We start from the raw sequence: 117,813 nt of genomic DNA on the forward strand, positions 1-117,813 counted from the left end.
TAATACCTGAGTGGCATTGTGTGAGCAATAAACTCCAACCATCCCTTGGATATGCACCTACACAGGCTTAATCCGACTGGAGTGCCCTAATTACCCACTAAACAACCAGGTGCCATAATATGGTTATATGATTACCACCCAGCATTGTAAATGGTTTCCTGATGTACAGTGTAGAGTTACCTATACAGTACACTGAAGGAAGAGGAAAGAATGATGGAAAGAAAGACAGAAGATGGAGTGTAATGTCACTCATAAGCAGAAAGAAGAGGAAAGAATGAAGGAAAGAGAGGCAGATGAGGAAGGAAGGATGAGAGGAAAGGGCAGACACCCAAAGCAGCACTACAATTCAGTACAGTGTATAACAAAATAACTATGAAACCAACTGCCAGATGGAAAATCAATTTATGGATGAGCAAAATAGCCAGTCAAAATTATTCATTCTTGTGTGTGATTTTTAATTACCATCATCATCATCATCTAATCCTGTGTTGCCCTATGAGGCGCGTAGGAGCCCGGGGCTGGGCAAGTTGGTCCTGACATTTAAGATGAGCATGACCTGCCTCACTCATATCTGAGTGGCATTACATGAGCAATAAACCCCAACCATCCCTTGGATATAAACACATACAATATTATACTTACTTAAGTGGTTTATGGTCTTGCCACATCTAATAGGTTTCCTCTAAGTTTACCCAGACACAGAATAGTCACCACAATTACACTGCTTTTTTGGACCCAGGACCGAGTTAGGCTTGCCAGAGTTAGGTAGCACACAACACTCTGAAAGTCCCCCATTGGATTCAGAACTGGTGCATGTAAGGCACAGCAGTCTCAAACCCAGGTCTCTACCACTAGTCCAAGTACTATGACTATATGACAATGAATACCAGCTAAAACTTCAGCTGCTGTTGTTTAAATCCAAGTTTCCTGCAAAAATGTTGAACTTCCAACCAACACATGGTTGCTATAAGTAGTATCTTCTTTGTGTATTTCCTTTTCTGTTTTTGTATTATCAAAAGCAGTGTATGGAGTGCTATGATCATCAGTTACTTCTGTAATAAATGCTATGATCATCAGTTATTTCTGTAATAAAAACTGAGTGGGGTTAATCAAAACCACCTTGGCTTGCGTGTTGTCTGAAGTAGATGGGGTGTTCCGTGGATGTTTACTTCTTGTTACCCAGCTCCTTTGACTTCAGTGCTGAGGCCTCTACAGCAGATATGAGAGCATTTCTGTGGATGAGGTATGTGGGAACTTTAATTATCATTACTCTATTTCTCTCAATAGAAACAGAGTGAGTCGAGTTCAAAAATAGGAAAAAGATAACATAAAAACAAAATTATCAACACAGAACCTGGTAATTATTCACTATCATTTTGGCTTTCAAAACAATAACACCTAAGGCTAATCATAGCTGATTATCAAAAGATCAAGGCCCTTGCTGATGTCAGTTTAACGTTGTAATTTTTCTCATCAGAGTGAAATGTGTTACCTGAAGCCATGGAAAGGTCTAAAAAATAATAGTACCTACCAGGGCACTATACTGTAATCCTAGGGCTTGCAAATGGAGAGTTTTATTCTAAAACCTGGGGGGGGGGGGGACTTACATCTACAGTATAAGTTAAATATAATCATATGATGCTAAGTGTATGTCAGTTCTTTAGCTTCCTTAACTTCCATACCTTGCTTACTCACCCATTCATTAACTATACCCTGCCATCTTCTTGGCCAATGATCTTGATCAGTTTCTTATCCAAAGAATGCAAAACTAAAATAAAATGATCCCAAGCTGCCTCTGGAAGACACCAAAAACTAAGGCTGGCTATGGTACAGCTGGCATTTTTTATGAACTGGGAGTGAAACCAAAGTGCCAAAACCAGCTTATAACTACCCAACAGTTGCTGGAAATCAATGCATTCCACATACATTTCCTTGCAATATTTCCACAAATATCACTCTTGAATTTTCAAATGAACCATTTCAAAGTCTTGCATGCAAAAATTTAGTATGGCAGTTTTGAAGGCTTGTATGGATCAACCTCACAGCTGCTTTCATACATCATTTCAATTACTCTCTCTCTCATAATCATCTTGGAGAAGTCCCAACACTGTCAGTTGGGCCAATAGGTCTCCAAACTTCTTCCAACCAGTTCTGACTCTTGCAACTTAGTCAGATTCTTCACCACCCCCTGCAATGATGAGGTCCTCCAGTATCAAAATTCATCTACACGTTTAACCCCCACTGCGGTCATTGCTTCATATGAGGTGTCTGTTCTGGTTGCTGAGCTCGTTTATTTTCATCTCTCTTATTTTTCAACATTTACTTAGAAAATCCATTGTATTTTCAAAGCGTTTTCCCTTGAACAGCCCAAATGTAAATACGATTTATTGATCGCTGATGCGATCAAGATAGCGTTTTCAACAACACCTCTTTATATTGTTTTAGCTACAGTTCTGGTTGCTGAGCTCCTTTATTTTCTTCTCTCTTACTTTCCAACATTTATTTAGAAATTTCGTTGTAGTTTCAAAGTGTTCTTCCTCGAACAGCCCGAATGTAAATACATGATTTATGAATGTCACAGTTTTCATCAGTGCATGAAATATTTACTCTCTAAGGCTTTCATAATTATTAATATTCATTTAAAGTTATTATGTATTCCATGATAGGTCAGATGCCACTTCAATGGTCAAACGCAAAATATGCTTTGTTGAGTCGCCTAGATGACCACACTGTTTTGTACCTCATCTGATGGGTGAGAATCCGTACCCCAACTGACACTGTTCACTCCACCTGACTAAAAACACATTAATCTAAGTCTAAAAACAGTTTATAAATCAACCTAAACACAAAATTTAAGTAAAAAAAAAAAAAAAAAAAAAAAAAAAAAAAAAAGGGCTAAGCCTACGACAGGCAGGGCAGGGAGGTATTTTTATGCCCATCACTATTCCGGTGTATTGCATCCAGGGGTATTGTAAATCAAGGTTTGCCTGTATGTTCCAACAGTTAAAACTAAGGTTTTTAACTCTTCACAACATGTGAGTGGAGGCACTTTGAGTCTTCCAGTTTGTTTCATTTGTTAACAGGAAAACATTTTATTTTATCTTCATTATCATCATCATCTAATCCTATGTTGCCCCATGAGGAGCGTAAATCCCCGGGGCTAGGAAAATTGGTCCTGACATTTAAGATGAGAGTGACCAGCTGCACTCATACCTAAGTGGCATTATGTGAGCAATAAACCCTAACCACCCCTTGGATATAAACCTACACAGGCTCAATCCGGCTCCTTAAATACCCACTAAACCACCAGGCGCCATAAATTGGTTACATGGTTACCACCCTGCATGGTAAATGGTTTCCTGGTGTACAGGAAACAATTTAGCTTGTCACTCCGAGAACAGTCACTCGCAGACAGAAGAGGAAAGAAAGAAGGAAAGAAAGACAGATGAGGAAGGAATAAAGAAAGACAGAAGAGGAAGGAAGAAAACAAAGACAGAAGAGGAAGGAAGGAGGGAAAGAAAGCCAGAAGGGGAAGGAAGGAAAGAAAGAAGGAAGAGCAGAAAGGACAGTCAATGACGAGCAGCACTACACTGAGTGAGTGGATGGTGAGTGCCCCCACCTACCACATAATTGAATTTTGTACAGATTTTTAGTAATATTTATTAAACATTTTTATGAAAAGTCTGAAAAAAAAAAAAAGTAAAATTTTCCCACATCTTCCATCCAACAGATGTACCCTTCAGCAAGAATCCCACAGCCTTGTGGTTAATAAATCAAAGAAACTAAAGACAGACAGAGATGACAGTAAAGGACAGTCAGCCGAGAGCAGCACTACATCAAGTTAGTGGATGGTGAGAGCCCCCACCTACCACATACTTGAATTCTATACTGATTTTTAATAATATTTATTAAACATTTTTATGAAAAAAAAAAAAAAAAAAAAAAAAAAAAAAAAAAATCTTCCATCCAACAGATGTACCCTTCAGCAAGAATCCCACAGCCTTGTGACTAATAAATCAGAGAAAGAAAAGACAGACAGAGATGACAGTGTATGAAAGTGTTACAGATGATGGTGGCATGCAAATGTCATGAAATGCACATCAGAAGTACTAACCTGAAGCCAAACTGCTCAAGCTTGTGCACAGCACAAATAGTGGTACCCCCTGGAGAGCACACCTCATCCTTCAGTTGTGCTGGGTGTTTGCCAGACTCCATCACCATACTTGCAGCTCCCTTCACCTGCACACACAACCAACTCACTTAAAGTTCTTTATTTATGATGCACTCATTAAAATACAGTATACAGTAAATCCTTTTTAAAAAACATGTCAAGGATGTGTTTCAGAATATTACCTTTTTCCATACAACTGATACTGTAAACTGGGGGAATAAGCAAATCAGCTCTGTAGGTGGCAACAGAGGTTTCATGCATTATTTTATGAAATTTCTATCTATGAATGGCCAAACACAATAATCACTTAAGAGGTGGCCATTTGTTCTGAGTTAGTTGTATTAAGGGGAGGAGCACTAAAATGAATAAAATAAAATGTTGAAATATTATAAAGACTTGGCAAAAATATCATAGTATCCAATGGGCCATCTTTGTAACTAATGGTGGTGCATAATATGCTTAGTTGCAAATGAGTTATGGGGTAAGAGTAGTAAGCCTGATGATACAAGAAGGGTAGTTTTATTGTACTGTATATCATTTACCAGTATATCTGAAAACAATCATGGAGAATCTGCTTTCAAGTTTTTTCTTGTAGTTTTGACAATCAAAGATCACACAAATGTGGATTCCACAATCTGGGTGAGTATACCAGGCGAAGTGATGTATCTACACTGAGTGACAAACCAAATGGTTTCCTGTACACCAGGAAACCATTTACTATGCTGGGTGGTAACCATATAACCAAATTATGGTGCTGGTGGTTTAGCGGGTAATTAAGGCATTCCAATTGGATTGAGCCCGTGTAGGTTTATATCCAAGGGGTGGTTGGGGTTTATTGCCCATGTAATGCCATTCAGAGATGAGTGGGGCTGGTCACTCTCATCTTAAATGTCATGACCAACTTGTCTAGCCCTGGTCTCCTATGCTCCTCATGAGGCAACATAGGATTGGATGATGGATGGATAACAGGCAATGGGTGTGAGACTTATCATCTCCATATTTTTGTCTAAGCACATGACCATTAGTTTCCCACTTAATGAATGTCAAAAATGACAGTTCAACAATTCCCATTTTTCTGTATGAACAGTAGTATTGCATACACAGAAAATGAACTGTACATAAAGCCCTGTATTATATTGTTATATGGAAGGTGTCTAATTTTTTTTCTGGATTAATGGCAAAAATTTCATTCACAAAGCAGTGTCTGGAACCTTGTTCCAACACAGTCCAGCAAGATAGTGTGTCTCTTTTGACTGAGCTGTATGCCCACAGTAATAAAAAGGGATTATAAATACTCTTACTTCTCAATTTCACACTGTCCACTGTTCATTTATATATACATACCTGATCTCTAAGATAGGCTATGAATACACCAAAATTAACCCTTTCACATCGGGTGGCACATCGACATGCCACTAAGGAAATATCTGTAGCCATCAGGTGGCACATAAGTGTTTTGGACTTTTTTATATTTGTGCACCAGTACTGGGGTCCCAACAGTGGTTCAGTATCAGGAGATGGCAAGACTGAGGATTTACCATCGCGGGAGGACTATTTTATTGTTTATTATTTTCGTCACTTACGAGAAGTATGCTGAGGCATGTGGTACGAGATATTTTGCTGCCACACCAACTTACTTGAATCTGATGGAAGCGATGTCTGATGACTCAGATTATGTTGTCAGATGAAAATGAGTGAGAATGAAAGTGCTCTCTCTCTCTCTCTCTATATATATATCCATCCATCATCCAACCCTATGTAGCCCCATGAGGAGTGTAGGAACCTGGGGCTAGGCAAGCTGGTCCTGACATTTAAGATGAAAACGACCTGCCTCACTCATCCCTGAGTGGCATTACGTGAGCAATAAACCCCAACCACCCCTTGGATATAAACCACCACAGGCTCAATCCGACAGGAGCATCTTAATTACCCACTGTACCACCAGGTGCCGTAATTTGGTTATATGGTTACCACCCAGCACAGTAAATGGTTTCCTGGTGTACAGGAAACCATTTGGCTTGTAACTCAGTGCAGAGTGACCCATAGGCAGAAGAGGAAAGAAAGACAGAAGAGGAAGCGTAAAGTCACCCAAAGACCAAAGGAGGAGGAAAGGGTAATGAAAGAACAACAGATAAGGAAGGATGGAAGAGAGGAAAGGACAGACACTCAAAGCAGCACTACAGCGAGTGAGTGGATGGTGAGCACCCCCACCTAATAGAAATATATATATATACAGTATATATATATATACACAGTAAACCCTCTATAATTCAGATTAATTGGGGGGAACCCTATGTCGAATTATCCAAAAATTCGAATTACTGGAGCTCATGCTTGCTCCTATCCCCAAATCACACCCATGCTCACTAGAACATGGCTTTCACACAAGAAAATTGAACACTACAGTGTATTACTACTTTATACTCAAAGAGTGCACAATACATTAAATAAAATAGTGTCAAACCTTGATAATGAAGTCTTGCAACACAGTAGTAGAGTACAGTACACTTAACTGTACCGAAGGTACTGTACAGTTCTTAAAAATTACATTTATTACTAAACTTATCACTACAAAAACTGTTCATGTCCACTTATCACTGGAACTCCTTTCGGACTTGTCTCGCTTAATTCGAATTTCTATCCGTATTAAAATTATTTGTCTGGTGGTCAAAAAAGATCCGAATTAACCGATTTCCAAATTATTCTGGTTCAAATTAGAGAGGATTTACTGTATATATATATATGTACAGTATGTATGTATATATGAGGCGCTGAGTTCATTACTGGGCTAAGTGCCAAAACTACAAAATGCCAGAAAATGCATTTAAAGTTTGGCAATTTTAAAACTTTCATATCTCTGTAATCACTTGTGTTATTTTTTTTTTTTTTTATTATTATTTTTTTTTAATGTAGCTTATGGTATTTCCTTTATTGCAATAACCTCTAGTTTGTGCTATTTGTCATTAATCCTGATGATATCGTGTGAAGAAGTAAAATTCTGCCCCCCACTGCTGGACCGATCGGCTAAGAAAATATTTTTATCCTACATATAACTACAGAAATACATCATAAGAGGTCAATAACATATTAGCATAATGTTTCAGGAGTGTCATACTGTGGAATAAAATCAAAGATCTAGGACATAAGTATTATTATTTTCACAATAATAGCAGTTTAAAGGTCGGAAACTTTGTGTGTCTTTTTCTCGGAGTTTTTAATCATCAATAAACACAAACCACATCACAAACATCAAGAAAAACATAAATTATTATATTGCTGATAATAATAAAAAAGTATGACAGCATTCAATATATGAAGACATTATTATAAAACCCCTATAACCCGGAAAAAAAAAAAAAAAAAAAAAAAGAGGGGGGGGGGATCCTGGAAAAAAAATGCTACGAGTACCAGTAACTTCATAAACACAATGGCAATAATAATAATAGTAAAAATGGTTAAAAAATATAATAATAATGAGAAAGCACCAATATTGTCCCTTCTCCTCACCCCTTCACAGCCGCTGGTGGGAGTAGTGTCAGGTGTCAGCTTATTGGCTAGCTGCAGTGCAACCTGACTATCTGATTTGCCAGCTTCAAGGGCGGTAAGGAAAGGGGCTGGGATATAACCCAGTAATGCTCTCACATTCGCTTCAACACCACAGAGAGTTGACATAAGGAACACAGACAGGCTGAACTCATAGGAAAAGCGACCATACAGCTGGCAGAATGCTGGACCCAGTCGCCCGCCTTGAGCACTAGTGCGAAACCGGACTTTTTTTTTTTTGCTGTGTGGCGTGATGGTGTAACGCACATATCTGCTTGACCAGGATTTTGACCCCTTTGTAGGTTGTTTCTTAGCACTTTTTTACTTCCAACATATAGAGGGATGGTTTAGCTACTTGTTGGTGCATGTAGGTGCTTTGCGGCCATTTTGGCGCTTAGCCCGGTAATGAACTCAGCGCTTCATATATATATATATATATATATACTGTACATACAGTACATACATACACTCAATCCTTGAGTAACACGTGCCAGATACTACTCTCTGAGTAAAAGTTGTTGAAATCTGAGATCATTTCTCTTGCCAACTATACATGGGTCATGATATATCCTTGCAGCAGGGAGGTTAAGTGACGCATTACAAAAATGAAAAAAATACTGCAATCTCATAAGTGCCAGATAATGACTGGTGGCTACTGATTACTGCAACTTTTTCATAATTCCTTGGGCCTTTTACATGTCTGTACAGTATAGTCCACAAATGTTGAATGCTGGGTTCATTACATCCCTAGAGTCAATTTTAACTCATTCACAGCTAAATAAAATTGGTCATCATATGTTGGAATAAAATATAAACTCCTTTATTTGTGGTAAAACTGTTAATTATGATTGTTTTTTAAGTTTCTGATGCATAAGAAGGTTGTCTATTGTTGGCAAAAATGAAACGCAAGGCAGGTAACATGCAACAAAATAATGAAAAGTGAGGTGGACCAAGAGAGAGAGGAGCTGTAGGGAGAGAGACTGAAAGTCAAGAAGCTGAAGATCAAAGAAATGTCAGATGAATACAGGGTCAAGGTAGGGAAGAGGTCAGAATCAGTGAATTGGAATGTAATGGATCTGGACAGCTTGTGGAATGTATATAAGGACTGCTTAGTTGGGAATGGTAAAGCAGTGTGTGGTGTAGCATGAGTAACAACTAAGAAGACAGGTACAGCATGGTGGGATGAAGAGGTTATGACAGCAGTGGTGGAAAAGAGGAAGAAGTGGCTAGAGTGGATCCAGGATGGGTTCAGTTGAAATAAGAAATGAATATACAGTATTGAGATCATGAAGCACGTACAGAGACTAATGAAGAGGAAAAAGGAGAAGGTAAATGATGATCAGGAAGAAAAATACCAGTAATGTAAATTACTCTGAAAATAAGAAGTTACTTTGGGAAGAGGTGTGGAAACGTGGGGGTGACAGTGGAAGGAAATGTGAATGTGAAGGATGTAAGTGGCAGATTATTAACCCATGGGGATGAAGTAAGGACTATATGGAGAGAATATTTTGAAAGTCTGACAAAAGAGAATGGGGACAGCAAAGTGACTGTAACATGACTGGTTTGGGGGATGCACAGAGAAGGAATGCAGTGCCAGGAAACGTGGCACTCAGAGGTGAAGAACGCTTTGAAGTGGCAGAAAAATGGGAAAGCAGCTAGGGTTGATGAGGTGTATGCAGAGATAATTAAGTGTAGTGGAGGGTGCGAAGTGAGGTGCTTGTTGGAGATATGTAAGAAAGCATGGATGAGTGAAACTGTGCCAGTAGAGAGGAAAATGGACGTGATTGTACCCCTGTACAAAAATAATGGTGACCGAAGTGAGTTCAAGAAATATCGTGGCATAAGTCTACTGAGTGTTTTAGGGAAGGTATATGGCTGAATTATTATTACAGAGAAAGTAAGAGAAATATCAGAAGTCCTACAGAGAGACAAACGGGGTGGCTTTAAGAGCAGCAGAGGATGTGTGGATCAAATATTTCCAGTAACACAGAAAGTGAAGGTGAGTGAGAAGGACTATAAAGTGTTTATGGCATTTTTCTGGAAAAAGCATACGACAAAGTAGATAGAAAAGGATTGTGGAAGGTTTTGCGCATGTACGGTGTAGATGGTGAGCTGCTAGGTGCCATCAAGAGTTTTTATGATAGAGGTGAGGCATGCATATGGGCAAATGGGCATCTAAGTGACTGGTTCACAATCAATGTGGCCGTGCGACAAGGTTGTGTGATGTCCCCACGGTTGTTCAATATATATATATATGGCTGGGGTAATAAGAGAAATTAAGACACAAGTAATAGAGAGAGGGATGGCATTGGTAATGAATGGTGATGGATGGAATATCTCAAATTTGTTGTTGCAAATATCAGACAAGAGCTTGGCAGACTGGTGCAGAGTTTTGTAGATGTCTGTGACCATTGTGCCTTGAAAGTAAATGTAGGAAAAAGTAAAGTGATGGTTACTGAGAGAGAAGGTGACTCCCTGTGTGATGTTACAGTGAATGAAAAGTGACTGGAATTGGTGAAAGAGTTCAAATACCTGGGTATAGTGATAGAAAAGAGGGGAAAAAGTGCAAATGAAGTGGAAAGTAGAGTGACACAAGGAAGGAAAGTAGCTGGTGCTAAGAAGGCTTTGATAAAAAACAGAGGCTTGAGTGTTGCAGCTGTGTGAAGCTTACATGAAGGAGTGTTAGTGCCAACTTTAACATACAGATATGAAACTATGGTGTGGCATGAAAATGTAAAGTCAGGAGTAAGGGCAGAGGTGATGGGACCGCTGAGGAATGTATGTAGAGTACAGAGAGTGGATAGGATACAGAATAATGTGATTTGTGAAAGATGCAGAGTGAGGAAGTCTGTGGACACCAGAATCGAAGGGAATGTACTGAGATGGTTTGGTCATGTGGAGAGAATGGATGACAACAGAGTGGTGAAAATGGTATATCTGGGCGAATCTGAAGGAGGGAGGCGAGGCAGGCCAAGAAGAAGGTAGAGGGATATGGTGGATGAGTGTGTGAAAAAGAAATATGGAAGTTGGTGAGGCTAAGGGACTGACAAACAATAGACTGAGCTGGAGGATGAATTTTGTGCAAAGTGCATAACCGGGGATTTGGCACCCTTTTTAACGTGACAGCGTTCAGACTGGCTCTATCAGATACAGTAAAATCTCAAATTTTGACAGTTTAGAATTCGATGAATCAAATTTTGATGCATTTTGGGAGTGGTTTGCCTACCCTACTTTTCGATGCAAAGTCATGTATTTTGATGCTCTCAGGGCCAGACTCCAACCAAAAGAAGCAAGGATAATATTGTGATGAAGGGAGATTTGCCAGTTAGGTAGTCTCTACTCCAACCAAAACAAGCAAAGATAATATTGTTATGAAGGGAGATTTGCTAGTTAGGTAGTCTCGTACCTTCTCGGAGTTTCGTGTAAAGTAGTTCCCGCATCGGTATGAGTCAGAGTTGCCAGCTAGCCTGCTGTTTGTGAGCGTAGTTATTTCGTAAGTTATGCATTAATTTAATGTGCTTTTTCTCAATAATGTTTTATTTAAACGACTGCTTGTTAAATTATGTAGTTTAAGTTCGTATGGTAAATGATTTAGAGTGATATGTAATGTGAGACAACTCTTCATGTTTTGATGTGTCTGAGTTGGCAACTGTTGCCCGTTGAGCGTATACTCGTTAAAAGTAAATGTTTCTAGAGTAATGCAAGCTTATATAACATGGAGTAGAGATTATTACAAGTTTAGTTGGGTTTCAGGTCAGTTTGAGTGAAGTGCAGTCGGTTCTGGTTTGAGTGTAATGCAGTGTAGTGTCAGTGATGCTCACCAACATTAATAAAAGTCCTGCACTTGTCTGGTTAGGTTAACATGACAGTATTGTTGTGATGGTTAAGGGTGGGACAATGAAACCACTGCAGCTACCCTAGTGGCATACAGGCAATGTGGCAAATTGGCAATACGATAATTTTGGCTTTGATTCATGATCCACGTGAGCCTTTTACCCCATAACTATTGTCAATACGATCTGTACATTGCAATTCCGAATCCTAAGAGCTGTTGAGCTCTAAAGTGACAAAAACTGAATGATAAGTAAGGGTGAAGAGTAACATAAAAATTTGAACAGTTAATGACTGACTGGCCACAGGACTGAAAAAGTACTCCAGCTGTCCTCAGTCTAATATGTGCATTATAGTTCTGAAAGATGGTTAATAGAGCATTTTGAACTCTAAAGTTGTAAAAATTGAGGGTAACCTGTGACAAATAACAATATTTGAACAGCTGATCCACAGCGTGGGAACTGGGACCACATAGAAGCAAAAATACAATACCGAGTTAGAGTGATCTGATTAACCTCAGTGTGATCCATGCATGACAATTCTGAACGATACTTAACACGACCAAGCCGTGACTCACTAAGTACCAGAAAAGAGAAGTAAAGATGGAGGTAATGCTGGAAAGAGTCCCAAGCTTTTCACAAACCCACCCAACCTCTTCCCCACCAAATGCATGACATACTACTTAGTACCTGTGCTGTAGTACATACATTACATATGTGTTTTCGTTTTTGTTTTTAAAGGCTCCAACATGCTTGGATGTGTCAGCCTTGGTCACCTAATGGCGGCTCTCCACGCTACACGATCCATTGCAGCCTCCCTGTTCAGTCCCTTAACCCTGAGGTCACACTTAATGACCTTGTCCCATGTCTTTCTTGGTCTACCCCTCACAACCCCACCCCCAATATCAACACTTCTCACCTTCCTCACCCAATTATCATCCCCCATCCTCTCCACATGTCCAAACCATCTCAATCTACCTCTCCTCATCACAACACCAATACACTCGAGTCCCATCCTACCTCTCAACTCTTCCATTGTAAACCCAGCCCCTCCAGGCCTTGGACACAGGGACGCACTGCACATCCACCTAATCATTGTCATTTCTGTATGTCTGAGCCGGCGAATATCTTCCTCCTTCACTGCCCAGGTCTCACTACCATACAGCAATACACTCCTAACACATGCTGCATACAAAGACCCCTTAGCACGTAGGGAGAGTCCTCTCAATGTCAGGAGAGGCAAGAGCTCCCTGAACTTCTTCCAACCACTTCTCACCCTAGCCACAGAGCTAGCTCCAGTCCCACCTCCAGCACACAACATGTTTCCCAAATAACAAAACTCTTCCACACACTCCAGAAATTCACCAGCAAGTTCAATCCTTTCACTTCTGATAAACTCCACCTGCTCACCCTGACACGCACATAAAATCAGCATTATCTCGCAGTGTACCTCTGATACCACTACATCTCTTATGCACCCATTTATCACACACACCGCACAAGATGGAATTACTTCCCACACCCTTGTGGCAAACTGCACATGGCCACTCTCCCTCGTCTTTAACAGTACCGCCAGCAACCCTAGATATCATCACTTTTGTTTTATCTGCATTTACCCTTAAACCTTTGTGCCCCATACCATCTCTCCACTTCCTAAACCTTTCCTCCGTCTCCCTTTTGTTCTCTGCAATCAACACCAAATCATCAGCATACAACAACTCCCACGGGAGTCCGTTTCTATAGTCACGTGAAAGGGCTTCAAGTACCATGATAAACAACATGGGACTCAAGACTGACCCCTGATGCACACCAACATTCACAGAAAACTCGTCACTCAAATCTCCATTCACTCTTACCTGGGTATGAGCACCCACATACATAGCCATAACCACCTTAACCAGCCACTCCTCCAACCCAAGCTTTTTCATTGCCCACTTCACCACCTCTCTAGGGACTCTGTCAAAGGCCTTTTCCAAATCAACAAAAACAAAATAAGGATCTCTTCTCCTACCAACATATTTTTCCTGAAGCTGTCGAACAATGAATATAGCATCAGTGGTCCCCCTACCTGGCATAAACCCAAACTGCATCTCATCAATATTCACTCTTTCTCTAATCATACCTTCTAAAACTCTCTCCATTACCTTCATTATCTGATCTAAAAGCTTTAAACCTCTACAACTTCCTCTTTCCAGGGCATCACCCTTCCCTTTATACACATTTACAATTACACTCTTCAGCCAATCATCTGGGACAACACACTCATAAATAATCCTATTTATCAGGTCAGTGACTAAACTCACCCCTATAACGCCTGAGGCCTTCAATATTTCGGCAGCCAACCCAGATAGACCTGCTGCCTTCCCCACCCTCATTCGCCCTATTGCCTCACTCACAGTAGCAGTATCAATCAAAAGCCAAGGGCCAGACACTGGATCTGCTGGCTCCAAACCTTCCCTGTCCCAGTCAAACTCCTCATTCAACAACCGGTTATAATGCTCTTTCCATGCATCTTTAATATCCTCACTGTTCACCACTACCCTTCCTTCATCATTCTTCACACACTGCTCACCTATAATATCCCGATTATCCCTCTTCACTTGACCTGCCACCCTAAATAACCATGTATAATACTCTGTACTTAATGCCCCAAGGTATCAGAGCTTAGTTGTTGGTTGTTTATGAGGGGGAAGGGTCAAAAGCTGTTTAAGAGTAGTGAGGTACAGACAAGAGCCAGTTAATTTTTCCCACAGGTTACTTGTTAATATTTCATGAACTTGCAGTTCATGTGTGAGGGTTTAGAATCAAACATGGACATTGCAACCCGTCTGTATAGCAAAATCCCTAAAAATAAGCAAAAATACAGGTTAACCCCTCCAGTTACAAGACTGAAGGGGCTAACCTATTTCAGTACAGTACAGTATTTGTATTAGTAGGCTAGTATGAAACAGAATGTGGACTAACGTGGAAAAAAATGTCCGTGCTGAATGATGAACTGGAATGGGAGGAGTTTCATCAGAATCTTGACCTCTTTCCCAAACCTAATGGTGGGATGCAGTAGAGTCCAAAAAAAAAAAGCAGGATAAAGCATGACTGATGAAAAATTATCAACAGCATGTCCAATGAAATGGATCACACACTCATTCACTTATCATGCAAGGTCCTGGAGTCCTGGCTCTACCTCACTGGCTTAATCATCTTATTCATTTACTTATTTATTTTCACATTTTTTTCTATACATGTGTTTGACTTAGAGGGTTCCTTACTTTTATTTAGGGTACTCCTGATCCAGTGAGAACCAACAGATACTGACCGTAAACCTTGGGACACAACCATAAATATTCTGACATAACTGGCTATCAACCATCACTGTACACAAACACACAGCCATCACAGCTACTTCAAACTTCTAGTTGAACAGTATCATAAGCTAAAGCACCCCCAGAAACTTTCCTTCCCAGAGACTAGTATTCACTCTGCCACAATGCCTTATGGCCACTATCCTTCTTTGTATCAAAATAAAAATAACCCTAACAAATCCTCACTGTAAAGCCATCCTACACAAATACATTTATTCAGTACATGCACCTCATTCTTACAATACTGATACTCTTCAACATAACCACTACAAAAAAACCTGAACATTTGTAATTCATGTCTATAAGACCTATGGACCACAACCACAACATGCCCTACACACTTCTAGCATGCACAGTTAAATCCCTCACACCTTACCATCTGTGAAGCAAGGGTCTGTGCCAGGTGGCGGGGCAGACCCATCTTTACACCACCATCTGACAATGCTTCAATTGCCGCATAGATCTGCAACAAAAATATCAATACAGTACAGTATGGTGAAACAGCTTATATGAACAGGCTGTACATGGATGACTATCACTGACCCTGGGAATAACTACCATTTGAGTGATGTGTGGCTACAAGCTTGTTAACTAGGCACACAATCAATCATTCTTGGGGAGAAAGCTCAGCCACAGATACAAGCTGAAACTTGCACATCATTACAAATTTTATTAAATGTCTTTGATTTTTTTTTCCCATTCAAGTTTCCAGCAACAGGTGGTTAGTAAACTGCTGGTTGTGGAATTTGGATATTACTGTAGCTTAACTTCCAGTCCACAGAAAACACCAGCTGCACCATGACCAATCACAATATGGGATTCCTTGAGGGGATGCATGGCATCACTTTTATGTGTATGTATATCTGTAGCTGGAACAGTAGACTTAAGAAGTAGGAACGTAACCCTCTCGCGCACGATAAGTTTCGGTAAGTTTTCCGGCACACGATTTTTTCTGCGAGGCCGTCCGGACCGGCTGCCCGCACGCAGCAAATAACACGTATTCTCGCCTTATTTTCATCACCCAAACATCAATATACTGCCATGAAACCCATATCATCTTATTCATTGATGTTTGTTCTAGTTGATAAGCACCACAAAAAAACAGGAAAACACGAATAAAACAACATTAGGTGACCATGAATAAACATTTCACTACGTCAATTTCACTTCCCAACATCACCATTCGAATGCTTTCCATCATACAGGAAAATGTTGTTAGAAGTTTTGATAGAGAATTTCATCAGCTTTCTAAAGAGACAATTCCAGTTGCGATACGATTTGTGGTTTTCGAGAAAATAGCCAAAAACTGAAAACCATTTTTGAAAAAAATTCAATGAGCTCTCATTCAGAACTTTTCTCGCACACCTTATGTTTTTATTGCATAATATTATGCAGAATTTCATGAGCTTTCTAATGAGCAAAGATGGTTTTGATACGCCTCAAAGTTTTCAAGTAAATCGCCAAAAACGACTGGGAACTCACGTCCGTGCATCACCTTCATGATGCGCGCACAGCATACGCAATATTCCCACCTACGTAACAACGAATTCTTATCATAGATATTACATTGTTATGTCTTGTACGTACGTAGAATTTACTGCTCTTTATCATGGTTCTTACAAGAAATCGATACGTCCAATAGTTTTCGAGTAATTGGCCAACAAAGTGAGATTACTTCTCCGAGCATTTTCGACTTTACTGCTAGTGAGGAAAAAAACAAAGTTTGCTCCCCCAACTTTTCCAACAGAAAATGCTCCAAAAGGCTTATATTCTGCAAATGAACATACGCAGGATTTACTGCTCTTTATCACTGTTCTTACAGGAAGTCAACACGCCCAATAGTTTTCAAGTAATAGGACGACAAAGCTAGATTACTCTTCTGGTTGCGACCTACTTTTACTGCAAGCGAAAAAAGAACAATGTTTTCTCCCCTTTTGCCTAAAGACTATGCTCCCCAAGCTTTTTTTTTTTTTTTTTTTTTTAAACAGACCGTAAAATCTTCCAAGGTTGTTTTTTTATGGTTGTAACCTACTACACGTGAACACTACTTTTTCCAAGTTAGCCTACTGCTAATGAAGCTATATTTTCTGTTATATGTGTAATACGTAGGAGAAGAAGGTTATTTGCCTGAAAATTATAAGGGAATTGATAATAGGTCAATAAACATATCAACAAAATAAGGAGAACTCACTTCCTCCAGGGGTGTTGATGGAGTTGTAGGACCTTCTGGGCTTGGAAGATGAGGAGTTATGTAGTGTGTGTGAGTGTGTGAGAGTGTGACTATGTGTGTGAGTGTGTGTGAGTGTGTGTGTGTGTGTGTGTGTGTGTGTGTACGCTGCACTAGGGAATACTTCGCTCGGCATGGAACCGTTCGAAGCAATCACCCACGCAAAGTGCCACATCACGAACAGGACACATATGACGTGTGTCCCTCCTCATCTTCACCAGGGAACTCATGGTGCACCGTAGCCTCCTCCGGTTGGGGATCCTCTCCCGTTGGTGGTCCAGTGTGTTATCAAACCGCACTCTGTCGTTGATGAATCAACGACGCTTTTTTGGATGTCCTCCTGGTGTTCCCCGGTCCTGTTGTCCTGGAGGTGCAGCCACAGGCCCGGGCATGGCAGCGGCGGCAGGTTCTCCGGACGGACCAGGAAATGGTGAAGGTTCTCTCAGCACCTATGTTGGTCCTGCAGGCGATGATGGTGCTGACTCTTCTCCTGGAGATGGTGGTGTTGGTGCAGGAGCCAGTGGTGATGGCACCTGTGCTGGTGCTGCGGCAGGTGCCACAGGTGCTGGATGTCCTGCTGGCCGTCGGGTTGGAAGGTCAGGGACATGGTGGATGACGTGCCCTGATGCGGGCCACTCTGCTTCATCAAAGTAGAGGAGCTTGTCCACTATCTCCTCCACGAATTTGAGCAGACTGACTGACCCGCGTAAGCACTTCTTGTACAGGGCAAACGAGTTAAAAATGGCCATGTGGATGAAACAAAAGGTGATCTTCATGCTCAATTTCACGGTTTGCCGCTGAATGGGGTAGTAATGGACCATCTGGTCAAAGTGGTCCACCCCTCTCATGTGTCGATTGTAGTCATCCACCACGACAGGCTTGTCCACGGTCTTCTGGACATAGGTTGTCCTCCCGTCAGGAGCCCTGGTCTTCCCTCGAACCTGCTTCGGGATGGTGCTTGTGCTGCGGAAGGTGGAGAACATGTTGACGATGCGCTTGTCCTTCCACAGCAACACCATCACATTGTCCTTGTGCATCGCTGTCATGCCACCCTCTGGCAGGTTCTTGGTCCTTGGAATGTCCTGCAGCCACTTTGGTGCTCCTCTTGCCAGGCATAGGGTCCCACACACGTAGGTTCCTGCACTGAAGAAGAGTTCGCACAGGGATACAGAGTCATAATAGTTGTCCAAGTAAACTTTGTATCCCTGATCCTTCGGCGGTTCTAAGAGTCTCCACACGGTGGTCTCCAGTGCCCTCTTCTGCCCCGTATACACCTCGAAATTCCAGATGTAACCCGAGGAAGCCTCAGCCAGGATATAAAGCTTGACTGAATACTTTGAGGGCTTCATGGGGTTGTATACGCGGAAGCTTAGGCATCCCTTCTGCGGCAGTGAGCTCTCATCTAGGCTGAGGTGCTCCTCGGGTAAGTAGGTGTTCTGGAACCGCTGAAGGAGGTACTCCATCATCGTGTGAATCCTGATGAGCTGGTCGTGATTGTCCTGGGGTATCGCAAGTGAGTTGAAGGCATGGAAGTGTTTCAGGATGGCCCTGAAATGCCTTCCACTCATCACTTGTGTGAACAGGGGGTAGTTGTGGAGGTGGGATCTCATCCAATAATGCCTGATGCTCGGCAGATTCATGACCCCCATGAAAAAGTACAGCCCCAGGAACTTGGCCATCTCCTCTTCATTGCAGATGAACCATGCATCCAATGCAGTCCCCAGGAATGACGCATAGCTGTTGGTTTTGTGGGTGAAATACGTCAACAACTCCCTGGTGAAGAACAGCTGGAAGAACTGGAGAGGAGTTGTTGGCGGATCCATCTTCATTCCTGGGGATCCTGCGAAGGGCCCATTAGCTGGTGTGAAAGGGCCACTGCTCCACCCTGGATCCGTTGCGGCAACACCTCCCGCACTGGTGGCAGTGGGTTGGCGTACCAACACCCTTGTGCCTCTTCGGACACCCCTTGGACACCCCCCCATAGCTGGGCCATGGACCACGCCAGCCTCGTCGAGGTAGTGAGGGTTCTGATGATGAGGATGATGAGACTGTCTCCTGCTGCTGGAAAACATCAGGGGGGATGAATGTTGTTAGAAACAGCGTCATTGTCGACTGGGCAGGGGATGATGACAGTCGCCTCCTGTACCAGCTGAGCCGCAGAGACTGCGACGTGCAGGTGCCAGTGTTGCGTAACTAGGCCCTGCTACCAGTGACATAGGCTCGGCCAAGGGGGAACTGGAGGCTTGAGGTGGAGAGACTACGATGGCTGTAGATGAGAGAGGTCCAAGCCAATTGTCTAAGTGAAGACGATGGCTGGGCCGATAGTCCTGACACCGATGGTGGTGGTGTCTGCTTCCGTCGCGGTACAAGTGTGGGCAAAGTCGTCTGAAGGGAATGCTCTTGGACCCAGTCCTCCTCACTTGAAACATCGCTCAGCTCGTCATCTACCTTGCTCTCGGTCTCCTCCTCGAAGAGAACCTTTTGCCACTGGTCAGAAGACAAACCTTTCTTCTCCATTTTGGCAAGCACTGACACAGAAAGTCAAGTATGAGCTTTTTAGGTTCTCAGCTGAAAAAGAAGAGATATCGTTCACTGTCAGGCAACACTTTCCGTTGAGAGTAGCACTACACAAGTCATGTTATATCTTTCCGTACGGCCAATCGCTGCACCATTTACGAACAGTTCACATAAAAGATAACTTTTCAGTGTCTTTTCATAGTCTCATAACTGTCCACTGGCATCCGTGGGTGTGTGCCATATATATATGTTGGAGTGAACCTGGTTAGAGAGGATAGTGTTTGGAAACTCCCTGTACTGTTGCTTGCAGATGATACTGTGTTGTTGAGTGAAGACGAAGGGGAGCTGCAAGGCTTGGTGGATGAGTTTGGGAGAGTGTGTAAGAAACGGAATCTAAAGGTGAATGTAGGGAAGAGTAAAGTGATGGTCTTTGAGAAAGGTGAAGTCAGTGAATGTACAGTGAGGTTGGATGGTGAGGAATTGGAAAATGTGAGTACGTTTAAGTACTTGGGTAGTGAGATGAGTAAGGATGGAGGTTTGGAGGGTGAAGTGCTTGAAAGGGTACAGCAGTGAAGAAAGGTTGCTGGTTCTTTGAAAGGTTGCTGGTTCTTTGAAAGCGGTGATAAGAAACAGGGAAGTGAGCATGGAAGTGAAAAAGTTACTTCATGACAGTATTGTGATACCAACTCTAACGTACGGAAGTGAAACTTGGATGTTGTTGGAAGGACACAAGTCAAGAGTGAGAGCAGTGGAAATGAGTTATTTAAGAGGAGCCTATGGAGTCACATGGAGAGGCAGGCTGATGAATGAGGATATAAAGGAGCGTTGTGGTGTGGATGTGATAGGAAGCATTATGAGGAACACACTGAGGTGGTTTGGCCATGTGGAGAGGATGGAGGGTGAAAGACTGACGAAGAGAGTGTATGTGAGTGAGGTGGAGGGGGGAAGAGGGAGGCCGAGGATGAGATGGAGGGATGGGGTGGAGAGGTGTATGAGAGAGGGGGGTGTGAGTTGGGAGCAGGGCAGTGAAATGGCGGGGGACAGGGTGACTTGGAGGCGATTTGTTTGTGGCCACCCCAAACGGGATTGAGGCGTCTGGCAATAGATAGATAGATAGATTTAATTATTTAATTTTCGGCCCTCCTTCCCCTTAGTTTCACCACATACATGATATACTCCCTCACAATATCTAAAGGTTCCCCCCACACATTACATAATCCCTCCCATATATATACACTCAATCCTCGTAAATCGCGTATTCATACATCACGGATTCGTAAATCACGGCTAGGTGGCCGTCAGACTGCCGGCAACCTTAAATCACTGTTAAGTCACGAAAATCGCGGATCTAGGCACCCAAGTGGGCCTTTTCCGAGGAAAACTGTAAACCGCGGCATTCAAATTGAAACAAGCGACCCAACAACCAATCACTGCGTGTCCCTGGTGGCATATGTGCATACTAATGCCGCCATGTTGTTGTTCTTGTCCTGCCAGTCCGCACACTACAGACCGTTGCCGTGGAGTACGAGAGCTAACTGCCTTTTTTGTGCAACTTCCCCCCACCTCCTACCTGCCATGGCCCCTCCCGACTCCCCAATGAAGCGCTCTAAGCAGTATGGCGTCAAGAAGCTGCCGCAGTTGTTGTACAGTCAATGTTTGGAGCTCATTCGTCGTGTTGAGAGGGGATAGAAGTTTTCAAAGCTGGCGAAAGAGTTTGGAAAGAACAAATGCTGGGAGGTTCTAAGTTCTTCCCAACAACACCCCACTCCATTCACTTAAGCAATTTCATCATAGGATTAAGGTGAGATCCCTTAACATAGCTTATTTCTATTTAATACATGCACTGAATATTCCTAAATTTGTATGTTTGTGTTTGATGGTGCCTAGATAAGTGTAGGTAGGGTGCTGTGGGGGTGGGTTGGCCAAAGTCCAAACCCAAATTAATTTTTCACATAAGTTATTATTCATAAATCACGGCAGTGGTCCAGACCCAAATTGCCGCGATTTACGAAGATTGAGTGTGTGTGTATATATATATATATATATATATATATATATATATATATATATATATATAGTAGGTTCACACAGTGCGCATCATTGCAGTGCGCGCGAGTGATCAAAAATCATAACCAAAAACCCTGCAATGCACGAGTTTACCACACAGAACGCAAGGCAGAGGCAAAGAATGGCTCAAAAATGCCATTTTCTACTAGTGCGCGACCACCCCTCACAAAGCGTCACGTGTCATCATATTGATACGCAGAAATTCCCGGGCATTCTACTGCGCAGCTTGAGGTACAAGGGAGCGGGCGTGCCATAACAGTCCTGGCTCGTGCACTGTGTGGATCCGCTCTCTACAGCTAACCTGTCGTGTACAACGTGTGGTGTTTTTTGTGCTGCCTGTACTTCGTCGCACCATGGCTCCAACCCCAAGAGTTAAGAAACTTCTGACGCACACTACCAAGTTAAAGATCATTAAGATGAAGGAGAAGGGTCAAGGAAACACTGCTATCGGGAGAACCCTGGGACTGGCTGAACCTACAGTGAGAACTGTGTGGAAGAACCGTGAAGCCATAAAGGCTGTAGTGAAGACGTACAGTGCCTCTGACCTAGATGGCCGTTCACAGGTGGGAAATCGTGCTATGATACTAATGGAGCACTATCTTGCCACCTTCATAATGAGGAAAGAGAAGGAAGGTGTTCCACTGAATAGAAGATTTATTCGGAACCAAGCCCAGCTCTTTTACAAGGCAGCATCTCGCAGGTTAAAAGTGGAAAAACCTTTCAGGGCATCGGTTGGATGGCTGGACCGTTTTCTCAAGCGCAAGGAACTCCGTTACGTGAAAGTGTCTGGTGAACGTGCCTCTGCCGATGAGCTGGCCGCGAGAGACTATCCTGTGATATTTCGAGTGATTATTGAAGAGGGACAGTACACCAAGGACCAGATCTACAACATCAATGAAACGTCGTTATATTACAAGGCCATGCCCAAATCAACTTACATTGCTAAAAGACAGAAACAAGCCCCTGGTCGCAAGCTCCAGAAGTGTAAGATGACGGTAATGTTCCCTGTAAACCTGTCTGGAAGCCACAAGATGAGGCCAGTTATTGTATACACAGCTTCACACCCAAGGTGCTACCAAAACCTCACGAACATGGATGCAAGTGGCGTGTATTGGTACAAGCCCGCAAATGGTTGGACGACCGGGAACATTATGGCAGACTGGTTAACGAGGTGGTGTGTCCCTGATGCCAGGGCCAAGTGTCGGGAACTGGGCATTCCATTTAAGATGCTCCTTGTGCTTGATAACGCACCAAGTCACCCTCCATACCTTGAAGATCTTCATAAGGATTGTCGTGTTGTGTTTCTGCCGCCCCGCACGACGTCACTAGTGCAGCCACTGGATCAAGAACTAATCGCCACAGTGAAGCATTTCTACCATAAGCAAGTGTACGACTACCTACGCAGGAAGACTGACACACAAGAGGAGCTTCATGCCCTACAAGAAGATCACGACGAAGACCTCGATGAGCAATCTGCTCCCGTTCCATCTCCACCAGCACCTGTATCCCGACCTGCCACAGATGCCATGACTGTTGAGGCATTTTGGCGTAACTTTACGGTGAAGGACGCAGTTGAATTTCTCCTACAAGCCTGGCACCAGATTACACCTGCAACGGTGAACCATGCATGGCGAATGCTCGTGCCTCACTTATGCATCACCCAGGAGACGGCCATTCAACCACTGGCCGAGGCTCAGGCAACAACACTGACAGCAGCACAAGCTGTACCAGGTTTCGAGGACATTACATTGGCGGACATACAAGAAGTGCACACTGGTACTGAGGAACAGCCTCCTGAGGAAGTGTTGCAACGGATAGACGAGGCTGACGCAGAGCCTGACGCCAGACAGAGTCAAGTTGAGCAGCCTAGCGTGATGGAAGGCAGGACCGAGCTGTGTATGTCAAACATCAGCAAGATCCTTGCTGCCGTGGATAAGCTCAAGGAAGAGGTGAAGGAACAGGAAGTGAGCAACCGAAGAACGGCGGAACTTCTGGCTGGTATCAACAAACTCTTCTGTTTCTACACAGACAGGTATAGGGAAGAAATAAACAGGAGAAGACAGACGCTCATAACAAGTTACACACAGCGGGCTCAAGTTCGTGAAATTGAGGAACCAGCAACATCGTCTGCTCCTGTTCCTGTTGAGGATGAAGAGGATGCAATGTCAGAAGTGTCAGCATTGGACTTTGAAGGGTTTATGGTCGAAGTGAGTGACTTTGATGCTCCTGGGGAAGGTGATCAAGAGGAGTCTGTGGAGGGAAGTGTTGGTGCAGTGGGGAGTGCGGCGCTGTAAGTGTTGCCGAGCCTCGGAACCCCAGTTATTTAAGGTCATCAGGCCTGTTGTCTACTGTTGTTAAGGTGACTACGCATATTTTTGTTATTGTAGCTACAGCTTTAGTTCAATGTCTGAAACATATGACATTTATTACGTCTCTAAGGGCCAAAAAATGTCCCGGTATCAGGGGGTACCGCCCATATGTAATTATTCTCATGAGATTATGTATTCCTAGTACGCGAATTCCCAGTGCGCGAGGTCGTGGATTGCCCAATCTCTCGTGCACTATGCGAGCCTACTGTATATATATATATATATATATATATATATATATATATATATATATATATATATATATATATATATATATATATATATATATATATATATATATATATATATATATATATATATATATATATATATATATATATATGTATATATATATATATATATATATATATATATATATATAATGTGTGTGTGTGTATGTATATATATATATATATATGTGTATATATATATATATATATATATATATGTGTGTGTGTGTGTATATATATATGTGTGTGTGTGTGTGTGTGTATATATATATATATATATATATACACACATACACAGTAAGACCTCACTATAATGGACTAATTGGGGCCGAAACCATTCCAAAAAATGCAAAATTCCGATAAAAGCGACATCTGGACTTCCCCCTGCTAATCCGGACTTTTTCCGATATATCAGACATTAGTCAGGATCGCATGAACAGTTTTAAACTGTTTTGACTGCCATTGCCGTACTGTACTGTTTAACTTCACTACATTAAGCAAATGGCATAATATCTATAATAATGCTATATTATACACTGATGAACATGTCCTTTATTTACCTGATCATGGTGAACACAGCTGAAGTGGTCAGGCAGTCCGGACTGCTTCTGGCTTTATCGGACCTTTTCCGATATATAGGAATTTAGTCTGGTAGCTCCTCGAGTCCGATAAAAGCAAATTCCGGTATATTGAAGTCCGTTATATCGAGGTTTTACTGTATATTACATTATATACATATATATTATATATATATATTTTTTCCCCTCCTTCCCCAAACGTTCCCCCAACACATGATATAATATTCTCCACGAACACTCGTGGCACATACCACAAACATTTTAGAGAAGATTCATAAATTTCAACAACTGTTTTAGCAAGGTACAGTACCTGTCCACTGACATCCCTTGTTCTGTGGCGTCGTTACCTTTCCCAGCACACCTGACGCTAAAGTATCGCTCGTCTACGCTACGCACCTAAACGAACACTCGCAGTTCAGTGGTCTACATACAGTATAAGTTATCACTAAATGTCAGACCAAGGTATACTACCTGTTCGATGACATTCATCGTTTCTTGACATCGTTACCTTTCCCAGGACACCTGCTGCTAAAGTATCGCTCACCTACGCTACGCACCTAAACGAACACTCCCAGCACAGTTCACGTATATTTTACATAAAGTATAAGTTATCACTAAATGTCAGACCAAGGTACAGTACCTGTTCAATGACGTCCGTCGTTCCTTGGCATCGTTACCTTTCCCGGCACACCTGACGCTAAAGTATCGCTCACCTACGCTACACACCTAAACGAACACCCGCGGCACAGGTCACGTATATTTCACATAAAGTGGAGTGAAGAGGTGAGACAGGCTGTGGCACAAAAGAAGAAAGCATACAGTGACTGGATGAGAAATAGGGGTGTGGAAGAAGCTGGGAGGCGAGACAGAGTTAGATGTAGAATGGAAGAGAGAGGTGAAAAGATTAGTAAGAGAGAGTAAGAGAGTGGATGAGGAATTTGGAAGGAATTTGAGTGTAAAGTGGAGGGACTGTAAGAAAATGTTTTGGAAGGAGGTGAAGAGGGTAAGACAGGATGGCAGTGAAGTTAGCAGGGGAGTGAAAGATAAAAATGGTAGATTACTAGTGGAGAAGGAAGAAAAAGTGAGCAGATGGAGAGAACACTTTAAGGAAGTGTTGAACATACAGCAGAGGATGGAAGTAGTCTGAGTATAAGTGGCTGGGGAATGGCTGGGAGGAGGAGGGAGGTGAGAAGACAGAAAGAAATCAGTAGGATAGAAGTTGTGGAAGCAATGAAGAATGTCAAATTGGGGAAAGCCCCTGGAATTGATGGAGTGTGTGGTAAAATGCTGATGCATGGGGGAGAGATAGTAGTAGAATAGATGTGGAAGATGTGCAGATTGGCCTGGGAGGAAGGTAGAGTCCCGGAGGATTGATAGTCAGGAATAATTATTCCCTTGTACAAAGGAAAAAGGGAAAAAGAAGTGTGTGGTAATCATAGGGGCATTTGTCTTCTTAGTGTAATAGGAAAAGTGTATGGTAGGATACTTATTGACAGAGTTAGGGAAAGAACAGAGGAATTAGTTGGAGAAGAACAGGGAGGCTTTAGGAAGGGTAGAAGTTGTGTAGATCAGATACTCATTCTTAGATCTTTAGTGGAAAAGTTTCTAGAGAAGGGAAAGTAGTTGTATGCGGCTTTCACGGATTTGGAGAAAGCATATGACAAGGTGGATAGACAAGGATTGTGGAAAGTATCAAGAATATGTGGAGTAGATGGGAAGTTGTTGAATGTTGTGAAGAGTATGTATGATGGTGCTAAGACTGCAGTGTGTGTAGATGGTGAACTGAGTGAATTTTTCTCTTTGAAGGTTGGGTTGAAACAGGGATGTGTCATGTCTCCATGGTTGTTCAATCTGTACATGGATGGGGTAATAAAGGAGGTACAAGGTAGGGCAGTGGATGTTGGAGTGGCCCTGGTGAGTGAGGGTAGTGTCTGGAAACTCCCTGTACTGTTGTTTGCAAATGATACTGTTTTGTTGAGTGAAGACGAAGGGGGGCTGCAAGGCTTGGTGGATGAGTTTGGGAGAGTAACAAACGGAATCTAAAGGTGAATGTAGGGAAGAGTAAAGTGATGGTCTTCGTGAGAGGTGAAGTCAGAGAATGTACAGTGATGATGGATGGTGAGGAAATGGAAAATGTGAGTACTGTACGTGTAAATACTTGGGTAGTGTGATGAGTAAGGATGGAAGTTTGGAGGGTGAAGTGCTTGAAAGGGTACAACAAGGAAGAAAGGTTGCTGGTTCCCTGAAAGCAGTGATAAGAAACAGGGAAGTGAGCATGGAAGTGAATAAATTACTACATGACAGTATTGTGATACCAACTCTAACATATGGAAGTGAAACTTCGATGTTGTTGGAATGACACACGTCAAGAGTGAGAGCAGCGGAAATGAGTTATTTAAGAGGAGCCTGTGAGTCACATGGAGAGACAGACTGACAAATAAGGATATAAAGAAGCGTTGTGGTGTGGACATGGATGTGATAGGAGGCGTTATGAGGAACATGCTGAGGTGGTTTGGCCATGTGGAGAGGATGGAAGGTGAGAGACTGACGAGAAGAGTGTATGTGAGTGAGGTGGAGGGGGGGAGAGAGGGGGAGGCCGAGGATGAGATGGAGGGGGGGAGAGAGGGGGAGGCCGAGGATGAGATGGAGGGGGGGAGAGAGGGGGAGGCCGAGGATGAGATGGAGGGGGGGAGAGAGGGGGAGGCCGAGGATGAGATGGAGGGGGGGAGAGAGGGGGAGGCCGAGGATGAGATGGAGGGATGGAGTGGAGAGGTATATGAGAGAGGGGTGTGTGAGTTGGAAGCAGGGCAGTGAAATGGCGAGGGACAGGGCAACATGGAGGCGATTTGTTTGTGGCCACCCCGTACGGGATTGAGGCATCTGGCAATAGATAGATAGATATCACTAAATGTCAGACCATGGTACAGTATCTGTTCAATGACGTCCATCGTTCCTAGGCGTCCCTGTCTCCTGAGGACACCTGCCGCTAAGATATTACTAACCTACGCTACACACCATAACTTATGCCGTCATGAGGAAACGTGGCATTTTTCACTTACACTTCGCACTATATCATACACAAATACATGACTACCACAATGATTCCACCCCAGCCTCCGCAATTATTCCCTTCCTTACTACGGTTCAACTTGACTGTGATGCAGCATCCTTTCCAGGGGAGAGTACGATGTAACGCTATTGTATTGGCACACACCACGCTCCTTCACGAACACTCGCAGCATGTTTGACATATATTTCAAACAATTCCATACGCATTTTCACCAGGAAAATCACAATACTGTAATTCCATCCCTTAACACCTCTAATTATCCCTTCCCGACTATAACGCGTACATGATGCCTGCCCCATTCCACACTATGGTTTATGGCGTCCATAACGCTAACTAGTTCCGTAATTTCACCACGCCAGCCACAATATCTTTCACCCACAATACAGTTTAGGCATTGGCTTCATTATATTCGTATTTGTACTCACGCCATAGGGCCTAGGGGAGGGCGAGAGGCGAAACCCTACTACAGTGAACAAGCTTATTGCCTCTGAGCCTAACAAATGATAACGGGCACAATTCCTTTTCGTGACATATAACTATGTTCCATCGACAGTATCACATACAAATATGCTCACAAATAATGAATTACCACACTGAGTCCATAGGGGCTTCGGCTTGGGTGGGAGGGAGAGAATTAGTAGGAGTTTAAAGGGACAGGACATGTGATGCAGCCTATCGCCTGGCTGCTTGGAAGAGACTGAGGTTTATCGCTACATGCTGGGTCCCATGAAGTGGCTCAGTGTTGCCAATGCCTTACCAGGGGAAAGCGACACGCTTGCTAGAATACATCAAAATTTGACGCAAATCGGCCAGAAACTTAATTTTTGGCGATTTTTTTTTTGCTTAGGAACGCGATTCATGTGACTATGCTTCTTTGTAACAAACCACATGGAATGTGCATCAAGTGACTGTGCCTGAGAGGGTTAAGGAGCTCTCGGAATACAGTAAGGCACCAGGTTTCACGCCCAATAGGAACTGTGAAAAGCGCTGCCAAAGTTGATTCTGCCCAAGTTGGGGTATTGACCTTATGGAAAATATGCTAACATGGACTGGGCCCATCAGAAAACTCACCCCCCTAGTGTACTTCCTACTTTCAATGCGTCCTAAAGTTACCTGAAATAAGCAGGCCTGGTCTGAATTTCAAGTCCTGACACACTCATGCCTTCTTGGGTCCTATTCAATCACTATAACAAACAATATTCAACCACAAGCACAACTGAGCTGTATTCGGTCACTGTTTTTACTCGTCTACCTCCGGCACCTGGTTCAAAATACTTCTTTGCAAGGGCTAGATTAGCTTTATGTTCACTCATCTGTTTTTCTCATACTATGCACAGCTGACTCTGGCACAGTGTACATTTTACATATTTCAAAGTTACGAGCACCTTTCTCCATTTCCACCACTATTTTATTTCTTGTCATCATGCTTGTGTTTTTTCACCCCCTTGTGGTAGACACACTTTGTCCTTCCCTTTACCGCCTCCTGTTCCAGGTTCATGTCTTCTTACACCATTGCCACTATCACCCGGTCCACCTCCGGCTCCACTTGAAACGAAAGATGACGTGTTACCATCAATACTAATCAAGAACGTGAGAGTGTAACACTCAACTTGCAAACACACTGAACACGTGTGAGAAACTGATCGAAGCTGAATGTTGGCGCTGGTGTCCCTGTGGCAAGAATCCAAAACTTGTGGTGTCGGGGGGGCGTGAAAGAGTGTATTTTAGTCGTGAATGTGCAATCATGGGAACATTTGATGCCTGCCGCCAAAATGTGCTTTGCCAATCAGGATGCCAATCTGGTGCCTTACTGTACTTGAATCATGTTACCATCAGTACAGTAAACCCTCAATGTACAGTACCCTCTTTTAATGAATTTCATTTTTAACAACCACCTTGAGCTGGCCGAACGTTATGTTCATTTAACAAATTTTCGTTCGGTAAAAGAACAAACACATGGGAAACACCAACCAGCATGGCGTCCCTACACACACATCCTGCACAAAGCCACATCAGTCTCTGGGTGACCAGCATTATGAAAGAGGCCATAAACAGAGCATCTATTATGAAAATAAGCCATTTAGACCTAGCTGTATGTTACTGAGTATGACTGTACGGCCGAACGACACTCTATATTTATTGATCTTTGTTCGGTAAAAGCCACGACACCTGGGAAATTACCAAACAGCATGGTTTTCAGCATTAATGAACTATCGGCTTTAACGTCAAGGGTCGGGTACCAATTAGTTTGTTATATTGAGGGTGTACCGTATTATCATGTCAGTTTCCCACACTTACATACAAAACAAGAACTCCCACTCTTCATTACAACTGAAAGAAGCCTACAGCTGCTTGTAACTCAAGAACTGGACAGAAAGGCTGTCGCAGGCAAATGGCAACAGAGAGGTGTTTCAGCCAACACCAGTAACATCCATAGTTGCTTTTTACAACATGCAATGAATGTGGAGGTGCAAATATAAAACTGGGCAAAATACTGATAATCCAAACACCTAGCGCTGTCTTTTGCAATGTTGTGCAGCTTATGCTGGCTTTATCTTAATTGCAAGTACTGTACAGCAAATGTTTTATGCAGTATTACCAATTACTGCAACAATCACATGCCCTACAAAAATTTTAAGACAGCTAAATATTGAGCCCACAGCTGGAACAATTGAAAACTTAAATACTTGAGTCTATTTATTAATTCTGCTTGGGCTACAACAGATGCTTTGCTGGCACTCACATATGCTGGACCTGACCCAGCGAGGCCACAAGCAGCGTCCATCTGTGACTCTGGTATCTCAGCACATGTCCCCACCGCACTCAGCATCGACTGCATCACACACCCATCAGATGAAGAGGCATGGGTTCCAAGTGTATACACTGTGGTAGGCAGATTAACTTAAGTCAGGTTGGGATGGGATGAGATGGGTTAATTAGATTAGGTTAGGTCAGGTTACAATGAGTCGGGTTTGATTAAAATGGGGTGAGGTTGATTAGGCTGGGTTAGGTTATGATGGTCGGGGTTTGGCTGGGTTAGGTTATGCTGCTTTGTGCTTGGCTAGGTTAGGTTCTGCCAGGCTGGGATGAATTATGTTACTGGCATAACAGAAATTGAAATTTTCAAGTTACAAAAAGAGCAACAAGGAAAACATTTCCCCATAAATAAAGTGGCAATAATTTGAACGAAATCATACAATGATTAAGATTAAATGTGATCTACTATAATGCTATCTGCAAAATCACAAGATCCGATTATTTTTGTCATAGCTAACCAAATAGTACGGTATAATAAGACTAACCACAGCAGCCTTGTCCAATAAGTGCAGGAGTGTTGGGCATGGTGCGGATCACTCTCGGATTTTCTACCACAGTGCTCAGCATCTGGAGGTCAAAAAAAGCACACTGAAGTGTGGAAACTTACGGCATATTCATAATATCTTCAAATATGGTATATTTAATTCTATTCATACTACCATATCTTCAAATATGGTATACTTAATTCAGAGGATACATTTCAATTGAGAGGAGTTAGACTCATGTTTCACTAACCTCATTATTAGTCATTCCAAACTTGAATACAATATCTACTGGTATCCTGTGTAAAATGAAAAAAATCTGATTGTATTGAGGATGTAAAGGCCTGAACAAGAAGCTGAGTCAGCTTAAGGATGGTGAGGTCAGGTAGGACTGAGATGAGCTGGAAAATATTAGGTCTCAACCTTACAGGTGTTAAGTGAGCAATTTTATCATATGAAGTGCAAAATGTGACAGACATACATCTGTGAGGTTGAGTCAAGAGTTTTGAGGGCTTGAATGAAGGAACGAATGTACAAAATAACCTATTATACTGGGCATACTGTTGATAGTTCATCTATTTTTATGCCTGCCTTTTCTTCTTGATCTTTCACTCCAATCATCAGTGAGAAAGGTGGTTAGGATGAAGATGATGATGAAAGTAGGTCCTTTCATTAAGAGAATTTATTTATTCTTACTTTTTACAGATAATTTTATTCTGCTCAGGAGAGGCCTTTTGAGATGGGAGATTAAATATAGCCCAAGAAATAAATATAGCCTTCAATAAGTCTTTTTATAGTCTGATGGCAGAATGGTCATTTTCGGGTGAACCTCGTTCCGAGACATATACAAAGTTTTTATTGGATTTTCTGATACTTTGGGATGTAACCATCAAAATAAAAAACTGCACCCAGCTGTCACACTTGAGCATTTCAAAATGGAGGCCGAAATCCAATATGGCCACCTGCATGAATGACGATGCTAATAAAACATGTTTAGCTATCTTTTTCAGTTTTTAATTTTCTTCACACAATAATAATAACTTTTCCTATCAGAACATGCACTAAACAAAATGATCACCTGTAAACTACACATTGTAACAATTTATTTTAACAATTTTTAAGTTTTTATGATCATTTTCAGGTGCCAATAGAAGAAATTTTCAATGTTAATAAACTGCTATCATCAAAGTCAATAAAACAATAAAGATATCATTTAAGTGCTATTTCCTAATTCAATGCTGCTTATATTTTACGGACATATCTTAATTACCGATTCAGAGAGCAAACTTCTGTATCAAATTACACATAACGCTTTATTTAAATTTCAGAGGAGCTTGCATTTTTCTTTTACCCAAGATTCTATTATAATGTTGAGTAGATTTTATCTAACAGAAGCTTTTTTGTTCCAGGTTTCTATGAAAAGAGGTCACAATGGAAGACCCCAGTTTTCTTAAGGACTATATGAACTGTAGTGATAGTGGTGGTGGTGCTTTTCTTAATGTAGGAGTAGAAAGACTTTGAGTAGCTAGCATGCATAGAGGTGACAGTCTGCATGAAAAGCTTAGTCATGATACTGAAACTAGATATGTCACAGAAAATGTGCTTCCTTTTACACATCCAAGTATCACATAAAGCGCCTCGGGGGAGGCGGTGGATGAATCAGTAGAGAGGAGGCCTACAGTCCTAATGGACCCGGGATCGAATCCCGGCTGGGGCAGGGAACAGTTTAAGAAATTGAATTTCCTAAAAGCAGACTTTCCTGATCTACCAGATGACCCGCCGACATGTCGTAAAAATACCTCCGCTAATACCAATACACCAGTCCTGTATGAGACAGCCCTAGCATGTATTCAATATGGATGGTGGGTGTTAGCGCCAAAGTGGTGATATGTGGAGGTGTAGGGCTGCTGGGCCTTGGGACAGGTCACAGCCCCCGAGAAATAGGCCCTGAAGCCTTTGCCCAGAGTTGAACACACACACACACACAAAACAGCAAGATGAGGAACTCGGTAATAACCTGAGGCCAAAAGAAGTCATCGTTCAGTTGAGCCTACATTTATCTTTAAGGAACACTATATATTCTGTGGGGAAAAATGCAGAGTTAGACCCAAAAAACCCAAGTAGGTGGTGGCGTGTTGTTAAATATCAAACTGCTGATCATGGATACTCAGAAAAATCATTCAAAGATGAACTTAGTGACATATGAGAAAAAAGAAATGATGAATGGGTTGAAAAAGTTAATCGCAGAATCCTATCTGCTGTAAGTGATCTTCATCCTGCAGATGCCCAGTACCATTAAGACTGTATGTCAGCCTTCAGATGTCCATCCATCCATCCATCATCCAATCCTACGTTGCCCCATGAGGAGCGTAGGAGCCCGGGGCTTGGCAGTTGGTCCCGACATTTAAGATGAGAGTGACCAGCCTCACTCATCCCCGAGTGGCATTACAAGAGCAATCAACCCCAACTACCCCTTGGATATAAACCTTCACCGGCTCAATCCGATTGGAGCGCAACAATTACCCACTAAACCACCAGGCGCCAAATATGGTTATATGGTTACCACCCAGCGTAGTAAATGGTTTCCTGGTGTACAGGAAACCATTTGGCTTGTCACTCAGTGTAGAGTCACCCACAGGCAGAAGGAAGAAGAAAGAATGATGGAAAGAAAGACAAAAGAGGGAGTGTAAAGTTACCCGTAGGCAGAAAGAACGAGGAAAGAATGAAAGAAAGTAAGACAGAAGGGGATGGAAGGAAAGAACGATGGAGGAGAGGAAATGGAAGACACCCGACAGCAGCACTACATTGAGTGAGTGGATGCTAAGCGTCCCCACCTACCACAAAGCCTTCAGATGTAATATTCCCAAATCTAATACCACACCACCAGAAGACCTAGTATTTGATAATGTTATGGTTGACAGGGCTGTTGAATTGGGAGCAGCTATGATGAAAACATTTGAGGAAGGATGGCCACAGAATTTTCACAAGCCACTCACAAGACCAGTTGTGCTAATGTCAACTTCAAGAAAGAAAATTAAAGTGGACAACATATCTATGATACCACACTGATCTACTCAAGAGAGCTTTGTCTTCAAACCTCTAGGAACATCAACATGAGAGATGTTCTCTCTTATGAGATGGTTGCATTTCCACCCTCAATATTCCAGGAAAAGACAGCTGATATGAGGTTGTCACCTTCTAAAGCCACCCTGAAAGCCAAAATCCATGTGGAAGTATCTGATCACAGAACGGTCCCAGCTGATGCTATAATACTTGTGGGGTGTGCAATTCTCTGGGTTGTCAAATGGCCAAGCAAAGGTGTCATAGAAGATTATATACTAAAGTTTGTGCAGTACATACGTCATTGTCTTTTAGCGGCAAACACACATCTGGTCTTTGATAGATATCACAGTGGAAGCACAAAAGTGGCAACACGAGCAGCTAGAGCTGGGAAGGAAGCAAGCAGATGCCACAGACTGTCATTGGCAACACCTCTGCCACCACAGAAGGTCTGCTTATCTGTTGCACACAATAAATCCCAGGTGATTAAGCTCATTTGTGAGTATCTGTGTGAGCACACTGATCTACAGCTACACAATGACAAACACCTTGTGATTAAAGGTAAGGAACCAATACCAGTAGAGCTTTGTAATGGAATCAGACGAAGCAGGCCTGACTTGCACACTACACATGAGGAAGCTGATGTTATTGTGGTGCAGCAAGCTGTCCATTTGGCAAGGTCAGGAAGACACAGCATTAAAACTGTTGCTAATGACACAGACATATTTGTCCTGCTATGCCACTTCTATAAGCAAGAAAATCTTGCCTGCAATATGGTAATGGTTGGAATAAGCCCTTCACGATCAAGTGCAGATATCAAAGCAACAGTTGAGCAAAATCAAGATGTTCTCAACAGTCTGTTACCTGCCCATGTTCTTACAGGATGTGACAGTGTTTCATATTTATGGGGTATTGGTAGAGGAGCAATGTTAAAGGCAATAAAGAATGGGAAGACACTTACTAGATTAGGATGGCAACAAGAGGAGCTGACTGATGTTACTGCTGAAGTCACAAAATTCACTGCAGCATGTTATGGCTTTCCAAATAAAAAACAACATGATATCTTTAAGATATACTGTATGGCAATCAAAGATAGGCAATTTGCGGCTCACCACAGCACCAGGGCTAAAAGCTTTGCCATCAACAACAGATGCATTTGAAGAACATGTTTGCAGAGTCCATTTACAGCCAGCAATTTGGAGAAGCTCCCATGATCCAGAGCCACCAGAAAGGAACCCTCTTCATTAAGGGTGGACCAAGGATCCTGATTCAAACATGTTGGTTCCAACTGGCTTGCCACCTGATGCTTCTCCTGCACCACTTCATATCCTAAAACTAATCAAGTGTGGGTGTCAATCCCACACCCCACGTTCAACTGCCCGTTGCAGTTGTGATGCAGCACAACTTTCTTGCTCACTGTTCTGTGCTTGCCATGGAGCTAACTGCCACAATCCTCAAAGTAAATGAAGAGTGTAAGTTGAAGAAGAGGAATGTATGGAGGAAAGTGTGGACATGGAAATGACAGACACTTAACCCTCTCGCGCACGATAAGTTTCGGTAAGTTTTCCGGTGCATGATTTTTTCTGCAAGGCCGCCCAGCCCAGCTGCCAGCGCGCGGCAAATAGCACGTATTCTCGCCTTGTTTTCGCCACCCAAACATCAATATACTGCCACGAAAACCTATATCATATTATTCGTCGATGTTTGCTCTAGTTGATAAGCACCACAAAAAAACAGGAAAACATGAATAAAACAACATTAGACGGCCGTGAATAAACAATTCGCTACGTCAATTTCACTTTCCAGCATCACCATTCGAATGCTTTCCATCATACAGGAAAATGTTATTTGAAGTTTCGATAGAGAACTTCATCAGCTATCTAAAGAGAGAAATCCGGCTGTGATACGATTTGTAGTTTTCGAGAAAGTAGCCAAAAACTGAAAGCCATTTTGAAAAAAGTTCAATGAACTCTCATTCAGATCTTTTCTCGCACACCTTATGTTTTTATTGCATATTATTATGCAGAATTTCACGAGCTTTCTAATGAGCAAAGATGGTTTCAATACGCCTCATAGTTTTCGAGTAAATCACCATAAACGACTGGGAACTCACGTCCGTGCATCACTTTTGTGATAAGCACACAGCATACGCAATATTCCCACCTACGTAACAACGAATTTTTATCATAGATATTACATTGTTATATCTTCTGCACATGTCGAATTTACTTCTTTATCATGGTTCTTACAGGAAATCGATATGTCCAATACTTTTCGAGTAATTGGCTGACCAAGTGAGATTTTTTTTTTTTTTGTCTGACTCTGGGTAAAGGCTTCAGGGCCTATATCTTGGGGGCAGTAACCTATCCCAAGGCCCAGTAGTCCTCCTACACCTCCACATGTCACAACTTCGGAGCTAACACCCACCGTCCATATTGAATACCTGCTAGGGCTGTCTCATACAGAACTGGTGTATTGGTATTAGCTGGGGTATTTTTATGACATGTCGGCGGGTCATCTGGTAGATCAGGAAAGTCTGCTTTTTATGAAATTCAAATCCTTAAACTGTCCCCTGCCCCAGCCAGGATTCGAACCTGGGTCCATCAGGACTGCAAGCCGCCTCTCTACCGATTCTGCCACCGCCTCCCCCAAGATTATTCCTTGGAGCACTTTCGACTCTTACCTCAAGCGAGGAAAAAAACAAACATAGTCTGTTCCCCTGCCTTTTCCTACAAAAAAAAAATGCTCCCAAAGGCTTATATTCTGCAAATGAACATACATAGAATTTACTGCTCTTTATCACGGTTCTTACGGGAAATCGATACGTCCAACAGTTTTAGAGTAACTGGACGACAAACGTAGAATACTCCTCCTCACACGCACGCGAGATAAAAAACATTCTTTCCCTGCCTCACCCATGGCTACATATTTTTGCTCGTTACGTTTTATTATTTTCTTTTTTTTACTCAAAGTATACACGTAAAATATCATAAGGTTTTTGATAGTGCTCTCAGAAACTTGACATGACCACTAGTCTTTTTGCTAGGTACTGATACTGAAGCTGAACTTTCGTCAATCTCATATGTGTGTATGTAAAAAACACTACTTATTTGTGTAAAAAATATTGAACTATAGTAACAGGTCAATATACAAATCAACAAAATATGGATAACTCACTTCCTCCAGAGGTGTTGAGATGCTGGCAGTAGCTTGAAGATGAGGAGTTATGTAGTGTGTGAGCATGTGTGGATGAGTGAGTGAGTGTGTGCGTGTGTGTGTGTGGGGGGGGGTGCGTGTGCGTGTGTCTGTGGCTGTGGCGTATTTTCTTCTCTCCTTGCGATACATTTGCCTAAAACACATGCAATGCACACAATAGCTTTCTCCACAAACATTCGCTGCACGACATACGTATGTATATGTGGCTGTGGTATATTTTTTGTCTCTGACACTTGTCCTATGTTTTAGCTAAGTCAGTCAGTGCACGAAATATTTCTCTGTGAACACTCGCTGCACTATTTTATATGTATATTTCACAATACGCCATACGCAATATAAAACACTATCACATGATTCCATCCCAACCTCCTCTATTATTCCCGACTCTATGGCGTACATGACCGCCTGTTTCCTTAGCGACTGTTGCATATCTCTATGGCGTGCATAATGCCTGCTATGGTAGGTCAGTTATTTCACCAATCCAGGCACTATATGTTTCACAAATATAAGTACTGTATTGGCTTCACTATATAAAGGTAAAATACTCACACCATTTACAGGCAGGGTGAAGCAGAGTGGAAACCCTGTTATAACAAACCACACTCCTGCCTGTAGGCTTAACAGCTGAAAAGGGGCCCCAATGATTTACAGACAATATATCTGTATTTCACAAACACAATCACTTTACATTATAGATAAAAACACTGTACAATCACAATATTTCTATACTGGCTTCTGCCTTGGGTGGGAGGGGGAATATGGCAGGTTTAAAGGGACGCTGACAGCTGCACTACTCTCCTGCCCGGGTGGTCGTGAGATACTGAGATATTTCTGCTACGCATTGTCTCATCAGAGCAGTCACAGCGTTGCCAAATGCCTACCTCGGAAAAGAGATGCACACACTACAATGCACCAAAATTTGACGCAAATTGGCCAAAAACTTTTCTTTTGACGGCGTTTTTTCTGCTTAGGAATGCGATTTGCGTAACTGTGCTTCTTTGTAACAAACCACATGGAACGCGAATCGCGTGACTGTGCCTGAGAGGGTTAATATATTAATACTAAATGTGTTTAGTTTATCAGTGTTTTTATAAGAAACGTATAATTTTGATGTAAAGCATTTCGATCAATTTTGAAGGGTGTAATTGCTCTAACATTCTGATATAAGGGATATGAACATTTTAGTTGTGAAAAAGATTATGGTTTAAATGTTTTTTTTTTTTTTTTTTTTTTTTTTTTTTAATGCAAGGAAGAAGGAACCAAAGGCCATGAGCCCGCAATAACAGTTCCCTCTAAGAGAAAAACAAAATACAAGAGAGAGCCAAATTCAAGATCCATTCATTTTGAGATGCCTGGACACACTGCGTTTGAAAGACTGGAGATCATAGGCAGCAGGAAATACAGACAGAGGGAGACAGTTCCAGAGTTGACCCATTGCATAAATGAAGGACTGGGAGTAATGGTTAACTCTTACATTAGAGCTGGACAGAAAAGGGATGAGAGTCTGCTAATAGACGGGTGCTACGCGACCGTCGTAAAGGTGGAGCAATGCATGCAGACAGTTCAGAGGAGCAGTGACCATTAAAGTAGTGATAGAAAAGAGATAAAGATACAACAGTGCGGCAAAGAGACAGAGGTTGAAGGGAGTCACTAAGAGGAGGAGAGTTAATGAGACGAAAAGCTTTTGACTCCACCCTATTGAGAAGAGCTGTCTGTGGGGAGCCTCCCCATACATGAGAGTTGTAATCCACACAGGGGCGGATAAAACCCCTGTATAGAGTCAACAATTGTGCAGGGGTAAAGAAAGACGTTAAATATTTAAAAATGTTTACTGACAGAAAGACCTAATTCACCATCCTTTCCCTGTATAGTTTGTTAAAAAAATAAACTAGTGACAATAGCAATCAAATATTGTAATTTTTCATTTTTCGAGCGGCCATTTTGGATTTCAGCCCATATAACAAAATGCTCAAGAGTGCCAACTGGGTGCACTTTTTTATTTTCATTAGTAGGGTCCAATGTATCGAAAAATGCAATATAGCTTGTATATGTCTCAGAACAAGGTTCAGTGAAATTCCTCCAGGCTATTATGTGGTAGGTGGGGGTGCTCACCATCCACTCACTCGATGCTGTGCTGCCCTCGGGTGTCTGCCCTCTCTTCTCCTCCATCCTTCTTTCCTTCCATCCTCTCCTGTCATCCTTCCCTTCATTCTTTCCTATTCCTTCTGCCCATGGGTGACTCTACAATGAGTGACAAGCCAAATGGTTTCCCATACACCAGGAAACTACTCTGGGTGGTAACCACATAACTAAATTATGGCACCTGGTGATTAAGTGGGTAATTAATGCGCTCCAATCAGACTGAGCCGGTGAAGGTTTATATCCAAGGGGTGGTTGGGGTTTATTGCTCACGTAATGCAACTCAGGGATGAGTGAGGCTGGTCACTCTCATCTTAAATGTCAGGACCAACCTGCCTAGCCCTGGCCTCCTACGCTCCTCATGGGGCAATGTAGGATTGGATGATGATAATGATGAATGAGTCTTTTTACTATTAGGGGGTGCTAATAACTCCTTCAAAACCAGATTGCTGCAGCCATAATCACTGTATCCCACATGCATTAATTTTCTCACAATGGATTTGGATAACAACACAATTTACATTTTTACTACACCTAAATAAACTAAAGCTGGAGGCACAAACCACGAGGCATTTAGCTGTGGTGCTCATCTCCTTACTGTACACCTCTGAGCCTGTGACACGTTATTTACTCAGTATTTAGGGAAAAAATGCTAATGCATCAACTAGATTACCTGTTACTAACCCTTTGTGTTACCCTAACTGCACAGTGTCTTCCAGTTACCAACCCTAGGTGTTCCCCTAACTGTGTATCATTGCATGGATACTGTTGGTAACTCACACTCTCTAAGACAAGGCAGTGTACCTGGAGAGGTGGCCAGATGCTACATCACTGCCAACCTGGAAAGTGATTGGCGGAACACCAAGGGTGGGCAAAACAAAAATACGAACAAGGGAACAAACCTGGCGCCCCCAAGAGCATCAGCAGCTGGTCCCAGCCTCCCATCTGTTCCCCTTACTTTAACCTCTAACTGCTGGGCATCGGTCAGAGCTGTCAAGAAATCAGTGGCCGGGTGGTGCCGGGTATTGGTTGGAATTTCACTTGTTTTTGTGCCACAGTTTGAAGTGACCACCATTTGATCTCATCACCAAAAGCTAGGGAGGGACTTCCGCAAGCTGAGCCAACCACGCCTCAGTCGTCTCTGTGACTGCCAGGTATAAGACAATTTTTTCTTAATCCTTCTCATCTGATTTCATTCCCGCCTCATGTGGACTTTTAACTCATCCACCCCTGCCATGCATCTTTCCAAGGATGCTAGGAAAGGTCTCAGTGATAGTGCCATAGGGCATGCCTTGGATACCGCTGTGTCTAGTTTATCTAGTAATGGAATGTTATCACAAGAGCGAAGCCAAAATAAGGACTGTGTACTAACGTATGAATACAGCCTACCTCTCAAGCCCAAAATTACTCCTCTTCATTACGTCATTACTCATCGATGCAACAACCTACAGACCTTTGGATACTTTCATTTGTAAGAAGAAGAGTTGGTGAGTAATAAGGTCATTAATCTGTTTCCCTAACTGCTGTAGTTTCCAAGATATTAAGGTTTGAAAACAGGCTATTTTCGGAAAAATTCCCATAGCGAGAGAACAATGGTGCTATAAATAGCCCAGCATGGAGGGGTTAAGGGAATGTATTTGTTGTTCTGGATATGTCATAATCTGGATCAAAAGACCCACCATGATGCAGCCGATGTCATGGTACCAAAGGGGTTAAGGTGAATTTAGATCATTTAATGATGGCAAGGCTAAACCAAAAAAGATATCAAGTTCAAGGGGTTATGGTGTGGATGACCATTTTACAACCTTAGAGCACACTGAGAATTCCTTTGCAGTGGTTGCAACAACAAATTTCATGTTATTAACTGGAGCTCAACAATACTTCATTTTACCTTACATGGTGGTGTTGTTGCAACCCCAGGCTCATCTCATTGTGTACCCAGTGGACCGCAGGAAATCTGCAACCTTGATCAGTCACTCCCAGAGTTATATTGCTGAGGTTATGTTGAAAGCATGTTTCTGTGCGATAGTGTGGTCTATCTATCTACTGTACCTACTGCCAGACGCCTTAATCCCATAAGGGGTGGCCACAAACAAATCGCCTCATGTTGCCCTGTCCCCTACCATTTTGCTGCTCTCCCCCCAGCTCACAACCCCCTCTCTCATATACTGCACCTCTCCACTCCATCCCTCCATCTCATTGTCGGCCTCCCCTTCCCTCTCCCCCCCTCCACCTCATTCACATACACTCTTCTCATGCTTGTGGTAAATGAGTGCATTGTGGTGCTAAGGGCTGCACTGCAGTGTGTGTGCAAAGTGGACTGTTTGTGAACTGTATTTTGTGTTATTACCGATGCAGGGAAGGGTGGTGGTTGCATCGTTGTCTGGCTAGGTGTACTCGTGTCTCTTCGGGTAGTTTGTGATGGGTGCATGTCTGTTGCTGGTTCAAGATGCTCTCTCTCTCATGTGCGTGTGTGCGACTCTGGGCATAGGCTTCAAAGCCTGTTCCCAAGGCTCAGTAGTCCTCCTACACACCACCTACATACCATACACCTCCACATGTCACGACTTCTGTTCTAACACCCACTGTCCATATTGAATACCACTGTCCATACTGAATACACGCTAGGGCTGTCTCATACAGGACTAGTGTACTGGTATTAGCAGTGGTATTTTTACGACATGTTGGCAAGTCTTTTGGTAGATCAGTAAAGTCAGCTTTATGAAATTCAAATCCTAAAACTGTTTCCTGCCCCAGTGGGGATTCAAACCTGGGTCCATTATGACTGCAGGCCACCTCTCTACCCAATTAGCCACCATCTCCCTCTAAAGAGTTTTAAATAGCTACAGTGGGTGTGTTTATGTATGTATTTGTGAATAGCTGTGCTATTTGGCAAAGGGGGGATGTTGCTAAGATACTATGTGTAGTGTTAGGCAGCTGTTCACTGTTTGTTTCTTCGTGGACATGGGTGGACAAGTTACCAGGGGTGGATGGGTCTTGTTCTAAAGCAATGAACATTGTGCCTCTCATATTAAATTAACCTTTATAAAGTATTTTTGCTTCAATGTATGGTTTTGGTGCACCCTGTTATTATTCTTAAGTCTTTGTTTTGCATTTTTTAAGGCTTGTACAGGTCATAATATGTCACAAAATCTGGAGAAATAACACAAAAAATTGGTCAAACAAAATAAAGATCACGTGTAGTAGGTGGTATGGGGCATGATGAGATAGTAGTTTTTGGAGGGGACTTAACTGGTCATGTAGGTGAAGCAACTCAAGGATATGAAGGAGTACATGGGAGATGTGTATATGATGCAAGAAATGAGGAAGGGGAGAGGATACCTTAGTTTAGGGAAGCTATCTATCTATCTATCTATTGCCAGACGCCTTAATCCCTTATACGAGGTGGCCACAAACAAATCGCCTCCACGTCACCCTGTCCCCCACCATTTCATTGCCCTGCTCCTAATTCACACCCCCCTCTCTCATATACCTCTCCACTCCATCCCTCCATCTCGTCCTTGGCCTTCCCCTCCCTCTCTCCCCCTCCACCTCACTCACATACACTCTCCTTGTCAGTCTCTCACTCTCCATCCTCTCTACATGGCCAAACCACCTCAGTGTGTTTCTCCTAATGCTTCCTATCACATCCACATCCACACCACAATGCTCCTTCACATCCACATTTGTCAGTCAGTTTCTCCATGTGACTCCACAGCCTCCTCTCAAATAACTCATTTCCACTGCTCTCACTCTTGACTTGTGTCCCTCCAGCAACATCCAAGCTTCACTACCATACGTCAGAGTTGGTATCACAATACATAATTATGTGCAACACACATTTTAGGAAAAGAGAGAGTAGGTTGATTACATGCAAGTCTGCATGAAATAGCAGACTAATAGAATATTTCATAGTCAGAAGGACTGATAGGAGCTTAGTGATAGATGTTAAAGTTTTAAGGAGTGAGGAGTGTGTGCTGCAACACAAGTTATTGAATGTGACATGATGTTTACGAAGCAGGTGATGAAAAAGAGGATCTATGCACATAGGAGGAAAATATGGAAGCTGAAAAACCAGGCAGCAAGAGATACCTTCTACAGCAAGATGAACAGAGTGGTAGCTGAAAAGGTAGATGTTGACAAAAGTGTTAACAAACAGTAAAGAGCCCTCAAGAACAACCTCTTGAGAGTTATTGATTCAATGTGTGGAAGGACAAGGGCCCCCCCTCCCCAAGACATAAAGTGACTTGGTGGTGGGATGAGGATGTAGAAGCTGCAGTTAAGGAGAAAAGAAGGCTTTTCTGGGAGAGGAGAAAGGGTGGTAGCAGAGAGGAATACTTGGCTGCCAAAAGTAAAGCTAGAAGAGAGGTTTACAGGATGGTCTGAATCTCAGAAACTTTTACTTAATAACCTAAATAGTGGGGAAAGGAATAATACGATACTTAAGGTGGCAAATCAGATGACGAGGGAGAATAGGGACATCATAAGTGAGCAGTTTGTATAGAATGATGAAGGAAAGGTAGTGGTGAACAGCGGGGATATTAAGATGCCTGGAGAGAGCATTACAACCGGTTGTTGAATGAGGAGTTTGACTGGGACAGGGAAGGTTTAGAGCCAGCAGATCCAATGTTTGGCCCTTGGCCTTTGAATGAAACAGCTACTGTGAGCAATGCAATAGGTAGGATGCAGGTTGGGAATGCAGCAGGTGTGTCTGGACTGACTGCGGAAATGCTGAAAGCCTCAGGAAATATACAGTACGAATGGGGTTAGTTACTGATTCAATAAATACAGTTATATATAAGTGTGCTGTCCCTGATGATTGGATGAAAAGTGTAATTGTAAATGTGTACATGAGGAAGAGTGATGCCCTGGAAAGGGGAAATTATAGAGGCATAAAACTTTTGGACCAGATACTGAAGGTAATGGAGAGAGTTCAAGAAAGTATGTTTAGAGAAAGAGTAAATATTGATGAGATGAAGTTTGGGTTTATGCCAGGCAAAGGGACCACTGATGCCACATTCACTGTTCAACAGCTTCAGGAAAAATATATCAGAAAGAAAATGGAACTGAACTTTGTTTCTGTTGATTTGGAGAAGACCTCTGACAGAGTCCCAAGACAGGTGGTGAAGTGGGCAATGAGAAAGCTTGGGATGGAGGAGTGGTTGGTTAAAGTGATTATGACCATGTACAAGGGGGCTTGCACCCAAGTAAGGGTGAATGGAGTTTTGAGTAAGGAGTCTTCCGTGAATGTTGGTGTGCATCAGGGGTCAGTCTTGAGCCCCTAGCTGCTTATCATGGTATCTGAAGCCCTCTCACATGACTTCAAAAATGGACTCCAGTGGGAGATGTTGTATGCTGATGATTTGGTACTGATTACAGAGAACAAAAGGGAGGCAGAGTAAAGATTTAGGAAATGGAGAGATGGTATGGGGCACATGGACTTAAGAGTAAATCCAGATAAAATAGAAGTGATGGTATCTAAGGCTGAAGGCGGTACTGTCAAAGAAGAGGGAAAGTGGTCATGAGGAATTTGCTACAAGGGCGTGGGAAGTAATTCCATTTTGTGCAGTGTCTGTGATAAGTGGGTGCATAAAAGATGTTGTGGTATTAGAGGTAGACTGTGAGGTATCGCTATTTCATTTGTGCGGTGTGTCGGAGCGGCATGTGGAGACTGCCAGGCGTGAAAAGATTGAACTTGCTGGTGAGTCTCTTGAGTAGGTGTAGAGGTTTTGTTATATGGGAGACACATCATGTGCTGAAGGTGGGGCAGAAGCTAGCTCTGTAGCTTGAGTGAGGAGTGGCTGGAAGAAGTTCAGGGAGCTGTTGCTTCTCTTGACACTGGGAGGGCTCTCCCTCTGTGCTTAGGGATCTTTGTATGCAACATGTGTTAGGAGAGTAATTTTGTATGGTAGCGAGACCTGGACAGTAAAGGAAGAGGATATTCACATACTCAAATGTAAAGAAATGACAATGATTAGCTGGATGTGCAGTGTGTCCCTGAGTGCAAGGCCTGGGGGGAGGGGGGGGGCTAGGTTTACAATGGAAGAGTTGAGAGGTAGGATGGGGGTGAAGTGTACTGACGCTGTGATGAGGAGGGGAAGACTGAGATGGTTTGGGCATGTGGAGAGGATGGGGGAAGATAATTGGGTGCAGAAAGCAGGTAGTGGTATTGTTAGGGGTAGGGTGGCACGAAGTAGACCGAAAAAGACCTGGGACAAGGTTACTGAGTGTGACCTCAGGGATAAGGGACTGAACAGGGAAGCTGCCAGGGATGGAGCAGCATGGACAGCCACCAATAGGTGACCAAGGCTGACGCATGCAAGCATGCTAGAGTCTTCAAAAATGAAACATAACGAAACAAAACTACAGTTTTTAGCCTAGACTACCCTACACAAGTTGGGTTTGGACCATTAAACTGGGATTTTTAGCCATATTTTTGGTTGCCTTGCATGATGAATCCAAATGTAACTGCGGAATTCACTGTGCCGTACCGTATATGGAAAATCTTGTGATATTTTGAAACACCTCCCTGACTTACGATAAGCTGCCTGAACTTCTCTGACCGTGACATAATGCCATTCCTGGCTAAATGATAAACAGTAATAGCCAATCCCATTTTACCCCCTTCAAGGTGTAGGAGCCTCAGACTTGACTACTGTAGTCCTGTACTGTACATTTAAAGGCTGATAACCAGCCTACTTCTCATGGTTGCATAACATAATGGAAAACCTAGTCTTATACTGGGGATAAGCCTACGCCAAACCAGCAGTCCAAATGGCTCATTCTAAGCACTAGACCACCAAGCACTCCCCTTACCTCCTCCAAACTGTCAAGGTCGTGGCCAGTGACGATGGATACAAAGAGTGGGTTGTGGTCTGTGCCCAGTGTCTCCAGCTCAGCCACCACTGATGTCAGCACATGCGGCTTCACACACAGGAATACCACATCACTCCTGCGCAGTACCTCATCTGGAGCAAAGACAGAGATAAGAAGCAAGTACTGTATACAGCAGGGTTACTCAATTACTTTCTATGAAGGTCCAGTCATACTATCTTCTGATGTGGCAGAGGTCCAGACGTAAAATCATGTATTTAACATTAATAATGGAATAAAGTACTTGCATTTACTATAGGATGCAGAGTAACTACAGTACAATCCCAGCTATCCGGTATCCAGACAAACGGAATACTCAGAATAACGGGAAAATTCAAGGGCTGGTAAAAACGTCAGTAAGTTATAACTGTGCGCCATTTTGAATGGACCGCCAAACCGCCGTTTTATCGTGTCACGCGAGGCTGGGTGAAGTCGGACTAAGCGAGGTGAAGACATTTCTGGCTAATGTAAATCCCTAGTAAATCCTCTTATCCAGCCCTCCTCCTCCCTCTTTCCCCTACTTGAATTCAGTCATCCTCCACACCCTCCACAATTTCCACAAATCACCAGTCTGCTTTTTACCACCAGACAGCAAACAAGCTCTCTTGCTGTTGTGTTGCTCTAATGGATGGTAATTTCAACATTCCAAAATGCATAAAGAGCAAACTAAACGTAAGCATGTCGTGCCTACCTTGAAACAGAAGCTGGACATATGCAATAGACTTGAAAAAGGCAAACATTATAAAACACTGATGACCGAATATAATGTAGGAAATCCAACGATTTTATATAAAGACCCAGCATCCAAGCTCAATGAATTTTTCATGAAAAGCGAGACAAGTAAGTCCATTGAAAAAAAGCATACTCTTCATCGTTCAAGTGGTTTTGCTTAGAAAGATCTAGGGGAGCACCTATTTCTGGTCCTCTTATCGAAGAAAAAGCAAATGAGTTTCACAATAAAATGAATACAGAAGTCGAATGTGATTTCAGTGTTGGATGGTTAAATCGTTTCAGAGACAGGCATGGAATTTGTAAGCCAGACATCTCGGGAGAGAGCAAATCAGCAAACGCCGGTGTTTTTCTTCCTAATGGACCGACTCTAACTTGCACCACATAAATTCATCTTAGAACGCATGTGTGCTGGCAGAGATGACAAAAAAAAAATGTTAATAGGAATGAAGGTTTACTTTGTTGGAAGAAAAAAAATATATATATGCTTGCACTTCATAAGTACATCATGTATTTTATTTAGTGCAAAACAGCTGATTGGCGGCAGGTGAAGGGTGGAATGATGGAGGTCAGTCGGAGCCGGGACCGTAAGCAAAGCTTTGTGTGGGGGCACAGGTGTGATAATTCTACAGTGCAGTCTTAACATCAGTTCACCAATAAATGTTCGAGATTTTATTTCTTTATTTTTCCACTTTTATGAGTACAGTACATACAACGAATACTTCGGTAGTTAACAATGGTGCAAAAGAGAGGCAGAATGGTGGCGGTCAGTTGGGGCCGGGATCGTAAACAAAGCATGTGAGGGTACAGGTGTCGTGATAATTTACCAATAAATATTCAGGATTTTATTTCTTTAGTTTTTCACATCAGTACAGTACATACAAGAAATTATTTGGTAGTTAACAGAATGGACTTGTGCATTTTGTAGTACCGGTACTGCAAGGCATTGCATGCATGTCCATTATGACCATGGTGTGTGTTTGCCAGGCAATGTTTCAGGTGGAATCTCTTGGTGTGCCCCCTGATGTGAGTGGTAAGTACCTGAATTGTATTTGCTGCTGTGATAATGATCGCCTTTGTATAGATTTGAATATCAGAACTACGGGAAAAATCTGTAACCGGGAAGGTGAATTCCCCAAGCCGCCCGGTTAACTGGGATTGTACTGTAGTTCCTTACAATATACTGAAACTGTGTGTAAAGTTAATACCCTGGGCAAAATTGAAACAGACTTTAACCCCTAATGCGCGGCCATGGACAGCCGACCCCCCCCCGGGTGGCAGGGTTGGATCGCGGTCTGAGTACCTGTAGGAAAATATTAGCCAAAAATCAGAGATTAACCCTAGAACATTATACTTGGTATGGCAGATAGTACTTACATTCAGCTTTCTCAAGAGACAGGTGTTGAGCCCTCGTGGACTACCCAAGGACTTGTGGAGACTTGCAAAGTTGGGTAACAAAATCTTCACTTTCACACCTCCAGCAACCCGGTTTCCCTTCTACCACAGCCTCATTCTGTCACAGTAAACTTTATACTACGACGTACAGGTAGTCTGGAATCCATATTTGTACAATAAGCACTGAAAATAAAGCTAAAATCAACGAAGCATACGGCCGACATGCAGCGCGGTGGCGGTCTTCCCGTCACTTAACAAACATTTCCATTTTCACAGCTAAAAACATGTATACTACATTATTTTCAATCATATTACTTCCCAAAAGATCACCGCAGCGCGCTTTTTATTCTGCCTTACGCCCGTCACTTTATTCTCGTTCCTGTCGGCCGCTTGCACTGACTCGGAAGAGAAGAACTCGCCATAATGTCACTTTGAAAGCCTGCGGTAAACTGACGCTAAACAGGGACAAACCGTGCGAAAAAAAGCTAGTGTTACAACTGGGGAAACAAGCGTTTCCTATTGGCATAAACTGCTTGTGAGAGGAGAGCGCAGATTTACAGTTCTGAGCAGTCAGAGCGCTGCCATGTATCACGGCCAGGCTGGCCGGGCCATGGGGGGGGGGGGGACGCGATACTTGGCAACAACGGAGGTCAGTAGTACAAAGGTAAAGTATGCTAATCGTAGCTAAAGGGTGGTAGTACTGATAGACAATACCAGCTGGAACATCCTTGCCCGCGCTTATTCAAAATTAACTCGAATCGCAAACGCGACGCTCCGCCGTTATGTCCTTTTCGGCAAGCATCACAAACGCGACGCCCCACGTTTTAGGGGTTAAAGTACATATTCTCTTCTTGTTGTTAAGGTGGTTAAAACAAGACACATCTATTCTCCTGATTCCCACCCTCTTAAAGAGACAAAATGACATTCTTCTATTGCCCAAATTCCTCCCCTTAAAACAAATAACTCAAAGTCAAATGGCCACCCCTTAAGGGATTATGGTGTCTGGCAATAGATAGATAGATAGATAGACAATTACCATCCCTACATAGGCACAGTCACTTTAGCACTACACCACCACCACTTCAGCACCATACTGTCCATCAGTAACCATTCTTAACACTTATCAATATCTTTCTGTCAATTCATCAACTGAATAAACCAATGACAATAATCTGTGGGTATGAGTACCTGTACATGGAGCACTGCTTGCTAAATACAGAATTCCTATGGCTAGGAATCCTGTTCTCATGTTACCGATATTTAATGCTGACAAGATCACAGTGATGATATTGTAATTAGTATTATGAAACTCACGTTACTTTGACTGATGTGCGTAACTAGAGTAGTTGGAAAAATCAGCAGCTTCTGTGTTGATCAGTTAGCTCACTCATCTGCATCATAGGCCTAACCATCAAGTAGACAGGTTGGTATTACTGCAGTAGTTAAACATAACTGGCAACCCACTGATATTATATTTAAGCCATACTGTGAACATAACTCATCCAGAGATGCTAAATATTGTGTTTCTTTCATTCAATGACGATACTGCACATTCAATTATGAAAGTCGCTGGGGTCCGTGCCAAAGCCCGTCACAGTCCGGATTTGGACCTCGGTCCGCCATTTGAGTACCACTGGTATACAGTACTAAGTTCTTGCTATGTGCTGACTTTTTTTCTTTTTGTTATTGTTTTTAAATGAGAGTAATCACTAAAATAATTGCATTAGCTGTTGACTGTTGATCTGCCAGTTTTACCAGATTTACAATACCAATTGTATGAAAAAATTGTGATAATTTTTAAGCACAACACCAAGATATCACGAGCACCTCCTGCACTATCGTGTCCTACCTTATACAATTGATCACTTTGCAATCATTGGCGTAAATGATCATTAAGATGTTATACCCCTTCTGCACTTTGTGATCATGAATCTTTGTGTCACATTGAGAGACCCTCCATACAAGGCTCCCATGCATCCACACGGCAACAAGCAAGCCAGAAGTCATACATATGAGCCACACTAGCCACCTGGTGTTTAACAGCACGGTACCCCATTTTGTGTCAGCTGCTGACATTTCCTTCTTCCCGCCATCCCTCTGAAGTCCCAATGCTGCTTGACCACTCTGTCATGGGTATCACTGAAGTGATCATCTCTCCTGACATACGTGTTACAATACCTTCTCGTATGTGCAAAGCCATCTGACCACTATCAATATCATCTCATGACACTGCAGTACGAATGCAGTACTAACAGTAGTATGTGCAATTTAAAGTGGGAAGTGCATGAGTGTACTTGTGAATTACCTTAATACTTAAAAAAAATATCCAGCATAGGTGCAAGCCCCAGTGGAAAGTGTAGTGGAAGTGAAGGAACTAAGGGGGAGGCTAAGAGAATGGATTAAACCTTTCCTCTGATCATAAGCTGGACACAGTGAAGCAACATAAGGTCAGGCAAGGGGCCAACAACACTGCCAGTGCTCTTACGCTGCCCCAGTCAACTGCTTCTACCATTATAAAGAAGTCTGAAGCAGTCCTCCCTGACTGCAAAGTGTCTGATGAGGACCAGGGACCTTCTCATGGAGATGAAAACTCTGGATGAAGGACCTGAATTGACATCCTGGAGATGAACTTTGTTTGTGCCAGGGTGCTGTCCCTGTGGAATTATCTGAAAGAGAGGATGCTAGTAGAGGTAAAGAAGCATTTCACTGTCGGTATGGTCTGGTTTGACCAATTCAGGGCTCATGCTAGCTTTGAGGAGTGAACACTGAATGGTAATGGAACTGAAAATTTTTTTTGTACATGCCATGAGCTACTTGCCCAAAAGAAGGCAGTGAGATAAACAGCCATAACATCACTTCCGACCCAGACCATCCACCAGAATGGAAAAGCCAAGACCCTCCACCAGCAGAACATCAATGCACCACCCTGCCTCGCCTCTCTCCACTTTGTGTGCCGCCGCCTCCACCACCTCCTCCTCTTCACTGCCTGGCCTTCCTGGTCACTCTTCCTCCTTATCAGATCATTTTCCCCCCTGCCTCACTGGATCAACTTCCTGCTACATCTCCAAATCCCTCTCCCACTGCGACACTGCATCACTCTCCCGCTGCCTCATCACATCTCTCTCCCACTGACTCAATGTATTGCTCTCCCACTGCCATAATGTGTTGCTGTCCCACTGCCTCACTGCATCACTCTCCCCATAATTCATCATCTGCTCCTCATGACAATGAATAAGTGTCCAGGGATACCAGCTGTCCCCAAGCCTCAGAGGCGACCCATGATAACAATTTGGACCAGCCACGGAACCACTTTATGAAAGTTGGGACACTGCTTTGGGACTTTTAACTCCTCAATGACCATGGGTCCAGAAACATACAGGCTCCCTGGCCAGCTCCAGGACCATTTTATCAGTTCTAAAATTGATTTCTTTTTCTTACAGATGTGGAAAGAATCACCTGGAGCACCTGGCAATGTGTTTTTTAGCTTCCTAACCCATCCTGTGATTCATTATGATCTGCGGAAGATACAAAATTCACTGTGCACATGCCATTAACATGTAAACAAATAGGCAAAAACATCCGAGAAAAAGTGACCATCTGAGTGATTGGGGTGGTAGAGTTGGGTCAGGTTAATATACCATTGCCCTTTGGTCCCCTCCCATAATTGTTTGAAGTTCACGCTAACGCGACGTCAACAGCACAATTACATTAAAACGTCACTCAATGTCCGCGGCCATTGAGGGGTTAAAAGTGGGTGTCTCTTGCTCAAAAATATCTTCACTGAACTCTCACGTTATAATGGAAAAGTTATGCAATCGACTTCTTAATGATCAATTGTCACTTGTTGTAACCCTATTGTATAGTTAGGTTGAGCTGTAATGTAGTTAGGGTAATTTCAGATTAATAACACTGCTATAACTGTAGACATTCAAAAGCTTATCCCTTTCAGTAGGATGGATCCCTTTATTGTGCATGCAGTTTCATTTTTGTTTCGTTTTTGAAGGCTCCAACATGCTTGTATGTGTCGGCCTTGGTCACCTAATGGCGGCTCTCCATGCTGCTCAATCTATGGCAGCCTCCCTCCTCAGTCCCTTAACTCTGAGGTCGCATTTAGTGACCTCGTCCCATATCGTTTTCAGTCTACCCCTCACAACCCCACCCCCAATATTAACGCTTCTCACTTTCTGCACCCAATTATCATTCTCCATCCTCTCCACATGCCCAAACCACCTCAATCTACCTCCCCTCATCGCAACACCAATACACTCCAGTCCCATCGTACCTCTCAACTCTTCCATCGTAAACCCAGCCCCTCCAGGCCTTGCATGCAGGGACACTCTGCACATCCACCCAATCATTGTCATTTCTGTACATCTAAGCCTGCGAATATCTTCTTCCTTTACCATCCAGGTCTCACTACCATACAGTATTACACTCTTAACATATACTGCATTTAGATCCCTTAGCACGTAGGCAGAACCCTCTCAATGACAGGAGAGGCAACAGCTCCCTGAACTTCTTCCAACCACTTCTCATCCTAGCCAAAGAGTTAGCTCCAGCCCCACCTCCAGCACGTAACATGTCTCCTAAATAAAGAAACTTCCACACACTCAAAAGACTTACCAGCAAGTTCAAACCTTTCACACCTGACAATCTCCACCTGCTCTCCTCAAGAAACTGCATGCATAAAGTCAGAATTATCTCACAGTCTACCTCTGATAACACTACATCTCTCATGCACCCACTTATCACAAACACTGCACAAGATGGACTTACTTCCCACACACTTGTGGCAAATTGCACATGCCCACTCTCCCTCTACTTTGACAGTACTGCCACCAACACTAGATATCATCACTTCTGTTTTATCTGCATTTACCCTTAAGCCATTGTGCCCCATGCGATCTCTCCAGTTCCTAAATCCTTCCTTCGCCTCCCTTTCATTCACTGCAATCAACACCAAATCATCAGCATACATCTCCCACGGAAGTCCATTTCTGAAGTCATGTGAGAGGGCTTCAAGTACATGATAACCAACAAGGGACTCAAAATTGACCCCTGATGCACACCAACATTCATGGAAAACTCAACATTCAAATCTCCATTCATTTTTACCTGGTTGTGAGCACCCACATACATGGCCATAACCACCCTAACCAGCCACTCCTCCATCCCATGCTTTCTCATTGCCCACTTCACCACCTCTCTAGGGACTCTGTTGAAGGCCTTCTCCAAATCAACAAAAATAAAGTACTGTTCCCTTTTCTTTCCAATATATTTTTCCTGAAGCTGTGGAACACTGAATATGGCATCAGTGGTCCCACTGCCTGGCATAAACCCAAACTGTATCTCATCAATATTCACTTTTTCTCTGCTCATACCTTCTAGAACTCTCTCCATTACCATTTTTTTTTTTTTTAATGCGAGGAAGAAGGAACCAAAGGCTGGGCCCGCAAAACAGTTCCTTCCAAGAAAAAAAACAAAAACAATACAAAAGGGAGCCAAATTCAAGACCCAATCATTTCGAGATGCCTGGACACACTGCATTTGATAGACTGGAGATCAAAGGAAGTAGGAAATACAGACAAAGGGAGACAGTTCCAGAGTTGAAGGACTGGTAATAATGGTTAACTCTTGCATTAGAGAGTTGGACAGAAAAGGGATGAGAGTTTGTTGCTAGATGGGTGCTATGCACCCGTCGTGGAGGTGCAGGGATGCAAGCAGACAGTTAGAGGAGCAGTGATCATTAAAGTAGCGATAGAAAAGTGATAAAGACACAGCCATGCGGTGAAGAGACTGAGGTTGAAGGAAGCCAGTAAGAGGAGGAGAGTTGTTGAGATGAAAAGCCTTTGACTCCACCCTATTGAGAAGAGCTGTATGTGGGGAGCCTCCCCACACATGAAAGTTGTACTCTAAACAGGGGCGAATAAAACCCGTGTATAAGTCAACAATTGTGCAGGGGTAAAGAAGGTATGGAGTCGGCTTATCACACTTAATCTCTTGGAAACAGATTTTACAAGAGATGTAATGTGATCTTTCCAAGATAAGTCCCAAGTGAATGAAACCCCAAGCATGTTCAAGGATAATGCAGAATTGAACTGGATATTATTAAACATTAGTGGGTACTCCTGTGGAAGATTTTGATGGGTTATTAGGAGTAAAAACTGAGTCTTTGATGCATTAAAAACAACAAGATTATTTTTACCTCAGTCAGAGACACAAGCCAAGTAAGACATTAGGTATGCCATAGCCTCATCCCTTGTTTGTTGAAAGTAACTGCTAAGATGGACATTGTGGAAACCGAATGGAAAGGTAAAGGGTGAAATCATCAGCGTACGAGTGGATAGAGTTAGATGTACAACTTAGAAGATCATTGATGAATAAAAGGAAGAGAGCTGGCGACAGGACAGAACCCCAAGGAACACCACTGTTGATAGATCTAGGAGAAGAACGATGGCCATCTACAACAGCGGCTATAAAATGACCAGAGAGGAAGCTATAGATGAAGGCACAGATAGAAGGATAGAAACCGTAAGAGGGCAGTTTGGAAATATCCCAAAAGAAGGATGACCAGGAGTCTGAAAGATAGGTGAGATCACCAGTGAAGCATCCTTGATGGAACCCATTCTGACGATCAGAAAGAAGGTTGTGATAGGAATGATGCTTAAAATTTTTCTGTTAAGAATAGACTCAAAAACTATTGAGACACAGGATGTTAAAGTAACTGGATGAAGTTAGAGGGTTGGGAATGGTCACCCTTCTTTGGGACTGGCTGAATGAGAGCAAACTTCCAGCAAGAAGGAAAGGTACAAGTTGAAAGACAAAGATGAAAGAGTTTACCTAGGTAGGGTGTAAGCACAGAAGCACAGTTCTTGTGGACAACAGAAGGGACTCCATCATGCCCATATGCCTTGTTAGTACTGAGGCCAGTAATGGCAGAAAATACGTCAGCTGAAGAAATTTTAATGTCAGCCATGAGGAAGTCAAAGGGGGGAAGTGATGGAGGAACAACACCAGAATCGCCAAAGGTGGAACTGGAGGAGAAAGTCTGAGCATAAGAGGTCTGCCTTATCAGTGGAAGAAATAGCTACAGAGCCATCAGAGTAGAAGAGAGGAGGCAAGGATGATGAGGTAAAATTATCAGAAAGGTTTTTTGCAAGGTGCCAGAAGAGGCGGGAAGAATTCAAATTGGAGTTGAGAGCATTTATTATGGATAAAATTATTTTTAGCAGAGCAAAGAGAGTATTTAGTACAGATGAAATTATTTTTAGCAGAGCGAAGAACAGACTTAGCACGATTCTGGGCAGAAACAACAACAATGTGATTCAGGGGTGGGTTGGCCCCGGTACCTTTTATAGGCCCTCTCCTTGTTGCGGACAGCATTAGAACAAGCGTGATTAAACCAAGGCTTTCTTGCATTAGTCAAAGGATATGAGAAAGGAATGTATGCTTCCATGCCTGAGAGAATAACCTCTGTAATGTGCATGGAAGTGAAAAAGTTACTACATGATAGTATTGTGATACCAACTCTAACGTACGGAAGTGAAGCTTGGACGTTGTTGGAAGGTCACAAGTCAAGAGTGAGAGCAGTGGAAATGAGTTATTTAACAGGAGCCTGTAGAGTCACATGGAGAGACTGGCTGACAAATGAGGATATAAAGGAGCGTTGTGGTGTTGATGTGGATGTGATAGGAAGCGTTATGAGGAACACACTGAGGTGGTTTGGCCATGTGGAGAGGATGGAGGGTGAAAGACTGACGAAGAGAGTGTATGTGAGTGAGGTGGAGGGGGGAAGAGGGAGGGGGAGGCCGAGGATGAGATGGAGGGATGGGGTGGAGAGGTATATGAGAGAGGGGGGTGTGAGTTGGGAGCAGGGCAGTGAAATGGCGGGGGACAGGGCGACTTGGAGGCGATTTGTTTGTGGCCACCCCAAACGGGATTGAGGCGTCTGGCAATAGATAGATAGAATGTGCAAGGCACACTTAGATGGCTCCCAGCCATGGAAGCAATAATCATTCCACGGAAAATCAAAGAAGTACTGCCTGAGGGCCTCCCAATCTGCAGCTTCAAAGTGCCACAATTGATGTTTCTTTCGAGGGTCCACAGGCCGTACCGGAGTGACAGGACAGGTTAAGGTAATAAGGTTATGATCGGAGGTGCCTAACGGAGGGGAAAGATTAACACTGTAAGCAAAAGGATTAGTTGTAAGGAAGAGGTCAAGAATGTTGGAGCTCTCTCCAAGGGAGTCAGGGATACAGGTAGGGAGATGTACAAGCTGCTCTAGGTCATTAACCCGCTGCATCCCGTTGACATGAATATACGTCCATTCGTTTTGTCACTGCCACTCCCGTTGACGTATATAAATGGGCAGCAATTGCAAGGTCCCTAATTTGCACAATTTTCAATTTTTGCGCGTGATTTTTGGTACGTATACACGAGACACCTTCCTCTACAAGATGCCAGGCAGGGGCAATGCCTTACCCAGCATGACCCCCCCCCCTCGCATGCCATTGTCTCGGCAATTCACCTGTTACCAGAGTAAAGATATGGCGTGCCATAGTATGAAATTCAGGGCCAGAGTGATTCCCCAATCAATGACAACGTTGAGGACAATGTTTATGTAACATTAGAGGAAGAAACAGTCAGAAATGATGATCAGGTAATGTAGCCAAAAAATGTCAGGTATGATGATGTGTTTGGTGAGTGAAAAAATGCTTATATTGCCTATATTACTGTGTGAAAACCAACATACTCTTGTACTACATATAAATTCGTATCAAATAAATAAATATCATTTATAAGTGGTGTGGAATAGTTACCCTCCCATAGAACTCGTTTTCTTTGGAGACAGTCTGATAGAAAACCCAGTAAGGTAAGGAGTACTGCTATCTGTATTGAGTACTTTAAACCTCAGGTGAGCAATTTCTCTATGAATTTTCGATGTTTCTCACCAAAAGTGGAGGTTTGAGCCAAAAATTTTTTTTTCCAAAATTGGTCAGGACTGGGGGGAGTCAGTGGTGGAAAAGTGGTTGGGAAGGTGCGGGTTAAGAATAAAAAAAGACGAAGGCTTGTTCACCAGGTGGATCAGTGAAATGAGAGGAGAGCCAAAGATGGCGGTGAACACCGAAATCTAGAAAGGAGAAATGGATAGAATGTGTTCCATCACAGACATAAGATAGTCGAAGAATTTTTGATGGTCAGTAGAACTAGGAGATAAGTATATGGTGCAGTATATTCATTATCTGATCTAAAAGCTTTATACCTCTATAATTTCCTCTCTACTGGGCATCACTCCTCCTCTTGTACACATTTACAATTACACTCTTCAGCCAGTCATCTGGGACAATCTATATATAATCACATTTATCAGGTCAGTGACTAACTTCACTCCTGTATCTTCTGAGGCCTTCAATATTTCAGCAGTCAACCCAGACACACCTGTTGACTTCCCCACCTGCATCCTGCCTATTGCCTCACTCACAGTAGCAGTGTCAATCCAAGGCCAAATTCCAAACACTGGATCTGCCGGCTCCAAACCCTCCCGGTCCCAGTCAAACTCCTCATACAACAACCAGCTATAATGCTCTCGTCATGCAACTTTAATATCCCCACTGTTCACCACTATCCTTCCTTCATCATTCTTCACACATTGCTCACATATAGTAACCCGATTATCCCTCTTCACCTGATTTGCCACTTTAAATATCTTACTCTTCCTTTCCACACGATTTGGGTTATCAAGTAAAAGTCTGTGTGACTCAGACTTCGCCCTGTATACCTCTCTTCTAGCCCTCCGCTTGGCAGCCAAGTATTCCTCCTTGTTACCACCCTTCTTCCATTCCCTGAAAAGCCTTCTTTTCTCCTTAACTGCAGCTTCTCCACCCTCATCCCACCACCAAGTTACTTTATGTCTAGGTGGGCCCCTTGTCCAACTGCATACTGCATCAGCATCTCTCAAGAGGTTGTTCTAGAGGGCTCTGTACTGTTCATTAACGTCTCTGTCAACAGCTCCCTGTTCTGCCGCCATCTCTCCTCATCTCGCTGGAGAAAGCATCCCTTACTGCTTGGTTTTCCGGCTTCCATATTCTCCTCCTAGGTACATAGGTACTCTTTTTCATCACTCATTCTTTAAGCACTATGTTACATATCAACACAGTAAAACCTCGATATAACGGACTTCAATAGACCGGAATTAGCTTTTATCGGACTTGAGGAGCTACCAGACTAAATTCCTATATATCGGAAAAAGTCTGATAAAGCCAGAAACAGTCCATACTGCCTGACCACTTCAGCTATGTCCACCACATTAACGTAAATAAGAGACATATTTATCAGTGTACAGTACAGTATTATTATATATATTATACCATTTGATTAATGTAGTGAAGTTATAACACAGTACAGTACCGAAGTGGTAGTCAAAATAGTTTAAAAATCGTTCATGTGATCTGGACTAAAGTCTGATATATCAGAAAAAGTCCAAGTCAGCAGAGGGAAGTCCGGATGTCGCATTTATCGGAATTTCACATTTCTCGGAATGGCTTAGGCCCCAATTAGTCCGTTATAGTGAGGTCTTACTGTAATATGTGCTGCTGCACACACTCCTCACTTCCCATAACTTTAACATCCCTCACTAACACCCCTATCAGTCCTCCTGACCAGAAAATAATGTATCTGACTGCTATTTCCCCCAGATTTGTATGTAATCAACCTACTCTCTCTTTTCCTTAATGCATGTTGCACACATTTGCAATAGTAAAATAAGCATTTTGATGAAGGTAATACACATACTTTTAAGGCTGCATACTTAGTGTCGCATTAGCCCATAGAACTTGATGACTTTTCTTTGGTCTATTCTTCTTCTCATTCTATTGTATAATTTATAAAGGGTAAAACATGCTTGCATGTGTCGACCTTAGTCACCTAATGCCCAAACCATCCCATTCTAACCCTCATCACCACAACACCATCTCATTCAATTCCCATCTTTCCTCTCAGCTCTTCACTGGGGAACTTGTGGAAATTGTCTGTCACCATATGTCCCTCACTGTTATACTTGTTTTAGGCTACTAAGGCCTAGAAGCCATGTCCACTTTCTGTGTCTGAAAACAGCTGATTGGTCCATACAAAATGTTCATGCAGCTGCCCATTTATTTATATTAAATGAGTTGACAGTTCATAAACAGACAAGATTTTCTCTACAGTAATGTTATTTATTAGGAGTATAACAATGCAAATTATTTCAAGGCATTAGCACATTAGAGAGGATATTAACCCCTACACCGCGGGCATGTTTACCGATGTTTTGCGTGTGCCGCGGGGTTATTCGGGCTCCGACAGACTCTCAAAAAATATTTGCCAAAAATCAGTTATTAGTCCTAGAATATTAAAATTATATATGCTTATGGCACATACCTTCAGCTTTCTCCTGGAATGTTTGTTGAGCCTTCGTCAGTTACCGTAGGACTTGTGGAGACCTCTGAAGTTGGGTAACGAAGTCTCCACTTTACACTTCCCGACAACCGGTAATATGATTACCACAGCCAGATATTAACACTATAAACACTACTCTATGATTTTCAAGTAGTTTGGGATCCATACTCCAAAAAAAAAAAAAAAAAAACACTGTGAAAGCAATGAAAATTATGAGCGCGTCTGACCGCCGCACTTGCGCTAGTTCGCTCTTGGTACTCTGTCATTTATTATTCATAAAACCCCTCACACTTTATATATCTATTACTATATAACACTTATATATATCTACAGTCTTTATCCATAAGTTTCCTTCAGTAGTATTAGTTTATTGTCACTGTAGGGATTCAATTTCTTTCAGTAAAATACGTAGCATTCACTTTCTCGTCCTGTATACTGGCATTGAGAGTGAATGTCACTTTCATCTTCACTCTCATAACTCACAGTATTCAGACATGCTATAGTGAAACTTTCACTTTCATTACTCCTAGGGTATATACTCGTATTCTTATAATACTACTCATTTACATTTCTATTTATGTTCTCTATTTTATTTACGTTATTTACATTTCTATTTTATTTACACTGTGTTATGCACTGTCACTTGAAGTAACTTATAAAACTATTTTCCATTGTTCACGTATATTTACATTCATTACTTTCACTTGCTGTTTACACATTATTTACAATTCCACTTGCACTGTTTTACTCAAGAGAAAGATCGTAGTCACTCTTTTATCAATTGTCAGCCCTTTACCTCTTTCCACGCGAGGTTTAGTAGGGGGTAAAGGTCACAGGGCCCTTTGCATGGGGGTGAAAAAAGGCCCTGAAGTCAGCAAGAGAATGAGCCGTACCTCCTCTTCGGAAGATGAGAGAGAACTGATAAAGGAGGGCCGGCCCGGGTTGAGGCCTACTGAGGGGTTATTCAGTGCTACCAATGTAGCTCTTGAAACAGCTATGTATTTCACTGAAATGATTTGCAGGAAATCTGGTCAATACATTATAAATTAGGTAGTTCCAGGTGAATGTAAATATCACTTAGGCTTCTCCCTTCCCTCCTTATATGTATATTTATTACGAAAATAGATTATATGGCATATTTCAAGGGGAAAAAAACAGCGAAAATTAGCGAACGAGTGCACGTGAGGTGTTGTCAGGTGATAATTAGCCAATTCCAGGTGTATGGCACTCTCACTTACCTTATTTCTTTCTTGTATATATTATTTGGTATAAGAATAGGGCATAGGGCTTATTTCAATGGATGAAATCAGTGAAAAATTCCAGGGAAGATTTACTTAGCATAGCACGGCCGGGCAGGCGAGAGGATAGTGTAATGGAGGGGGGATAGGCAGGGGAGTCAAGAACGGGGAGAAATGGCTAAATTGTCAACAATGGATGGGAGTACAGATGAGATTAGGAGTGCTGACTAGAGTTGGACATTGGCAGTACTGATAGATGATACAAGCCCCCACTTGGAAGCCCGGGTAAATTCAAAATAACACAGAATCACAAAAGCGACGCCCCGCAGCATGATCCCTTGCTCCCAAGCGTCATGAAAGTGACGCCCCGCGGTTAAGGGGTTAATAATGTAAAATAAATGCCACAAATAGTCGAAGTCAAGGATGCATGCTCGCTTTCGAATGAAGCCTATTCACTATTTCTCTGAATGTGGCAAACATACAGTAGGTACAAACAAATGATACCAAACATAAGATACAATATTTAGCGAACTAAAGTTTGTACAACAATATATATCCCAAGTCATTGTATAACTCATAAAACTCTGATATATAGGCGTAGACCATGGGGGGAGGGGGTAAGAGGAACAGCCAAAGTAATGAAAGTTTTCAAATGAAGATTTTTCTGCTGCTCATAATATAAGTATCTTTGAATGCAATGTATTGCGAAATTAAACAGGCAACTTAACCTCCCTACTCACCACCCTGCTGTTCTCCCAAGTCTCTTTCTCTCTCCATGACGAGCAGGGTGTATCCCTGCAGCCCTGTACTGTACATACGTGCTCACTGTCGGTACTTCCACACTCTATCATTTAGGTAACCGTTAGTTATAAGGCCTTCATAATTATAAGCTACCATGAATTTTAAAGTACAACATAGTCTTACTGGTACTGCAATATACAGTATGTAACTGGGTAGTAAAATAAATTAGGGAATTTATCAGGGTTTGACACTTCACAGTTGCCAGATGACATCAGCTGGCTGGTGGTAGGTTTAATTTCCCGCCGAGTGACTGGCTGTTCCTCTGAGCATTTTACCTCGCCAAAGATGGCTATAATAATATTGACTTTTATCAGTTATATAATGATTTGGGATATAACTAGACTATACACAATGTACTTCATGGACTATTTTACTCTATGTTTGGCGTCATTTGTTTGTGGTAAATTTATGTTTGATACAGCACAAAACAAAGAAATAGTGAATAGGCTTCATTCGAAAACGAAATGTATCCTTGACTTCAACAGTTTATGATACATATTTAACTTTTCTAGCATCCCCTGTGAAATGCTAATTCCTTCATATTATTTTTATGCTTATTTTCTTGATTATTAACATTACTGAAGAGAAGTAAAAGACTGATTACAAACTGAGAACACATTTAGTATGATTACATGGGTAGCCACTCGAACATTTGATAAGAACCAATCACCAGTTTCCACAGACAGTGGGCGTGACTTCTAGGCCTTAGTAGCGTAAAATTAGTATAACAGCTTCTCCGCCCCGAGTACGTGTTCAACTACCATGATTATTCTTTATTGATGTGAGAACCTGTGTGGCAAATTATACCATCATACACTACTGAAATAATGAAAAAGCTCTGTAACAAAAACATAAAACAGGAGAATATATTGCTCTTGTTGTTTTAGTTCCCTGAAAATGAAGCTCAAATTTTGAAAACCTGGCACTTCTATATTTCTTTTTGTCGTTTTTAATGAAGCTGCTACAAAGTTGAGTTAAATCATGCTTCCTGAAATAACTGATTTATACTGTAGTTTTAGCTGAGCACTTGTTTTATTTGTGGTGATAAATTATTCTACATCAGCCATCCGAGCTCAGAGACAGTCCCCTTTCTAAGATTTGATATGACTTATCCCCCTAGGAAGACGCGTTACCACCATTTTCAAATAAGTCATATCGAATCTATGAATGGGGACTGTCTTTGAGCTTGGACAGCTGATGCTGAATAATTTAATACATCTATCTATCTATCTATTGCCAGATGTCTCAATCCCGTAAGGGGTGGCCACAAACAAAACACCTCCATGTCGCCCTGTCCAACGCCATTTCACTGTCCTGCGCCCAGCTCACACACCCCTGTCATATACCTCTCCACTTCATCCCTCCATCTCATCCTCAGCCTTCCTTTCCCTCTCCCCCCTTCCACCTCACTCGCATACACTCTCCTCATTAGTCTCTCGCTCTCCATATGGTCAAGCCACCTCAGAGTATTTCTCTTAACACTTTCTACCACAACCACATCCACGCCACAACGCTCCTTCACTTCCTCATTCAATACTTATCATTAAATTTCTGCTAAGAGAGAGACTGACACACATAAAACAAGTGCTTGGCCTCCCTTGCATTATTTTACAGATATTTTTATGGCAAATGCTCAGGCAAAGTTGCGTATATGGTGCCAACTCTCCATGCCTTCCCTCGTGCTACACAGGCATCTGGTAGCGCTCATGACTGGAATGTCATTCAGCCAAATTGCAGAACTTCTGCCTATCAGAATTCTTTCATTCCCCAAACTGCATCTCTCTGGAACTCGCTTCCTCAGAGTTGTTTCCCTCCAAACTTCAACTCACAGCTGTTCAAGTCTAACTGTTACAGATATTTTATGAACAGAGGACACAAGTAATCTGAAGTATGATTATTTTTATTTTATTCATTTGTATTCCCTCCTCTGTTCTCTTAAAAAAAAAAAAAAAAAAAAAAGCCAGAGCATGTATTTGGTTTAGGGAAGATGGATCCCCTTGTCTTGTACAGTCCTGGGTCACCCTTGGGCAAGGTGCAGCACCTGTTAGCCCACCAAAAAGGTAATTGGTGGACAGTTACCATCACCCTGGGAGGTACTATGGAGTAATGTGGGGCTAAGTTCCAGTAACTGGCCTTAACCCCTGAAGTACGCAATTTGCTCAGCAGGTCTGTCCCTCCAGCCGCAAAACAAGGTCAATTTTTTTACTTTCACCAAGGTAAAAATTTTTCTTCCACATTTCAAGAGACTGATTTTACACACCTGAAAATGTATGTTTCAGCCAGACTGACCAAATAGTTATCGCACAATTACCCGTCAAAGACGCAAAAAAGTTACCAATCCCCCATAGGCGAAAATAGAAAATGTACAGAAAACGCATTATTTACGGTAAATAATTATATATACAAAACTAAGATGGGGTGGCTTTACATTGAGTGACAAGCCTAATGGTTTCCTGTAAGCCAAGAAACCATTTACTACGCTGGGTGGTAACCATATAACCAAACCATACGTGCTCCCTACGTGTCAACAAGTGGGTTGGTGGAGGGTTAGTGCCCCTCCCCATAAAACAAATAACTCAAAGTCAAATGGCCACCCCTTACGTGATTATGGTGTCTGGCAATAGATAGATAGATAATGTCAATGTGAAGTGTTCCCTAGGCATGAAATGTCAGTCTGGTATATGCCCATAACAACAAAATAAGCCAGGCGAAAAGTGGAGGTGGAGTGTGTGTGGCTGGAGGGGAGAGGAGGATGGAGGGATAGGGGAGGAGGGAGGGGGGGAGAAGGGTTGCTATGCACGCACTCCTGTAGGGGGTACGTTGGAGTATGGTTGGTTGGGAGGGGACGATGTGGAGATGATGCAATGGAGCTGAGGAAGGGAAAGTGATGGTGGTGGTGGGGGGAGGTTCCTTCTCCCTCACCTTAGGGGGCCAATCAAGCCATACCACCCCAGACACTCTAGCTCTCATTGGTCTGATCCCATATACATCACGAAAGGGGCTGAGTTTCCCTCCCCCAGTTTTCTGTGTGTCTTTATCTATCGTGCAAGATAGGCTGGCATCTCAAATTACACAAAAGCACGATCGTGCGGCATAGGTCTTTAGGGGTTAAACTACACTCCTAGGTTGGGAACTCTACCACATTTACCACGAAGTCAAAGTCTGGACTGAGACTATTACTGTAGTCATGGGTATCTCTTATACAGTCAGGTCTCATTATACGTTTGTTCATTATGTGATAAATTGCTATTAAGATGAACAAAAAGTTAGACCGATTTTCTGAGTAATGATGACGAAATGATCGCAGAGTCACTAGAACAATGCCTCCCAATCAGCTGATTGAGCCAAGATGGCTGCCCAATGTTTAGGCTTGCTGTGAATGTCTGCATTTCATTCCATTTTGTCAGTGGTGGGCAGTGCAAACGAAGAAGGACCTTGCGCAAGCGCAGTCCACTGTTTACTACCTTGCGCTTAATCTGACAAATATTTAGCTTGCGCAATGCCACAAAGCGCAAGCGCAAACCATTTGGATATATTTGTGGGAATTACTGTAAAATATTGAGATATTTACATAAAATAGCATACAGTAGAACCTCTCTCAATCGGACTATATGGGGGGAAGGGTTGTCCGAATTAGCAGATTGTCCGGACCATCAGGGTAATCTCCAGTTCATACCAAAAACTATCTACATATGGTATGTTTGTTAATTATTAACATATATGGCATATGTCAACCCTACATAACTGCAAAAGATGAAAGGATACTAAAATAACCAAGCTAATCATGTACGATAGTTTTGTATTGCATAATTTACAGGTAAGGCCATGACAAGAAACTAGCCTACATTTTAAATTGTAGTAAGTGACTAAGGCCCGTGTATGCAAAAAAATAAATAAATTAATTAACTGTAATATTTGGAATAAAAATAAAACTTATGTAGGCAAAAAATACATTGTCATCTTTGGCATATTGATAATGCCCATATGGGCAAGAAGCTAATGTTTGATGTACAAGTAAAGCATATTTAAGTACAAAAAATAACCTACAGTAATCATTAAACACTGCAGAATATTCTGACCCATTTTTGTGTAAGCAAATTCCTCCTTTTAACACCTTTATTCATTGCAGAATCTACACTTGCATTAAGGGGCATGGTAAGGAGGATTAACTTTTGAAATACAGCGTAAAAGTATAAATGGTTGGTGAACTAGTTGATGGAATGAATGCTAGCGTGTGTTTAAACAGGCGCCCACGTTGTGACCTAACGTGATCCGAGACTAAACGAATGACGATCGCTTTCCGCGCCGATACTGAAAATGACTTTAGAATTACTTTCAACATATTTTTGGAGCTTATTATTTTTAAATTTTGTCCGAATTAACAGAAGTCCGGATTAAAGGGGTCCAGACCAAAGAGGTTCTACTGTACTTACTTTTATTTATTATTTTATATTATCTGTAATTTGCACAAGTGCGCAATCTAATATTTAGCTTGCGTAATGTCGCTAAGCGCTGGCGCAAACCATCTGCATATATTTGTGGGAAGTACTGTAAAATATTGAGATATCTAAACAAATTAGCATACTTACTTTTATTTATTATTATTCTATCTATCTATCTATTGCTAGACGCCTAAATCATGTTAAGGGGTGGCCACTGGCTACAAACAAGCAACAAATCGCCTCCACGTCGTCCTGTCCCCTGCCATTTCACTGCCCTGCTCCCAGCTCACACCCCCCTCTCTCATATACTTCACTCCATCCCTCCATCTCATCTTTGGCCTCCCCCTCCCTTCACCTTACTCACATACACTCTCCTTGTTAGCCTCTCACTCTCCATCCTCTCCATATGACCAAACCACCTCAATGTGTTTCTCCTAACGCTTCCTATCACATCCACATCCACACCACAATGCTCCTTCACTTTCTCATTTGTCAGTCTCTCTCTCCATGTAACTCCACATGCTCCTCTCAAATAGCTCATTTATTTCCACTGCTCTCACTCTTGACTTGTCCCTCCAACAAGGTCAAAGCTTCACTTCCATACATTAGAGCTGGAATCACAATACTGTCCTGTAGTAACTTTTTCACTCATGGAAGTTCAAACAGAGGAGTGAGAGGGCTGCGAAGCGGAGGGACAGGGGAAACAAAGGCTGTGATGTTGCCAGTTTTACTTTTATCTGCATTTTCACAGGACGTTTTATTTCATAATTCAATATAGATATACAATAGGATGTGTAATTCCTTACAAAAATCATTAAAACATATTATTTAAATCAAATTCCCATGGCCTAATAAATTATTAGGCTGTGGATATTTGATTTAAAATAATTTGTTTTAATGATTTTTGCTACTCTTAATAAATAATGTATTTTATTATTATTTACTACTAATAATAATTAAAAAAATATTAAAATATATCATCTCTGTTGCAACATTTTAAGAAATGCTACTACCCTCTGTCCCTCCTGCCTCCCCCCAGCAGAACCCTCGCAACCCACCAGAGCCTCCCCCATCCCTTGTCCAGACATACAGGAAGCTCCCAAGACCACATATCCCTTGGACAGGGCATGTGCGAAAGGCAGGTGTGCAAGAGCAATATTGCGCATGGTCTCATGTGGTGCGCAATGCGCAAACGATATTCACCAGAGCGCAACGGTGCGCAATTGCGCTTTGCGCAAGTGTTTGCGCACCTGCCCAGCACTGCATTTTGTGCATGAAAATCTACTGAAACACCAGTGCTAATGCCAATTAACTGTGCAAAAGCATAAAAAATAGTGCAGTGTGCAATTTTAAGAGATAACTTTCTTTCCGTGAAATACTCAACTTTGTGACTTATCAAGATTTGAACCTAGATCCATTAAGACTGTAGGCCACCTCTCTACCGATTCAAGAACCACCTCCCCCAGTTGCTACTGAGGGGCACTGAGAGAAAGCCTAAAAGTTTTTTTTTTTCTTTTCTTTAATTGGTTATGTGCTCATAGGCCCCCTCCCTATCCACAGTGTACTTATGTCTTATCAACCTCATTATGTGATAAATCATTATGCAATGGATTTTCACTTCATGTAACCCAGTCGCGTAGCAAAGTCATGACTGTGCACAGCTCCTCCTCTTGATGGCTATGCCTCCTCCATTTTCCCAGCACCTGGCCATGTGGAAGGACCTGTTCTGACCCTGAAGAGGTGCTGCCTGCCAAAGGAAGGTGGCTGCTTGCTTGTGGTTGATGGGTCCATTCAGTCAGATTGGGGTACAGCAACAACAACCAATCATAATTATTGGGAGGAAATAAAGGTTATGATGATGACAGTGAAGAATAACATGCCATGAATGGAAAAATGGGTGTGAGATAAAGTGCATATGATGACAGTAGGGAAACTCACTGTTATCGTGTGTTGTGTGAACACCCATGGCACACAGTTTAATCAGGTTGCGGTTGGAGGGTGCACTTGCTGTTACATGCGGAGGATCCACCAGTCCTGTTGATATAGTGGCTTACATTAACCACCTCAGCACCACAGCTCTCCTCTAGCCTCATTTAGTCCTATATGTTTTGGTTGTAGGGAAAAAAAAAAAAAAAGGTTAAGGAGTTAACTCTTTTAGCACAAAGATATCTTTTTTATATGATGGTATTTTTTCTAATAAGAGATCATCTTATTCAGACTGGAGTAATATATCCTCAGGCTGAGAAAGTTAATGGATATCACTTCTAATCTTTTACAATAAAAGGTTTCCCCAAAGCTTCAGAAAATCATCTGAGAGAAGCGAGAACAAATAAAATACAGAATGCCATTGAACAGTGGCAATTAAACAACTGAAATTACATGAAGGTGGTTGTAGATGAAATTCATTAGTATCTACAGCAACTGTCTCATGCAGATTTTTAATCACTTCAGACATCTGATAATGCAACGAAGATTTACCACAATATTCTGTATTTTCATTTTTTATTCACTTCTTTATTGCTACTGACCAAGAAATTCCCCTACTCAGTTGTTCACTTTTTATTCACTAATTTTCACTCTAGACCAATAAATTCTCCTCTCTAAACTGAAAACACTCATTTGCTATTAGCCAGAAGTGTGGAAAAAAAAAAAAAAAGTCAATTCTGCAGTGCTTTCTAAAACTGAATAATATAATCTGATAGTATCAAGAAGAAAGTGGAAAAAAAGAATTAAGAAAATAGCATATCACAGTGGTTGTTTCTAATCCCCTCAGTCTTAGGTTATCTTTCTATGCTGAATACTAGACAACTGTTAAGAATTGGGAACAAAAATGTCCACGCAAAAAGGGTTAAAGAAGGGAAACCAAAAACTTTATCCCACCCTGCAAAATAATATTCATTATCTACTAGGTATACCTAATTACAGTAGCTACAGACAGTCTTCATTTAGTCACTGAAAACTGAACCAGATAATGAACTTAATGGATAGAATCCTGGAAGGTACGATTATGGAAAGAGTGAATACTCAAGCAATGCAGTTAGGTTTATGCCAAGCAAAGGGACTACTGATGAAAAATTTATTGTCTGACAGCTTCTGGAAAAATATACTGAGAGAAAGAGAGAGTTGTACAGTAATCCCTTGGTTATTGAAGTTCTCGTCATCACTGCTAGATGAAAACCTGCATACCTGCACAGCTTTAATATGATTATTATTTTCTGTGTGATGTGGGGGAGGGGGGGACTTTGTTATTGCACACCTGAGCTAATTTCTGTTCACAATGATGGTGCAAACCTGTGGTTTCTGATGGGTTTGAGGGATTCAAAGATGAGGCCCTTCACAAGGAGTTACTGTAATCCCAGGAAGTGAAGACCACTAACTCGCCACTCCCTACCTCAAGCCTATCTCAGGTCCATATCTGGGTATGTGTTTCTTCTATACTGTGCCTTTTTCATGATTTCCTATTAACCTACCCATGCCTATGTACGTTTCTGATATATGTAATAATAGTACGGTATGTATATGCATTAAGTGGGTATAAATTGTTGTAAAAGGGAAAATGCAAGTCTATAAATGGGATGTCCAGAAGGGTACCAATTAGGATAAACCCCATACGTTCTGTGCTTTCATTATCCAATTTTGTTATCATGAACTAAGCGCAGTAACAATTATGCACGACAACCAAGGGATCACTGTACTTTGTTGCTGTTGCTCTGAAGACAGCTTTTGAAAGTGCTTAGGGAGGTAGTGAAGTGGGTAATGGGCCAGCTTTGGACCACATAGCTCTGCAGGGAAATGTGAGATCCTTAGAGAGACCATTACATCACTTACCACAAATACAGTATGCTAGTGGTAGGTGGGGGCACTCACCATCCACTCACTTGATGTACTGTAGTGCTGCTCTCAGGGGACTGCCCTTTTCTCTCTTCCTTCCTTCTTTCTTTCCTTTTCCTTTTGTCTATGGGTGACTCTACACTAAGTGACAAGCCAAATGGTTTCCTGTACACCAGGAACCAAACTATGGCGCCTGATGGTTTAGCGGGTAATGAAGCTGCTCCAACCAGATTGCACCCGTGTAGGTTTATATCCAAGGGATGGTTGGGGTTTATTGCTCACGTAATGCCATTCAGCAATGTGTGAGGCTGGTCACTCTCATCTTAAATCTCAGGACCAACTTGCCTAGCCCTGAGCTCCTACACTCCTCATGGGGCAACACAGGAATAGATGATGTATGTATGTATGTGCTCTGGTACAGGTTTGAACTGCCAACACCGCGGTCATTAAACATGAACTCTGCCACTGAACAATTCTGGTCGCACTTGAATTGAAAAGTGTCTGGTAAGAGAGCGCTCAACCCAGGAGAGAGTGAATGGAGATCTGATTGGTGAGTTTTCTGTGTATGTTGGTATGAATCAAGGGTCAGTTTTATGACCCTTACTGTTAATCATAGTGCATGAACCTCTCTCGCATGACTTTATAACTAGATTAGGTCTTGTATGCTGATGACTTGGTGATGACCATAAAGAAGGTGAGGATGGTGGAATAAAGATTATAAAAATGGAAAGATGGAATGGGGCACCATGGTCTAAGGGTAAGTCCAAATAAAACAAAAGTGATATGTAGGGCAAGTGGCAGGTCCGTCAATGCACAAGGAGTGTGGTCATGAGCAGTATGCCACAAGGGTATGAGAAATATACTGTATATGGGTGGCTCTTAATTTTCAACTTGAAAAATGAAACATTTCATTTAGATGTCAAACAATACTATTAATTACACAAAAATATTGAAAAACAACTCTGTGTTGCAGAACTAGAGCCATGAGATGCAAATACACTTTTCTTGAAAAAGCAAACAAAGAGTAAATTTACTAATGATAAATATTTGTGATTTTTTACTGGAAGAAAAAATGGAGTAACCACTCTTGTTTCTAACAGTTCTACATTTACTTTGTTAGGAAGCAACAAAAAAAGATAAGTGCTGGATGTTTCTGGTTATTAAACTTTTTTTAATAATTATAAATGATTAATTATAACCAATACTTGTAATTATCCCTGGCTGGATACTGATGATTACTATTACAGCATTCAATGTACCCAGCTATCATTATGCTTGGTTGCAAGAAACATTGTCTTCAGTGATGCAACAAAAAAAAAAAAAAAAAAAAAAAAAAAAAAAAAATTAGAAGGCTGGTGAAGAGATTAGGAGGAGGAAAAATGAACAAGAAACAAGATAATAATAAAAAAGGTAGTGTTGAACCTTCGCTTGGACTTCCTTCAATTACCTAAATAGCTAAGTGCCACCTGGAACTTCATGACAAAAAATGAGGTGGTAACAAACCAAAGAAAACAGAAGTGCCAGGTAAGGGTGAGCAGAGACTGCGCTACCAGTACCTGGGCCAAATTAGTACACTACCTCAGTGATCCACTGGTGGTGCATCATGCAACATGAGAAGAAAATGTCCGGATACCATGTGTTGGGCCACCAGTGACACACTACTTTTATGAAGGCATATCCCTCATTGGCACTCAGTAAAGCGACATAAATCCTTTCGCTGTGATAGCTCCTTGCAGACTGGTGGGAGAGAGTTCTGAAGTGAAACGCGGCCTGGGAGAGAACTCATATTGCCGAAACGTGGGTAACGCGTTAAATAGGTGCTATGCATGTGTGTGTGTGCAGCACAGAGCATAGAGATGCAGAGAAGCACGAGAGGATTAAACTAGCTGAACAGTCTCTTGAGTGTGTGGAGTTTTGTTATTTGGGGGGCATACAGTACGTGCTGAAGCTAGCTCGGTAGCAAGGGTAAAGAATACTTGAAAGAAGTTCAGTGAGTTTTGCTCCTGATACTGACAGAGCTCTTCTGCTGTGCTATGGTGTCCTTATATGTAGCATGTGTTAACCCCTTAACCACTTTGCCACGAACTTATCTTCCTACTAGTACCACATCCAAGTAGTAGGAGGAGCCAGGAAGCTTTAGACCGCCCTCTGCTATCCCCATAGTAAAACACTGGCTTCTGACATCCTGGGTATATCCTCATGGCATAGAGGTTGAGTACAATGCTGCATAGTAATGAGACTTAGGAAGTGAAGGAGGAGGATATTCATATGCTCAAATGTTGTGATATAAATGATTAGATGGATGTGTACTGCAATGGATGTGAATGGCAATCCTCGAGGAGGGGGGGTTAGGACTGAATGAAGAGTTGAAAGGAAAGATGGGACTTGAAAATATTAGTGCTGTGATGAGAAAGGGTAGATTGACTTTTGAGCATGTGGAGAAGATGGAGGATGGCAACTGGGTGCAGAGGATGAAAGATATGAATGTTGATGGTAAAGCTGCAAGAGGAAGACCAAAATTGATTTGGGATGAGGTTATTGTGTGATCTAAGGGATAAGGGACTGAACAAAGGGGCTGCTAGAGATTGAGCATCAGGGGGAGCCACCATTAAATGATCAGGGCCAACACATGCAAACATGTTGGAGAGTTTATAAATAAACAAACTCGTATCAGCTTTCATGAAAGAGCTGAGAGCAAAAAAGTACCAACCATGCAACAACTAAACAAATCAAAATAAATTGTGATGTGAGACGGTGTGCTTACCTCGCTTGATGAATGCCCCCAGCAGCGCCTGAGCCATGTTGCCACAGCCGATGAATCCCAGGCTGGCTGGATTTACCACCTCCTTCGCCCCGACACTGTCTACATCCGCACCACTCTCCTCATTCACTACCACTACCAGCAAAACACAATGGTGGTAGTTTGGTAAGTGTACTTGGTATATAATGGATATTATGGTATCGTAGTTAATCCTAGTTTGACTCACTAACTGACTGATTAAAACTATTAATCTTTGCTATGTAATATCAAAGGCCACAGTCACTGACAAACAATGATACCAGTGTCATGGATGTTCACTGAATAAGACATGTTATGACAGAGGAGGTAGTCTGTAAACTGTATAGTTGATTTGTGTGTGTGTGTGTGTTTACCTAGTTGTGATATACGGGAAATGAGCTACGCTCGTGGGGTCCCATCTCTTTTTCTCGATAAGTCAAATTTTGCTTTGAACTTATTTAAATTTTTAAACTAGACAATCTCTTTGTCCAGGCTATTCCACAGGTGTATGCATCTATATGAGAAGCTGTATTTCTTGATATCCTTCAGGCAACTTTGCTTTTTCAGTTTCATTCCGTGTCCTCTTGTTACCCTCCCACTTTATACAAGCAGATCTTCTCTGTCAACTTTATGTATTCCCATCATGGCCCTGAACACCGCACTCATGTCACCCCTCTCTCTCTCTCCTTTCTTCTAGGGAAGGCAGATCCAGCTTTTCCAGTCTCTCTTCAAATGACAGATCTGCAAGGCTGGGGACCATCTTGGTTGCTGTTCTCTGTATTCTCTCGATCTTGTTTATATCTCTCTTTTTGTGTGGGGACCACACTACTGCTGCATATTCCAACTTGGGGAAGATCATAGCCACTATCAATTTTTTCATCATCTCCTCATCCATGTAATGGAATGCCACTCTTAGGTTAGTCAAGAGATTGTACGTGTCTCTAACAATCTTGTTAATGTGTTTTTCCAGTGACAAACTATCCTGGACCAGCACTCCCAAATCTTTCTCTTCTCTCACTTTTGTGATTGGTTCATTACCCATCACATAATTCAGTGATGGCTTCTTGGAACTTTTACCCATTTCAAATATTTTACATTTTTTTTTTTTCATTAAATTTCATTTCCCACATCCAGCTCCAATCATGAATCCTATCTAGGTCTTCCTATAGCATTTTACAATCTTCCTTGACTTCCATTCTCCTCAAGATCTTTGCATCATCAGCAAACAGACTTGCATAACTGTTCATTCCATCTGCCATATCGTTTATGTAAAGCAGGGACATTACTGGCGCTAACACCAAGCCCTGTGGGACTCCACTTGTTACTTCCCTCCCTCCAGACATCTTGTCCTTTACTGTATTACTGTCCTCATTTATCTGTTTCTCAAAAAGTCTCTCATCCACTCCAGGAGGTTCCTTTCAGTCCTCCTATGTGCTTCAATTTCCACATTAATTGCTTGTGGGGTACCTTGTAAAAGGCTTTTTCCAAATCTAAATACACACAATCCACCCAGCTGTCTCTCTCCTGTAGCACGTCAATTGCTCTTGAGTAAAAGTTCAACAAGTTGGAAACACATGACCTTCCACTTCTGAATCCAAACTGACTTTCAGCCAAAATGTTCATCTCCTCCTGATAATTTATCCATCTGTCTTTCAGAATTCTTTCACACCACTTTGCGACTACATTGGTCAGGGACACTGGTCTATTATTCAGGGGTTCTTCCTTGTTTCCTCCCTTATAACTTGGTACCACACTTCCCCTCTTCCATTCCCAGGGCACTTTCCCTTTTTCCAATGAACACACAATTAAACCATGAATCTTATCTGACAGTTGTTCTCTACATTCTTTCAGTACCCAAGTGGAGATTCCATCTGGTCCTGGGGCTTTCCTTACATCTTGAGTTTCCAGCAATTTATGCACTTCCTGCACTTCCACTTTTATATCTTTTATCACTATATTTCCAGTCACTCCCTCCCCCTCCACAATAACACTTTCTTTAGTGAAAACCAATTGGAAACATTTGGTCATTATTTCGGCTTGCACTGCTGCATCTTTACAGACCTCTCCTTCTACTTTCAGTCTGGCGATTCCTTCCTTTTGTTTCAATCTGCCAATAACAAATCTACAAAACACTTTTGGGTTCTTCCTTACATTTGTCAATTATACTTTTTTCAAAGTTCCTTTCTTTCTCTCTACTTATTCTTGTATATTAATTTCTAGTTCTTAGATAGTCCTCCTTTGTTCTATTATTACCTCTCTTTCTCCAGTTGTTCCATGCAATGTCCCTCTCTTTTTTTTTTTTGCTATCATACATCTTCGGTTAAACCAATCCTTCTTCCTGATTTCTTTCCTACTTACTCTCGAAACATGTTTTTCCACTCCCAAATTACAGATGTCTAGAAAGATATCCCACTTCCTCTGTATCTCTCTAGTATCTCTGAATTTTCTCCATTCCGCATTTTCAAAAAATTTCCTCAATCCTGTAAAGTTAGTTTGATCTCCCAAAGTTGTATCTTTCCTGCCTATAGAACTCATCTCTTGGCACCACATTCCCTTTCACTCAATGACCACATGATCACTTTTTCCTACAGATGTCAAAGATTCAATTACGTCAGGTTCTTGGCTTAGCAGATCACTTTTTCCTACAGGACACAGAAAGACTGACGAAGAGAGTGTATATGAGTGAGGTGGAGGGGGGAAGAGGGAGGGGGAGGCCGAGGATGAGATGGAGGGATGGGGTGGAGAGGTATATGAGAGAGGGGGGTGTGAGTTGGGAGCAGGGCAGTGAAATGGCGGGGGACAGGGCGACTTGGAGGCGATTTGTTTGTGGCCACCCCAAACGGGATTGAGGCGTCTGGCAATAGATAGATAGATAGATAGACACAGATATGTCAAATATTCAATTACGTCAGGTTTTTTGCTTAGCAGTAAATCTAGTCTTGCTGGAATGTCATCGCCTATGAACCTTGTATCTTCTTTGACCCATTGAGTCATTACATTATTCATTACTATATTTAACAATATAGTGCCCTACAAATCTTCACTGCCTCCTGAGTCCCATTCCTCCAAGTTCACCTCTTTACAATTAAAATCCCCCATCAGAATTGTGTTGTTACTTTCCTCAATCACGTTCTGTAAATAACTAACCATGTCTGACAACATCTCCTGGTATTCATCGTCATTCCATGCACTTGTCTTAGGGGGGACATATACCACTGCAATGTCTCTCTTGCCATTCTCTCCAGTTTCTAGTTTCATATTTATCACTTCAGCCTTACCCTCTCCCAGTTCATTTTCCACACTGATGTTGTTCTTCACTGCTATCATCACTCCTCCATCAGTTTTTTCTTTTCTATCTCTTCTCCACAGTTTGTATTTACCATCTCCCATATGGATATCAATAGCCTCTCTTAACTTGGCCTCTACAAAGCACATAAAATCTGGTTCATGTACCCTCAAGTAATTGTTGATTTCTAACCTTGCTGATATTAAACCATCAACATTAGTACAGTATATGCCACTTTCCAACTTTTTTTTTTGTCCTTTATTCCCTCTTCTCTCGCTCTCTCTGTCGGTACCACTTCCTTATTTTCTGATCCATGGCTCTCCAACAAAATACTGACTTCTCTTCTTCCATTCTCTGTTAATTTTTTGCCTTTGCTTCCTTTACTAGCTCCTTTATCTTAGATTTTCCTTCATTTGCATCTCTCCTTATCCAAACATTCTTGAAATCCTTCTTTTCTGATAATTTCCATATTCTGTAGATGATTTCATTTACCATTATCTGAGACTTAAACTTTACTTTAAGTGGCCTCGACCCTCCTTCCTCGTACTATCCTAGCCTAAACACTTCTTCAACCTCTTCTTGAGCTTTGCTGTTACCCTCCATAACTACTGATACTATCCCTTTAGCCTAACTCTGTTCTTCTCTTTCCCTTTCTGTTCTTACTGTCATATGTTTTTATTTTATTCCTGAAATTATCATGCATTTTTTCTTGTCTGCTACATCCCTGACTACCTACTTTTTAGTACCCTAACCACTTCCTTTTCCACCTTTTCTTTGCTTTGTTGTTCTATAATCTCTTTCAAATTTATATTTCCTTCCTCCTGAATTTTCTTCCACCCCTTGTGTTGCTCCGTGATTTCCATAATATGTTCATCATGCATCCATGATTTTGATTCATGCTCATCTAGCTAACCTTTCATCCTGGTCCTTTCTTCTTCCAACCTCTTATTTTCTGACTTAAGCAGTTTTATTTCATTTAAGGCAGATTCATTACTCAATTTCAATTCTGTAACATGCCTTTCTTGTTCAGCACTGCATGTACAGACATTATCCAACTTGGTCTCCAGTATCTTAATTTCTTTCTCCGGTTCTAAGGTCCATTCCTGCAACTCTCTAATTATTGTGTGTGTGTGTGTGTTATAGTACAGCTGGTTATTGTTATGTTAGTTACTGGTGATCCAGTTCACTTACACAACGGGGACAATAGGGTTGGTGTTATGATAATGCTAGCGGTGGTATGTTGAGTGTCATGGTAAAGTTAGAGATAACTTGGCATCAGCCTCATGATGTTTGGCAACAGTAAGTCTGGTGTATAGTACAGTAGATGTTACAGTACAAATCACTAAGGACCTTGCCCACTCTGAGGCGTAGTGTACAAATCATTAAGGACTCTGCCCACTCTGGTCAAGGATAGAGAGAGAGAGAGAGAGAGAGAGAGAGATTTTGCCTACAGTACAGTAGCTGTTACAGGGATGTAATGAAATACTGAACTGGCACTTTTTTGGAAAATATTTTAATCTCTATCACCATATAGGATCATACACACATAATCATCTGTAATCCAGTCAAAAATATGTTTAATTTAACCATTAATAAAAAATGAGGATTAAGAGCGAAAACTTGCTAAAGTTGGCAGAAGGGTTTCACCTCTAGCTCGACAACTTGCCCTGACAGACTTCTACAGTAGATGCTCAATTTAACTAACTAATTAAGCCAACTTCAATTCCGTTTTTGCGAATTTTCCGCAGTTGAATTCTGTCACCAAGGTTCAACATAAAGGAAATTTTTCCGGTATTTTGAGGAACTTTCCGCTCAATCCTTGAAGCCAACGGTCAGGCTGGGTTCCTGACTGTGCACCTGAACCTTGCAAACTATGCTAACTCTCAATGCTACATACAGCAGTCTGAACCCATAATTAACACTACAGCTTGGCATTGCAAATGAAATTTCACTTCCACAAACACAAATCTGCAAACTCAAACCATTATCATCCTCAACCGCAAATCCACAAACTACTGTACTTCAAATCTGAGGTTGCGCAAACGCAAACCATTTGCGTCCCTTTCAGTACCAAGGCATCAGTTTCAATTTATTCTGGATACCATTAGAGGATCTGATTTTCAGGATGATATTTTTCGTAACCAAGGGGTTAAAAATCATCCTTAGTTACTCATACACTACAATTATTTCTTTATTTACCCTACCCCTGGGGGTAGGGTTTTTTTTCAAGAATACTCCCCCAGTATCCCTGCTCGTCGTAAAAGGCGACTAAAAGGGTTGGCGGAGGGTTAGTGCCCCTCCCCGGAAAACAACTAACTAAAAAAACGAACAATAAGCCTCGGACAAGGACTGACCAAACGATGACGACCAAGGACCGGACAAAGGACATGGTAATTGGAACTTGGAATGTAAGGGGAGCGAATGATGAGGTGAAAGAGAGAGAGATTGTCCAGGTGCTTGAGGGTGCGAAAGTGGATGTACGTGGAATAACTGAAACAAAATGGAGAGGAGAAAGTGTGAGAGAATGGGAGTATGGATGGGGTATATGTGCAGGAGTAGGTGAGAATGAGAGGGCAAAGGAAGGAGTATGTATAGTTGTGAGTAAAAGATGGAAGAGGAGCATAAGACAGTATGGATCAGTTGGGTCAAGGATTGTGTGGGTAAAGTTGAAAGTTGGAATACAAATGTGGGTGATTGTGTGTGTGTATGCACCAACGCAAGATCGTGCTAGAAGAGTGAGAAGAGTTCTGGACAAATGTAGAAGTGTGCATGGAAAAGTTTGGAAGGAATGAGAGAGTGTTTTTGATTGGTGATATGAATGGTAAAGTTGAGAATGTGAAGGTGGATGGAATAGTTCGTGAGTGGGGTGTGCCTGCTGAGATAGATGGGAATGGGAGTGCGTTAGTGGACATTTGTGCTGGGAGGGGGTTGGTGATAGCCAATACCCTCTTCAGGCATAAAATGATCCACAGGTATACATGGCGAGTGATGAGAAGGGTGGGTGGTGAACTGAATGAAAGGAAGGCAATGACTGATTAGGCGAGTGATGAGAAGGGTGGGTGGTGAACTGAATGAAAGGAAGGCAATGATTGATTATGTGTGTGTGGATGAAAGGATGCGAAGATGTGTAAAGGATGCAAGAGTGTATAGAGGTTGGGGGAGTGGACTTTCTGACCACTACTTGGTGGTGTCCAGAATTAGAATTCAAGTAAGATGGAGGAATAGAAGAAGGGAAAGACGAGAGGAAGGAGTAGTTGCAAGGAGAGTGGAAAGGTTACAAGAGGATGAGAAAAAGGCAGAGTATAAGAGAGAAGTGGAGGAACGATTGGGCAAATATGAATTGGAGCAGATGGGAGACGTGGAAGGTGTGTGTAGGATATTTACAGAAGAAATATGTGCAGCATGTGATGTGGTGTGTGGAAGGAAGAGAAGACAGAGGTGGGTGCAAGGAACAGCGTGGTGGACTGAAGAGGTGAAACAGGCTGTGGCACAAAAGAAGAAAGCATACAATGAATGGATGAGAAATAGGGGCATGGAAGAAGTTGAGAGGCGGAAAAGAGAGTTATATGTAGAAAGAAAGAGAGAGGTGAAAAGATTAGTAAGAGAGAGTAAGAAGAGAGTGGATGAGGAATTTGGAAGGAATCTGAGTGTAAAGTGGAGGGACTGTAAGAAAATGTTCTGGAGAGAGGTGAAAAGAGTAAGACAGGGTGGAAGTGAAGTTAGCAGGGGAGTGAAAGATAAAAATGGTAGATTACTAGTGGAGAAGGGAGAAAAAGTGAGCAGATGGAGAGAACACTTTAAGGAATTGTTGAACGTAGAGGATGGAAGTAATGCGAGTATAAATGGCTGGGAATGGCTGGGAGAAGGAGGGAGGTGAGAAGACAAGAAGAAATCAGTAGGATAGAAGTTGTGGAAGCAATGAAGAAAGTTAAATCGGGGAAAGCCCCAGGAATTGATGGAGTGTGTGGTGAAATGCTGAAGCACTGGGGAGAGATAGTAGTAGAATGGATGTGGAAGATGTGCAGATTGGCCTGGGAGGAAGGTAGAGTTCCAGAGGATTGGAAGTCAGGTATAATTATTCCCTTGTACAAAGGAAAAGGGGAAAAAGAAGTGTGTGGTAATCATAGGGGCATTTGTCTTCTTTGTATAATAGGAAAAGTGTATGGTAGGATACTTATTGACAGAGTTAGAGAAAGAACAGAGAAATTAGTTGGAGAAGAACAGGGAGGCTTTAGGAAGGGAAGAGGTTGTGTAGATCAGATATTCATTCTTAGATCTATAGTGGAAAAGTTTCTAGAGAAGGGAAAGAAGTTGTATGCGGCTTTCATGGATTTGGAGAAAGCATATGACACGGTGGATAGACAAGGATTGTGGAAAGTGTTAAGAATATATGGAGTAGATGGGAAGTTGTTGAATGCTGTGAAGAGTATGTACGATGGTGCGAAGGCTGCAGTGCGTGTGGATGGTGAACTAAGTGAATTTTTCTCTTTGAAAGTTGGTTTGAAACAGGGATGTGTCATGTCTCCATGGTTGTTCAATCTGTACATGGATGGGGTAATAAAAGAGGTACAAGGTAGGGTAGTGGATGTTGGAGTGGCCCTAGTGAGAGAGGATTGTGTTTGGAAACTCCCTGTACTGTTGTTTGCAGATGATACTGTGTTGTTGAGTGAAGACGAAAGGGAGCTGCAAGGCTTGGTGGATGAGTTTGAGAGAGTGTAAGAAACGGAATCTAAAGGTGAATGTAGGGAAGAGTAAAGTGATGGTCTTTGAGAGAGGTGAAATCAGTGAATGTACAGCGAGGTTGGATGGTGAGGAATTGGAAAATGTGAGTACGTTTAAGGACTTGGGTAGTGTGATGAGTAAGGATGGAGGTTTGGAAGGTGAAGTGCTTGAAAGGGTACAGCAGGGAAGAAAGGTTGCTGGTTCTTTGAAAGCAGTGATAAGAAACAGGGAAGTGAGCATGGAAGTGAAAAAGTTACTACATGATAGTACTGTGATACCAACTCTAACATACGGAAGTGAAGCATGGATGTTGTTGGAAGGACACAAGTCAAGAGTGAGAGCAGTGGAAATGAGTTATTTAAGAGGAGCCTGAGGAGTCACATGGAGAAACAGGCTGACGAATGAGGATATAAAGGAGCGTAGTGGTGTTGATGTGGATGTGATAGGAAGCGTTATGAAGAACACACTGAGGTGGTTTGGCCATGTGGAGAGGATGGAGGGTGAAAGACTGACGAAGAGAGTGTATGTGAGTGAGGTGGAGGGGGGAAGAGGGAGGGGGAGGCCGAGGATGAGATGGAGGGATGGGGTGGAGAGGTATATGAGAGAGGGGGGTGTGAGTTGGGAGCAGGGCAGTGAAATGGCGAGGGACAGGGCGACTTGGAGGTGATTTGTTTGTGGCCACCCCAAATGGGATTGAGGCGTCTGGCAATAGATAGATAAATGGATAGATTTACTCTGATTAACAATAGGTGACTTTACGAAGTTTGAAAATTGTCTGTAGTACTGAATGGGGTATATAAAATTATATAGTAAAACTTAAATATATACAGTAACCCCCCCAAATTAGTGAGGTTACATTCCAAACCCCCTCACTAAATTCTTGAAATTCACTTAACCCCTTAAACGCGGATAGTCGCATTTGCGACGGTCGGCCCAAAGGACAAAACGGCGGATCGTCGCCTTTGCGATTTGAGTAAATTTTGAATAATCGCGGGCAAGCAGGCTCCAGCTGGTATTGTCTATCAGTACCACCACCCTCTAGCTACAACTAGCATACTTTACCTTTGTACTACTGACCTCAGTTGTTGCCAAATATCGCGTTTTCCCCCCGTCCCCCCCCCCCACCACGGCCCGGCCAGCCTGGCTGTGATACATGGCAGCGTTCTGAGCGCTCAGAACTGTAAATCTGCGATCTCCTCTCACAAGCAGTTTATGCTACTAGGAAACGCTTGTTTCCCCAGTTGTAACACTAGCTTTTTTTCTCACGGTTTGCCCCTGTTTAGCGTCAGTTTACTGCAGGCTTTCAAAGTGAGATTATGGCGAGTTCTAGCTCTTCCCAGTCAGCGCAAGCGGCCGACAGGAACGAGAATAAAGTGGCGGATGTAAGGCAGAATAAAAAGCGCGCCGTGGTGATCTTTTGGGAAGTAATATGATTGAAAATAAAGTAGTATACATGTTTTTAGCTGGGAAAATGGAAATGTTTGTTGAGTGACGGGAAGACCGCCGCGACAGTGCATGTCGGCCGTACGCTCTGTTGATTTTAGCCTTATTTTCAGTGCTTATTGTACAAATACGGATTCCTAACTACCTTTACGTTGTAGTATAAAGTTTACTGTGACAGAATGAGGCTGTGGTAGAGGGGAAACCGGGTTGCTGGAGGTGTGAAAATGAAGATTTGGTTACCCAACTTTGCAAGTCTCCACAAGTCCTTGGGTAGTCCACGAAGGCTCAACACCTGTCTCTGGAGAAAGCTGAATGTAAGTACTATCTGCCATACCAAGTATAATGTTCTAGGGTTAATCTCTGATTTTTGGCGAATATTTTCCTACAGGTACTCAGACCGCGATACAACCCCGCCACTCGGGGGGGATCGACTGTACACAGCCGCGTTTAAGGGGTTAATCTTGATGCCTTCCTGAAAATAACTTTTATCGGTAATTGTACAGCCTACGAACCACTGATACTGTAATGCATTACCCATAAATAAACGTTTCTTGTTAACTCGTGGATTGCGAGCCACGGCTCAGGCTGGGTAGCGTCGTGTTGCGAGCCACAGCTCAGGCTGTGCTGACCGTGCATCACCGCTAACTACTCCACCCCTATACAAACTTATGCATGGAACTGCGCAAAGACGGAGAGAGAGATTTTTTTTCTTTTCACCAGATGATGCCCTGGTTGTTTATCTTCAAGTTTTTAATAAACAAAAACAATTTTTTTTTAAATTCATTTTTTCACTATTCCCCTATGTAAACTTACGCATGGCCCTATGCAAAGGCGGAGAGAGGGAGATTTTTTTTTTTTTTACCAGATGATGCCCTGGAGGTTTATCTTCAAGTTTATAATAAAAAAAAAACTAAAAAAAAAAAAAACTTTTTTCCTTCATATTTTGCACACCATGGCGTGGGATAAAAAAGGGTAACTGCGCAATCCATGGGTTAAATCTGTTTCCCCGTTGTTTTTAGCTGTTCAGCTGTGACAACTTTTATTTGATTCATCAGCGTAATGGTGGAAGGGACTGTCCTATGTGTTTAATTAAACCTTAAACCTGACCTAGTTTAACTGTACCTATTAATTTAACCTAACCTAAACTACAGTTGGGAAACTGGGAAATAAAATCCACCTTTGAGTACGTAGAGTAAGTTTCTTCCACTGCGCTGGAAACAAACAATCGTAGGTATGGCTTAACAACTTCACCCCTCAACAGCTGTGGGTTCAGAAATTTGCGTGCCCCCTGGCTGGCCCCAGAACAATTTTTGTAGAGTTCTAAAATCAATTTATTTTTCTTACGCATGTGAAGAGAATCATCTGGCACACCTAGTAATGTGTTTTTTAGCTTCCTAAACCATCCTGTGATTCACCACGAACTCCGGGAAAATTATGGTGCAGCATGTGCCATATGTGCGAAAACATCTGAGATTAAGTGACCGCCTGACTGCTTGGGATGGTAACGTAGGGTTGTATAAAAATATCAGTGACCTTTGTTCCCTTCCCATAATTGTTCACAGTTTTTATAGCTTCCACTGACTCGACATCACTGACACTGGTACTGTAAAGGGCTGCTCAATGCCAGGGGTTATTAAGAGGTTAATGTAATACATTACTGTTTGCATCAATACTCTCTCTTTCACATATACACACAAAAACAAACAAAAGAGTGAACGATAAAAGTATGTACCAGGTATAACACTCTGCAAGAAAGACCTTACCAATTCAATTCTTATTCCTCAAGTTAATTTTCTGTATTTTTCAATTTTTTGAGGAAGAACTCGCTAATTGCTGAAGTCGTTAACTATGAGTTTGGCAATTATGGGGTTCTGTAGTATTTTAAATATTATTATATTAGTATATTAGACTTTTTACTACAAAACAAGGGTAAATCATCAAATACTGTATATAAATGAATCATATTATTCCCTTGTACAAAGGAAAAGGGGAAAAAGAAGTGTGTGGTAATCATAGGGGCATTTGTCTTCTTAGTATAATAGGAAAAGTGTATGGTAGGATACTTATAGACAGAGTTAGAGAAAGAACAGAGAAATTAGTTGGAGAAGAACAGGGAGGCTTTAGGAAGGGAAGAGGTTGTGTAGATCAGATATTCATTCTTAGATCTTTAGTGGAAAAGTTTCTAGAGAAGGGAAAGAAGTTGTATGCGGCTTTCATGGATTTGGAGAAAGCATATGACAGGGTGGATAGACAAGGATTGTGGAAAGTGTTAAGAATATATGGAGTAGATGGGAAGTTGTTGAATGCTGTGAAGAGTATGTATGATGGTGCTAAGGCTGCAGTGCGTGTGGATGGTGAACTAAGTGAATTTTTCTCTTTGAAAGTTGGTTTGAAACAGGGATGTGTCATGTCTCCATGGTTGTTCAATCTGTACATGGATGGGGTAATGAAAGAGGTACAAGGTAGGGTAGTGGATGTTGGAGTGGCCCTGGTGAGAGAGGATAGTGTTTGGAAACTCCCTGTACTGTTGTTTGCAGATGATACTGTGTTGTTGAGTGAAGATGAAGGGGAGCTACAAGGCTTGGTGGATGAGTTTGAGAGAGTGTGTAAGAAACGGAACCTAAAGGTGAATGTAGGGAAGAGTAAAGTGATGGTCTTTGAGAGAGGTGAAGTCAGTGAATGTATAGCGAGGTTGGATGGTGAGGAATTGGAAAATGTGAGTACGTTTAAGTATTTGGGTAGTGTGATGAGTAAGGATGGAGGTTTGGAGGGTGAAGTGCTTGAAAGGGTACAGCAGGGAAGAAAGGTTGCTGGTTCCTTGAAAGCAGTGATAAGAAACAGGGAAGTGAGCATGGAAGTAAAAAAGTTACTACATGACAGTATTGTGATACCAACTCTAACGTATGGAAGTGAAGCTTGGACGTTGTTGGAAGGACACAAGTCAAGAGTGAGAGCAGTGGAAATGAGTTATTTAAGAGGAGCTTGTGGAGTCACGTGGAGAGACAGGCTGACGAATGAGGATATAAAGGAGCGTTGTGGTGTTGATGTGGATGTGATAGGAAGCGTTGTGAGGAACACACTGAGGTGGTTTGGCCATGTGGAGAGGATGGAGGGTGAAAGACTGACGAAGAGAGTGTATGTGAGTGAGGTGGAGGGTGGAAGAGGGAGGGGGAGACCGAGGATGAGATGGAGGGATGGGGTGGAGAGGTATATGAGAGAGGGGGGTGTGAGTTGGGAGCAGGGTAGTGAAATGGCGGGGGACAGGGCGACTTGGAGGCGATTTGTTTGTGGCCACCCCAAACGGGATTGAGGCGTCTGGCAATAGATAGATAGATTATTCCATTTCATAGCTCACACTTGACAAGTTGACACACCAGTCCACCTCTATTCCTTGGCTCTAACCTCCTTAGTCCTCACGCCTCAGTCACAGTTAGACTCCTCGAACAACTGAGACAACTCCAACTTGTGCAGGTCCATGTTGCCTATCATAAAACTAAAACACTCAAAGTTCTCAGAGGTCAAGCTGGTTTGTGGGCACTGGGCAGGTTTGCATTCGCAAATGCAAAACCGCAGATTTATGTAAAACTTGCTGCAAACGCAAATCTGCAAACGAAATCACACTTTGCAATTGCAGAATTTGCAGTTTGCAGAAGCGATTGCAGAAGTGTCCAGCTCTGATTAATACCCACACTTACATGCATTACAGTATTGAGTACATATTAACAATGACACATACAGCGCTTAGTACAATAACTGTAGGATATGTACCGTACCAGACGTTCGGAGGCAATGCTTGCAGACGTGAGCGTTGTGTAATGGGTCGTGGGGGCCAGTCTATTGCTAGTGGAAGGGGTACACACATCCCAGAGGTATGTTTACCCTACACCTAGTTAGCTAGCAACCTAACATGGTGCCGTAATTTTGTGATACAGACTGACCCCAGGGACTCGACCGACACATCTTACTCCACCAGGACGTTTCCAGTGTCTCCCTGAGGACGCTGATCTCCCACAGCAGCATGAATCAGACACCTTCGTGCTTTGCTGTCCTATGCTCAGAGTTTGTTGTCATCCCACCAGATGGCCATGCAGTCCCTTCAGGCACACCTTGCTGTGGCCTCCGGGAGGGGACAAGGGACCCCACACCCCCGTGTCACTGTCATGGTAGCTTCCGAGAAGTGTGAATTGGAGATGTCCTCTGCCGCCTTCAGGTCTTGGCGTCAGTCCATGGCATGCTGGTTGAAGCTCAGCAGAATCACGCAATCAGACGCCACTCAGCATGTCCACCTATATTGTGTGTCGGCTCTTCAATGGGCGCTGGATGCCAGATATACCGACGCCCAAAGGAAGGCCATGTCTACAGCTGAGGCCCTGGATGCAGTGGGCCCCCTCGTACTTCTTTCGTCACACCAAGCAGTACAGTGGGCTGAGTACTTTAACATAGTGTAAGGTCAGGGAGAATCCATTAGCGACATTTTAGTAAAATCAGCCCAGATGGCCGAGGATTGTGCATTCAAGTGCCCAAACTGTGACAGTGATTTAGCTGATTATATGCTCCTACACAAGCTCATGGTGGATCAGAATGACCAGGCACTGAAAAGACAAGTACCAAAATTGTGATTTGTTTATGAGTGCTGATGCCCTAAGGGCAGTGTGTTGCAAATACAGTACAAAGCAGCCTGCGTCAAAAGTTGATGGGAATAACCTCGTGCGGCTGGCAGTGGCGTCCTAGTGATGCTGCCGAGGCGTCCCCCCACTGCTGCAGCTAACCAACACCTCCCTGTCCTCAGTCATGCCCTCCCCCCAACCGTACAGGAACTGCAAAGCCACCATCGGCCCTGTACAGGCCAACTCCCCAGCAAGTTCTGTGAAGTGTCACTTGTGCCAGAATACTGGCCACTTAAAGAAGTGTCGCAGGAAGGCAAAGTCCTTAGCTGTGGGTTACGTGGCCTCTGCAACCCATTCTCTGGACCCAGAGAGTGCTGTGGCCATCGCCAACACCCACCTGTCCCACCATCCCATGATCGAGGTCTTCATCAGCCAGGGCACTATCAGGGGTATTGTTTTGGCCTCAGCTGTTGCTGGTACTAGGGAGCAGGAGTGTGTGGCCGGGCCAGCTCTACTGTAAACCCTACAGATCCAACCTGCACTGTTAGAGTCAGGATGGCATTAGGGATGTGGTCAACCAACACCTGCGATGCCTGGGGTCTGTCCCCTGCAGGATCAGCATCAGCGGGCAATTGACCACCCAGGATATTTATTTTATCAAGACAGCTGAACGATTCTACCTCTCTCTAGACGCCTGTAAAGCTTTGGGACTTGTCCACGTCACCTTCCCCCACCCAGCGACTACGGTGTGCAATGTCCAGGTAGAGGGGAAAACACCCCCACTGCTCCCACCAGGCCTGCAGCTCCACTCTTTGCCCCAGTGGAGGAGAATGTTCCCAGGCTAGAGCAGTGGCTCCTCTAGCAATTCTCTGCCACGACATTCAACACATCGAGAACCTCTCTCTGTCATGCCCAGAAAACCCCACCACATTCACCTTCTCCCAGGTGCCACCACATATGCTTGCCACACACCTACCTCGGTGCCGAAGCATTTGGAAGACGAGGTGAAGGCCCAGGATCGACTCAGACATCAGGAGGGGCATGCCACAGCCCATCCCGGAAGGTGAAGCCACTGAGTGGTGAGCCAGAAAGGTGGTAATGGCAAAGAAGTCTGGTCAGCCCAGGCACACAGCAGACTATCAGTGCCTCAATGCGTGCTGTCGCAGGGAGACCCAGCACACAGACACCCTTTGACATGGTGTCTAGCATCCCACTCCATTCCTACAAGACAGTGGCTGACTTGGACGGGGAGAGCCGACGCCTCACCACATTCATCACACCGTGAGGGTTTCAATATTAACAGACCCACATGAGCCACTGTTCTGCATCTGATGCTTACACCCAAAAGAACTGATGGTGCAATTCAAGACATTCAAGCGTGTGGATGACACTGTTGTTCGTTTCAAGTGTGGAGGAGGCTTTCTGGCATACATATGAATTCCTGCAGATCTGTGCCAAGAAAGGCATCACCCTTTAGCCAGAGATGTTTGCTTTCTGCAGGAGGGAGGCTGTTTTCGTGGGCTATCACTTGGGCCAGATTTGTACAAACCCATGGACGAATGCCTGGCAGCTGTCAAGACCTTCCCCATCCCTGAAGCACCAACCATTTCAGACATCAAGTCATGATTTGGTTTCATGAACCAATTGGCCCCATTCTTGGCCACAGCCCCTGTCATGGAACCATTCAGGGAACTACTAAAGAGGTCATCAGGAAAGCACCTGTACTGGGACAACCACAGTGAATAAAATACACTGAAAGCATTAGGCCTATTCTATGTCCCTGCGACCCATCAAAATCCCTCTCGTGACCCATAGTTTGAGAATCACTGAGCTAGATGGTAGTGGCCGCCTCTCACGCAGGAACAGGCAGCACCTGCGGGTCAGTGCTCCACTTCCTAACCCTACACTCCTAATGCACTCCACACAGCCCCCTGCACCACCCTTTGCCTCACCCGCCAACCCAGCGCCTTCAAACAGTCCCTTACCCGCCCTCAACTGCTCCAGGATGCCTCAGTGGGAGGTTGAACAGCCCATATGGTTAACCCGTACCGTGCTGGGGGGAAAAAAGAAAAAAAGGAGAAAAAAAAAATAGAAAAAAAAATTGATACCCCTCTACATCAGCCGATTATGGATTCTTTTTTTTCCTGGCTAAATGGTCTTAATAAATCAATATAAGATCCCTGGCACTAATAAAAGCAATCATTAAAGCCAGATAGTTGGTAGAATCAAGTCAGGTTGGTGCCACTTTACCTCTGAAATTTTCAAGGTTACTGAGAGCAAAGCTGCCGTGGCCTTGTGAATCAATTCTGAATTGTTAAGGTTAAATGGGCTTAAGACATCAACATAAGATCCATGGTACCAATAAATGCAATCACCAAAGCCAGAAACTTGGTAGAATTGAGTCAGGTTGGTGCCACTCTACCTCTAAAATCTTCAAGGTTACTGAGACAGCAGAACATCTGTGAGCTTGTGAACCGATTTTGGATTTTTTTGTGTGGGTAAATGCGCTTAGTATATCAATATGAGTTCCCTGGAACCAATAAAAATAATCACAAGAGCCAGAAAGAAGGATGAATCAAGTCAGGTTGGCGTCACTTGACCTCTGAAATCTTCAAAGTTAGAGAAAACAGAGTGGCTGTGAGCCCGAGAAGACTCACTCACCTCCAGCGCTCCTAAATCAGTGTTGTATGCGTAGCGGAGAAATGTCTGATGTTAGCGAGATACGATATTACCTTCCATATAACTTCGGTTGCTTGCAATGACTTCTCAGTGCTGCAGGAGGTAGGTCTACGTCACCAGCGTTTTTGAAGGGGATGTAGATCTACGTCGCTAGTGTGGTACGGGTTAAATAACTATGTTGTGTAGTTGCTAAGTACTATGTAGTTAATAAGTTAGGCTAGGCATTATATACTGAGTACTACCATGCCTGTACTATGATTTGAACTGATTTGTGTTGTATGCATATCACTGTATGGAACAATATCATACAGCTGTTAAAGGTTACATATTAAGCAAGACTGCATCTCTATACATTATGTATTGTATGTAGCTTATTTACTATCAATGTCAGTATTAAATACACTGTGCCTCTAATCTCTGCCCCCTACTACCACACAGATTTGCCATACATTATATATCATTATTATGCACTTTTTTTCATTAAGTATAGCTATGCCCCAATGATTTATGCCCGTTACCATTACTGTATGATCTGTGTCCTATTTTTGTTTGGTCAAATTAAAATCTCTCTTCAAGATAGGTCATCTTAGAGGGGAGATGTAGGATATGTGCCATAGGAGATGTTCAGTGGGCAGTGCTTGCAGGCATGATCGTTATGTAACAGCTCGTGGGGGCCAGTCTATTGTTAATGGAATAAAGGGGTACACGCATCCCAGAGGTATGCTTACCCTACACCTAGTTAGCTAGCAACCTAACAGTAAGAAAATACCAATATCCACACATAAAGAATATGGTGGGGATAGTAGTGTACCAAATACAGTATGGTACTGTTGTATAGTACGGTAAATACAGATTGTAAAATACATTAAGACTTACCTCCAAAAGTAAGGGTTCTCACTCGTTGTAGAAATATGCCTGACACAGGTAGCCATAGGCTACTGACCTCCCCAAATCAGTGTCAGGCCTGGGGGTGGTTTAGTCACTATCAAAGTCACCCTCCAGCAGCACTGGAGGTGGTACTGCAGTGACAGAGGGGCTGGAGAGCATCAGGGATGGTGTTGGTGATGGAGTAGGTGTCCCTTGGACAGAGGTTGAGGGCAGACAGACTAAAGATTCGGTTGAGGGGAGGCTAGAGGTGCATGGCAAGGAAATGTCTGTTATGCAATTATCCTTCCTTTCCTTAGGTTTATATGCTTATATCAGCCGTACACCACTTTGCCTAATTTTACATACTTCAGTTTTTTCACTGACCATCTTTTCAACATTTTAGATTTTTCACCACCTCCAGCTCCATCTCTGGTTGCAATTTCAGTTTCTTGATCTCGTCCTTGTGTTTCCGTAGGTCAAACACTTGGGCTTTCTTTACCCCATACTCCTTCATCACTGCCACTGGGCTAACTCCGTGCACCACCTTCTCTATTTCCAATTCCTGGGCAAAAGAAAGTCTCACCCTCTCCTTTTCCTGAACCTTAGGCATGGTGCACAAAAGCTTTGGTTTACTGAAAACAAACACAAATAAGACCGCAATACCAAGGCAAAACCGCACACATGCAGAGTCATTGCTAACAGTAGGGTGATCATGTGAATGGGCCACGCATGGGCTGCCCAAAGTCACCAACACCCCGCTGTTGCTGCCATCCAGGTGGATTGGTGTGGGCGTGTGGCGACATCACTCACCGACAGCCAGGGGAGTGGTCCACTATGGGCTCGACATGCTCAGTCCATAGAACTTTTTCCGGAAATTCAATAGTTTTTAGAACAGCATTTCCTTTACAGACTTATTGTCATTTTTATGGAAATATTCCTTTAAATGGGGAAGAAAAACAACGGAAAAAATTCTTCCACTATCTCCGTATTCCGCTAAATTGGTATACATTAATTAAAAAGAGCATCTACTGTATTTTGTATAAATAATGATTACCAATGTAAATACATTTATTTGCACTTTACATCAACAGTTATGCAAAACAGTAATTTGTCAAGGTGTGTTGGTGATCTAAAGATGAAATACCGCTAACTTTAGCATGGTTTAGGCCAAACCTTATTTTTTATTAACAGTCATATTAAGCACAACTTTCTAACTGAATTTCAGATAATTTGATGTATATGAACCTATATGGTGACAAAAATAATATTTTCCAATTAAAAGTGCCAATTCGGCAATGTCGCACCATTGTTATAATACTAACTAGCAGTGGTGGGCAGCGCAAATGAAGAAGGACCTTGCGCAAGCGCAAAGCACAATCCACAGTTCACTACCTTGCGCAAGCGCAAATGCGCAATCTGACAAATATTTAGCTTGCACAATGTCGCAAAGCGCAAGCGCAAATCATTTGCATATTTTTTGGGAATTACTGAAAACTATTGAGATATTTAAATAAAACAGCATACTGGTACCCGGTACCTACTTACTTTTATTTATTACTGTATTATTATTTTCTAATTACAGTAGAACCTCTCTTATTCGGACTATATGGGGGGAAGGGTTGTCCGAATTAGCAGATTGTCCGGACCATCAGGGTAATCTCCAGTTCATACCAAAAACTATCTACATATGATATGTTTGTTAATTATTAACATATGTGGCATATGTCAACCCTACGTAACTGCAAAAGATGAAAGGATACTAAAATAACAAAACTAATCATGTACGATAGTTTTGTATTGCATAATTTACAGGTAAGGCCATGACAAGAAACTAGCCTACATTTTAAATTGTAGTGACTAAGGCCCGTGTAGGCAAAAACATTAATTAATTAATTAACTGTAATATTTGGAATAAAAATAAAACTTATGTAGGCAAAAAATAGATTGTCATCTTTGGCATACTGATAATGCCCATATGGGCAAGAAGCTAATGTTTGATGTACAAGTAAAGTACATTTAAGTACAAAAAATAACCTACAGTAATCATTAAACACTGCAGAATATTCTGACCCATTTTTGTGTAAGCAAACTCCTCCTTTTAACACCTCTATTCATTGCAGAAGCTACACTTGCATTAAGGGGCATGGTAAGGAGGATTAACTTTTGAAATACAGCGTAAAAATATAAATGGTTGGTGAACTAGTTGATGGAACGAATGCTAGCGTGTGTTTAAACAGGTGCCCATGTTGCGACCTAGCGTGATCCGAGGCTAAACGAATGACTATCGCTTTCCGCGCCGATACTGAAAGTGACTTTAGAATTACTTTCAACATATTTTTGGAGCTTATTATTTTTAAATTTTGTCCGAATTAACAGAAATCTGGATTAAAGGGGTCCGGACTAAAGAGGTTCTACTGTGTAATTTGCACAAGTGCGCAATCTAATATTTAGCTTGTGCAATATTGCAAAGCGCTAGCACAAATCATTTGCATATATTTGTGGGATTTACTGTAAAATATATATTGGTATAATTAAATAAATTACTAAATTAGCAACCTGCCCACCACCTGCAGTGACTGAGGTACATCAGGTCATTGTACGGGAAAAACAGCCTATATTTACCAAGGCATTGAAAAAGATCACGTGATTACTGTATCATCAACTCTCTCTCTCTCTCTGACAGAGAAGGGGGGAATGGAGAATAAGAGAGAGAGGAGGGAAGGAATGGAGAATAAGAGAGAGAGGAGGGAAGGAATGGAGAATAAGAGAGAGAAGAGGGACGAAGTTTATGCCTTATCTCCTCACTCAAAGGGACGCTCCTTTGCCATTCCCGGATTTATTCTCTCTCTCTCTCTTGTCTTGTCAAAACAATTTATTAAATAATTCAATATAGATATACAATAGCATACAGTATGTAATTCGTTACAAAAAATAAAAAATCATGAAAACAGAGTATTTAAATCAAATATCCACAGCCTAATTATTAGGCTGTGGATATTTGATTTAAATAATATGTTTTAATGGTTTTGTAAGGAATTGCATATGCTAATCTTAATAAATAATGTATATTTATTATTATTTACTACTAATAATAATTTTAAAAATGTTAAAAATACATTATCTCTGTTGAAGCGTATTAAGAAATGCTACTACCCCCTTCCCTCCCGCTTCCCCCCACCAAGCACCAACCCACCCCTGCCTCCCCCATCCATTGTCCAGCCATGCAGGAAGCTACTAAGACTACGTGTCCCTTGGATTGCGCAGTGCGCAATCCACAGGGCAGGTGTGCAAGCGCACCTGCCTCTTCATGTGCACAAGCGCAAAATTGCGCATGATCTCATGCGGTGCGCAATGCGCAAACGATATCACCGGAGCACAAGGGTGCGCAATTGCTCTTTGCGCACCTGCTCAGCACTGCTAACCAGAAAGTACCCTCCCCACTCTAGTCAGTGTGAGAGAGAGAGAAAGAGAGAGAGAAATGTTGCGGCCCTAGGCTCATCAAGGCATTATCGTATTGGACTCCAGGGTGCAGTTGCCCTTTTCATGTTCACCACCTTCCTTTCAGGGGTTAGGGAAAAATAGGCAGTTCCACTGGCTGTTATACTGGTGGCACCATGGGTATAACTTTAGAAGTAACCAACGTTACCAATTTTCATTATATTACGTCCCTGAACTATTCTAACTAAGACTTACCCTTTAAGCCTAGTTTCAGTTGGGGGAGCAAATTTTGTAGGGATAGTGATATAGTGACTTAGGTTAGGCTGTCGCTCAGTAACGGATGAATGTTGCGCCATATTGGCTGGTGCAGGCGTGTGCATTCGGTCTATGTCAAGCTCTAGATCAGGCCTAGGTTAGGTTAGGTTAGGTTAGTTTGGGTTAGTTTAATGCAAAATAGTGTATTTTTAATTAATCTTGATCTTGATTTTGGGGGATAAACCCACTTTTGGAAATCTTACTCAAAATTCCAAAAGGGGGATTTTCCCCCCAAAATGAGGGTCAAAACTAATTAAAGCACAGTATTTTGCATTGGAAACCATAAAAAAAATAATAAAAGAAAACGTTGGTTACTTCTAAAAATTTACCGCACCATGTAAACAAGGATCATCTCTTAAAAATTAAAATAAAGTAATATTTTACCTACTGTGGAACTGATTCAGTGACTTTATAAAGGTTTATAGAAGCATGTTTTCGAGTATGAAGAGGATTCATCAATAAACAAGGAAAATATGATTATCCTATCAGGGATAGGTCAGGTTAGGTTACATGCAGTTTGGTTAGGTTTGCATAAAATTGATTAGCTTAGCATAAAATAGGTTAAGTTAGGATAAGAATAAGGTTGGGGTGTTACAAAATTTTTGGCAGGGTTTGTATAAACAGGCACTGATAAGAGTAATTTTGTTTAAAATATCATCTTCGTCTCATGTACAAGAATGCGTCCTCCTGTTAACACTTTTCAACAATTTTCACCACTGAAAAATAACGTTTAAACATGAAAATGCATTCAGAAAATAAGAATCCCATGAGCAGCTAAGGATAAAAGTAAAAGAAAATTGCAAGTTTCCTTAAGAAATACTCATCTCCTTCCAGCAACATAATATTACCAATACACCAAATAAGGTCATGTTTATTAACCACCCTCACCTTCTGCCTGCCGGGGTTCAACTTCATCCGTGGTGAGGCCCATGCTGGCACACAATTTATTAGCCCTGCAGTTTGATTCAGGCTAAGACCGCACTAGCCAAATTGCCAATGTGCTGTTCAGAGAAACCCTTAGAATCTTGTTCTTGCGATTAATCTCCCATGTTCAAAATAATAATGCAGTGTTTTAACTATAGGAACCTCACCATCAAATGTCATGCGGTTACTACCAGGCCCACAAACACGTGTTCATAGAGATTTACCCGATAAATATTCCGTTTCCCCACTCACTTAACTATAAAACATGCGACTGTTCTAACTTGACCAATCAATAAGAACCCTTCCCATTATTATTATTATTATTTTTTTTTTGTATAGCAGTAAAATCACCAAACCAATGTAATACCGGTAACATGGCCATTAACAATAAGTTTTAATTACTCAAATTCCAATTACTGCATAACATTCACTGGTACAGGTGTAGCGTTATGATCTGTCCCCCCTGTCCGCCCCCTACGGCGCATGCGCGAGGGTTGCCAGAGGCCGCCACAAATATGCCATTTGTCCTCTGATCTCTGTAGGGGTAACATGATCGGAGCCTCTCGCCCTTTGTTTACAAACGGCAAATGGTCATTCCGGCTTCTCATATCATTCGTCTCAAAGCTTTCTCGGGTAGTTTCCGCCCTTAAATTAAATTAGGTTAGGCGGAAAGCAGTAAAAATTCGAATTTCTAAGGTATGAATGAGTTAGGTTGGATAAACATAGATATAATTAATCATCTGGGGACGAGTTATCTAATCTGTTAGGCGTGAGGATTGCCTTAGCTTTGTATCTTAACAGGAATGAGTTAAGCTCGTACTGTCCTGTGTATTAAACCATTTTTATCATACATATCCTTGAAATTATAAATAGTTTTGGCACACACTACCTCATTCGGTTGTGCATTCCACTGATCAATTGTCCTATTAGGGAAACTGAATTTCCATACATCTTTATCACCTCTCTTTTTATGCTGTATTTTGCAATGTCCTCTTGCTGATGCTTCACACATATGATATATATTCATTTATGTCTATTTTCTGTTCCCCTGATATGCATTTATATAGCATAATCATGTCTCCTCCTCTCCTGCAGCGTTGGTAAATTCAATCTTTCCAGTCTTTCTCAGTAACTTAAATCCCTTAAAGATTGGTACCCATCTTGTAGTGGCCCGTTGTACTTTTTCAATCTTATCTGTGTTTTTTGAGATGACGATTCCAGACTACTGTGATGCATGCTCCAGAGTTGGTCTGATGAATATCTTCCTCAGCATATCTTCATTTATATATGTGAATGCTATTCTCATATTAGCAAGCAATGTATACATGTTTCGTACCTTCTCACTGATGTGATCATCAGGAGATAGTCTGTTCCTGATAATTACTCCTAGGTCCTTCTCCTTTTCTGATATGTGTAGGGTTGATCTTCCTAACTTATAATACCAATCTGGTCTTTTCTCACTTTTACCAAATTTTATTACATGACACTTATCCACATTAAATTTCATTTGCCATGCTCCATTCATGAAGCTTGTTCAATTCCTCTTGCAGCTCTTTGCAAGAATCTATGTTAGTAATTTTCTTTTGAATTTTTGCATCATCTGCAACCATATTTAGATAGCTTCCGTTTCCAATTTTACTATCTATGTCATTTATATATACTAAAAACATAATATACTAAAACATAACTGAGCCCTGTGGAACTCCGCTGGTCACTTCCCTCCATGATGAATAATTTCCCTTAATATTGGTCTCATTTCCCTTTTTCTGAGATAATCCTGCATCCAACAGTGGAGATTGCCTTGGATACCTCCTTGATAGTACAGCTTCCATAAAAGTCTTTGGTGCGGTACTCTGTCAAATGCTTTCTTAAAATCTAAATAGATACTGTCCACCCATCCTTCTCTTTTCTGTAATGTTTCTCTAACTTTGTCATAATTGCTTAGAAGATTAGTAACACATGATTTTCCCTTCCTAAAACCGAACTACCTCTCTTTTATCACACCATGTTCTAGATGTTTTACCCAAACTTCCCTTATCAGCTTTTCTAGTATCTTACAACACTGGTCAGTGATACTGGTCTGTAGCTGAGTAGTTCTCATTGTGTTAAATTTGACTAGTGTACAGGTATTTGTAGACCTCACAGGTGGTTAAGAGGGATGAGTAAAGGACTCATGAATGGAATGGAATTAAATGGAATAATTAAAAAAGAAAAAAAAAAAGGAAAGCGAGCACCAAGCCACTCAATGACCAAGTTTCCCCCTGGGGAGGGGGGGGGGGCAGAATACTTCCTCAGTATCCCTGCTTGTGGCAAAAGGGGCACTTTAATCTGCATCCTTCCCCTCTTCCCACTCTGCTCCTGTACTTTATCTGTCTTACCTCTCTGCCTTACATTTTCACTTTAATACCCACCAAACCCTCTTCCATTATAGTGCCATGTAGTCATTGTTTTAGCTTGGTACTGGCGCTTATTATTCACCTCCTCTTGTACTTCATGTGTCTTATCTCTCAGCCATATATTTTCACTTTAATAACCACCCAACCCCCTTCCACCTCAGTGCCATATTTTCATTGGCTTGGTGCTAACTTTTGCTTTTTTTTTTTTTTTATTACTGTATTCAATGCATTTCCACTGATAGCACAGTATATAAATATATCCTGTGCTACTGGACACGACAGGGTTTATGTTACTGCACATGTGTGCAAATTTAAATAAACGATTGGTATTAAAATATGCCAATCAGTGATGTGTAGTAATGTACCCAATGTGCTGAATAACCTAACTTAGGATTTTTTTTTTTTTTATTTCCCATAACAACTAGTATCTGAAGTGATCTCAGTAACGTAACTGATAAGGGTTTTTACTTTATCATTATCCATTGAATCAGTAGCAGTGCTGTAACAGTGTGAACAGGAAACTTCACTAAGCATACCCTACTGGAGTGCATACTGTTTTCATAGTGTTTGGAGTTAAAAGTACTTTTCCATAAATGAAATTTTGAGGCTAATTTTTATTTCACATTGACTGAACTTGAACTATACTGGACTAGCCTAACACTCTTATGTGAGATTTCTCAAAACTAAAGGGAGATGTAAGATTTCTCAAAACTAAAGGGACTGGATTGGATAATTGAAAAACAAAGGAAAAGGAAAAGTTTGCAATCAAGCCACTTATTGACTCTATGGCACTTAAAAGGGGTTGGGTGGGTATTAAAGCGAATATATAACGCAGAGAGGAAGCTATCTAAATATGGTTGCAGATGATGCAAAAATTCAAAAGAAAATTACTAACATAGATTCTTGCAAAGAGCTGCAAGAGGAATTGAACAAGCTTCATGAATGGAGCATGGCAAATGAAATTTAATGTGGATAAGTGTCATGTAATAAAATTTGGTAAAAAGTGAGAAAGACCAGATTGGTATTATGCAGTTAGGAAGATCAACCCTACACATATCAGAAAAGGAGAAGGACCTAGGAGTAATTATCAGGAACAGACTATCTCCTGATGATCACATCAGTGAGAAGGTACGAAACATGTATACATTGCTTGCTAATATGAGAATAGCATTCACATATATAAATGAAGATATGCTGAGGAAGATATTCATCAGACCAACTCTGGAGTATGCATCACAGTAGTCTGGAATCGTCATCTCAAAAAACACAGATAAGATTGAAAAAGTACAACGGGCCACTACAAGATGGGTACCAATCTTAAGGGATTTAAGTTACTGAGAAAGACTGGAAAGATTGAATTTACCAACGCTGCAGGAGAGGAGGAGACATGATTATGCTATATAAATGCATATCAGGGGAACAGAAAATAGACATAAATGAATATATATCATATGTGTGAAGCATCAGCAAAGAGAACATTGCAAAATACAGCATAAAAAGAGAGGTGATAAAGATGTATGGAAATTCAGTTTCCCTAATAGGACAATTGATCAGTGGAATGCACAACCGAATGAGGTAGTGTGTGCCAAAACTATTTATAATTTTAGGGATATATATGATAAAAATGGCTTAAGACACGGGACAGTACGAGCTTGACTCATTCCTGTAAAGATTCAAAGCTAAGGCAATCCTCACGCCTAACAGATTAGATAACTCGTCCCCAGATGATTAATTATAACTATGTTTATCCAACCTAACTCATTCATACCTTAGAAATTCGAATTTTTACTGCTTTCCGCCTAACCTAATTTAATTTAAGGGCGGAAACTACCCGAGAAAGCTTTGAGACGAATGATATGAGAAGCCGGAATGACCATTTGCCGTTTGTAAACAAAGGGCGAGAGGCTCCGATCATGTTACCCCTACAGAGATCAGAGGACAAATGGCATATTTGTGGCGGCCTCTGGCAACCCTCGCGCATGCGCCGTAGGGGGCGGACAGGGGGGACAGATCATAACGCTACACCGGCAGCAACAAACTGCGAAAAAAAAAAAAAAAAAAATCTGGCAGCGCTGCGGCACTTGAACAGCCCAAACAGGCTACAATCCCGCCCAATTCAAAACCCACTAGTTCAAAATACAAGCTCAACACTCATACTTGAAATATAAGCCGAATAAAATATACTCACTGTCCACATCATGAGAAACTATTTTCGGTGAGCCGAAGCTGATAATAACACCATTATCCAAGTCAGGCAACATCAGCGAGCTATTAGATGGCAGCTGAGGGTCACGAACTACAGAATATCGTTTATGCTTCTTCGTCTTGCCATGGAGTTTCAAATCCGTAAGATGTGCACGTATCTTTTTCCTGCATACTTTACACCAGACATAGGACGGGTCGCTGGGCACGGGATGCACCCAGTCCCTGATTTCGGGGATGCTCAGCCATTTTCCGCAGAACTTACGTCGCCGTGCCTCCTCCCATTTCCTCCTCTTGGCTTTATTGCCTGTTCCGTCTTTATCCGCCTCTTGCAAGTCTCCCACAGGCACCTCAGCTGATTCATCAACTTGCAAAGAATCAACTTCCTCTAGTTTGATCAAGCTGGCGGGCTTTTTTGGAGGCATTTTGGGCGGGCTTTATATTGGGCGAAATCTGTTCTGACCTATAGACGGCACCGTACGGAATGTAGCCCGCCGGACCGCTGGTTCCGCCCCATGATCAGTCTCACGATCTGTACTTACTTATTCGCCAAGTTAATTCAGAAAACCTATACTTATAATCCATCTTTTAATGTATGTTTTATTATTTGCAACCTACGAGGGTTATTTTACTTACTTTACCTATGGTATGAAAATAAGTTGATGTAAAGAATTGTATATTTACATTTCAAATGCTCTAAAATATATATAAGGAACAAGCTTCGTGTATCCAGTTTCTTTTAATAAAATATACTTATATAGTATGTATACTACAAAATTAAGGACAGTACACATGGTAGGACTAACTAGCTAGCCTCCGAAGGTGTGGGCTACTAAAACAGCTGATGGGGTCGCGGGCTGGACTGAATTTCTGTTGGGTGGTTGACTGTTAATTTTTACTTTGAGGTGAACGTTATTGAAGAAAGATTATCCAGGAAGAGAGGAAAGCAGAGATGTAGCTAGTTAAAACGGCCATCTTTCACAGCCTGTTGTCGGTGTTGTTAGGTGTGAGGTATCTTTTGTTTATACCAATTATACACCAACAACCTATACTTATTAGGTATGTATAATCATATAATGACTAGTTGGGACGGTGCAGAACCATATACACGCCTGCATTTGATATGCCTTGACCGAAGAACTGAATAATGATTTCCTAACAGTGATTGTAAATTTCATTGTTGTAAGGGTATGCAGAGTACATATACAATACAGTATTTATTATTGTAAGGTGAACTTGCGGTGGGTCTCTTGAGTGTGTGGAAGAGCTATGTTATATGGGAGACATGTTATGTGCTGGAGGTGGGGCAGGAGCTATGTTCAGGAAGCTGTTGCCTCTCTGCACTGAGAGGGCTGTCCCTCCGTGCTAAGGATATGTATGCGGCATGTGTTAGGAGTGTAATGCTGTATGGTAGTGATACCTGGGCAGTGAAGGAAGAGGATATTCGCAGGCTCAAGCATACAGAAATGGCAATGATTAGGTGGATGTGCAGTGCATCCTGGAGTGCAAGGCCTGGGGGGGGGGGGCTAGGTTTACAATGGAAGAGTTGAGAGGTAGGAAGGGACTTGGAGTGTACTGGTGTTATGAGGAGAGGTAGATTGTGATCGTTTTTGCATGTGGAGAGGTAGATTGAGATGGTTTTGGCATATGGAAAAGTAGACTGAGATGGTTTGGGCATGTGGAGAGGATGGAGGATGATAATTGGGTGCAGAAAGTGAGAACTGTTATGTTGGGGATAGGGTAGTGAGAGGTAGACCGAGAAAGACCTGGAACGTCATTGACTTTAGGGCTAAGGGACTAAACAGGGAAGCTTCCAGAGATTGGGCAGCATGGAGAGCCCCAAGTAGGTGACAAAGGCCAATGCATGCAAGCATGTTGGAGCCTTCAAAAATGAAAAATGTAAAAGTATACAGAATACATAACACAACAAAAGAAGGTGGTGGGTCTTGCCACACAATTATAAATAGTTGTATAGTCTGGCTATCTATCTATCTATTACCAGATGCCACAATCCCATAAGGGGTGGCCATTTGAGTGAGTTATTTGTTTTACGGGGAGGGGCACCAAACCCTCCACCAACCCACTTGTTGACATGTAGGGAGCACGTATGGTTTGGTTATACGGTTACCACCCAGTGTTGTAAATGGTTTCTTGGCTTAGAGGAAACCATTTGGCTTGTCACTCAATGTAAAGCCACCTGTAAAGGGAAGAAAAGCAATAAGAAGACAGGAAAGATGGGAGAAATAGGAAAAGTGGAGGGCAGGCACAGAAAAAGAATGATAAAGGCTAAGGAAGAAGCATGCAGCACAACATCAAGTGGGTGGATGATGGTTGCCACCACCTACCACAATCACTGGCTATAAATTCGTGGGTGTAGCCACTTGCCCTTTAGCAAAAAGTAGATACAGTACATGCTATAAGATGCAAAGCAATTTATAAGGTACAATAATATATTATACAAAGGAGTGAGAAGTAGCTACACCAGGGCAGTATAGAAGCACAGCAGCACTTGCCACAGCCAAAAATTATGGCATTGCACTACCTTATCAGTGGGTCATATGGGGACGGTGAATGATAGCTAAAAGGCCCACCAACACAACACCACTCTCTCTCTCTCTCTCTCTCTCTCTCTCTCTCTCTCTCTCTCTCTCTCTCTCTCTCTCTCAGCTTCACAAGTTTTAGTTATTTATTTATTTTATCCATATACAGTGCTGGGTGTTAACCATATAACCAACCTATGTGTGTTCCTTACATGTCACCAAGTGGGTTGGCAGAGGGTTAGTACCCCTCCCCGTGAAAAAACTAACTCAAAGAAAACAGCCACCCCTTATAGGATTTTGGTATCCGGTTATAGATAGTTAGACGGTGGCCATCATTGGTACACACTAATGTTTTCTCTTACTTTGGCTTGAGTAGTACATTTTTTAGCAACTATGGCTAGCTGTGGAAGACTTAAGCTGTGATGTAAATATCTGTCTGTCTGTTGCCAGACACCTTAATCCTGTAAGGGGTGGCCACAAACAAATCACCTCCATGTTGCCCTGTTCCCCACCATTTCATTGCCATACCCCTATCTCACATCCTCCTCTCTCATATACCTCTCCAATAATGTAAGATAGATTGAAGAATAGCAACTATGTGTATGTGTAACTGTATATGTAATGAATGTAGTGCTCTCTAGATCTTTGGTTCAAATTCAGGAGACTGTATTCATGGAGAATGAAAAGTAACATTTTCACTGATTAAACATGTGATTTTCTCAGTCAGCCTAATAAGTTGTGGATTTCTATACTTTGCAGTAAGAGGACATTCCATTTCCGTATGTAGTGATGCACTGTGTGTACTGCAGGTGCCCCACAAACTGCACAAGGTACGTGGTCGTCTCTGGTGAATTCTCAGTAATAATTGTAACCAAATCTCAGTCTCATGATAACATCATCATAAAGTCCACCTCTTTGCCCATATGTTACCCAAGTATTCTGAGACACGTTCACATAGTGAAGAGAGCTAGTACTGCCATTTGCTATGCTAACAAGAAGCTGTCTAGTAATATCATGACCAGCAAGAGGGCTAACTGTACTTTTCACAGAAGTACGTATAGCTGTATTCAGCATTAATATCGAGATTCCAAAAGCAGAGCTTCATGAGCTAAATTGTCAGCCTTTTCATTGAAGGGTATCCCAGCATAGGAAGGAATCCATGTGGGGTGGACTTTATGAGCTGTGCTTTCAATACATCTAATGGGTGATAGACATATACAGTATTGTCTATATCACAATCTGCAGAAGTAGTAGACAGTAATTTTTATCGAATATAGTTCTGCCCTTGTAGAAGAAAGACAATCAGGGAGTTGTTTTGAGATTACAGTATGCATGTACTGTGTGGGAGATTTGTAATCCCTATTGAATATCCCACACCCAGACTTGGTTCCATCAACAGAGCCATCACAGTCACAGTCACCAACTTTTCCATGAAGAGGGATTTAAGTTCACAAGGCAGCCAGTGATCCTTGGGGTTAGGGAGTTTCTCCATGTCCACAGTCACTCTACGAGGACTCCAGCTGGCCCAACCTTGTGTTTGTATTAAATTAATGCAAGGACATTAAAGTGACTTAAGAGTAGTAGTAGTAGTTGTTCCCTAGGCAGTCTGGCTGAACAGCCCTGAGTCCCTTAGGAAGGCCATGGCCGAGACCAGGCTTTCCCACAGAGCTCTCAAAGAGTGTATGTTGTGTTGTTGGCGTAGGTGATTGTGTGCAGTGCAGTCTTCCATAATGTGCTTATTAGTATGGGGTGCTGTGTTGCCTGGACAGGCATCAGCAATGGAGTCATCCAGCCTCTTCTGGTAGCTTAAGAGGGCTGGATGGTGCCCACATCTCAGCCTGGCCAGGTGGACCCTGTCCTCACGAGGAAGATAGGATTCAGAAGGGTGGATGTCAGGAGGCCGTGAATGCAGCTGTGTGTTGTCTTTAAGTGACTGAATGGAGCGGCGAGTGATCTGAGTGTGGATATGCTTCTGGAAGCTGGTCTGAGGTGGGCGAGGGGGGAGAGATGACAGTATTTGTGTTTGGTATCGTGTCCTGGGTGTTGTTTTGATGTTCCTTGGTGTGTGTGGATGTGCTGCCATGTACTGTAGTGGATGTTGTGGGTTTGTGGAGGCTGCAGCAAGAAGCTGGGTGGGGTGCCTCTCATGTCTAGGTGATCCTTGACTTTGAGGACTTTGGTTTCTTGATGTAGGTGGTCTGTGGGTGTGGTAGCTGTGCAGGCTGTGATTATTTTTAGGGCTTTGTTCTGTATGTTCTGTAGAGTGTTGTAGTGTGTTTTGGTGAGGTTAGAAGCCCAGGCAGAGCTTGCATAATTCATCACTGAACATATGTATTGTTTGTATACTGTGGTGGTGGTTTCTTTGTCGTGTCCAAATGTTGTATGGGCAAGTGACCTCAAAGCATTGAGTCTTGGTGTTATTTTATTTTTAATGTTTGTGATGTGTTGTTTAAATGACATTGATGTATTGTATGTTACACCAAGGATTTTGGGGGGGGGTAGGGGGATGTTGTTTATGGTGAGATGTGGGATGTGACTGTTCTGCTGTCCAGTTTGTGAGAAGAGTCACTGTAGATTTGGCTGGGGCTATTTTGAGCCTGTTTGTGGTGAACCATTCGTGTAGTGTGTTGAGGTAAGGTTGAATGATGTGTGCAGCTGTGTGTGCGTTTTGGTGCGTACATGTAAGTGTTATATCATCTGCATATGAAGCTATGTGTATCTGTGGTGTGTGGGGTGTGGGTACGTCGTGCATGTATAGGTTAAAGAGTGTAGGGGACAAAACAGATCCTTGGGGGACGCCGTTTGTGAAGTTTCTGATGTTAGAAGGCTGACCGGCAAATGTTACGTGTGCACATCTGCCTGCTAAGTAGTTTGCCAGCCATCTTTTTGTGTTATTGTGCATGTTTGAGTATTTTGTTTGAGGTTGTGGCAGGGGATGGCATCAAAAGCTTTGCTAATGTCTAGTGTGACTAGGAGCGTTCTGTGTGGTGGCCTAGCTGAATTTATGCCATCAAAAACTCTCTGTGTAAGGTCTGTAAGAAGGGTGTTTGTGGAGTGTAGTGGCCTAAAGCCATGTTGTGACTGGGCTAGGGGAATGTAAGGTGTGACTAGTTGTAGTACCAGTCGTTCAGTGACTTTAGATGGGGTGCAGAGGAGTGTGATGGGGCAATGTGAGGAGGGTAACGTGGGGTCTTTGTTGGGCTTAGGGATAGTGATGATATTGCCATGCTTCCAGATGTTGGGTATTATGTTGTGTGAGTAGCTGTAGTTTGATATGTTGGTGAGTGCTTGTATGCCTTGTGGTCCTAGGTGTTTAAGGTGAATGTTGCTTATGTTGTCTGGTCCACAGGCAGATGAGTGCTTGAGATTGTTAATGATGTGCTTCACCTGGTTGTAAGTGAAAGGTGCGTAGTCTGGGTCTGTGGGGAACTCTCTCTTATGTCGGATGATACGTCGGTCTTCGGGATGGAGGTTTAGATGGCTGACTTGTGAAAAGTGATTGATGAGAGTGTTTGCTTGTTGTTTGTTTGAGGGTATGGTGTCTGTTGTTGTGATGGCAGCGTGTGATTGTGTGGTGTTGCTGTTGGAAAGTGTGATGATGTTTAGTGTTTTGTAGAGTTTACTGATATTTGTTTTGTGGTCAAGTGTTTGGAGGTAATTTTTCCAGTTTAGTGTTTGCTGTTCTGATATTTATTGTTTATCTGAGTGTTGAGTTCTTGTATTTGTTGTATGGTGTCTTGTGTATGGGGTGTTGGGGATTGTCGCAGTGTTGTCCCGTTGTCTGATGAGGCCTTGAATTTCTGGTGTGAAGTCGGGGTTGTGTTTCTTTCTGTTGCCTCTAGGGATGTGTCTTTTGTCTGCATTTTGTATGATTGTCTTGAAAGTGTTCACAGCGGTGTTGGTGTTTGTGATGGGTGTACTGTTTAGTGTTTCGAAATGTTGTTCTGTTTCAGTTACAAAGGCCTCCCAGTTGGCTTTCTTATAATTAGTGTATGTGTGTTTGTGGCCAGCTGGGGTGATTCTGGTTTTGGTTGTAATGATGATTGGGAGGTGATCAGAACCTAGGGTACTGACCACCCTCCATGATGTAGTGGGGGTGAGGTTTGGGGAGCAGAAGGTGATGTCTAGAGATGACGGGAGGAAGAGGGCTTGGTGTGGGATATGGGTATGTTGGTCTAGACTGTTTAGTATGAAGAGATGATCTGTCTGGGATTGTAGTACCAGCCCTCTGTCTGTGTCAGGGTTGTTGACATGCCAGGCCGACGACTTGGCATTGAAATCACCACCCAGGATGATGTTGGGTATGTTAGTGATGTGGTGTATCTGTGGAGAGTAATTGTGTGGTACTGTGGGGAACGATTGGGGGGGAATGTATGTGTTAGCGATTGTTATGTGTGATTTGTTACCACTGCGTATTTTAATTGATTGTATTTCTGTTGTGGTGTCATGTGGGGGGAGAAATGACTGTGTGTGCATTGGTATCTGCAAAGTTGATGGATTTGTGTACCAGGGTGATGAGTCCACCGCCACCGCTGTCAGCCCGGTTTTGTTGAATGGTGGTGAAATTATGAAATGTCGGTGTTTTCTGTGCTCTGTGTAGTTTTATTTCTTGTAAGATGACAATGTGTATGTTGTGTTGTTTGATGCATTGTGTGAGTTCATGTATTTTGGTGTTTATGCCATCTGTGTTTAACTGACGGATGTTTATGTCGTGTGTGCGATGTGTGTTGGCTGCTGCAGCACGGGGGGGAGGTGGTGTGGGTGGAGGGGAAGGGGTAGGAGGAGGTTGTGATGGAGGTAAGGGTTGAGGTGGATTAGGATGGGTTGGAATGGGAGGAGTTGGGGGACTGGATGGTGCGGGAAGGGTCTGTGGGTTTGGCTGTGGAGGTGTGAAGGAAGTAGGAGTAGGATTGGAAGGGGGGTTGATGGGTGGGGGGAAGGAGCATAAGGAGCAGGTCCAGGTGTTTGTGTAATGTTTTCTGGATGCAAGTGTTGTGCAGGTGTAATGGGTCCAGTTCTTGCAGGAATTGCATTGAACTGAACCCTTTGTCTGACTTAAGAGTTTGTACATACAGTGAGTCCTTGAAATATGAAAACTCGAAGTACGAATTTCCAATGGTACGAAAGTGATAAATGTAGGACAAATTCCACAATATGAAAGTATCTGTCTTGATGGTACGAAAAACGATATGAGAGGAAATACGAAAAATTCAAAATGGGCGCGTTGCACAGCGCTGTGCTTGCTTGCATCGAGAAAACGAACTAACCCCTCTCGGGTAAACACATTTTCGCGTGCTTCCTAGTTGAGTCACGTCCGTCCTCTCCTCTCAGCTTCGCTGTACGTTATGCTGTTTTTCGCTGTTCTTCACCTTTTCGTATTTTCCCCATGCCTCCCAAGCACCCTGCATCATCTCCAGCATCCGGGGAACCAGTTGCAAAAAAGAAACATCATCCTACTCTCACTCTTGAGAGGAAATTGGAAATAATAAGACGCCACGAGGAGGGGTAGGGAGTCTCGGAGATTGGGTGAGCTTTAGGCCTTGCACCATCAACTGTTGGGACTGTGACGAAGAAAAAGGAAATGTACAAGAAGATGGCCTCCTCCTCCTCTTTATCTTCAGCCACCTGCCAAGCCACGAGGACCCGCATCTATCACATGGACTTGGCACCATATCAACGACACGAATCTCCAGCCGCAGCACAGGTCTACTGTATATTTAACTGTACAGTGTACTAATACTACAGTAATTAGTTGTATGTTTTATTTTTTTATGTCTGTACAATAGTATAGTACTGTATACGTGTACTGCATACTTCTAAATAGGAGGGGTAAAGTTTTAGTGGGGGGGCCAATGAGATCCTGGAATGCATCCCTCCCTTTACATGTATATTTCAGTGGGGAAAATCGTTCCAATATACAAAATTTCGGATTATGAAAGGTTTTTTTGGTCCCTATCCCTTTCATATTTCAAGGACTCACTGTACTGTACAACCAAGATACAAGTTTGGAGGTGAATGAGTTTTGTTATAAAACTACTTTAAGGAGTGTCTTAATTGTTCAGACCCATTATTAATCATTCAGACTATTGTCTAACTATCAATCTATCTATTGCCAGATGCCTCAATCCTGTTTGGGGTGGCCACAAACAAATCGCCTCCATGTCGCCCTGTCCCCCGCCATTTCACTGCCCTGCTCCCAACTCACACCCCCCTCTCTCATATACCTCTCCACCCCATCCCTCCATCTCATCCTCGGCCTCCCCCTCCCTCTTCCCCCCTGCACCTCACTCAAGTACACTCTCTTCGTCAGTCTCTCACCCTCCATCCTCTCCACATGGCCAAACCACCTCAGTGTGTTCCTCATAATACTTCCTATCACATTCACATCCACACCACAACGCTCCTTTATATCCTCATTCGTCAGCCTGTCACTCCATGTGACTCCTCAGGCTTCTTTTAAATAACTCATTTCCACTTCTCTCACTCTTGACTTGTGTCCTTCCAACAACGTCCAGGCTTCACTTCCATATGTTAGAGTTGGTATCACAATACTATCATGTAGTAACTTTTTCACTTCCATGCTCACTTCCCTGTTTCTTATCACTGCTTTCAAGGAACCAGCAACCATCATCCAATCCTATATCGTCCCATGAGGAACGTAGGAAACCAGGACTAGGCAAGTTGGTCCTGATGTTTAAGATGAGAGTGATAATATTTCATTCATTCATTCATCATCCAGTCCTATGTTGCCCCATGAGGGGCATAGGAGCCCAGGGCTAGGCAAGTTGGTCCTTACATTTGAGATGAGAGTGACCAGCCTCACTCATCCCTGAGTGGCATTACATGAGCAATAAACCCCAATCACCTATTGGATATAAACCTTCACTGGCTCAATCCGACTGGAGCGCCGTAATTACCCACTAAACCACCAGGTGCCAAAATTTGGTTATCTGGTTACCACCCAGTGTAGTAAATGGTTTCCTGGTGTAGAGAAAACCATTTGGCTTGTCACTCAGTGTAAGTCACCCACAGGCAGCAGAAAGAGGAAAGAATGAAGGAAAGACAAGAGGGAGTATAAAGTCACCCGTAGGCAGAGGGACGAGGAAAGAATAAAGGAAAGACAGAAGAGGATGGAAGGAAAGAAGGATGGCAGAGAGGAAAGGGCAGATACCTGAGAGCAGCACTACATCGAGTGAGTGGATGGTGAGCACCCCCACCTACCACAAAGTAATAATAATAATAATAATAATTAATACAGCAAAACCTCGATATAACAGACTTCAACAGACCGGAATTTGCATTTATCGGACTCGAGGAGCTACCGGACTAAATTCCTATATACAGTAATCCCTCATTATACGATGGGGTTCCGTTCCTGAAAACCCCATCGTAAAGCGATCCATCGTATAGCAATCCCATTATAACATGGAGTCAATGGGGATACGTTCCCAGACATGCCTAAACTCTCACATACACACACCTTAGCACTCAGATACATGAAATATCCTTATGTTTAAACATTTAAAGTAACACATTAATAGTGAATAAAGAGAAAAAAACATGAAAACTACAGTAAACAGTAGTTCTTACCTTTACTGAAGCAAGCAAGGGTTGTTTATGTGGTTACTAGACAATTCGCCATGAAGTCGACAATTCGCCGTCATAATATGGACATTCCCCGTCAGGACAATTCCCTGTCATTCTATAAATATACTTATTACCGATTAACTGATACTTTAATAACTAATTTTCAGGGGGATCTATCAAAGTCTATTTTCATTCAATAGCGTTGGCTTTGGATATCATTTGTAAGTTGCACTTTTAGACAATATTTAACTTGTTTCTACCTTGCTGTAGTTGACTTTGAATTATGTTCTAGCATCACCCATAGCTATTTTCATTAATTTCCATTGGTACTACAACATCCTGGGTATATTTTAAAATGACTTTGAAGAGGTACAAGTACAGTACTAAAAAACTAGTGTACTTTCTAAATAAACTGATATGAAAATAAACGACGGGGAATCATCCTGACGACGAAAAGTCCTGATGGCGAATTGTCTTGTTATTGTTGTGATGGCGAATTGTCCCGAAACATTTATACAGACATACTGTAATATCAAGATTATTCGTATAATTCCAAAGTATGTTGATCGTCCACTTAAGGTAATTAGGCATTTATATAAATGCCAATGTCGCGTATGTAGCCTTATGCTAAGATGAAGGAACGATCATAAATCAGCTGATTCACGTTTCAATATACAGTATATATATATATATATATATATAATATTAACTCCTATAGTACAGTACCATTGTACTACTGTAACTACACTGCAACTACCAATCACCAAAGTATCATAAGAAACCTTCCAGTATTATTATAACGCTAGACAATGAAGGCCATTATGTTTATTATTGGTATTACAGTATACAACACATCCGAAATTCTTTGAAATTCAGAGATATGCAAGTTGTGTGATAAAACAGTACAAATGTAATGCAAGACATATATTACTGATGTGAGGAATATCACTTCTGGTATATGGTGCTTAGTCAAAATGATCATTATAGTTATTGAATATCCAGATTTCCAGTAGTCTGTATGACTAATAAATTGCGCAAATTCAACATAGCCTGCACTGAACAGAGCATACCTTAAGTAAAATATACAGGTTACATTTAAACAGCACAGAAAATAAAACATTTTATCCTTTTCTTGTGTATGTTTTCAAAACTAGTTACAAACTGATGCTTAAGACATGGGCTGAGTGTGGGGGTCTCTGACTGAGGGGGTGTCGACGACTTTGGAGGGAGGGGGTGTATGCCCCCAGTGTAAAAACCAATTACTATATATGTATATATGCTGCTACAGTGTAAAAGAAATAAACAGAAATAAATGGTACTCTTTAAACATATTATTCATGGCTGTAATAGCAATATGAAACTAATTATAATACAGTAATGTTCATGGTTGAAGAACAAGGAAAATCAGTACGTGGCATTACATGTTAGCCATAAAACTGTCAAGCTGGCAATACTGCACAGGCATGCACATGACTTATCAGCTGACGAAAACTGAACGAGATCCGTAAAGTTTCCACCTTCACTGTCTCTCAGCCTTTCTCTCTCATCATTAGTTTCAATTTTTTTTTTCTGTGGAGAATTTTAAAAATTCCTTCCAGATGAAGATTTTGACATAAGTGGAGGACATATCCGGGAAAATACAGACGTATGGCAACCCTAGAAGAATGTGGCCTTCACAGTTAACTTATTCTGATTATGCATTGTTTGGATGAATTCTTTCTCTCTCATTTCATAAACCTTGTGAAGGATACCCAAAATAGGTCCAAATGATAATAAGAGTAGGTGTGAACTCATTACTGATTAGGTTGAAGTCAAACTTTTACCTTTTAGTTTGTCCATTATTTTGGCTCGAAAATGGAATAAGTAGTCAACTTTGATATCTCCGATTTCCAATTTGGGGCCTTTTTGCATTGTATCTTAGTGCATTACATTCAGCCATGTTTGAACCACAGTTTCCATGATCTTCAAAACCATCCCCACTTCTACACAGGGATGTGACAAATTACAGAATTGGCAGTCACTTACCGACTGGCACCAAATCGGCACCGTATCAGCACTTTTAATTGGAAATTAATGTATCTTTTGTCGCCATACAGGTTCATACACACCTAAATATCAGCAATCCTGTCAGAAGACTGTTTAATAGAAAAAAAAAAAAAAATCAGAATTCAGAGCGACAACATGCTAAAGTTAGGAGTGCTCTTCACCTTTAGATTACCAGCTGGCCTTGACAGTTTTACATAAATGTTGATTTAAAATGCATGAAAATTATCGGCATGCATATTTTAACCTATTTACCAATTTTTTTGGTTATATCCTTACTCATTCTATCTATCTATCTATCTACTGCCAGACGCCTTAATCCCGTAAGGGGTGGCCACAAACAAATCGCCTCCATGTCACTCTGTCCCCCACCATTTCACTGCCCTACTCCCAGCTCACACCCTGCTCTCTCATATACCTCTCCACTCCATCCCTCCATCTCATCCTTGGCCTCCCCCTCCCTCTTCCCCCCTCCACCTCAATCACATACACTCTCCTCATCAGTCTCTCACCCTCCATCCTCTCCACATGGCCAAACCACCTTAATGTGTTTCTCCTAACACTTCCTATCACATACACATCCACACCATGACATTCCTTCACTTCCTTATTTGTCAGCCTATCTCTCCATGTGACTCCACATCCTTCTCTCAAATAACTTATTTGTACTGCTCTCATTCTTGACTTCTGTCCCTCCAACAACGTCCAAGCTTCACTTCCATACATTAGAGTTGGTATCACAATACTGTCATGTAGTAGCTTTTTCACTTCCATGCTCACTTCCCTGTTTCTTATCACTGCTTTCAAGGAACCAGCAACCTTTCTTCCCTGCTGTACCCTTTCAAGCATTTCACCCTTTAAACTTCCATCCTTACTCATCACACTACCCAAGTACTTAAACGCACTCACATTCTCCTTTTCCTCCCCATCTAATTTCACTGTACATTCACTGACTTCACTTCTCTCGAAGACCATCACTTTACTCTTCGCTACATTCACTTTTCGATTCCATTTCTTACACACTCTCCCAAACTCATCCACCAAGCCTTTGCAGCTCCCCTTCATCTTCACTTAAGAACACAGTATCATCTGCAAACAATAGTACAGGGAGTTTCCAAACACTGCCCTCTCTCACTAGGGCTGCTCCAACATCCACTGCCCTACCTTGTATCTCTTTTATAACCCCATTCATATACAGACTGAACAGTCATGGAGACATGACACATCCTTGTTTCAATCCAACCTTAAACAGAAAAATTCACTCAGTTCACCATCCACACGCACTGCAGCCTTAGCACCCTCATACATACTCTTCACAGCCTTCAACAACTTCCCATCTACTCCATATATTCTTAATACTTTCCACAGTCCTTGTCTATCCACCCTGTCATATGCTTTCTCCAGATCCATGAAGGCTGCATACAACTTCTGTCCCTTCTCTAAAAACTTTTCCACTAAAGATCTGCGAATGAATATCTGATCTACACAACCTCTTCCTTTCCTAAAACATCCCTGTTCTTCTCCAACTACTTCCTCTGTTATTTCCCTAACTCTGTCAGTAAGTATCCTACCATATCCTATTACACTAAGAAGGCAAATGCCCCTCTGATTACCACACACTTCTTTTTCCCCTTTTCCTTTGTCTATCTATCTATTGCCAGACGCCTCAATCCCATTTGGGGTGGCCACAAACAAATCGCCTCCAAGTCGCCCAGTCCCCCGCCATTTCACTACCCTGCTCCCAACTCACACACCCCTCTCTCATATACCTCTCCACCCCATCCCTCCATCTCATCCTCGGCCTCCCCCTCCCTCTTCCCCCCTCCACCTCACGCACATACACTCTCTTCGTCAGTCTTTCACCCTCCATCCTCTCCACATGGCCAAACCACCTCAGTGTGTTCCTCATAACGCTCCCTATCACATCCACATCAACACCACAACGTTCCTTTATATCCTCATTCGTCAGCCTATCTCTCCATGTGACTCCACAGGCTCCTCTTAAATAACTCATTTCCACTGCTCTCACTCTTGACTTGTGTCCTTCCAACAACATCCAAGCTTCACTTCCGTACGTTAGAGTTGGTATCACAATACTGTCATGCAGTAACTTTTTCACTTCCATGCTCACTTTCCTGTTTCTTATCACTGCTTTCAAGGAACCAGCAACCTTTCTTCCCTGCTGTACCCTTTCAAGCACTTCACCTTCCAAACCTCCATCCTTACTCATCACACTACCCAAGTACTTAAACGTACTCACATTTTCCAATTCCTCACCATCCAACCTCGCTGTACATTCACTGACTTCTTCTCTCTCAAAGACCATCACTTTACTCTTCCCTACATTCACCTTCAAATTCCGTTTCTTACACACTCTCCCAAACTCATCCACCAAGCCTTGCAGCTCCCCTTCGTCTTCACCCAACAACACAGTATCATCTGCAAACAACAGTACAGGGGAATAATTGTACCTGATTTCCATTCCTCCGGGACTCTACCTTCCTCCCAGGCCAATCTGCACATCTTCCACATCCATTCTATTATTATCTCTCCCCCATGCTTCAGCATTTCACCTCACACTCCATCAGTTCCTGGGGATTTTCCTATTTTAACTTTCTTCATTGCTTCCACAACTTCCATCCTGCTGATTTCTTCCTCTCTTCTCACATCCCTCTCCCAGCCATTCCCCAGCCACTTATACTTGCATTGGAATATTACTCATATTCCAATACAAAATATTTATGATTTGCGGGGTGTGTTTTCAGGTTGGCCTTATCATGTGCTCTTTCTGAAGGTGTATCTCTCTATAGCCAGACACCATAATCCCATAAGGGGCGGTCGTGTGTCTGTGAGTTGTTTTACGGGGAGGGACACTATCATTCCACCAAACCACATGGTGACACGTAGGGAACACGTATAGGTTGGTTATATGGTTACCACCTAGCACTGTAAATGGTTTCCTAGCTTACAGGAAACCATGATGCATGTCACTCAGTGTAAAGCTGCCTGAAAAAGAAAGAATAATTTAAGAAGTGAAAGGTAAGTAAACAGGTTTTAAAGTAATTGCTGGATTGATCATGGTGGCCCTCAGGCCTGGTCTCCAAGTTCTTCAGACCTTACTCCAGTTGACTTCTTTTTGTGAGGATACATGAAGAACTTAGTGTATCAGGTGAAGTGCCAAACCAGAGACGAAATCATCCAAAGAATCATGGCAGCTGCTACATCCATCAAGAATAATCCTAGCATGATAGTAAAGGTAACAAGTGCAGTGATTAAGACAGCAAGAATCTGTGTTGCTAGAAATAGCCATCACATCAAAAAGCACCTTTCATAAGCAAGAAACAGTAGAAAAGTTGGTGTAGCCTACATGTAAAAAGTGTAAATACAATATCATTCCAAGGGATGGTTGGGGTTTATTGCTCATGTAATGCCACGCGGGGATGAGTGAGGCTGGTCACTCTCATCTTAAATGTCAAGACCAACTCACCTAGCCCCAGGCTCCTAACGCTCCTCATGGGGCAACGTAGGATTGGATGATGGATGAAAGGTAAGATGGGAGAAATAGGAAGAGAGGATGGCAGACACAGAAAAAGAATGATAAAGGTAAAGGAAACCATTGGGCTTGTCACTTAATGTAAAGCCATCTGAAGAGGAAAGAATAATAATAAAAAGTGACGGGAAAGACAGGAGAAATAGGAAGAGAGAGGGCAGACACAGGAAAAGAGTGACAAAGGTGAAGGACGAAGTAGGCAGCACATCAAGCGAGTGGATGATTGTCGCCACCACCTATGACTATTTACATGTTCTAGACTATGGAGTATATATGTTTCAGTTTTATCCTTTTACAGTTTATACTGCTTTATGATATAACAGTTTGTTTAACTCCCACCTACCAATAATTCGCCAATGTTCAAACATATGTATTTGAATGTGGATATTTTTTAATGGTTATGTAACAATTTTAGATACCGTCTGAAATATTTTTATGCATATTTCGGTCTTGTGTACCTTTCTTATACAGTATTATTAAACCAACAGTCTTCACCCTGACAAAGATTATTTGCATTAAGGTAAGATTTTTTATTAAAAGTTGAACTGAAAATAATGTGTTGGCAAAAATTCACATAAAGGGACTTGTATGAATCTGTGGTGATGAAATGCATCAAATTTTGCAATTAAAAGTGCTGATTCGGTAATTCATCACATCCCTTTTGCAGGAATTTAAAAATAATGGATAGGACAGGCTGCTCTTTTTTGATCATCATCTTGACCTCCTTTTGTATCTTAGGGTAGGATGGTTAAAAAAAAAAAAAAAAAAAAAAAAAAAAAAGGAAGTACTGTACTGTCAACAGCACACCCAGTGAAATGAGCCACATTATCATTCATACATAAAGTCCTTAGAATCCTGACTACACCTCACACATCTTGTATTTTGCCAAAATCAATAAAATATTTCACACAAACAAAGTAAGATATCCAGATTAATAAATGCAGACATATTTTCAAGATTTGCCACAACAGCTTTGTCTGATTATAGTTTTGTGAATATCATGAGTGACAGGTTTGTTATTTTGAATATGAAGGAAAATTTCATTCCCCCCCCCCCATTCCCTCTCCACATAGTGCTGAAAACTTAGGTAAACTCTATATACTTACTTGTACGTACAAACAGTATTTACATACAACGTATACCCTGTTGCTTTTAAGTATTTTTCCTTACTCTTATGGGTTAGTGGTCTAGCAAGTCAAGGCACCCCAACTGGATATGGCTCATAAGGGCCTACTTACAGAGGGGTGGATGAGTTTATCGCTCATTTAGTGCTGCTTAGAGAAAAGTAACCAGTCACTCTCACATTAATGTGAAGATTTACTTGCCTAGCTCAAGGGGCCATTGTGATCCTGCTGAGGCAGCACTGTTCTGGATTGGGTTATCGATGGCACTGTTATGTAATGCATTACTAATGAACACTGATGATTGCACAGTTAGTTATGGTATTACATATAAATAGTGCAATACAATATGTACTATATTGTACATAATTTTCAATACCTTGGCCTCTGCTATCCTTTATGTCAAATAAATGTAAAAATAAAGGTGGGTAATGACCGTGAAATACATCTTTATTTCATTCTTAAAAAAAAATAAAAGTTTGAGACAAAAAAATTTGCACTGTATAGAAACAGCACTGACCAAACACACAGTTTACCATAATTTGTGTGAGAGCAGATGATGAAATATTGCAAACACATGAACCACTACATGGAACATGAAAAATCACCTATATATCCATTAACTTGTTGAATCTGATGACGCATTTTGTTACGTCAGCCTTTCCATTTCCAGACAATTTTATTTAACCACAAAAAAGCCTCTCTTTTTTTTTTTTTTTCAACAGATAATGAAAGCTATATCAAAGTTCTCCAGTTTCTAAAGTCTCTCCTAAGCAGAATAAAAGTATCTGGAGATAACAGAAATATGAAATAAACAGTATGTCACTCTAGTGAAATGGTTACCAAAAAACTGTGGTTCTGTATATTCTGATATGAATTAAGTGGAGCTCACAGTTA

General features: G+C 42.1%; 1 protein-coding gene across 2 annotated transcripts; it reads right to left on the minus strand.

Annotated features, from left to right (window-relative positions):
• Positions 1-234: 234 nt before the first annotated feature.
• LOC145402104 (pyrroline-5-carboxylate reductase 3-like) lies at positions 235-100,527 on the minus strand. 2 transcript variants are annotated; one of them, XR_013897707.1, is made up of 10 exons: positions 100,062-100,527; positions 73,182-73,313; positions 68,525-68,620; positions 46,492-46,643; positions 31,264-31,345; positions 30,705-30,844; positions 15,280-15,366; positions 14,509-14,585; positions 4,115-4,239; positions 1,220-1,232 (listed from the first exon to the last, which is right to left on the minus strand). XR_013897707.1 is itself a non-coding variant. In XM_080274222.1 (9 exons), exons 1-9 carry the CDS (start codon positions 100,498-100,500, stop codon positions 1,166-1,168), a joined length of 1,320 nt encoding a protein of 439 aa, XP_080130348.1. In that variant the 5' UTR covers positions 100,501-100,527; the 3' UTR covers positions 235-1,165. The 2 variants fall into 2 exon arrangements, 1 of the variants encoding a protein (XP_080130348.1); XM_080274222.1 differs by lacking the exon at positions 14,509-14,585 and having other exon boundaries at positions 235-1,232.
• Between the last annotated feature and the right edge of the window lie 17,286 nt (positions 100,528-117,813).

This window comes from Coenobita brevimanus, chromosome 57 (genome assembly GCF_032717465.1).
Source record: "Coenobita brevimanus isolate Jiangsu-jjx chromosome 57, ASM3271746v2, whole genome shotgun sequence".
NCBI classification, from domain to species: Eukaryota; Metazoa; Arthropoda; class Malacostraca; order Decapoda; family Coenobitidae; genus Coenobita; species Coenobita brevimanus.

Excerpts from the sequence above, each read along its gene's own strand:
- LOC145402104 (XM_080274222.1), bottom strand. The coding sequence starts at position 100,500 with ATGCCTCCAAAAAAGCCCGCCAGCTTGATCAAACTAGAGGAAGTTGAT. Across the intron at positions 30,845-31,263 it reads TATTGGACAAGGCTGCTGTG|TGTATACACTTGGAACCCAT; the intron begins GTTAGTCTTATT and ends TGCCTACCACAG. Across the intron at positions 1,233-4,114 it reads CTTGAGCAGTTTGGCTTCAG|AAATGCTCTCATATCTGCTG; the intron begins GTTAGTACTTCT and ends CCTCATCCACAG.